Source organism: Tinamus guttatus, unplaced genomic scaffold, assembly GCF_059628265.1.
Source record: "Tinamus guttatus ecotype Peru unplaced genomic scaffold, ASM5962826v1 Tinamus_guttatus_pri_ptg000115l, whole genome shotgun sequence".
Lineage (NCBI taxonomy): Eukaryota > Metazoa > Chordata > Aves > Tinamiformes > Tinamidae > Tinamus > Tinamus guttatus.
The window spans coordinates 1,468,101-1,599,817 of NW_028288649.1; the positions used below are offsets into that span (position 1 = coordinate 1,468,101).

The following is a 131,717-nucleotide window of genomic DNA, read 5'->3' on the forward strand; positions in this document are numbered from 1 at the left end:
CATGAAGCTTTGAGCTTTATCTTTGCCTCTATTATAGTTAGTACTATCTCTATTATTGCAGTTGATGGTGTGAGATCTAAGTTTCATGGCTCCCTTGAGTCTTTTTTGTGCATAACTTCACGTACACATTTGGCTAATCTGTACTTACTAAAAAGGAGAACATAAAATGCTCATGGTTGATATTTAACTCTTTTCTGAACGGAAAAAAACTTTTTTTTTTTTAGAAGGAATTCTGTGGCTAGCAATTGGTGAAACTTTTTTGATGGTGAATAGCGTCCTTTTGTTGAAGCCCATTTTCTTTTCTTTATCCAGACCACAGCTATAAAACCTCCAAGAACCTTATCTGCCAAGTCTTTGGTGTATTATTTGCAGCAGTTCATATAAATTGGACTGCAGATGTGGCAAAAGTGCCAGAGTTTTACTGGAAATTGCTTTGCAAAGCATGTCTCTGGTCTCCTTATGATCTCTGGAGCTCACACACCGGCAGTGCTCCTAGGAGCAGTTCCATTTCTGGGGACAGAGCAGGCGCTGTCCCAGCAGCCTGAGCCTTGTGGTCTGGGCAAGGACACGGACACAAAATGAGCTGCTTTTGTTTGTTCACCTCTTGCCAGCCTCTTCCGTAGATAGAGCAATTCATGAGGATTTACCAAATACACTGAAGATTTTTTTTTTAAGAATTACGTATTGTGAAAATGACTAGCAATTATGCTTACTTTTCCAAAGCTTGTAGAACAGTGTCTTCAAGCAGAGGAACAGGTGCAGTGACAGCATCTGACAGTAAGGATCACCATCAAAATTTTATTACTTCCCTTTCACAGGTCTTGCACTAGTTCAGAAAGTCAGCAAAACTATTGCTTGAGCTGGTTAAAATAATTATAGATGTATAGATGTAACTGGTATTTATCCAGTCTCTATTAACTACAGTATTCACTTTGACAGCTGATGGTCTTTACTATATTCTATGCCCAATTACTTACTTTTATTTGATGTATTTAGTATTCAGCTTAGAATAAAAGCAATGTGGAATTCAGAAAAAGACAGTCGCAGTAGTTAAGCCACAGCAATGCAGTCTCACACTATAGTAAGATACACCTACACTGCATTTATCATTCTCTTCCAGACAAGTCAGGTTTGCCAACACGACATCTAGTGCCAAACGGATAGTAGTAACAAGTGTTTCAGAGAGTCTCTTAACCCTTTCTGACTAAATAATGGGACTCCAGGTAGCATTTACCAAGCAATGGTGGCGTACTTCAAAGCTTAGCTGATTCCTTCACCTTAGCTGAATGTTACTGTCCTGCAGCCAAGGCAGCACAAAACAATGTGGCTTTTCGGTTTCTCTCCCTCACTGCCCAGTGTGTTCTCCCTCACTGCCCAGTGCGTGTGTGTGCACCACAACAGCGACCTCACTGAATACACAGGTGAATGGGCTGCAGTGGGTGAGGATCTGGCAGACACCCATTCCTGCCAGCCCTACGACAGCATGGTGACCTTCAGCACAGACACACCATGACCAACGTGCGGTAGCAAGCATTTAACACGCAACAGTGCTCTTTTAGAAAATAATGTTTAACAGTGAAGTCTCACATACTGTGCCCATTTCTCAGAAATTCGTTGATAACGCCAGTGTCTAAAAATGGAGTCTGATAGGTCCTAAGCAATGCTACGTATTTTCAGTTGACTGAGGATCCCTTCTAGTTGTGTTTTCAGGTGATATTTGACTGTTTAAAGACATTGGAGGCGAAGATATACTTGTGTGTATTTTGTTAGTGATTTTTGATTAAGAAATCTTTAATATATTTAATTAAGTAAATAAAGAAAAAAGCATTGAGCATAAAAAAAATGGATAGCCCTCTTCAGCATTAGCCATTGAGAGTATCAATGTTACTCCCAAAGAAGATATACTGCATGCATGGCTATAATGCTCAATATTCTAAGAGCATGAAAACGAGTCCAATTTTACCACAGAAGTGACACTAAAATTGCAATGTTCACAGAGTCACAGGATGGTTGATATTGTAAGGCCCCTCTAAGAGTTCATTTCATGCAAAACCCCTGCTCAAGCAAGGCGACCTAGAGCAGCTTGTCCAGGATGATGTCCAGATGGCCTTGGAGTAACTGCCAGGAGGGAGATTCCACAACCTCTCTGGGTTAATGTGGCCCAAGGTACAATCACCTTCACAGTAAAAATGTGTTTTCCTACAGTCAGATTGACCTTCCCGTGTTGCAGGTTGTGCCCAGCCCCTATTGTCCTGTTCCTGGGCACCCCCAAGAAAGTCTGGCTTTGTTGCCTTCACTGCCTCCCTTCAGGTATTCACACACATTAAGATGCCTCCAGAATCTTCCCTTCTGCAGTGCAGACAATTCCAGCACTCTCAGCCTCTCCTCATATGACAGATGCTGACAGGTGCTCCAAGAGCCCCTTAACCATCTTCACGGCCTTTGCCAGACTTGCTCCAGGAGCCTCACATGTCTCCTGTTCTGGGGAATGAAGCACTGGACTGGCTTGGTGCCACTGGCCCTGTTGCCTCCCCTCACCCAATGTGCTGCTGCCATTGGGTTTCCTTCTCCCTTGGATGCATAGTTCTTTTCAAAGAGGAGCAAGCGCTTCGTGTCATGTGTAGCAACCACTCTTCGGTTTCCTTCCACTTCTTAAAAACTGTGGCAATGACGCAGCAGCTGCATCCGTTTTTCCTCCTATTTCTCCTATTTGAAATTAACAGGAGAGCAATGGTGACAGAAGCAAACAGCGATCATGTACTTGGTTCAACATCTGCAGGGAAGCTGGCCCTATGCCAACAGATCTCATAGTTCTGGCACTGTGAATGGGAGGTGTCACTACCTTTACAAACTCATCACCAAGGGAAGTAAAAGCATGCAGAAATCTAGACCTATGCATATACTGATGCCTGGTCGGAGGCAAATGTCCAGCTGACAAACACAGTGTGACATCCACACCATAGGGCATGGCCAGCAAAGCCACAGGCAGCTGATGTGCCTCCTCATCCTGGGAGAAACCTGGAAGTGCTGCATAAACACTCCAAGCTGGGAAGCTCTCAACAGAGACTGGTGAGAGAAGACAGAGGATTCCCCACCGCTCCCTCTACTCTCTGTAGTAAAGTCTTTGAAGGGTGAGTTTTTCCCTGAGAATCTGTGGGAAGGATCCATCTGGGCGCTGCTTGTGGTTCTTCATTTCAACCTGCAGAGCTTCATGTCCAAAGGGTATGAACAATCCTCCAGAAGTTGTAACAAAGATGAAGCAAGTGTTGTGAGGAGAGAGGGGGAACATGACATGAGGGGAACTGACCCTGAGGGTTGGAAGGACAGTTGTGTACTTCTGAATGCAAAGCCGGGGAGAGCCCAATTCCAAATCATCTGGCAGCCAGGAGGGATTCGTATCTGCTCAGGGCTCCTCCAAGACACAGAACAGCTTAGCACTAGAAAATGAAATCAGGCAGAGGTGACAAGTCTCAATGACTCCAGTCTCAAATGACTATCTTCCCTGCTTCTACGGCAGTCCCCTGCCAGCATAGTGGCACACAGATCCATGAACTTTTCTTGCCTGGAAGCTGTGTACACTGTCATAAGGCTGTGCAGAAAGCTCAGACCACCATTTCTTCATGTCTTGGGACCTGTCCTGCAGGGGTAGCTCTGGCAAGATGTCGATGGCAAGAGTCATCTTCCATTGCCTGAGTCACAAGTATTCACTCAGATACAGAATTGTGTGCGGGACACAAAATTCCCTTCCTCCCTTGGCCTAAGACCAGATTGGATTTTCAGCTCTACTCATGCTGTTTTCTGGTTTTCTGCTGTTCTCCCTTACATCATCCCCATTTCCAGTCCTTCATGGGACACCTGCTAGGCTTTCAACACCAACAGGCACCTTACCAGGCATTCAGCAGCCATGTGGGCTCTACACATCTCCAAAACAATGTTCTTCCTCCCCTTTGAAGTCAAAGGCCACCTCTAAGTGGTAGATCCAGTTAGCAGATGTAGGGCAGTTGGGGACTCATTGAAAGCAGCCCCAACTCTAGGGCAGTTGTTAGGCAGCTGAAGAGCATAGCCAAAGACAGCTACCACCACGCACCCCCTCATGCCCAGGCTGAAAAAAACCCACCTCTACCATACTCTTCCTCTCACCCAAGCACAGCAGCTACAAGGAAACCAGACCCTCTCTCTGCCTCAGGACATAAGACAGGCTGCTTCTTTCTGTCTCCAGCACCGGCTGGGAAAGAAGGTCTTTCCAACACTTGAAACTCAACAGCTCTTTTACTGATTGGCCCACGGAGGCCATCTGGCCTGTGTTTTCTGCCTGTGGGGTGTCTTTTCTGTACACCTTCCCCACCTCTTTTTTGTGTTCTAGCAGAGGACCAGTGGCTGGGACCTGGTTAATTACCCTGAGAAGCCCCGGATCAGGTACGATGGTGTTCCTGCAGGCCATCTTTGCTCGTGGTGGGCTGCCTTCCATGGGCCTGACTACATCAGGTGCCAGTGAGTCTACCTCCCTGAGCTCAGCCTTATTTCCCCACAGCTGCCTTCTCACAGGGTACTGAGCTAGTTTCGAGGAACGAGGTTCCAGCTGGTCCTCTTGGGATGACTTCACCGCCCCTTTGTCAGCAACGCCACATGCCACGCTGTTTCCCCATGCCTGCTTTTCTGGGGGAAGATCAATCTCCATGGGTTCAATGTCATCTTTCAGAATATCTTTCAGACATTTCACCTGAATGCATCATCTTTCAGAGGGTCCATCTCCACTGGCTCTACAGCATCTTTCTAGAGAAAACCAGCAGGATCTTTCACAGCAATGATTCTGACCCGTATCTTTTTTCGTTTTTTCCCCTTATTCGCATTCATTTTGTGCCAAGGTGCACCAACTGGTTCATTCTTTATATTCATACTGCCTCAGTCCCACAGGTCCTGAATAAAAACACAAACTCAGCTCTTCTAATTTAAAAATAAAAACGTAGTCTCAAGTTGCTTCACATTCTTCATGCTTTTCTATTTATATTATGAATTGCTGACACATCCTATTTCTTTCCTCCTTTTGTTTTGCTTTTTTTCTTTCTACTGTTCTAAATTCTGAGAAATACCTTGGTTGACCTGTCTATCACAGATCTATACACAGGGTATATTCTTGTACCCTGGATAGTGGGCACTATCCAGGAAAAAAATTTCCTTTTACACACATATACGTACATCTTTGAGGACAGAAATGAGATATTAACCACTATCGATGAGAATCAAGAGCGGTCTCTCAGCATAAAGCTATTATTTTCTGGAAAGAATTCCACATTAATTACCTCCCATCTAGATTGCTATAGTATTTGTGCTTTAAAGCAGAATTAAGCCTGAAGGTAAAGTGCACAGAGTATTATGAAGTTGTATTTCCTATTTGAACAGAGAAGGATTTTCTTTTTTTCTCCTTTGATGCTCATCCCTATAGCATCTGAATTTTTAAACGCACATCACTTTTTTTTTTTATTACACTTGGATTCTTTTTACAACGAATTTTCAGCTCAAATTGTATCAAACTATCCCCAAGATTGTATCTGGTATTTGAGAACAGCCTATAAACATCCTGGATTTCAGATACCTGAGGCCTTCCCTGAGCACGGAAGAGCTCCTTCCTCAGAGGTTTAGTTATGCACATATAGGGAACATGTGGTGAGCAACCTTTCCTAGGCAGCACCAACCCCTTTTAAATGCAGGTACTACTAAATCAAACTCTTAACAGCGAAAAAGCTGATTCAGTATTCTTTAGTGTAACAGATTTAACTGTGCACTTAGTTTAGGAAAAGATGACAGATCAGGCAGAATTATAAAGCAGCTTAATATCAAGAGCTGGGGAAAAGACAGCAGAGAAAATCAAGCAGCAAGGCACATTAGAGAAAATTCATTAGTTGAAATCAAGATTTGCCCATCTATAAGCCCCTACCACAGCTTATCAATCACATGGGGAAGATAGAGAACAAGCAGAAATAATTTTTTAAAGAATGCAGTAATGGGAGGGGGATGAAAGGCAGACAAAGTCACAGAGATATTGAAAACAGAACAGCTCCAGATCCAAATCTTGGCAACAAGAGGAAGAGAAGGTTGTAAAGGCTGGGTTTTTCCCATCGCTGTAGGCACGAGCAGCAGCGCAGAGTCCCACACTACCCAGCCGCGCGAGACGCGCGCGCACGGACCAACCGCGGCGCGCCGGCCCCGGCCGGTTCCAGCCGCCCGCCCAAGCCCCAGCCCCAGCCACGCCCGTGGCGGGCGGTGCTGCCCCCAGGCCGCCGTGAGGGCGGGGCGGAGCCCAGGGGGCTCTGGGGGCGGGGCCTGAGGCGCCGCGTGCCGGGGAGGAGCAGGAAGGCGGCGGCGATTGCGGGGGCGGGACGGGGCGAAAGGCGGTTGGAAACCGTTGGGCGGCGCTGCCGCCCTCTGCGCGCCCGCCACGGCGGGAGGCTGCGGAGGAGAGGGGCTGGGCCGGGGGAATGGGGGAAATGTTTCTTCTTTATTTAACTGCCTGCTGTCTTTCCCTTCAGCACCCAAACCTGTAAGTAAAAGTTCATGTTAACTGTCAGCAAAATCCCATGAAATCCCCCCGAGTTGAGACTGCTTTGCTGGCAACAGCTATTAACATATTCACATGCTATTATTTTATTTATTTGCAGTGAGGCTATAACGAGTAGAGAGTTAATGCTTTTATCAGAGCTATCAGTGCAGGTTGAGCAATTCTGTCTTACACTAACATTTCAGATGTCAGAGTAGTATTTGTTGTATGCATATATGTACTTCGTGAAGAGTATTTGCTGAGACACCAGAATGAGGTGTTTACTGCATTAGTACTCCTATTCAGACAGTTTTGTTTTATTCTGACACTTCAAACTGCCATTTTGTACGTTTAGTATTTAACTTTTAATATCCCATATCTTATAGCATTGATGTCCAATGGCACAATATGAAAGGAAATATTAAGTTGGATGTATATTCACCAGCGGATTGTAGAGCAAATAAAATTATACATTTCATACAATTGTATTGTATGAAAAGCCCCTCTGTACTTCTTAGAAGACAGTTTCCTTTTGTTCTGCAGTTAGTTTTCTTTACTAATTTTCACCTAAACCTAAAATTGTGACAAGTGTGATTCTAAATTAGAAAATATTAGCAAGAAAATCACATTTAAGTGTTTTTTCTTTCTGTTATATTTTGTCAAAATTTAGTAAAGCTGAAGGTCACATGCAGATCAACAATCGCAGTTTGTGATAAGCATTCTTTACTATTGAAACAACTTTCTGTGGAAAGCTTATGCTTAGCAGCAGCATTGCTAATTTTGTTTACTGCTATAGCTGTTACTCAACTCTGAATCATTATGTTAGAATATACTTTTCATAAAGATTTATTATAATGCAAGAGTATTCTCCAAAATAGATGCATTACTCAGTAACAACCCCTGCCTCCAATATTCACATCATGCTTTTATTTGGACATGCATAAAATGTATATAGCTCCAAAGGATCATTTTTGTTATATCCACAGTGCACTTAACCAGAGTTCAACAGAAATATATTTACCTGTAAGCCACTTGTGTAATAGTTTGTATTCTTGTTACTGAACATCTCCTTCAACAATTCGCAGAATTTGGTTTACCTTTGGCACCACCGTGTGGCAAATGTGTGAATTATTTGCTGAAAGAATAATCCAATCTTTTTAATTAATCTCCCAAACATACAGAAAAAGAGAAAATGTGCCTGACTTGCAGGATGAAGGTTTGCATGATGGGATGTGACTGACAGTAACACAGAAACTGCTGTTCACTAAAAAAGGGCAAGCATCCTCTTTACAATAAGTGAAAAGCATACCCAAAATGATGTCCTGGACTTCTGTTGTTTAAATAATCTTTTATAGAATAACTTAATGGAGTAATAACAATTATTGGAAAGGCAATGTCAGGGTTTCTATATCTGATCATGCAGCTGTAGTTATATTAATAAAGTAGGTGAGAGAAGACTCTCTTGTAGTGCTGCTACAAGAAAGCCATTAGCAGAGAAGGGTGACTTTCCAACCATACTAACACACTAATGTAGCTCTCTCACAGGTTTGTCCAGTTCATTTATGGGGGCGAGGAAGGGAAACCCTCGCTGCATACCACGTTTGGTGAAACTGGGCAATGCTCCCAAAGGCATCAGGGGAGGCAGCCTGAGAGGACACTGAGCAGTGGAAATTTCAGGGGCAGGAAGGTGCTGCTGCTTTGCTAGGCAGTTCACACCTCAAAGGTGCAGGTGAAGTTCACACCTTATTGCATGTGAATGTACTTCGGAGGGAAAGACACAAGACTTACTCCTAAGAAGTTCCTGGTAGACAGCAGCTGTCCTAGGAAGATACACAGGGTGTCTTCTGCCCTAGCTTCTCTTCTCCGAGGAGGCAGAGGACTACACCGAGGAAGAGCCTGGCGCCTCCGGGTGAAGACGTGACCAATTCTGACAGCGGAATTTGGGGATTTCGCGAATCCTCAGCCTACCTGTTCAGTTTGCTCAGCTCCTCTTTACTTCCTACCCAAGTAAAGGCAATAAATGCATGATTTTTTTAATCCAAGTGAAAATGGAAAATACTAAAAGCCCCGCTCATAAAAAAAAGAAGGGACGTGACCCGCTAACGTCTATTTCTAACGGAAGGCGGTTTAAACTCGCAGCATGGACGCCCAGCCCGCCGGTTGCTACGTGCCGCCTTCCTTAGCGACGCGCGGAGCCCCTCCCTTCCTGCGGGCGCCGCGGCTCCCCATTGGCCGGCGGCGGGGCTATATATCACGTCACGCGGCGGTGCACTTCCTTTCGCCCCGCGCCCGGCGAGCCCTCCACACGGCGTTGTTCTGCGTGAGTCCCACGGGGCGCGGCGCAGCGCAGCGGGGGGCGCACGGCGCGTGCGGCACCGCGACACCGGCGGCCGCCCCCCGCCCCGGCGCTGCCCGGGCCCCGCCGCTGCCGAGGCCTGATATGGGCGGGGAGCGGCCCGAGTCGCCAAAATGGCGGCTGAGCCCTGGGCGAACACGTTGGCCTGGGCCCTGCTTCCCGCACGCGTCTGATGCGCGGTGTTTGTGTTCCCCACCACACAGGCCCACGTGTCTGATCCGCGGTGTTTGGCCCCACGCACGTCCTTGATCCGCGGTGTTTGAACCACCCCCTCTCCCCCGCCACGTGTCTGATCTGCGGTGTTTGTCGCGGCAGGTTCCCTGTCGTCGCTTCTAAAGGGAAACCCCACAATGTCCGGAGGTCTCGATGTCCTGCAGATGAAGGAGGAGGATGTCCTCAAGTTCCTCGCTGCCGGGACCCACCTGGGAGGCACCAACCTCGACTTTCAGATGGAGCAGTATATCTACAAAAGGAAGAGCGATGGTGAATTGGTGGGGTGGGCAGCCCTGAGTGTAGCTGTTTCAGGCAGCTGGGAGTAGCTGGGTGTTGTGGGCAGAGCTGGGCAAAGCAGGAAAGTGCCAGTGCTTGAGCTTTCCAGGGGTTTTTGTGTGGCATGAAAGGTACAGGACTCCTTAAGAACTGAAACATGTTGCTCAAAAAAGTAGACCCACAAGTGCTTTTTGGTTTGTTTGTTCTTAGAACATAATCACAGAGTGGTTGAGGGTGGAAGGGATCTCTAGATTTTGTGAAACCACTGATAAGAATCAGCTTCTATGTCATACAAAAATCTATGGGCTTAAACAAATCAGTCAAAATTTAATTTGGCATTTGTGTTACTTCTTATTTTAGCAGTAAAGCACTTTTGATGCTTCCATGGTGATTTTTGCTTCTTGTGCTGTTTTTAAAGCTGAGCTGCACTGTATTACAACTTCACAGCTCATACTAGACCTATTCCGTGTTGGTTGGGGTTGGATGTGTGCTGCATTAAAGCCATATGGACCAGGTTTTGCTGGCATAGAAGTTCTTTGTCAATTGGGGGGTGAGAGTAACTGAAGTTATATGATGAGCTTGATAAGAGTGTGATCCTGATGAGGGTTCTGTGTTCACTCTAGATTCTTGTTACTCATAGGTATTTACATCATCAACCTGAAGAGGACCTGGGAAAAGCTGCTCCTGGCAGCCCGTGCCATTGTTGCCATTGAGAACCCAGCTGATGTGAGCGTCATCTCCTCTAGAAACACCGGACAGGTATGGACCTTACTGGTCAGGAAGCCTTAAGTCTTGGGAGCAATATCCTCCGGCCTTGCATAATGTTTGCAGGTGGCACCTTGAAGATAAGAGATGATCCTAAATTTGGCACTTGAACACTTTCCTGGAAGCATGTTTTTCTGTCACGCTTGTGGTTTAGAACAGATCAATGGAAAAAAAACACCCCCTGTAAATTCATTTCAGGGAGGAGAAGGCGCAACTGGAGATTTTGTTCTTTCAAATGCTGCCTTAGGTAGTTTGTCTGGACTTCATTTTAGCTGTTGCTGTCCCTCCCATCATTCCTGGAGTCATTAGTACTGCTTTGGGGGGGGGGGGAAAGGAGCATCTGATTAAAAAAAAGTTTTGAAAGAAGAAAAGTTTTATTATTGAGCAAGGAACACTGAAGTGCATTTTTAATATTTGTGTATTTCAGCATATCTAGATTTTTAGAGAAACATTCTGTTATACAAGGGGACACAGCCTTCAAATAACCTGAGTAGCCAGTCAGAGCTTTACCTGTGAGCTTTTCTTAGGATAATCCAGGTAGTGGAGTAGAGTGGGTGGATTTACAGGAGAAGAGCGTGGCCTTCTCTGTTTGACCCGCACACTGTTAAAGCTTGATGCCGAGGCCGGTCCCTGGCCGATGAGCTCTCAAGTGTCGGAAGTGTGCTACAGCAAGCCACGCGGCAGGGTGTTCGCTGGCACCAGGAGAGGAGCTCCCTCCATGATTGGTGTTTGATAGTAGTCCCTGCCACAGGCCCAGCTGGCTGAAAACTGAGAAATTGAAAACTGCTACACATTTGGTGGGAATTGGTGACTGCAGCATTAGTGGACACTTGCTACTTAATAGTGATATTATTCATGTTACCTTTCTGGATAGAGAGCAGATCTAGAGATAATGCAAGGAAGTTGGCTGTCTCTTTCAGAGTCTTTTTCTTGTCCGCTTTACATGATTTTATTATGGAAAACTAACTTTGAAATTAAATAGCTCAGTTTTTCCCAAAACGGCCTTTTGTTCTGTATTCCTGACTTCCTGCTTCTGATGATCTTTTAAACTCCTTGTGTTGGAATAGCTGTTAAGTATATTGCTTATTACATCTCCTGAGTGCAGAGCTGGTGAGTGAGCCCCAATTCAAACAATATCAGTTGAAAGCCATGCGTCTCTTCTGACAGTGAACGTGAGTGGCATGGTTGAAATTGAGTTGTCCTGCTTCACCTTTGCTGTGGTCCACTTTGCAGCGTGCTGTTCTGAAGTTTGCTGCTGCCACTGGGGCTACTCCTATTGCTGGACGTTTCACTCCTGGTACCTTCACAAATCAGATCCAGGCCGCTTTCCGTGAGCCCAGACTTCTGGTGGTTACAGACCCTCGGGCTGATCATCAGCCTCTGACAGAGGCATCCTATGTCAACATCCCCACCATTGCACTGTGCAACACTGACTCCCCACTGCGCTATGTGGATATCGCTATTCCATGCAACAACAAGGTAAATGCTTTGCTGCAGTGTTCAAAGCTGGAATGCACTCTAGACTGCTGCAAGATGGGGTGCTTTTTGCAAGGGCGAGTTGGAAGTGTCTGGTTGGCTAACAGGTTGAAGAGCCAAGGAAAGCCTTTGACAAGAGCAGTCAGGCTGCACACAGTTGGAGCTTGGAGCTGAGGCCAGTTTGTGGCCAAGGAACTCTCAAGTGTAGGACGTGTGCTATAGTAACCTGGCAGGATTTTTCGCTGACACCATGAGGGTCTTTGTGGCCTGATGAATGGAGTTTGATAGTCATTCTTGCCACAGCTGTTCAATATGGGAGGAGGGAAAGGCAAAGGGAACTGATGAAGAAATTTCTCTGAAATGGTACCTGTTTTTCTTGCAAACAAAATGAAAGGTAAAGTTTAGGGGGAAGAGTATCTTTGGTAACTGTCTAGAAGCTATTAACCAAAATTTTAATGTATACAAAGTATGAGAAAGTGTATAAGGGCTGTGTGGTCAAGCTATATTTGTGTATACTTGTATATGTGGTGAGCATAATCCCTGCCTTTTGGACTGTGTATATGTGGGAGAGTGGACAATACAAACTTCCAAAAGAGGAGAGTTGATTCAAGCTACGCTGTGTATTGAAAGTTAGTGTGTACTGGTATTATGCATTTGAACTTAAAAGTGTTTCAAGACATTTTTAAGTGCATGATAGGTTTGTCAGGCATTAGCAAATGGTCTTATGAAGAAACTTTTTTTTTATTTTGTGGGGAAAAAGTGTTTTCCAAAGGTCTGGCTTTGACACAAAACTTAAATATTTTTCTATTTCAAGGGGGCGCATTCAGTGGGTCTGATGTGGTGGATGCTGGCCCGGGAGGTCCTGCGTATGCGTGGCACGATTTCCCGTGAGCACCCATGGGAAGTCATGCCTGACTTGTACTTCTACAGGGATCCTGAGGAGGTAGGAGATCTGTGGAAATGTGGTTGTGAGACACTTGTCTGTCCTTCTACACATCATTTTGTGTGCCTGCCACTGGAGGATAGGTTTTTGCCAATATAATAATTAGACTTTACACTTAGGATGGTGGTTAATTGGTTGTTTTGTCTGCAGTCACTGTATATTGCTTGGTGTGTGATGGTGCAGGGCATTCTGTTTCTGAGCGACTTCAGCTATACCATTGCCTTGCAGATTGAGAAGGAGGAGCAGGCTGCAGCAGAGAAAGCAGTTACAAAGGAGGAGTTCCAGACTGAATGGACGGCCCCCGCTCCTGAATTCACTGCTCCTCCTCAGCCTGAGGTTGCAGATTGGTCTGAGGGGGTGCAGGTTCCATCTGTGCCAATCCAGCAGTTCCCCACAGGTCAGTTTGGGTTGGGGGTAAGGATCTTGGGAGAAGAAATGAAAATCTGTGTCTGGTGAGCTGCAGAGGTGTCAACAATGCTGGCAGTCTCATTTTCAGAACCAGAGGAAAAACTGAACAGCATTCATCAGGCACTTAATTCTTCTGGGAATGTATTTGTGCATTAACCTTTTCTACCAGCTTGATACAAGGTGCCTATCTTGGCCACAGTGTTCCTTGAAAGTCAAATAGGCTGTTTGGGCTAGTCTTTATGGGTACTCTTTTGTGGATAGACAACAAATGCAGCGTGCATAATATGTTTTAGTGAGTGGAAAGAATTAGGGGATGCAATCAGGGTGTTGTGTTCTGTCATTGCAGAGGACTGGAGTGCCCAGCCTGCCACGGAGGACTGGTCAGCAGCTCCCACAGCTCAGGCTACTGAATGGGTTGGCACTGCCACGGAGTGGTCTTAACTTCGGTACTGCTGTACTGAGAGGAGAAATAAAGATGGTTTAATACACATTCTGTTTTAGTACATTTGAGTGTTGCTTGGCACTGCTTTTTTCCCTTTGGGATGCGTATAAAAATACATGTAATAGTGGCCTAAGAGCTAATAATTCTTGTCCAGGAGTGGGAGATGGAGGCCCTTAAACTGCAGGGAGGTAGTTTGCTGTTTGTCAACCGGACCTGATATCTTGGGAAGCTTGCTGGGACCCCAGATGTTACAAAGATTGCTGTGGCTGGTCTGTATCATCATCAACAGGTGCTTGCAAAGAGGTTAGTTGGGTCCCTCCTCTTGCCTTGGCCTGCCCATTCCACCACCACAGGTGTCCCATGCACTTCCTCCTGTTTGCTGAACTGTTACAGAGATGGCCACTCTGATTAGATAGCTCAACCACCAAGAAGAGCTCACAGAAGTTCTCCTGTGCCTCTGGTCTAGCCTTGGCAGGGGTATCCTACCCTACAACAACTATACCTCTCTCTGTGCTTACTCCTGTTTCCCATGCTGTTACCATGCTTGGGGGTGTTACCCACACAAAATACTGCATAGGGGAAATTACACTCTGATGAACAGCTGCCTGCAAACAAGTGCTTTTAGGCTACTACTGTCTGCCCGAAGTTCTTGAAGCAGACTGAAATGTAGCATGTAGTGCTTTCCTATCTTGCTGGCATGCCTACTTCTGACATACATGTCCAGGCCTCTTTGCAGCCTGCTGGGGGAGTTGAGAGCCTGCCCCTTGGATTCACCCAAGGTTGTCAGTGTGCTGTCACCCAAAGAAGGGTGTTTTATGTGAGCTCAAAAGGATCCTCAGTGAATACAACTCTGAGCCAAAGGATGAAGTTTATTTAACACATAAACTGAACACAGCCAAGCACAGTAATACTGTTTCAAAACTCTAATGCATGACCACAGTGTGTTCACTTTCCTCCTGTTTTGGGGCCCCATTACCTTGCCTTGACCCTGATTCCAGTGTGGCATCCTCCACTTTGCTCAGCCCAGCAAGGGGTTTTGCATTTGCAATGAGTCTGGCAAAGACCTTGAGATTTCAGAGCATGAAGAGGCCTTTTAAAGCCTCTGCGGGTGCTGGGGATTCTGGAAGGTTTCTTCAGCACATTGATAACCTCTCACCTGCCTTGCGGCAGTGGTGGAAGATGGCCACTCGGAGAGGTGACTGAGGGTGTCCCTGGGCTGGTCTCATAGGTGCCGAGTGCTTGCCCCAGCTGGTGAGCAGGAAATGCTAAGTGAGGAGAAGGCCAGAGCTGGGTACCCACCCTTGGAGGCATACATACAACTCAGGACAATATTATTTTGTCCAAAGCATTAGAAATGTTGTCAATCCCTGTCTCATCTCCTGGGTTCAAATTCTCATCCATTTGTTGCAGAGCAGGGACTTGAAAATATTTCATGCCTGCCTGAAGAATGGTCTGGCCATTGGGCAAGAGTAGAGAAAAAGGGACAGTAGATCTCCATTGAAGAGCAGAACCTGGCACCATCAGGTCTCCCCTGCATGGACAGGGCTCAGAGTTCTCGTTCCTGCTCTGTGTCTCCACTGAGATCAGTGTCCTCATGAGGACACTGAAGCAGCCCAGAGGTCTTGTGTTCAGTGTCTTCTACTAGAAATAATTTCAGAAACTATCCCTGCTCAAAACAGAGCACAGAAGCGTTGAAATCCCTCTTGAATCTCAGAGCCTTCAGTATTCCTGTCACAGAATGATTGGGGTTGGAATGGACCTTCGGAGATCATCTAGTCCAATCCAATATATGAGTTGAATGCCACTCATCAGGATCATCTTTGCTACCAAGCAGACATGTCAGAGGGCACAGATTTCTTAGAAGACAAGCGAAGTTGATTGTTGAGTTGAATGTGCTGACAGCAGTTTCATTGAAGATATTGATTATAAATTATATTTCAGCCTTCCAACAGTTGGTGATTACTACCTTGGGCATCCCACGCAGCACAGTAAAACAGATTTGGCCTCTGTTACATTCTTTTTTTTCCTCCTGTGCAAATTTTTAGTCTACTGAAAAATACCTATTGCTATAAAAGTTGACTATAGATTCTTAATCTGTTAATACAAAGAACAGGTGAGAGAGAATTTATTCCTAAAAAGAAAAAAAGATTGTTCCTTAGAGGGGTAAGGACACAAACTTGGGTAAAGTGATTCTGTAGCCCAATCCCTGCAGCTGAAGAGTGTTATCATTGAAAGCTGTAGTTGCTTAAGTAGCCAATATCCAAATTACCTTTGCAGCACAGAGTTTGAAGCTGGAAAAATGTGTGTGGGAGGAAGGTCACTAGAAAAGTGATTGAAGCTTATTAGATTCAAATGTATACAGAAGCTTTAGGCACTCTGTTTGCTTCTCTAATGATTTGGACATGGAGACAGGAGATCCTACCTCTCCTGCATGTTTCATTGTCTCCTGGGAAATCTGTAGGCATTATACAGATCTACTGCTTTGCCTCAATCCCACACTATTCCCACACTTAAGCCAGAGTTCTTTAGCTCTGTCCTGCTTTACATTTCACAGAGGCCAGCAGTATCTTAAATAATTATGCTTTTTGTTTTCCTTACACAAGCCCTAAGCTCTGCTTTGTAGATAGGGTAAAGCCTAGCTGTCCCCAGGTCTTAGGCCTGAGTGGAGGCACTTTGCAAGGTGGAAAAATGTTGGAGCACCTCATTTCTGGGTCTAGGATGTCCTTGCCTCAGAAGAGGTTCAGATAAAGCCCTTCCTTGGCCTTAGAAGGATAGTTGCTCCACTAAGTCCCCCTTACCATTGATCAAATGCTGTTAACTCAATTTCTGCCTCACACTTGATGTATAATTAGCTTAGAAAATATTACCTTGCTTGTCTGGCCAAGTTCTCTGACAGGTGATAAAAAGTTGCACTATTGAACCTGTATTTCTGGGTATAGATTTTCCTTCGACCGGTGTAACTCAACACAGGAAATAGCTTTGCACTCCTTTTTGCAGGCCCATAAAAGTGAGCTGATTCCAGAAGGCAATTTGTAAGACCAGTGAACCATGTGTTAGTGGTGGCAGTAACCCAGCTTGATTGTCTTTGATTGTCTTCAAGATTGGTGCTGTGGCTGATCCTAAAAGCAGGGCAAGTGCATCACCAAGTCAGCAGGGAGAAATTCACTGTTTCTTGGGGGGAGAGAGAGGAGTTGTTTGTTTGGTTTTGTCACTTGTTTGTTTGTTTGTTATTTTAGTCATTTTTGTCATTGGAGTATTCTCATTTATCTAGTCATAGTTCCAAAGTCCATGGGACAGATGCATCTCGTGATAATAAATAGGATCAGTAATTATGGTTGGCCTCTGTCCTCCCCCCTCTTCCTAGCACACTGCACTTTGCTCTTTAAAAAATATCACAGTGGCATGTAACAACCAAAGGAGATGTTTCTGTGCCTAAAGCATTTAGGGACTGTAGGATCCATCAACGGACATTCGGGCTCCTGCTGTGCCACTTCTTAAAGGTTGGACTTCTGTAAGTTGTGTCAAGAGACTAGAACGAGCTTTTGTCATAACAGAGTGCACTCACACTGCTCGTTTCTGTGTCATGGCTAGAAACCCCACGGTGAGGCAGAACAGCCCAGGAAATCTGATCTGAGGCTTCCTTCCTCCCTTGTAATGCTGCATTTAAGCATTAAAACCTAAATTATTAACCTTGGTCTTGGTACCAATGGCTGTTTTTCACCTTACCTCTAGAGCAAAGGTAATGCTGGGGCTGGGGGGGGGGGGAGGGAGAAGGAGGTAATTTGGATATTTACCTTTTGCATCTGAGCTCGCTAAAACCAGTATAGTGCAGGTGACCCCTTTTCATTACTGTCAAACATAGCTATGTTCACAATAATGGCTTTCTGGGAGCAGGAAAACACCTGTGCATTCTTCCCATCTAGATGGTTTCAGGTTGATTCTCACAAAGAGGCTGCACAGCTGCAAAATGCTGATAGATTGTTTCCAAGACCCCAGTAGATGGGGCTGTTAGACCTGGTTTGTCCCCATTTCAGTGTTGTTGGCAGCACAGCCAGAGCAGCTGGGCAGAGCGGGCTCTGGGATGGTGCCTGGCCTGCCAGCTCCCTGAGCAATGGGCAAAAGTGCTCCAGCAATCAGTACTATTGACTTCTCTGCAGTATTTGATACTTGTGGGAGCCAAATAACTCCACCAGGCCTGCGAGAGGCTGAAATGGGAATACTCTGAAATAGTGCTGATAATGCCATTCAAGTTGTGCTGAACTGAGTAAATGGTTTGGGGGAGCCAGTTCTGCTATAGGCAGTTTTGCACTCTGGCCTCACAGGGAAGCTATTTGGCTGCAAAAACCTGCATTGTCCTCAGCTGTGTGAGTTTCCAAGCTCCAATAGCGTCCTTTCCTGCTTTTCTACTTCCCCTTAGCAGGATGGTGCCTTCGTACTGGGTTTGTAACACTTTTTCCAATTGCCAGTAAGTACAGTTTTTGTATATGTGTCTTGGTGTTAAACTCAATGCTTCCATGCTCAATGGCAAGGCTTGATCCCTTTTTATTAAATCTGCCTAAGGAAGCAGCTGTGGATTTTGTTATCTTCCAGTGCAGAAAGAAAATGTATTTGTAATTTAGGATGCTTTGAAAACTTTCTAGCTCTTCTATCCCACTAGATTTAGTGCTTTCAGCATTTCTAGAGTTGCTTGTCTTCTCCCTTGTGGCCACAAAACTCACAGGTAAGTGAATTCAGGTTATACAATTCAATATGTGCTTTGCTTAAACAGGTTAATTTAAGGAACACACAGGAAGAGAAAGAGCATGAGTACTATGTTCTTTCACTAGTAATTTTGTTGTTAGAGAATCCAACTTGATAAGCAAGATTAAAAAAAAAAAAAGACTTTTCACTGTTCACAGTGCTCCTTTAAGTAACATATCTGCACCCAGTAGGGTGAGGTTTTATAAGTTTCAGGTGCTAGAGGCTGTAGTGCTTCTTCATTTTTTTTTTTTTTTTTTCTCGCAAGAAGGGGTGCAAGGTAGGAACTCAGTTGTTACTGACTGCTTTTCCTTTGTTTTGTGATGGCTTTAGAAATGACATTTGAGCCTTCCTATAGTGCCAGAGGTAGGGGCAAGCTCATCTTGAACTTGCTGGTGACTCTCTAGGAGGCAAATCCATTTTGTTTGACTGCTGTAGCCAGTCAGCTGTTCTTTATCAGGCGTTCCAAAGCTCCAGCATCTTGTCTTGAAAACTCCAGCAACTAGTTTTGTGTGTTTCAGTTTCAATCATCTGAAAAGCTGTGGAAATGGCTTAAATCTTGTTTTTGTTTACCTAACCATGCCTAAGGCTCTTTCTGCTAAGCTTTTGGGTTTTGACTTCTGTTTGATTTTCCTTATACGAAGGCTGCCTGTTTGTGTTTTTGTTTTAAAGTGAGAATTGAGGTTTCTTGAACTGTACCTTGAATGTAAATATGGAAACTTAATTAAAATCTCTAATATGAGACTTGTGATAAGTTGCTGCATCGGCACTGCTGAGTGGCTGCTCTGTGGATCTTGCAGTTGCAGGTTTGGCCTGTACTGGCTTAAATGCAATGTTATTCCTGGGAACCAGGAGTAGAAGTTGCTCTGTCCAGGTGAATAAATATCAAGTGTTTGTATCTATTTAACTTTATTTTAAATTCGAGGAGCTTTTTCTTTTATTGTGAGATGAATAATGGTTTGGCCTTCCTTCTAGAGTTCATTTTGTAGGTATCTGTAGTAAAGCAGTATATCTCTTGAATAGAGTCTGGTTAGGAAAGGCTCAACATACATGTCTGATATGGGAAAGCTTCTATAAGATTTTCTTCTATCTTGAGACTGATTTTGTGATTAGAACTCTCGAGGCTATTCTGCCAATAAGAGAATTGCAGAACAAAGTCTACAGCAGGACAATGAATGGCTTTGGTCAGAACTCTATGGCTAGCATGGCAAACCAGCGAGGAGCAACACAGAGATCAGGAGCAGAGGGCATGCTGCACTGTTGTTTCCTCCTCACTTCCTTCTCTCTTCTTCCCAGAATGACTGAGACTTTTCCTCTAGGTTTGCCCCTGAGCTCCCACGTGTTTTGCCTCCTGCGGCCCTTCCCTGTGCTTTTGGGAATACCACCAGACTTGTGGTGGTGACACAGGCTTGTAAGCTTGGAATGGCTGGGCCCTTGGGCTGCGCTCTCCCCACTGGCCTCCTCAGCACACAGGCTGGGGCCCAGGGCCCTTCTCTGCTCCCAAGTGTTGCTGTCTAGGTAGGACAGCTTACGTAGTGTAATGTCTACCAGCCATCTCTTCATCTCCTTTTGGGGGCTGTAAGGATGGCTGGCAGTTTGCAGAAAGGTGTTTCACACCCTTTGGAGCAGCAAGGCAAGAGCCAGGGTGTGGTGGTTGGGCCAGGGTAATGCAGGACATCTGTGTACAGAGTGGGCTCTGTTCTCTGACCCTTTTTCATACTTTTATTCCCCATAGAACCATAGAATGCTTAAGGTTGGAAGGGACCTCTAGGGGTCATCTAGTCCAAACCCCCTGAACGTGTGGGGTCATCTAGAGCACATGGCACAGGCCTGCATCCAAGCGGGTTTTGAAGATCTCCAGAGAAGGAGACTGCACAACCTCTCTTGGCCATGATGTCTGTTCTGGCTGACCAGCTCTGTACAGGCCTTACTCCCATTCTCAGGTAGAAGGGAAGTCCTTGCTCCTGCCAGTCAGTCTCCAATATATTCAAAAATTCTGCAAATTTAGGTTTTGCTGGGCAGTGAAAGCATTTTTGTGGGTTCTCTCAGTTGGTAAAAGCAGTAAAAGCCCTTGGTTTATGCCAGTCAAAATTTTGAGGCAGAAATTCCCCCTGCCCATCCTATGTTGCTGGTGAAGATCTCCCCTAAGTCAAGCTCCTGTCTGGGTCTGTGTGCCTAAGGATGTTTCCTCATCAAGTCCAGGGCTAGTTTAACTGCTGCCTGAGCAGTGTGTTACTGATACCTTAGGTGCCCCTGCAGGCACATTTTAGGCACATTTTACTGGATTAGGCAAGATTTAAGATTGTCTAGGAGTGGCTCTTGCGGACACAGAGCCCTCTGCATCCCATCTCTCACATGCTGGCAGGCACATTTCTGACTGTGTAGCTTTAAGATAACTGGTTATTGTGGGGATAAAAAGAGCTCTCCTGCCTGGTTAGTGTTTGCCCCAGTGGACCTGGGTAGTAGTTTGGGGGCAATAGCTGCTCTGATCTTCAGGCCGCTGCCATGACTGATGGGGCAACGGCCTGTGAGGTGTCGCACATTTACCCTGAAGTCCCCTCCTTACCCTTGCCCGGTGGAGCAATAGCCTTGTAAATAGGTTTAAATAGGTGTTGTTTTAGCAACTCTGTCCTGCATCATCTTTGCTGTTAACACAAGATGTGGATGTCCTAAGAAGTAGGCACTGCAATGTGAGGATGTTTGCTGGCTGCCAGCGTGTTAATGCTGGCTCTGCTCCAACTCCAGTTAACCCAAAGAGGATAACAATTTGAAATGCATTTAGTAAATGAACCATGACTAAGAGGAGTTGAATCGGCGCTGAATCAGGCTGGATGTGTTCTTGGAAGGGAGGTGTGTGATTCAGTGGCAACAAGAAGTGATGCAGGAAGCTTAATTCTGCCTTGGCTGGAAAGGAAAATCAAGTGTTGTTAATACCTAGGTGTGCTGTGGAGAGAGGCTGTACTAAAGACGAAGGTAACTTGGGGGTAAGATGGCAAAGGGTGATTAGGTTTTACCTGTAGTATCCTGCTGCAGAGATGTGAACTTTGCCTACTGTCCAGGACAATTTTGTATTTTAAAAACTTGGTTGTGGCTATTTGTAATTCCCTTATGTTCTGCATGGATATGGTCTTTGAACTGGAATAATGCTGTGAGTATTGTGCATCTGTCTTATCCACTCGCAAAGTGATTGTTCTGGCTATTTGGTGGATAACCAGTTCAAATACTGTATTTGGCTTAGTTTAAAGGGTAAAGTGTTACAGCTGCATAACCAGATAATGACTTATCCTCTTTCATGACAATAAGATAAACTCTCCAGAGCCAGCAGAAGCATAAAACTATTTATGCTCCATGTTATTGATGTTGATTAAAAAAAAAAATGTGGATGAAAGAAAATGTGTCTGGTACTTGGCTTGCCCTAGTGACTGTTTACAACAGACCCCTACTGCAGCCACTCAAGGGGATTGACTCTGTCCCCAGGTCAGTGTTCAGGGCAGTGCAAAAGCACAGCTTGCCCCACTGCCTGCTCTTTGCTGCTGTGGCACACTGCTCTCCCCATGCAGGGAGGATCACAGGCTCCTTGTGGTTTGATTTGCTGCCAACACAGCGGGGCAGTATCTCCGTTTGACAGATCAGTTTGGGTCACATTTACAAGGTCAGCTGGACTCAGCAGTCTATCCACCATTGCTCAAGAGAGTGGTTTGGGCTCATGTCTTGTCATACCTCTGCAAAACTGCCCTTCCTCTCTTAACCTCGCTAGCATGCCTGTGGCATAGGCACTAGTTTCTGGTGTGCCATTTGCTAGGCTTGTATGGCTGTTTTTATACCTTACTTTTGAAGGGACAGTCTTGCTAGAGGAGAGATTGGGGTCTGAGCTAGTGTTTCTCAGTGGAAATCAGCACAACTGGGTGAGATGATGTCATTTATCAGTGTGGTGTATCAGCAACCAACTTGGACACCTTTTGCCTTCTTCCTTCCTGACAGGCTGTCAGAGAGGCCTTCCAATTACATCATTTAAACACAAGGTCAATGTTTGGGGCCCTGTTTGGACTGAGCTCAAGGTGGCCTTTTGGTGTTATCCATTTAATCTATGCTGCTTGCACACAGGCAAGGTCTGGTCTCAAGCACTGGCATCCTGCCTGAAATGTTAATCTGAAGGGTCAGCAAATTAAACTTTAGTCAGACCTCTGGCTGGCTGTTGTCCTGCAGGGAGTCCGTGGGACACTTCAAGCAGTGCTGGGATGCCTTTATTGAAGCAGTGCAGCCTCTTGTTTGTGTGTAATGGTGATTTGGGACCATACTTGAGCTCATGGCTCCTGTTGAAGTGCAGCCCTGTCACAGGTTATCTGCTGCCAGTGGTTTTTCACCAAATAAGAGTCATAGAGGAGCAGAATAAAATGAGGGGGGCTCATACAGAAAGCTCTCAAATAAGTGATTGACAGTGGCCCAGTGAGGGAGGACTCTGTCCTCCTTTTTCTCTGCAGAACAACCCCTTTCTTCAGTCATTTCTTCTGCCCACTGGGTCCCTACTGATGGTTGGAGGAGGATGTGGGGTGGAATTGGAACTGATCCCTCTGCCCTGCCCTGCCCTCATGTCTCTTCTGCTTTTGTGGGGGAGCTGAGGCTGGTGAAACAATCTGTGGGGTCACTTTTTTTGGAGAGGCAGGACCACAGAAAGATTTGGTTTCTTACATGTATAGCCAAGCTGTATTTAAAAGCTGTCCTCACAGGTGTGAACATGTGCAGGTGTTTCACCTTGCCATCCCTTACTCTTCAAAAGTAAAAGATAGTCTGTGAAAGATCTTCAAGTAAAGAAGTTGGACTGCTTGGCAGAAGGTAACCTGGCTGCAGATGTGCTCCAGCAGATTTGATTGGCATGGGTCAACTGCAGAGTCAGCTCCTGCACTCTGAGCGCTAAGCTGAGCTCAGAGTACATTGCAACTGAAAGCATATTGTTGGTTAATTAGTTTTTTTTTGCATAGACGGTGTTGAAATGCTTCTGCATCTTTTTTCATCAGTAAAATGCTGGTCTTCTGCTTGTAAAAAAAAAAAAAAAAATCTCCTTCTGTTAAGATGGTTTGGTTGTCCTGGTTGTCATCTGAAAACAGCTGGGTGGGGGGAAGCATAACTCTGCTGCAAAGCGAGCCCACCAGTTCAGTGCCATTCAGGTGAGCCAGTGCTCTGCTCCTTCTGCAAAGCCCTTTGCAAAGTCCCCTTTAACCCTGGGCTCGGTGACCATTTCCCCTTTGCAGTTAAAGCTCACAGAGCTGGGAAGACCTGCAAGCTGCAGCATAGCCTGTGCTATAGCAGTGCAGCTTCCTTTTGTATTCAGGCAATGTTTGTAGTGCTGCTGTAGTGAAATGCTCCAGTTACTGAGGAAGGGGTGGTGTATGTGTGTGTTTTTGTTTGCTTTGTTTTGTTATAAAGCAGTTGTTTTACCTGGATTTTGGAGACTCCTGATTTAAATAGATCTGATAAATAAGCTTCATATCTCAAAATTCCTAAACATCTGCCTAGCGCTGAATTATTTAGTACTATTGCTGTACCAAAAATAAATTTAAAAAAAGTTTCATATTTGTGAAACTTTTCTTAATTAGAACAACATTTGGGTCTTCTGTCTTCTGCAGAAGCCTGAGCAGCATTAGCTTGCTGGAGCGGAGGAAAGGACATGCCTGGTAGGGGTGTTTCTGCAGCAGCTGTTCTACTATAAAATGCAGGGGTAACTAACTCATTTTTAATAACATTCCACCTATTTCTAATCTGATCTGCACACTCGATCACTGTGATGATTTGCCACAGTCCAGGTACCGTGTCACTACAAATGATTTTATTTATTTATTTTTTAATCCTCAGCTTAAGTTATCTTCTTCTCCCACATTGCCTAGAAAGGTTGCATTAGCGACTTCTGAGAACATTATTAGGAAGTTCTCCTCTCCTTCGTTTCTCCTGAAGCTGTTTCATAGAATCATAGAACCATTATGGTTGGAAAAGATCATTGAGTCCAACCATAAGCCTTTCAGCACCAAACCTGCTAACCCATGCCTCCAAGTGCCTTATAAAACTTCTTCTCTGCCTGAACACAAGAACGATAGGTGAAGTGCTGTAATTGCAGGGGGAGGTTATACTAATATCTCTCCAACCCCTGGTTGCATCTACTTCCTCAAACAAGATCTAAACTGTGATGTGACTTAGATCAAAAAAGGAAGAAAAATAAAAGAAAAACAAAAAAGAGGGAAGGAATTTTTTTTCTTTAACCTAGATGATTTCACAGATTCACAGCATCACATCGTGACCCTAGAAACAACCCCTGTTTGGAAAGGTAGTAAACTGTTGCAGGAGGGCAACTGGATAATCACTATTTTTTTTTTTCGTGCAGAAGAAATCTTTTGTGAATCTGCACTTTCCCTTTTTCTTCTCAATTCTATTGTTTACCTATTGTTTTCCTAGGGAACCAATAGGTTATTTATGAAGATATAGTGATATATGGGTGGACTACTGATACTGTAATGTCTAAGCCTTTAAAAGACGGGCCTGACCCGCGCTCACCTCTAATTTGGATCTTCTCAGTTTTTGCATAAATCAAGAAGGATGCAGAAGATGAGATCCAGAGAATGATTTTAGTCTTGGAACACTTCAAAATTTGTTCATCTGTATCTCTGTGTCTGTGTGGATGTGTGTATAAAGAACTTAATGGGCTCCACTTCCTGGCAGAAGGGAGTGTTTGGGTGTTCTTGGGCAGGACCATGTAATATCAATTTAAGTTTCAGAGACAATGTTCAGTGCTCCTTTAACCCATGTCTTTTGGCTGAATGAAGGGGAGAAGGGGATTTGGATCCTCTGGTAAAAGGATAACAAATCCAAACCTTCCAGGTTTAGCTAATCACAGCATTGCATCAAGATGGATACAGCTTATTTAAAATATGCTGCTGAATTCAGATTCAACAATTAGGACCATGCTGTGAGAGTTATGGGCAGGAACATAAAATCGTTCGATTAGAGTTGCCTTTTCCCTAAGAATAAAAGTGTTTTAGCATTTCTAAGTGATAGTCTTGGGCATGGATGAAACCAGGCTGACACCTGCCAAAGGACAAGCTACTGCTTTTGGGCTTAAGCAAATAGTGGAGAGAAAAAAATGATGGAGAGAAAAAAAAAAAATCCCCACAGCTGTCAGGCTGCAGAGCTGATAACATTTCATGCAGCATGAATTAAATGGGGGCGATCGTTCTTTAATGCTGTGCTTCAGACTTCCAGTGAGCATTTCATTTTTCGCTAGTCGGCATTTAGACAGGACATAGCTGCTCTGAAGAGACGTGGTTTAGAGATTCATTAGGGTCAGACTTCAAAGGTCCGTATCTGACCTGCTTCAATGGCAGAAAAAGAATCTGATTTACAGTCATTTACAGGGCAGAAAATGTGTCAGCATCACTAGCGTCTCTACTGTCTGTCACTTCATATATTCTGTCCTTCTCTGTCAGTTAGAGAAAAGAGAAATATTTATTTATTCTGTGTCTCTTGATAGTCCATCTTCACTACAGGGGATCATCTACCATTTTATAAGGGCAGCTTTTGACCCAGGCAGAAATGTCTATCTTTCAATCACCCTCTCCCAAGGAAAAGGCAGCCTGTTGCCTCCTATCGTGATGGCATGTGCCTCCCCGTGGAAAAGCAGTGGAAGGACTGCTTGATCCTGAGCAGCCTCTCACTCTGCTGCTGGGGAATGGCTGCTAGTTGTCTTTCTCATCTTGATTTGTCAGTGACGATTACTCGCGGTAATTTGTTGGACATACAGCTCACAGACCTTATACATACTATGGCATACATACTATGTGGAGCCCTTTTGGCTCAAAATACGGGAGAGAATTCCTTAACTTAGATGCGCAGTTGACAGTCCTCTTAAGCACCTTGAAAAAACCCAGAAATCCTTCACCAAAACACTGATGTGTTTTCTCTTATGAAGAAATTTTCCTCCTTCCCTGCAAGCAGTGCTTTGCAGTGAAAGATGATGGAGATACTGAAGAAGCAAGGAGGTTGATTAGATCGAAGGTTTCTGTAACTGAGTTTGGAGCAAGATGACAATCTTATTAGCTGTAGGAGTCCAAAACATGTGATAGATGGCTTTGTCTCAGTGCATGGACAGTTAAAGAAGCAGAGAATGAAAGAGGGCTCAACAGGACGATTGTGACTACTTGTTGGAATAAATAAGCTTAGAAGCTAAAAATACTGTCAGTGTTTATGATGTGCAATGCTTGTTTCTGTTGCTCTCTGAAAGCTTTATTTAAGCAATCTGAAAATGCAAGACTGGATATTTTTAAGTTCTTCAGTTTCTGACCACTAAAGGAGACTAGGAAGTCTGTGGCAGATGGCTGAAACTGTTCTCAAAACCTGTTGAAAAAGGTGGAATAGAATGAACTTATCCTCCTCGTGCAGCAAAATATGGATTTTTCTGCTTTGAAAAGTCAAGGCACCAATGTTATGTAACTGAATGCAAAATTGAATGCAAAGTCAGTGTATGCATGCATTTGCACAAGATACTTGGACCTGCTGACTTTATTTGCTGACTGTATTTGCTGGCTTTATAAGCAAACCTGATTACTGGTGTCTGTTTTTTCTCTGTCCATTTTATGTACAAGTTTGTCTCGCACCCCAGTCAAGAAAGAAATGGCTAAATGGTATTTCTGGCCCTAAATGAAATGTACATGCTGGTATCACTTTTAAACATCACATTTAACCAAATTGTGCACAACGGTACTTATTTATTTATTCATTTTCTTGAGATATCTGCTAGTCAAGCTGAGCAAATGCTCATTCTGCCATACTCTTTCTGGCCGCATAAAGGAATAACTGATGCTTAGAAGAGTTACCTGTTTTAAAAGAACAATCAGTGAGAATAATAAGAGAAGATTTAAGCTTGCATCTTTTCCTCCTCCTTACCAAAACCTGTTGGAATGCAGCATTAGAGCAACTGGCAATAGAAGATGTTTAAAATTTGCAAAGCAGAGGTTTTTTTAGCTGTATAAGAAAGCAAACTGACTGCTGTGTTAGAGGTACTGGGAACACTCTAATAACATGTACTAAGCCACTAAGTTTTATTTTTTTCCTCCCTTCTTTTTCCCCTTCTCCTTGAAGTTAGCCTGAGCCCCTAGAGAAGCTTGGGATGGATCTAGTCTTTCAACAAATGCCAGGGGAGGATAAGAAAAAAAAATCACTGCTGAATTCTCAGACAAGTACTTACTGCTGATCCTAAAAACAGAAAAATAGGGATGAAACTCAATGCTATCAAATGCTCTAATGAGTTTGTGAAGTTTAAGCTAATTACACCTGAATAACTGGTGAATAGACTCAAAACTTACAGAGAAATAATTATTTTCACTGAATAGGAAAACCAAGGGTTGTTATTTTTGCACTCTCTTGAATTGTTACGATTTAATAGATGTCCCAGTTTTGAACTGGAGGCAGGAGTTGTCCACTGGTCTTTACAGAAATTGTTGAGCGTTAAGTATTATTGCCCTTATATCCTGAAAGATCTGAGCTAGCAAAGGACATTGATCAGTGGGCGAACCTAATGTATCATAATTAGAGATGAGCAAACCTTGAAAGATAAATTAGGTAGTGAGTAGTCAGATGCTCCAGTGATGATTAAGTGCTTTGTAATGTTCAGTATTATTGCAAGGGTCAGAGCTTTTATTCAGAGAGCATTGAAATCCTGAAATAGTTACTCAATCTTGATCTAAATCTGTCCAAGTTTCTCAGGTTTTCAAAAGCAGCCCAGAGTTCTCATGAGGTCTGGATTCTTCATAAGTTTTTTTTTTTAATTGTCTTATTTCTTGTAAAAACTAATAAATATGTAAAGCTATTCTACATCTTTCCTTCATGTGTGCACACACATTTGCGCATCCATGTTTCCACTTGGCTCATATTTTCTAGCAAAGATGTAAGATCTGAATTCACTTCTCCCCTTTGCTGGTAATTTATGTTTTAATGTGAAATGGGGACTTCCAAGGAGAGAAGTCCTATTTATTTTGCAACCACTGGCTAAGACATTGGAGTTAGTAGGGCAGCCCAACTGGACTGCAAAGCATTGAATCAGCCATTTCACTCTTGCAAGTTCCTTCTTACTTACCAGGTGACCAGTGTGTTCATCCATTGCAGCTTAACATTTCTGATGTATTCTGTATGGACACCCGTGGGAATGATGAGGGGCAACATCCTCCATAACCTGTTACATTTGAACTTCAAATGATTCCACCATGACAATCTTTCTGTTCTTTATATTTTTTTTCTAAAGATTATGACACTATTTTGATGTATATGAGGAAGCTTTTTGGCCTCTGACCAACATTACCACTTCTCACAGGCACATCAGAAACAGCCTTCTCTTGTCTGACTTCTCTCCACTTAATCAGCTGGATATCTCTGCAGACCAGCGCAGAAGGAGAGTCCAGTACATCTGCATTATATTAGGATCTCCTGCAGCGATGATTTTTATCTGTGAGACCAGTTCTAAGAAACCTCCTTTCAAAACCAGGAAATAAATCTAATAAGCAGCTTCCTGTGAAGCTTCCCTCAGGGAATGGGCGACACTGACCATTGCAACATATCTAGGAACAAGATATGTTGCAATGACTGACTTTGATCTGCATGCCAGGGGCATATGTGTTTAAAAATAGCCAATAGAGTTTACTGTATTTGAAAGCAAAATGCAGTGTTTTCATTTTTGAAGAACTGCTGAATTCTCCTTTTATTGATTCTCATTAAATCTCTTGGAAGCACCTCTCTAGTACTACTCTGTGCACCTGTTCTACTTTATAAAGCACAGACATGCAGAAATGGGCTAGATCTTTACAGATGACTAGAGAGGTATTTAAGGTCTTAAATTCTATTAATTCCTACTAGAAATGAGATGCCTAAATGCTTTTATTGATTTGAATGTGGAAAAAAAATATCCTATTCCCAATCTAACTAAACTAAATCTCTTTACCCTGATCCTCAAAAGCAGATGTTCCTGTATTGAATGTCAGTCTGTGCTCTATCAAGTCACAGAGAACTAGATTATAGAGTTTCTTTTCCCGAATGTCTCACAGGACAAGATTTATTGCCGTTAGTAGGAAAATTACAGGGGAGAACCTTCAGTTCCAAGCATTTCACTAGCAAGATTTATTATTTTCATTTTACTAAAGAATATGGATTCATTTTCTACATAAATTTTACGAAGAGCAATGCATATACAAACTTTTTTTCTTCAGATCTACGCTTTCTGAGATGGGGTTGAGTAAACAATAAAAAAGCTAAAGATGTAAAAGAACACGGCAGCTCAGAGAAGCCCTGCCACTAAGTTCTGGGAAATCCCAGGTTCTAGGTCTGTGTATCTGGACGTGATTTGAAACTGCCCCAGAAATCTCTAAATGGTTTGGGAACCAGACAAAGCACTTAGTCTCTCAACCATTCTGGGCTGTTTTACTAAATCAGAAGTATGTTATGTTCATAGTTCTGCTACAAACAGGGAATCCCCTGAAGAAGTGGTGGTGAGATGCGTAGAAAAGTTGAAACAAATAGACAAAGTACACTTGATTAAACCTTCTTGTGTTAATCTAGTAGGAATCATCTATTCCTAATACAGACTTCTGTGCAACTAGAAAGAGTGGCTTGATTTTGAAAGAATACTTATTTCATCAGGCTGGGGGATGGCAAAGAAAAACGTATTGAAATGACAAGAAAACCCAAAGAATGCGTTCACCCTGCAGCTGATATGGGCTATAGAGCTGGGACCTGTGTGCAGTAGTTCAGCAATTCTGCGACTAATTTTCAGCCTGACCCACCTCCTATCTTCTTCCTCATCAAAATCAGCACAGACATTACTGTTTGCATCTCTGAAGTACTGCTACATTTCTAAATAAAACTATTATAGCTAGAATCAGTTCTGGATCAATATATATCATTAATGGAAGACCAGTGTACGATAATAATTTTCTACTAAAACTACTACAGATCATACAACACATCTACTTCAGTGGCAAACAGAAGAAATGTTGTTGAGCTTATCGAGGAGCGTGGGGGTAGCGTGGGTGTCCTCTCCCCCTCCAAGGTACTGGTCCTTGTGGGTAAGGCCCTGGCCTGGCCTGGCCAGGGTAGGGTGTCCTGACACCAGGCATCGGTGGCCGTGTCACGAGCACGTGCAGTGGTGGGGTGAGGGCTACTCCTCTCCTGCCGTTGATGGGGCTGACATCCTCAGCGGCTGCTTTTCCCTGTTTTCCAGTGGGGCTGGTTTTATTAGGAGGCTCTATTTTCTTGTCTAGAACAAAGATTTGAATGTTATGAATTTTCTTGAAAGCAAACAATGCCTTTCTCCCTTTCGGCATCGGCTGCTGTTTCTTCCACATGCAATAACCCAGTTGCGTGAGGATTTGTGTTTGAGTGTCCAAATGAAGAAACTGTTAGCCCCTGGCAAGGGGCAGGGGGGATATCTGTTAGCCCCCTTAACAAGACTGTTAGCCCCTGGCCAAAACACAGTACGTGTCCCAACTGTCCCAGTTCTCCTTGCAAGTTCTTACCGATGCATTTCTAAGACATGATAGTCCTACCAACCTTGCTGGTAAACATCTAACCAACAGTAGCTATTGGTGTTCAACAGCTACCGTTGGGGTCTTTAGTCTTTATTTTCAATCCACCCGCAGTGTTTCAAACATTATTTCTGTCCAAATAAAAACCCTAGGTCTGCTCCAGAGAGAATCTATGCAAGGCTGATCACAACTTTCCAATTCACCTCAGTCTGTCTGAGAGAGAGACAACTCATTTAATAAGTTGTAAGGGCACTGATTTGTCCCTGCATGAAGGTCAAATCAAAATCTTTTAAATTTGAGGTTTAGTTTTTTCAAAAATGTTAGCAAGAAGCTCTAGTGGAAATGACTGATTCAGCCTGATGCTAAAAGAACTATTACACTTGCCTTGGGAGCTCCCGAACTCTGATGTTAATGCCTTGTTCTTCAGTCACTCTTCTAGCAAGAGACTCCACTAGCAGAGTTTGCTATGTGCATATACTTGTCCTTGCTGTGACCAGCACAGCCTTGTAAAAAAGCTTATGTCTCCTTCATTATGAATTTTCCAGTGAAACCTCAGTTGACAAGAAAGTTTTGGGCCAGTTCAACTCGGCAGTCCAGAAACAAGGAGTTTCTTGAATGAATTGTCACTTTTATGCTTGGTATGATTAGTAGCTCAGTTTTGAATCCATGTTGGATTGTAATATCCACACTTTGATAATGGTGTGTGAGACATACCCGACATAACCCAGTCTAATAAAAGACCGTTGCTTGGTCTCCATTGTTGGACATATTTTTGTAACCAGGCAAAATCTGTGCTAGTTATACCCCTCCAATTCCTCACCCTTCCCTGTCATCACTTGATGACAAAAGAAGCCTTTTCAGGAGGATTGGGAGGGTTGCTTTACTCTTACCTTCCACTTGTTTAGGTTGATTTTCATTCTTCGTATTTGGTTTAAATAAATCCTCCAAATCTTGCATCGCAGAATTCGTGGAGGCTTTGTTGTTTCTCTTGTTTTTCTCCTCTTCACGGAGCTGCAGTAATTACAACCATCAGATTTAGTTTGCAACTGAAGACATAATCTGTGATATGACTGCCTGGTGTCATGTTTAGCCTGTTTTTTTGTTGATATGAATGTAATGTCTTTGTCAAGTTCCAAGTGTTGCTGAACCTTGGTCCAGCAACATCTTGCCTGGCTTTGTAGAAAAGAAACACATCCTGGAAAGGATCAAGAGCCTTGGAAGCAGTGACCCTGCTTGTGTTAGGGGAAAGTGCTAATGCATAATATCCTTTATGTTTCTCACCCTGCCTATGTGCTTCTGTAGCTGCCCATCTGCCCTCACCGTGATTTTGTTTTATACAGCTGTATTTCTCGGGGAGGGTATCTGTGACTATAGGGCTATCTGATTTTGCCTGCATGCATTTTGCTTGCATTGAAATATTTCCTTCTGGATAGAAGAAAGGGAGAGGGAGAAAAATATAAGGGGATTCTTTCTACACAGGACATGCATACTGTATGGGGGAGAGTGTTCGTTTTTTTTATGCAAAGAGAAAGTTTAGACAGACACCATCTCTGCTCTGTCTCTCCTCCTGAAAGGAAAATTTGCTACTGCAGAGGCCTGCGAGCCTGAACTGATTGGAGGTCCAGCGTGGTTAGTGGCCTTGTTTTACGGAAAGGTCCCAACCTGCCGAGATGACTCCATCTCTTTGAGTGAACCTAGCAGGCTTTTGGGGCAGCCAAAGCAAATATTCATGAGTTCTGCAAGTTGTCATGCTGCAGTTACCAGCAGGCTCCAGTGACTGAACCCCTGTGCCAATGCCTGGCACCTCCCTTCTGTGCTCACTTGTGCCCAGCCCTCCCCTTCTGCTCAGCTGCTTCAGCAAACCTGTGGGTGCCTGTGGCACGGGGATACATGAGATCTGTGCAAACAGGCCCTTATCTGTGGATTTTCCTGTGTGTCTGAGTAGCACTGGACTCTGCCTTGCGACTCTTCCATAGGGGGTTGTGGTTGCTTCTCCCAGCAAATAGTTGGCTTGCATAGCACAAACCTAAATCCAACTCTGCTGTAAGAGGAGCTCGACTCCTGCAATATACTTAAATAAAAGTGCTATAGGTAAAAAGATCCATATTTTAAGTCATGTTCAGAAGTGATCAGTACTAAATTTGGACACTCAGACCAATTTATGGAATCTCATTTCTCAGTGCTCACTTTCTCCCTTTTAAATGTTGCACTGATCTCTGTTTTATGCAATTAGTTACTTTATACAGCATCGATTCCCTGACTTGGATTCTGCCCTGTAGTATTAAAATGGATGATACCACTCTTCTGATGGGATCACATCCTGTCCTAGTGCAGGACTGGATGTCCTAGTGCATGTCTATATTGTACAAAACAATACTGTGTTAGCGACCCACCAGGAAAGCTTTGAGGGAAGCAAACAGCTATTGCCAGACCAGCATGGATCCTGGAAACAGGACAGCACATGAGCATGGCTTTGCCCTGTTTCTCATCAATTCTAATTAGCTAATCAGGAGCAGAGCTGCACTTCCATATAATCCGACTTCTAGACCTAATTCATATCCACATGCTCAGGAGTCCTCTGCCTGTTGCGAACCTCCCCTAGCGCTGTGTATCAGAAAGTCCAAATCCTATCCTCCTAATTCAAGCAGTTTCATCTGTATGTTAGTTTTCCAATTTGTATGACAGAGATACCTGCCTCCTTTGTCAATGCTTTGAGAATTATATATATGGACACATATAGTATATATATAAAATATATAGTTATGTTTATATGTATGTATATATATTTATAAACAAAACAATATATATAAACTGTTATTGCCATGTTGTTATTTATAGTTCTTCGCTCTTCAGCTTGAATGAAACCTGGTTGATGTTTTGATAGGCTTATCATTGTCCCTGGGAAATTGCTGTTTCCAAAACATTACTTGAACTTTGAGAAAATGTATTTTTGTGGGCAATTTGTAGTGCAATTGCTAGGAAAACACAGTGTAGTTTTGATGTATTAAATTGGAACCTGTTATGGGATAGGACAACTCTTTGCAGTTAGCCACTAAATGCTATCAAAAAGGAATGAAAAAAATGTAAAATGTGTCTTCCCCCTTGTATCACTAAAGTAGTCTAAAGTGAAAAGCAATTTAAAAGCATGTGTTACCCATCAAACTTGAAGTGTGTGGTGCGTCAAAAACAGCTTTGCCAGATGAATACTTACCATTTGCATTTTCTTCTTCAGCTCTGCATTGGCGCGCTGGTATGCTTCAGACACAGCGTTTAGGTAATAGATGGCAAGGCTACAAAAATAAATGTGTGGTATAGTGACAGGATCAGAGGAGAGAGAAACTTTTAAAGGCAGGGAAAGTAAGACCCCCAGAGTTAATGCCTTCCTGAGAACACTGAGGAAAGATTTAAACCCAAATAAAGGGAATTCCTCCAAAGAACCACCTTGCTGTCCAGCTCACAAATGAACAAAGCTAAACGAGTCTATTTTATCTGACCTATTTTCTAGTTCTGGAGAAATTCCCAGTGCTATGCTGGACTCACAGAGCTCCTGTGGGAAATGGCAGAGCTCCCAAGTAGCTCTGCACTCACAGCTGCCATTATCCCTGAGCTGGGGATTAAAGACACATTGCTTAACTTTGTATGACAGCAGGCCTGACAGAGAAGGAACTTACATTAAAAAAAAAAAATCTTTAAAGTTATGTCTGGCTGCAACTGGCACTAACTAGCCCTGGGAATCGCCAAGGATCCATCATTAACTTCAAAAACATTCATGCCGATTTTATGTCTTGCAGATCCTTTACTGTATCTTTTACTTCCAGGACTTTCACTTCTTCCTGACTTGTATGATGCTCCTAAACACACGTCCCTCGGTGAGTCTGCTGTCCTGTGGGGTGATGAGCTAGGAAAGCCAGTGTATACCCATGTTGCCAAACCCAATCTAGTGGCTGTATCCAGAGATTCGCTGGTTCTGACTCAAGTGGATTTTTAGCAGTGCCATCTATAACTCATACAGGGGGCCTATGTACAGCTGAGGTCCCAAGGAGGATTACCTATGTGCTTCAGTTACTGAGCCTTGATTGCACAGCAGCTATCTGTTCTGCCTGCTCTTCCCTATTTTTGCCTCAAGCTGCCTTGAGAGGCTAAAGGCTTAGGAGGAGGAATTTAGGCTGCTTCATGGCACAGTCAGGTAGATAGGATACACTAGTCCAGGAGCTCAATTCTGTTCCAAAACAAAAGGAAAAATAAAGGAGAGGAGTTAAAAACAAAAGGTCATCCTGCCTCCTCCTTGTCTTGTCATGGACTCCCTCTGCTTCCCCTACACAAGCCTTGGCCCTTGGCTCTTTCCTCAGCAAGCCCATTCCAATGATGAAAATCAATTTTATCTTTCTGCTAGACCGACAGGTCCTTTTGGCTCACAGGAGCACCACAACAATGAAGTCAATGGGATCAAGGGGGAACCAATGACCCTTTTTGCTGGTGGCAATCTTTTAGGTAGATTCCTCTCCATCACACGAGTGAGACAAGATAGGCATTAGATTACACAGGAAACCTGGAAAAAAGTTAGCAACCAGGAAAGCTGTGGCAGAGCAGCGCTGGAACCTTATCCTGAAAGCACAGTGCTTGAAGCAGAGACGGGGAAAGGAAGGTGAGCAGGAGCCAGGTCGGAGTGGAGCCACAGGCTTTTGTTCAATTTCCTTCTGTGAAAAGGGACATGCCAAAGAAAGGATAAAATAAGCTAAACTGGAGGGATCTGAAAGGCAAGTGAAATGGAAGAAGGTTTCCTGGCATCCAGCCTTTGGAACATGGAGAGGTGCATATTTTAAAACATGCCCAAGTGTCTGGGATTGTCTCACCATCAGTGCCAGCCAGTAATATTTTTATTGTCAAAAATGCCTCCTCCTGCTTTTGTAGAGTGATTTTATTCTTATAAATTATAAACATCATCTGCTTACTGACTCCAAGCCATTCCTGGGAAAAGCACCATCTATTCAGTTCATCACTATTGATTTTCAAAAATTGTGTAAAACATGCAAACTAAAAAAAAAAAAAAAAGAAAAAAATCCTGACAAGTTATAATCCACTTGAGTAGTTACGTTCCAGCAGACCGTGAATTTATGATCCACCTGTTGATGTCTGTAGAGGTGTTTGGGTTTCTTGTTTGTTTGTTTGTTTTTTAACTTGGGCTGTGTTGCAGGTTGTTTTGCTGCTGCTTTGAGAGCCGCTGTCTCTCTGCTATCAGAGCCAGATGAAATTCCAGTAGCTGCATTTTGCTGTTTTGAACCTCATGGTGAGTTGGATCAGGATCAGCATGAGGGTCTAGCTCATACAACACATCTGATACTGTCAGGACATGCAAGGGCTACTGCTACTTGTCTGATTCATGTTGACACAGTGGAAGCATCCGCTCTTTTAAGATTATGACTCTCTGGATAGCTGAAGACTGATAGGAAAGTGGTGGCATGGGACTGAAGAATAGCCAGCAGGGAACAGGAGGAAAAGGGGCAGCATCAGCAAGGAGCTGAATTCCTGCCAATTTTTATCCTGGAGTAAACAGAAGGCAACTGTCACTGAATAAAACTTTATGTTCATGTCAAGACCTACCTCTCTCCCTCCACTGTTTGGAGGGTTGAGGGAGGGGGGAGTTTATCGAAGCCTCAAGAGGCTAACTTGTAACCCTGATGTAAAGGTCAGCCATTTGGGATGGATTAGTTCTGCATTCTTCATCTCCTATTAGCAGTAGCATCTGTTAGACCTACATCAAAGCCCTCAGGAATTGAGCACGTACTTCAGTAACATACTTGATCATAAGGGGGATGTAGCAGGAGGCTTTTTGTCTTCTGCATGTACCTGGTCTGAGTCTTACAAGTGCAGTGTCTGTCTATGTGAGTTAGAGTATGTGATCATCTTTATTTAGGTTAAAATCAGTAAAGTAATTTTCGGCCTGCAGAGGGATGGCAAGTAATTTTCAGCTTAATTGGGATTTTTTTCTTGTTGTTCTAATACGAAACTCTTATGACATATGGTTAGCACGTGAACTTGCATCTATTTTAATTTAATGGAATTATCTTTACTGTAACCTGGTCAGAAAAAAAAAAAGAGTATTACAGTGCACAAGAATGGCTGTGCTGGATCAGATCAAAGGTCCATCTGGCCCAGAGGTCTATTTCCAATGTGAGGGGACAGTCAGGGAAGAGTAAAGTAAGCAAGCATGTATGGTACGTCCCCTGAAACTCTCCCAGCCTCTAGCTGTTTGGACTGGTGTGTTCAAAGCTGTCTATAAATTGTGACCACAGCTCTCCCACTCCTTTTGATAGCTTTGAAAACCTCAAGAGCAATGCCAAATATAAATAAATATATGTATAATATGTATTTATATGTGTGTGTGTATATATATATATATAAACTTGTCATATCCTACTGCTTCTGAAGATCAAATGTGACTTCAGACATGAATTCAAAGCTTGAATGTTCAGACAGCACTGAAACAAATTCTAGATTTAATATCTAAAATATATATATATATTATTTTTGGAACTTGTAATTTTTGAATATCCTGGCTTGACAGTACTGTAAATACCACCAGCTGTGATAGAAATTGCTTTTCCACAAGGAACCAGGCTATAACCATCCATACATTTCCCACTGGCTGCTGAAAATTTTCACATGGAATCTACAATGCTTTGAAAATCCAGCAGTGTCAGCAGTACATTTCAGTGTAAAGGCAGTGTTTAATTGGGTCAGGAAATGAAGTGATGGCAAGCAGTCGAGCTGACTCAGTGCGAAGGTTACCTTGCTCTCCAAAAGTAAGTGCTAACTTCAACTGCTCTGTGAAGACAAGTCATTTGAACCCTGCCAAAGTGAACGTTCGAACCTCCTCAACCTCCTGCACCCAGTGGCAGCAGGTGCTGCAGTGGGTCCCTGTAAATGGGCAGAGAGGCAGCTCCTCCTGCTGTGGGATGACCACATCTAGCAGGGAGAGAGGATGCGGGAAGGAGTCCTCAGCCTGGATCTTGGACATTAACACAGCAGAAGTTGTGCATTGCTAAAATTCTGGATTTTTTTTCAACCTCCTCCCCACAATGAGACATAAAATGTTGCAAGAAAAAACTTACACCATGAGCAGAATTGCTGGTATGATTAGTCCTGGATTAGCCACATAGCTGAAGATCTTGGCAACAAAAACTGGGAAATCAAGTTCAATAGTCTCTTGAATTACTTCGTACATCCTCTTCTTTCCACTGGAAAGACAAATAGTCAGTTAGGGACTATAGCTAGTTCCCGGAGGTCAGCAAAAGCCCCTTATTTGAAGATACACAGTAGCATGTTTCCTCTCTCTCACAGAGCAATTGCTTGCTGTTGGCCACCAAGGTATTTTGACATAAAAATTCCACCGAAGTGTATTTATTTCAAATTATCATTATTATTATCATTATTATTGTTATTATTGTTCAAGCCTTTTTCCCCCTACTGAGTATAGAAGTATCTCTGTTAGATTAACTTTCTCCAAGAGAAAATATATTTATTTCAACACATAGTTCCTGCATGAGTTCTGATCATTTATTACTCTGAAATGTATAAAAGCCCTACAGATTACAGTAACCAAACATTTTTGATCAATATCTCACTAAATGCAGCCATTTCATAGTAGAGATGACTTTTTATATGTAAATTCTGACTTTCTGAAATAATGAGCCAACTTGAAGAGCAGCTAAGTAAGGACAAAGATAGCAAGCTGTGATTATCACTTAATAGGAAACTCAGTGAAAGAGTCATTTTAAACTGGCTGATAAAACAGATGAGAATATTCTGTACAAAAATAGAATGTATCTGTACAAGCAGGGAGTTGGGCTGGATTGCATAACTGACCTTCTTCAAACCACAGCAACTATGGGTCTATGAATTCAACCCTGTTGGTGCCTATTTCTAATCTTTAGACTTGTTTTCTTTGAGGATCTGGCAGGTTCATTGGATTCTGCTTAAGAAAGTGTTGGATTCTGTTGTCATGATGAGAATCAATGAAGACAGACCAGGCTAAATGGTATTCCAGCTTCATCAGTTGTCACCAACCCAGAAGAGTTAAGCTTTTAATCAAGCCGTGGTAGGAGAGGTGTGCTGAGTGGATTTTGAAGGGGAGATTAGAAACTAAAATAGCTCTTTCACATTTCATGTTAGTCATCTCCAAATGATAACCTGCAGGCAACAAGTTCCCTGTCAAATCTCCTGACATAGCTCGTTGACACCTGTCTTCACTATAGAACTAAGGAAAATTTGGTCTGTCACTTTCTCTCCGCATCTTTGTATTGCCGATTTTTATTAGCACGTGGATAACCTAAAACAGTGCCTTTACAGGAACGATTTGTTCCAATTTGGTTCCTTGCTGAGTCAGACCTAGTGGGCACAGGAAATGGTGTTACTCAATCAAATTAAACTTTATTGGCATGTTAATCCAGTCCACTGAGTGCTCTGTGCGGTGCTGATTCAGGCCTAATTAATAATAATAAAAAAAGGCAATCTAGAGAGAAAAAAAAAAGCTGCAACAGTGGAGGCTCAGACCTATCAATTTCCTGCTGTTTTCCAACAACATTCAACAAATAAAATCCATCTTGTTCTGTGGGAGCTCTTGGCTCTAATGAAGGTCTTGGAAGGCTTGAGGTCTATTGCGTTTTGGGGGAAGCTGTGTCATGCTGCCCATCCCTGCACTCCTCTTGTGCTTTCACTGGCACTTCTTGGAGGAGTTCTGGGAATCACATAGGTGAGGAGGGGGCAAAGCATCTGAATTAGCAGTGCCTGCTGGAAAAAAGAAAAACAGACAAGAACTCGGAGCAAGCTCAGTGCTCAGTGCTCCTACCACAGGTGCCTGTTTGCACCTCACAGGTGATGATGGCCTGTTGCCTTACATTCCTAAGAAGAATTTAACAAGACAGAAAATTGAGGTACTTCACCATCTCTGTTAGAGGCCTTTTAATTTCATGAAAATATTCTTATGTATCAAGGCAGAAAGCTAGCATTTTGGTACTTCATTAATACCTGAATGGTCCACAATCAAAGGAAGGAGGCAGAGACATGATGGTGTAGGCTACAGGCAAGAGACTGAGGAACAGGATCAACAGCAAAAGTCCCATGTAGAAATTATTAGACTTGGATGCTTTAAACACTCGTTCATGAGGAACGTTGCTACTCATGACAGCCCAGCACTGAAAATACATGGAGGTTAATAAACGCAGCACGTTTATACCCACAAGCCCTGGTGCATAAAAGGATCCCATCCTAAAAAGGAAAGGAGAAGAACAGATGTTATTTTTCGCTTCACTGGATTTTTTTTTTTATTTATTTTTAGAAAAAGAGGATAAAACTTGTTAATGCAGTGACAGTGGCCAGTTTGCCTGTAAGTGATATCTGAGTATGAGTGGGCTGGCTTCTGGAGGAAAAGCCAGAAGACACCTGTGTTAAGGCACAGCAAGGGAGGGCCAGCAAGGTCTCAATCTCTTAATAGTTGCAGAGGTAGATTTTCAGTTTGTGACAAAAATTACTTTTAAAACAGAGGAGGCTTTTGGTCCCAGGTGGTCTAAAACAGCGTATTTTGCTGAAAGACCAACAAGCTCAGCAAAACTGTGCTTCACAACCATGTTTAGAGGGAATTCCTGAAGAGGACTGTGCCTCTGGACCTGCAACTGCCCATGGTAGCGGCCTGTCACCACTGCCAGCAGTTTTGTGGTTGCAGAGGAAGCGGGGCTTGTGGTGTTGGTAATAGATGGGATTTCCTGGACTTTCAAATTCCCACCTTGCTTCACAGTACTTTGTCCACAGCAAGATGCTCAAGCCTTAAGGCCTCTAAAATTGCATGTGCTGAGAACCTTGCTGGGAGGAGTTCAGTCCCAGCAATGGGAGGACTGGGTATTGGTCCTTTGGCACTGAGCCTTGGTATGTAGGAAAGATCATCAGGTTCATGATTCAGGTCTCTCAGAACTGGCAGATTCTAGAAGCAGACGTCAGGGGTAACAGCAGCCGTTTTTTTGCCCTCCTTTGGGGTAGTCCTGGGATGTGCCCCTACTCCCTGACTGGATCAGTCGCCTTCCTGCCCACCCCTCTATTGACATGCAAGCTCATAGCCCCTCCAACAGGTAAACCATCTTGAAGGGCAAGGAAAGAACAACTATACCTTCAGGAAAAAGTGCGGCTTTATAAAGTGAGAGTAGAGTGGGATTTGCAAGCTTTGTTGTGTTTAAACTAGGGCAATGCTACTGCTCTTTGACTAAGCTGGGATTTTAAAATGTTATTTCCATTTTTACAATCAATCACAGAAATTTAAACAATCTGAGGAAACAAAGCACAAGATTGGATGCTCTCTAGTCCCAATGGAAATTTTATAAAGAACATGAAAACCAAAAAGGAAGTAAGTCTTACCAAATCATTCCTTGGTTGAAGACCAAACCCAGAACATTGCCACTGATGTCAAACTCAGCATAGGAGGGCTACATGGAGGGGGAAAAAAAAATGTTTGTTGTTACCAGAAGGATGTGCTCAATAAGGATGCTTATTTAAACCTGGAGTGACAGTATTTACGGGAGGTTTCCTGCTGCATGCATACTGTGAATGTCCAGAAACAGAGCTGTGAAAGCAAAAATGGAGCTACTGTGCTCTGTGTTGATTGGAGAACAAGACTCTGTTGGCTTACAGAAAATTGGAAGGATGCCCTGAGGTGCTTACATTTGCTCTGTGTTTGTATCTTTTCCCTGCTAATAAAGCCAGCTATGAGCAAAGGAACTACAGCATAATAATAGGATTCTTTATTCCAGCTGGTGTATCTGGCTATAGATTTGCATTTTCACCTTGGTAAAATATTGAATGTTTGACCGGTTGTAAGGCTGAGTTGGAGGACAAATACTATAGCAGCTATATACTCTCCCTTGGCTTTTGCAGCAGAGGCCCCAAGAAGGGAAACCTGAGGGAATATACAGCTTAATAAGTATGTGGCATCATTTTTGACTGCACTATACAATTTTTAAAACACCACTTTATATGGAGCACCCTGTCTGATGTGGTTGCTAATGGTAGTAATTCCAGAACAGGTAAGTATAATCTGTCTGCAATATTTTTCATTGTATAAATTATTATTCTGCTAGATTTGCCTATAGTGAAACCATTGTTTATATAGGTATGTTTTTGTATGCACAAGCCCAGATGAGTTTTGGCAGCTTAAACTATATGTAAAGATTATTTTATTTTATTTTATTTTATTTTATTTTATTTTATTTTATTTTTAAAAGGGAAAGGACCCAGCAAATCATTTGTCTTATGTTTTAAAAAACAGTTTTGAAAAATTATGGGTGATGCCCATAATTTTAAACATCCTGGATAGTATGTCTGCTTTTGATCCAGTTTGCATGTACTCCATACTTTCAGTGTTTGGTAAAGTTGAGGTTTAACCTAAGGGCAAAACCAAGTTTGGCTTTGATAATGAAAAACTTGAAAAGGATCCTAGTCAGAGTTTTTCTTAGTCAAATGCTTTTAAGTTGGGGGAAAAATAGCTGAAAATATTTTTATTATTATTATTTTTCTGATCCATCTCTACTTCAAGTCTCTAGTTACAGATTAATATTGGTTTATTTTTGCCATGAAAGTAACTATACAATTCAGTGCCTGCTTTCTTCTATGATGAGTAATTCTGTATTAGAAAGCAAAGTGACTACACAAGTTAGAATAACTTATACACATGTGCTATGGCTAATGCCCATGGCTAGGCTTGGGTAGGTGGGTATTACTGCTTTGCTCTGTCTGGGAGAGTTGAACTGTAAAACTTTCGGAGTTTCTCTTAGCTTAGGAGCTGCATTAGACTGCTAGTTTGCTAAAGCTCATTTGCTTGAGTTTCTTACATCAAGTCATCCCTTGATAGATGCTGAATGCCTGTTTCTCAATACAAAACCACCTTGCAGCAAGCCTGGGCTCATGCCAAAAGCCCAGGAGAAGGAGACAGGGAGGCACTGAGTGAGCCTTAAAGCAGCTCTTTTAAATTTAACAGAGAAGTGGAAGACAGATATTCAGGAAATGAGTTTTCCTGAGGGGCAGAAGAGACTTTCAGCTGTTTGCACAACGGAGATCTTAAGAAAATCCCATGTGGTATTTTTAAAGATTACTTTGAGGAAAGCATCTAAAAAGATCAAAACAGGGCTAACGACATGAGAAGAGGACAGGGGCTCTTTATCGTGGAGAATAAAACCAGAAGTTTCAAGAAGAGCATAGTCTGTGACCATTCATACTAGGAGCAATCGCATGCTCTGAATTCACCCATCTACCTCTGAGAAACCCCTTCTACTTCTTCAAGAAGGAATACAAATAAATCCATGAGCAGCAAATGCCTTGGGTGTTTCCTAGCTGTCCTCATCTAACCTGGCCCCCATAGGCACCTGCAAAACCCTCCCTATTGCATTTTTCCAGACCTCTCTTGGAAACCTTTCCAGTACAGTGGTTAGGCAGCTTGTGGATCAAAACAGATGATTATTTCCAGGACCTTCCTGTCTGTCTGAATCCACCTGTTATTGTCCCTTCTTTTTTTATTTAGGTTGTAAACTGTGTGAAAGAGTGGACTTTATTCCTTTGTTCTGTATTTCTGCAGCTCCAGTACTGGCTGCTTTGGTAATATAGCCTTTCGGAATACTAAAGAGACCTGCACTGCTGTGTGTTATGCATATGTGTAAGAGGAAAAAACCTCTTTATTTCACTGTGGCAAAAAATAACACCAACTTCCAACACAGATCAGAAGACCGTGTTGTGAGCAAAGCATGCTACTGCCTACAAGGTGGGCAATAAACAGAGGTCTGGAGCTTTGAGAAGGGGAGTTGAGTATAAAAAGGCCCAAGTGTTTGGGATCTTAACTGTTGAATGAACATTAGCATGTTTTTTTCGAACTCGACTTCATGATTCAAGTTCCTGAATGGGAGAGAGAATTGTATTTTTGTAAAAGTTCTTTATAGGATGAAACTAATCTAGAGAATAAATATGCCAATTAAAATATCAAACAAGATCAGAAGATACCTAGAACCACTCAAAACCCATCTATCAATAATATTTAAACATATGGCCCTATATTAATTTTATCTTCTCAGCTAAAAAACACTGACTTACAAATCCAGCCTCTAGGTCCCAGCACCAGCAGTAATTCACAAATCTGACGAAGCAAGCACGGATAAAATCTCCCACAAGGATGGTTACGAATGTCACTAGGATGTCGGACACAGTGAGCCTTACAAACTCCTGCAATTTGAAACAAGGAAAGAAGATTTACCTCCTATAATTTCAGTAGTGCATTCTGGATTTTATTTTATTAAGCTGTTTTTCTTTATATGACAATAACCTTCAGAAAGACATGCCATGAACAAACTCCCTGTCTGTTTTCAGACTCTCGACAGTGCTTAGGGTTCATCTCTGTGCCTGGGAACCACAAGCTCCGTTATAGCCATTAGCCCTGTCAATTGCTGTTAGTGCCACTGACTGCACTACATACTGTGGTAACACATAAAAATAAAGCAGAATGCTAATGCTGCAATAATGTTAGTCTAAAACATATATATACACAGAGGCCATTTTTGATCTTGCAGCTGTGCAGAAAGCAAATGCTTTCACAGAAATTTCTGTGTCACTGTGGCTTATTTTTGTGAATCTTATAGGGATTTCTTTGTTCTGAAGAAGTCCTGCTTGAAATTAGTGGTTAATTCAGTCATTCAGTCACTTGTCTGTGGACTCTACTTCTTCTTTGGAAGAGGTTGTGAGCAAAAGCCAGTGACTCTTGCAAAACTGTAGGATTTTCCTAATCTGTGTTGAAAGATGTAATATCAGGTGAAAATTAACAAGTTAAGGTAGCAGGAGGCAGGTAGTAGTGCTTCTGGAAGTAACATTTCTTGACAGTCTCACCAAGCAGGAATCACTTGTGCTCTTCACTGAAAATACTACAGAGTTGTGGTTGTCCCAGACTCTTTTTTCTGTATATTTCATGACCATAGTTTGAGATCTATGGCCATACAGTTAAATTGCCTTGCTATGTGAGGATTTGGAAAAGGAGACACCATATGTAAGAAAAACCTCAACCCTGGAAATACTGAAAGCAACAACCCAAGCCAACCCAGAGCTTTACTGTATTATGAATTTCTTACAATGCCGACGGTTGTCTCCCAGCAAGGTCCCCTGGGTACGTCTGCTGGATCAAGAGGAGGTGGGGTGGCGGTGCTACCATTCCCTGTGGACGAGTTGTGGTGGCTAAGCAGAGTCCATTGCGTGAGGTTCTTTAACACATCCTCTTCAGCCAGCTGCAATGGGAGAGATGTCATGTTGGCTAAAAATATCTCCAAATGGATCCCTAGAGGATGTAGTGGACTGAGCTGGTGCTAATTTGCACTCAGATCCAAACCATAGGTTTCCTCTCCCCTTTCTACAAGTTACCACCTCTAATATAAGAAAGTGCTTACAGCAAAGTTGCAGGACTAGCACTGGAAATGTGCTTTCTGTGGCCAGGAATGGGGAGGCAGTCTCTCAGACCTGAAGGGCACTGATAGTTTTGGCAAGCAAATATTGACTAGCCTTTCCAAAACCCACTTTTGGCAGTACTTGCTTGAGCTGGACTCTGATCCCCTTCCTTGCGGTAACCACTAGTTTAGTCCCAATACATGAATGACATTACAGGAGGAGCCAGAGTGCCTGTAAGATCAGCCAAGGTTGGGGAATATGGCCTATGATAAGCAAGAAAATGGAGTTGCTATAAATATGAGTCTCCACTGCAGTCCTCCTTGCTCACTTTGTTTAGCATTTCTCAGAGCAGAGCAAACCTCTCTAATTCCTATTATTTTTCTCAGCTTAAAATTGAGTCATTTTTCTGTGGATCAGTTAGACATTTATCCTTTCCTGTGGTTATCTGCCTGCAACACACTGCCAAGATAATATTAAAGAAGGGAGGGGTGGGAGGAAAGGATTATAAACTATATCCTCAGGGCCTGCATTAATAGAAATTGCAAAGAGTGTCAGATGGAAAAAATTCAAATTACTCTAATATTCCATGATTATAGGAGACAATAACTATGCTGTTTTCAGGGCTGTAAAAAGAAGTTTGAGAATCTCTGGTGAGCTTGATAGACCTAGGAGCATTTCCTTGATTTGCTCATGCAGGCCAAAAACAACACAAAAACCCCTCCAGGTTGTGAGTGACCTCTGGGTGGCTGCTGCTGATGCTTGAGAGGATCAGAGAGGGGAGGGTGATGATTGCTTCCTGCAAAGGGAATGGTTGTCCATACTAACTGTGGAGATGGGCTGTGCCAAAAAATGCAAGTGAGCTTGCCTTTTTGACTAAGATCTTACTTTTTCATTGACATCATCCATCAAGGCCAGCAAAAATGTGTAGAGATTCCCAAGGAAGAGCGCAAAGATCCGTCCCAGCTGCCATTTTAGCCCTATGCGGGGATGGTAATTTTCTAGTGCTGCAATGGTTTCAAACAGTGGAGGACAGAACATACCCAGCAAGGACATTACAATTTCAACCTGCCAAAAAGGAAGATTAAATTACTGCTACTAATACTAAGAACAATGACCATGTTACTTTGAGCAGTTATCAAGGTAAGTATGAGTGCAAGAACTTCCTATAGTGTGGCCGCTGCAGCCTGATTTTGTTGAGGAGTAAACTGACAGATCTCTTTAATGTTGGTAAACAATTTTCCATTAGAACAGGGCAGCAAATCTGGAAATGGTACATAACAGAGAGAAAATTTTGTTTTGTGATAGCATGTCACCGAATTAGTTTCTGCTCCTTCCCACTCTGACAGGCTAATTACAGATTTAGACTGATCGACACATGGAGCAGAGTACAGGCAATTTGTCAACAAGTATTGTGTGATTTCTTAAAAATTTATGAAGGAGAAGAAGCTAAAACAAGCTCAGCTCCTGGCTTTGCTTAGTTTGTGGTCAGCACAGCATCAGACTTGAGTGTTGGGTGTATGGCTTGCTCTTGCAGGAGCGCTTTTGATGTTATCTCAAAGGGACGAGCTCAGAAGAATTTCTTCCCCTTCAGTTCATACGCATAAATATTTAGTTTCCTCTAGTCTTCATATACTATTGCCTGCCTCAGCTTTTAGTTTCCTATTTTAGTTTTGGGGGAATCACAAGACTTGGCTTGTGTGCATAAAGCAATTAGTCAATGCTAATGTTTATTTTCTGTGTTCAGCACCTTTGCTTTGGCAATAGGTGATTACAGATTTAAATGGAAACACTGAATGGATTCAGTTTTGAAGCTCAAGGGAATATGTCCTCTTCATTTTTTTTTTTTGTTTCTCTGCAAAACACCAAATTGCATTAAGGTCAATTAAGTCATTGACAAAACAGTGTTAACTCAGTCATGACTTGGTGGCTTTATATATATATGTATATAATGTCTATTGGCGTGCAGGAGACTGCATCTGGAGAGCCACTGGCAAATTCCGGCTCACAGGTCTCTTTTTTTACACATCTCCTTTCAGCAAAAGGAGCAAGTACCCAGAGTTGTTCATACTGAGGTCTTAAGTTATCACCGGAAAAAATCTCAGATGTTACACTTTTTTTTTTTTTTTGTATGTTACTTTTCCTTTGGGAAGAGTTGACTGAAGTAAATCAAAAGATGTTGAAAGCAAGTGTTATTTTGCTGATACTTTCTGAGGGAACTATGAAAATGTATGGTTGACAGTATATTATAGTACAATTGAAATTAAACATTTTCATGATTGAAACAATATTGTGTGAATATCTTCAAAATTTTACTTTTTTATTCCAAAATCAGATAAAAAAGAAAATTGACAGCTTACATTTTTCTGTAGATTGACAGATTCTTTTCTCATTATTCAGTAAATGGTTTAGCTTTGTATGGGACATAAATGGCTTTGTATCTGAACCTGGGTATCTCTAACACTCAGAGAGCTTCCTGGCACAGTAGAATTTGTAAGTATTAATGTGCAATTCAGCGTAGATGCTTTAAAAATTGGTAAGGGATGTACATGTTAAAGACCCATTGACTGTTATTGCAATTGATTGTGAGAGTATTTTACCCTATCCACAAGAATAGTTGGTTTGTCCCGGAAATTCTCTATGATCTTCCTGATTAATACAAGTACAAAGTCACTGAGGGACTTCTGAGCACTGGTAAGGAGCACTGGTAACATGTCTCTGTCTTGAATGACACCCTAAAACTATGGCAATGATTATGCTGGAGTCCAGTAAAGGCTATCACACTAGAAAACTGGAAGTAAAGTTTTCTTACCTCATTTCTTTCATACCACCCAATATTTTGCATTTTGGAAAAAGTCTGGGAACGTTTCACCACAAAGTAAATGAGGTAACCACTGCCGCACAAGCAGCAGATGATGAGCACATTTGCCAGCACTCGCAGGAACCTTCTCAGGTGGATGTTCTCGTCCTTGTTGCTTTCTTGCTCATCCACAATAGATTCCTTAAAAAACAGATAGACTCACAGAATAGTAACATGAATGTAGGGGAACAGAGCCTAAGGCTAGAAGGCAACATCAGAACATTTTCTAGCCTCTAAAATGTAATTCCATGCTATTATGCTTATATTGAACTCCGTAATTTGTTAGGCTTGAACAGAACTTCCTACAGGCATCTCAGTGTGACTGGAAGGCATCAGGTGGTGAACAGCCTGCCACATCCCAGGGAAGGGTAGCTGGAAAATTGCACTCTGAAGTAAAACACTTCCTTGCTGAGATGGGAGCCAGTTGTTGGTGGCTGCCAGACCACAGGACTTTTTAGATCTCACTATATTCTCCTGCATAAATAGTTGCACACTGTTATCAAATCATCTCTTGCATTTTCACAAGCAAAGCTTGGCTGGGCCCTTGAAAAATCTCCAGCACTTAAGGCTTTTTCTTTCCACTTGGTGAATAACTGCTGTGGTTAATTCCTGCTCAGTATCCTCTTAGCTCTTAGCTCACCCTGAAATATTCATTTGTGCACCTTAGCAAAGATTCTTTTGATTTTATCCATGTCCAATGCTACCACAATGACCCACTCTCTGGGGCCTTATTTCAAGTGTTTACCATGGGAAAAAAGATTGAGCTGAATGAATTTCATTTTCAGATCAAGTAGCTATGTGCTGACTGACTTCTCTTTTAGTTATTGCTTTTTCCTTCCACCAACCATCTGTTTTGAGTGTGTAAAAGAGTGTGGTATGGGCTCTTCCTTCCTTGAAGAGATGATAAATACCTTTAGGCTTTCTGCTGTATATATTTTTTTTCTACTCACAAAAATCACTCTACTGCTTGGGGTATTTTAATTTTGTGGGTTTTAATTTTTTTCTGAAACAAGCTACGATTAAAAGAGGACTTAGAAGGCAGAAGATTATTGAGAAATTTGTTATCCAAAGGCTATTTTCTTCAGTATTTCAAGTAAAACTAGCTTTTTACATATATATATATATATATATATATATATATATATATATACACGCACTTTGTAAAATTAACAAAGGAAAGCACATTAAATTGTGCTTTAAAAGCAATTTTTTTTTAAGCAAAAGGAGTTTCTGCAGGATCTGTAGGAGACTGTTAGGACTCAGGACAATACAAAAAAAAATGCAAGGTAATTTTACAGAGTCTTTGAGGCTTGGTTCCAAGTATAACAGAGAGGCAGGACAGACAAGCTGTATTGCAGAGGAAAGCCATAGGAATAACCATCCTGTGACACTGTTATCTTCTCTTGTGCATCAAGTTGCAGAATAAGATCCATGCTAGGAAAGGAATGAGCCTGGGCCAAAGCTTATCCTGCTTCTGTTGTACGGGTGTGCGTTTAGTAGGGGATAGGAGAGGAGGAAAGAGGAAACTGTGGCCCTCCTGGCCACATATGGAGTTGTGCGTGTAACCTTGGCCTCATGTGGTGGGGTGGGTTGTACCTCCTGTTCCTGTCCTATCCGTGTAGCACTGCAGCTGCCCCAGCTGTTTAGCCCACATCTGGATTGCTTTTGCATAGGACAGAGGAGAAAAAGTTGATGGGAAAGATTAAGGTCCCCACATCCCCACTGAAACTTGCCTCTAATTGATATTTCCCACTCCAGAGGAAATTTGAATGTACATGGTCTTCCAAATCCTAAAGGGAGTGTTGAGGGTGACCGAGGGCACGGGAGCTGGAACTGTCATGGATCAGTGCTGTACCCTGATGCACTGAGAGATGCCATGTAGGTATCGTGTTTTCCCCTTAAACCTCTGCTATGGTGGGATCTGGGAGCATCCCCATAAGCTAAGAAATGCCAGTTAGCGTTACCTTGAAGCTGGTGGTGATCGATGCAAACTTGTTGTCTGCTGTCTCTGGGTTTCCAATGAGGTAGTCCCAACTAGTGAACATTTTCCAGCTGAAAACGAAGTTTTCATCATCCCCTTCTCCTGTGCTCTCATTTGCATTGCGTGCCATTCTGTATATGGACATGTATTGCGCAAGGTCAGAAAAAGTGTTACAAAGAGCTACTAGACGTGATTGATTGAGCATTGCAGAGCAAGGCAGATGACTTGAGATTGCTGGTGGATAAGGAAGGAAAGCAAGGTAACAGTAGATGGGTTTATGCATGTGATTGTTCTCTTCGACCTGTTGTGAACTGTCGGATGGGGTCTTCAGGACTGCATAGGTTTTGTTTTAGAAAACATAGTGTAAACAAAAATTGTGATTGGTGATTAAAGTAGGTCAGGAATTGCTTCTACCATGTAGTGTATGAAATAAGTCTATTTACAGTGCTTCTAGGCTGTAGGGTAAAAGGTAACAGTTATCTTTAGCCAGTTAAATTAAGTCAGAAAACATGGGTACCACTATACTACTACTACCTGAAGTTTTATTGAGATTTCAATACCTTCACTGAAAGCCTGCAGTCAAGGAGGTTGCAGTAAATCAATGCAAGGGAACAAAAAGGATTATTCCTGTTAATCAGCACAGGAGCAGACACAGCTTCTGTTATTCCCTCTCTATTTGATCCCTGAAATACTCCTGTAACTCTCATTAGAGTTCCTAGCACTAGTCTCTCAAGGAAGACTATATTTCATGGCAAATGTACTGCAAAACCCCATGTCCTACTCTAACAAAGGGCTCAAAGGGCTATTTCTGCTGCACAGCAGTAATTTCAATAGTAATGCAAATACACTGGCTTCTTCTTTCTTGCAAAGGAAGGAAGGATGACCTTTGGATGATGTGCTTGAAGGAAAGAGAGGTTTTATTTCCAGCATTGCAGAGATGCTCTGAGCAGCAAGAAGTGCTTTGGTTCACACCCTGGTTGCCTCTGTGCTGGTACCTGGGGAGGGGCCAGGAATGTTCATCAGATGGGATGGCATACGAGCAGTCAGGGCTTGTTTAAGGCCCAGAATTAAAACTCTTCACTGTGCTGATTGTGTTGGGGATCCATCTCAAAGCAGACCCAAAGTACATCTAGCCCATGACAGGAGCTGGCAGGGGATGCTGAAGAATATGTGAATGCAGCAAGCATAAAACCCTGCTTTTCCCAGTGCTCTCCCAGCCACCCAGGGTCAGAGGCTCAAGGACTTCAAGGCAGAAGAGGTGGTGCATTTGTACTGAAGAGCCATCCAGGGGTTTTTGTTTGTGAAGTGTCCAGTTGACAAGTATCAAGACTTGTCAACTGAGATGCTAAGAGCACCCAGTGGAACATCAATAGTTCATTAAGCTGTGGTAAATTAATTGCTTTCAGTTATTTTTCACGTGTACTAGAGGCACCCAGCACATACAGGGCAATCACCTTGGATTTATATTGGGGCACTGTGATGATAGTGGAGTATTTCCTTCACCCAAAATATTTCCAGTTTCTTTCTTCTACAGTCCAGGGTTTTCTTAGAAAACTGTTAAAGAAAGTAGTAGGGAAATCTGAAAATATCTCTCTATCCTTTATTTGACAGAAGTTTAGTGGTTCTATATTATATGTGTGATTTTGCTTGAGTCACAGCATGGAGAGGCAAAGCCTTTCATGGTGCCCGAGCTGCTGCAGGGCCCGGCACCTGCAGAGCCGCAAGGGCTGCCCAGGCTCCATGTCCATGGGGTCCTTGCTGGGGCTGTGGGTGCCACACGGCAGCTGAACCAAGCTTTGAGCTGTGGCTGGTGGAGGGGAAATGAGCTGCAAGACACGTATGGATGTATTTGGAAGAGAAGGGAACCCCAACCATACTTACGATCTTATAACAACCATCAGGCTATAGCCAAATACGCTGATCCCAACCATGAAATATGCCATCGGTAGCCTGTATTTTAACCAGCCAATTGTCCGCTGGTTATTGTAGTAGCCATAGAAGAGTGCCGAGTACTTGATGTATCCCTGGAGAAAAGCGAAAAGCAAACTCTGTGTAAGTAAGTAGTGCAGCTTTTATTCTGCAGGAAAGAGGCTTCCTGCAAAATATTTTTCCTCCATTTGGTGAAAAGGGAAGATTTAAAAAGAATCAACTTGGCAAAATTTTTAGTGTCTCATTTTCAGCCGTTTGCTGCCCTATCATCTTTGAGAAGTGTTCATGTACTGTTTGTAGCCTCCTTAAGAGAGGGAAGAAGAGAGGAGGCTTGTCAGAGAATACCAGCTCAAAAGTAAAATGCAGTTTTTATCTATCATTGTTTCATCTCTAGCAGAAAACAACTCCTTATTGCTCTTTGTGACTCTAGCTCATCTGTTTCTCTAACCCAGTATCAAAGACTAGTATAAAAATCTTGTGAAAATGCTACAGTAAAGGGGTTTCCCACCATGATATGAAATTTTTTCTTTCAGCTAGGAGGCAGCTGACGTTCAGGCTCCTGCAGATTTAGTTCCTTTTACAGGCTACCTCCTGCAAAGCAAATGAAACTAAAGGCTAAAATCAAAGCATTATTTTCTGTGAAAGAAAAGCTCTGACACAATATCAGCTAAGATGTCTTAAGCAGAGCTATTTTTTGCTCTATTACTCAATGAGTGTGCAGATCTTCTAACCTGCGTTAAGCATCTTTTCCTATTTTTCTGTCAAATGTCACCCAAGTTGTTATATATCATTGCATATTGTACTTCCTGTTTGTTTTTGGTCTCTTGTCTTTCAGTTGATAAGTTATGTGCAGAAAATCAGTCTAGCTGTGATAGTAAAGAAAGTTCCTCTCTGATCAAGTTTTTGGAAGAACCAAAATTGAGACATTGTGAAACTGGATCTAGTTTAGCAACATTGAATAATTTATTTAAGATTTCATCTCTGGAGGTCATATAGTCCAACTCCTTGTTTAAAGCAAGGACAACTTCATGATTAAATCCAGTGGCTCAAAGCTTTGGCCAGCTGAGTTTTGAAAATCTGCATGGATGGAGATCGCACAGTCTCTCTGTGCCTCTATTACAGTGTTTGACCACTTTCATTTAATCAATAAGATGAGGATACCCCAAAGCACTAGTTTTTTTTTCATTCCTAACCTAGTCTAAACCTTGATATCCTTGGGTGCAACACTAGCTGCATGTTTATTCTGCACAAAAAGTGCTGTGCCACCAGTACAGGATAACTTTGTATGTTTCTTGGCCAGCTCTGCTGAGCCACTTCGCGTAACTCAGCAAGACTGCACCTGACAGGTCAGAGCTTTGTAGCATGCTATGTATACTCTGGACTGGGGAGTTGCAAAGCAAAAAGCCTCATAAAATACAAAGATGATGCACTAGCAAGGCTTATTTTCAGGTTGGAATCCCAAACCTCTATCTCTCCAATACATCATATTCTAGGGACCAGAAAATGAGTGTCTCTACATCATCCAGTATGTTTTTTAAACTCCATTTGTGAGACATAGTGTCTGATGTCCAAGTGAGATATATTTCTTTCTGTTCTTCTAGAAAGGCATGAACTGACCGACTTGCTGCCAAATCATGCATTTCCACTGGCTCTTCTCTCTTGAAATATATTTTTTCAGGGATTGCAGTATTGACTATTCATTTTAAGTCTGCTTTGAAACGTATTTCTCCCTTGCACCTCTCCTACTGAGCATATTGGTATAAGCATTTATTCCTTTTTAAAGGGCAAGGCTTTGTGAAGGCTTAATTTGACATCTTCTGAGTTATAGCTGCACATCATTGCCCCATGGCTGGAGATCACTTCTAAAATCTGCCAGATGAGCCACTTGTGCAATTGTTCCCTGATGTCAAGCACCAAGGGAGCAGGCTCAGGACAGGGCCTGTCTGGCAGAAGGGAGTGGAGGATCAAGCCCTCAGTGACAGCAGGGGAATGTAAATGTGTGCACCAACTGCCAGGCAGGAGCTCGGTCACAGTCGATAGTCCTTTGCGCTAATACAACAGTAGTAATTTCCTTACTGTTATGTGTACGATTTATAGTCTTAAAAAAAATCAGCAGCTGCAATTCAGCCCTCCCTCCCTCCCTCCCTCCCCTCCCCTCCCCTCCCCCCCCTCCCCTCCCCTCCCCTCCCCTCCCCTCCCCTCCCCTCCCCTCCCCTCCCCTCCCCTCCCCTCCCCTCCCCTCCCCTCCCCTCCCTCCCTCCCTCCCTCCCTCCCTCCCTCCCTCCCTCCCTCCCTCCCTCCCTCCCTCCCTCCCTTCCTTCCTTCCTTCCTTCCTTCCTTCCTTCCTTCCTTCCTTCCTTCCTTCCTTCCTTCCTTCCTTCCTTCCTTCCTTCCTTCCTTCCTTCCTTCCTTCCTTCCTTCCTTCCTTCCTTCCTTCCTTCCTTCCTTCCTTCCTTCCTTCCTTCCTTCCTTCCTTCCTTCCTTCCTTCCTTCCTTCCTTCCTTCCTTCCTTCCTTCCTTCCTTCCTTCCTTCCTTCCTTCCTTCCTTCCTTCCTTCCTTCCTTCCTTCCTTCCTTCCTTCCTTCCTTCCTTCCTTCCTTCCTTCCTTCCTTCCTTTTTTTTTTCCTCCTGGGGGAAGGAATTTAAATGATGCTTCTGGTGTTTTTACACAGTGCTCCTCACATGAGCTTTTTGTTCATTGCAATGTTATTTGATGTGTCACTAATTCACCTTTGGCTCTGATGAATTTTGGATGCTTGCAAGTCAGCTAAAGGACTGGGAGAGTGAGACTTAAATGATTCTTAGCAGAAAATAAGCAATGTACAAAGGTGTGACTGCATAGGATTCATTTACACACAAGTATTCGAATGCTTCTTTCTTTAACAAAGGAAATTATGTTGTTTTTATGTTAAGGGTGTTTCCAAATAACATAATATGCACACCAGTGCCAGATAGCATTTCACAAAAAAAAAAAAGAAAAAATCCAGAAATAGCATCTCTGAACGTGAGATGCCAAGGAACTGGTTATAGTAGATTACCTTCATTCTCAATAATCATCTTTTTCTATTCTTGGAAATACTGTCTCCTCTAAAAACAATTCCTTTGGCCTAACTCTCCTAAGGCAAAGAATAATTTTGGGTGCTCAACCTGAAATGTCTTTCAGGCAGGCTGCTTTCCAAAGAATAGGCTTGCAAGACCTTCATTTTAGCTATGCATAAGTTCATGTAGTGGTGCCTGACAACCCAAGAGGATGGTTTTGTAGCATATTACCTCATTAATACCCCTGTGTCTAAACTGAAATCTTCTTCAGTATTTGCAATGCTGCTACTAATGAAGAGCAAACAGCTCTCCTGCAGACTACCGTTATTCCATTTTATTTCATTAATTTCTCATCTTTTTTTTTTTTTTTTTTTCTGCTTATATGAAGATACTGGTTACTTAGACCAGAGTTTTAGTTCTGTGGCTTGTAAGCAGTTTGGATCCAACAATCCTGGACCTGAACCAATACTGCAGCCATGGCTGAGCAGAGCTAGTGAGCTGCTGCAAGCTCAGCCTTTCCTTTAAGATGCAAATCTGAAACCTGTAGCAGCTTAAGGCATTTAAAAATATTTTATAGGCATAGTGGTGGCAAGGATGAGGGGGAATGATCCTCTTCCCAAGGCTCTAAGCAAATTCTCTGGTATGTTAAGATGTTCTCTGCTCAGTAAACCAGAGCTGCAGCTTAAAGTCATTTTTTGGATTATTAGGTTAAGCGGAATATGGTTTAAATGAGCTGTACCAAAGTCACCATGATACAGTTTAGGCAGTCACCTGCTTCTACTAATGCTCATTTAAAAAAAGGAAAATCTTCAGCATCTAGTGCTTTCTGCAAAAAATGTAGATAGACAGACATTGTGTTCCTAAATTTCTTTTTTTCTTCAGTACGGAGCTGTATAACTGCACTGGCTTTAGTGAACTTTGTCCTTTTGCACTGCAGTGACCTCAGACACACATCTTGGATGGCGTCAGCCAGCTCTGTGTTGGACATGACACATGCTGTTTTGAGTGAACATACATCTGTTGTGCTCCTGCAAAACCAAGACATATATGTATGTGTGCGTTTGGGTAAATGCATGTGTGGCATAGGCCAGGAAGCTCATTTGTATATGAAAATAATTCCAAGTCCACATGCAGATGCCTGCATATGCACATGCTGGGGACCTGCACTATCTGCTGTTCAGGAAGTATCTTTGTCTTCTACAAAAAGTATGTGTGTTGCTTTATTTACCTTTGAACTGAATTTAGGTGTGTAGATGATAACTTTTGATGGTTTTACCAGGAATCCAATTGATCTCTTATAATTAACTGTTCTATACTTACCTCAAAATCCCAAAGAACTGAAAAATCCATAGCTGTCGCTTGTTCAGCCCGGGGTACAGTTTTCCTTGGCATGCTCCCATATGGCATTCCCATCAGGACCTGGAGAGCATTAATAATGATGATACATATATAATATAACACACTGCAGAACTTTTCTCATTATTTTCTTAATTATTTCCTTAATTCTGTTTCGTTTCTTCTTTTAATATATATCTTCTTAATACCAAACCCGGAGCATAAAAGAGTTAATTTCACCCAAATAATCATAGGAGCTTCCTTTCCCTAGTAGCAGCCATTGTACAGCAAGTATTTTGGCAAGGAATTCTCTCTCCATGAACAGTTCCCATTTAAATGTCCTTGGTTTAGCAAGAGGCCTTTTCACTTGAACTTCATGGGCCTAATGCATTAAAGGGATTACTTTTATCTGCGTACACAGGACTCTTCCCTTGAGGGGAGTCAAGAGCATTTGGTCAAGCTTGCAATAGATTCCATGCTATATAACCTTGAATGGAGAAATGATCTCAAGATGAGGTGAAGTGCAGTTTGGTTTGGGCAAGAAGTGTAGATGGGAGCAAGATGACACAAGGAACAGGTTTCATGGCACATTCTCTCCTAATGGCACCAGGTAAAGCAGAACTGCAGCAAGTCCAGCAGCTGTTGAAGTTCACGGGGAGAACTTCAAGGGCTATGGAGAGTTAATAACATATTTATAAGCAGATTCTACTGCACCTACCAAAATATCTCATTAGCATTCATAGGATCCTAGCATATTATCTATCGCTTATTTTTCAGGGCCATCTAATTAATTTTGAATCCATTTATGATTAAATGTTTATTGCCCAGCTACTCTCCATATTGTAACAGCTCAGTAGGCAATGAGTAATAGTGTGCATACTTTAAAGACAAATTATATAAAGCTATTTTATCCTCTACCATATGTATAGTTCTTCACAAAAATACATTTGTTTTGTGTAGTGTTAATGGTTATGTCTCTCTATTCTGGGAGGAAACAAAGTTTATATTTTTGATAGTGTGAACAACCACATTAAGAAGAACAAAAACATGGTCCTCAGGAGACACTATACAGTGCATTTTTGTTCTATAAAAAGCTTCATTGAACAGAACAGATGCCCCTGTCTGTGGATTGCGCAGCCTTTGAAAACCATATAGAGTAATTTAGCTTGAGCTATAATGGCACTATTAAAAAATTCTTCTGTAAATGATCATATGAAGCTGATTATGGGATCCTTTTCCTTCTTCAAGAAAAATTAGAAGTGGAAAAATAAAAATAAAACTCTTCCTTGTGAATCATCTCAATTAGAAGTACAGAAAAGGGTTATTTCTCAAACAAGCATTAGTAAAGTTCTTAGGAAATCATTTGTTCATTCACTGGATAGCTCCTTTCTCAGGGCTTTGCCATGGCTGTTGCACAGGGCCTGAGCCCCTCCAAGGACAAGAGGAAATGGCCTCAAATTGTGCCAGGAGAGGTTCAAGAAAAAATTCTACATGGAAAGAGAAGTCAAGCATTGGAACAGGCTGCCCAAAGAAGTTGTGGAGTCACCATCCCTAGCAGCGTAGATCAGGCACATAGGGACATGGTTTAACAGGCATGGTGTTGAAGGGCTTATGGTTGGACTTGATGATCCTGAAGGTCTTTTCCAACTGTAACGATTCTATGATTCTAATGGCACACAATCACACTGCTGGAGAAACTGGAAGCAGGTGCTTTTGGGTGTCCCCCTCTTGTCCAGCCATGCCAAGCCGAGCCAGCAGCGTTTATGGGTTTCATCACTCTGGGGCAATCCACCAAACCTAGGTGACAGCAGCATCTCCAAGCCCAGAGAAGGGGACTCCAGCATTGAAGCCATCCATTAGATATCCGGGCAGTATTCCATTGTAACCTTATCCTTGAATTTGTGAGTGCTCTTTAAATTGAACTTATGTCAAAAGTGAACTCAAATAACCCAATAAGGTCTTGATTGTCGCCACTATTTCTGGTTATTGATAATCAAGTAGGAATAATTATGCCTACTTCAACACCTTTATTATGATTTTTACAGTAGAGAAAAGCAAATAAAATGTTTGGGAAGCTGCCATCCTGTCAATGGGGTTTTCTTAATTGCTTTAAGACAGCTCATTTCTTCTATCTTGTATGGACCTGAGCTTTTACATAAGAGGATTCCCAGATTATGTTTTTCACTTCAGTCAAAATGTAAAAGTACCATCAATTTAGATTTCTGAGTTTCTGTTTTAGCTACTAGATGGGCAGGATCTTCAATAGCATTTTAAGTGTACTACTTTCAACATAGCTTCTGCTTCAGTGTCCGTAACAGCCTTATAAGTTATTATTTGTATATATCATTCTTACGCATTTTGATCTTTTAAAGCATGATTATAAAAACTTGTTTGCGTCATCAGTCCCATGTTTTTGGTAATCACTGAGCTGAATATTACTGAAAGCTGAATTAAGCAGAATAATTACCTCCGGAATTATGACCAGTCCAAATATTAATCCAAAAAGGACAAGATTTACTCCGTACATCCATCGCAGAAATATGAAGTAGGAAGCAACTGAGGAGCCAAAATGACCTTGAACCAGAAGATACTTAGAGGTTAGAAATTTAGGAGGTATAAACTGTCCTCAGCTAAATTTGCAGTCTTCTATCCATAGATCACCCATCATGTATTGCCCAGGCGCTTTCCCAAAAGCTCCCCACCACTGCTGCAATCAAGGTTATAGGGACAGTGAAGACCAGCATTGCCAAGGGTACGTGCCCCTTGTTTAGTTCTAAACCTCAGGGTGAGCAAAGACTGGGGACAGGTAATTTGGGTAAGTTTTGAGAGAATTCAGAGCTGTCTTACAAAAAATCTGATTGCCACCTCACATGGCAGAACAGCTTCAACTTACTCTCCACTTCTTTTATCTTCATCTCCCAGGGAATGCACTGTGTTTTAAAATTGTCAAAGTCTCTCTTAAATTTCACCCATTTCTGAAACAAGACAACATCAATGTGAGCAGAAAAGTGTGAACAGGTAGGCTGCTGTAGAAGGGCTTTAATGTTAGACTTTGGTAACATTGCTAGAAATGCATATAAAGCCTTAATGTTCTAAGCAGAAACTCTGATCTGGATCTGGTTATGATCTTCTATGCTCCTTCAGAAACAATTTTCAATCAAACCCTCCCGTCACCTGCCCAGGCCCCCACAAGTGTTAACATTCATTATTTGAATTTTAACTTTTCTAGGCTTTGGGGAAAGCACTGCTCGAATGCCTTCTCCCCAGACCAGTGGCTAAACTCCTATTGATTTCATCAGCTCAGGACTGGCTCCATTTTTTTGCCTCTCAGTATAATCTCTAGGACAACATGCAACTTGCTTTCCCACTTCAGTGTCAAAACAGTCACAATTGTCACTGTTATCTCCTCATTAACAAGAAAGATGAAATTTTATGGAAATCCATGGGAGAACACATGAATTTGCAATGACCTCTCTCATCCTTAGTTGGTACCATCTCTCATAATTTAGGGTTTTTGCAGATTGCAACCAAATGCCAAATATGAGTCATAAACTCTGTGAAAAACATGCTGATTATGTAAACAGGTACCCAGTATTTTCTCTGCCATCACTGCAGTGCTTACCTTTGCCATCATCATCTTATATGCGTAGAGCTTTTTGCCCTTTCCTTTTCCCAAAGCTCCTTCAAACTTCTCTACAAAAGCTTGTGCCTCTCTAATTTAAAAATAAACAAGATGGTTATTGAAATACTGAAAGGGCCTTCAGCCTTTCACTTCTGTGAGTCGTACTGCCTGCGCTAGTGGAAAAATACAGGAAATACAGAGCAAAGGTAGATGTTGATAGAGTGCGCTGAGTTTGTGAATTAGATTATATTGTGTGTTGATGCAAATGATATAAAATGAGAAGAGATTAAATATAAGGCCTCCTTTGTATTCCCTTGGTGCTTCACATTTCTCATCTGTGTGATGGGGCTAATTCTTTCTTGTCTCATGAGTAAGTTTGTATAACATAACGAATGTACAGCACTGAGATCCTTTCTACAGTTCTTTGCACCTTTGCAAAAACAATGCAACAGTTTTTTTGTTTGTTTGTTCATTTGTTTTTTTTTGTTTCAGTAAAGGGTGGTAATGCTTACCATGGTTCAGGGATAAAATGACAGGATGGAGATAAGGTATCAAACACAACCCCAGGCAGAATGCTAGCTAACAGAATCCTATATAACATATCCTATATGTCAGAAATAGCATTTGCACTTTTTTTCATTTTTTTCAGAATTTCTAACTAGGAGGGTCATAAGATTTTATTTGTAATGAGATTCATAGCATGCCTGTGAGATATTTTAGCATAGCTGTTTTAACATAGTTTTCTTTATCCAGATCTATAGAAATAATTGGCAGTGTTCAAGGCTCCTAAGTCTAATCAAAGACGGAGCAGGTCTTGGCCTTCAGAGTATAAAAATAGAAAAATAGAGACAAACCGTTGCTGCAGCTCTGAGTATCTGCAGCATCTTAGACAAACACAAAGAGCAGGACAGCAGCCATCCCTATGGAGCTCTATGCATGTTGCAATACTTTTTGAACACCAAAATTCTCATCTGGTAGAAAGGGGCTTTAGGTGACTTTTAATCAATAGCGCTGGGTTTTGAATCTTTCCCTCAGTGACTCATCCAGTTTGTTATAAGATTCCATGTTGATCAGTGAGTTTCGCCTTCCCTGGTCAGCCCCACAGGCCTGCCTCACTGCCTTGCATATCCTGATTCCCCTACACAAAGTGTCTGTGCTGCAGCTGTCTATGCTCTTCTTACATTCAATATGGTCTATGTGGCAATATTATCGTTGCTCCATAAACATCTCTGAACAACACAGTATTTTTTCCAAGCAATACTGTTTCAGGAAGTGTGAGTAACATGTCACCTTGCTGCTTTGATTTCTGTCTAACAGTGGGCATGAATAAGCAAAGGAGGACACAGAGTTTGCTTTAACAAGTAGCCTGACAGTAGTGAATCATTTGGTTTTAAATACAAGGGTAGAATGACCTCGCTGTGGATATCAGTTGAACAGATTTGTGCCTCATCCCTTCTCTGGTTACAGAGACTGAAAAATGAATTCCACATTTTAACCCAGATCATTTAAACCAGAATGTTTAAGTGAGGTAGGCCAGGTTTCTGCTCATTGCTTTTTCCAAGACTGGAATGTTAGGGTGTCAGCAGCAGAAATGCAAATTTGGAGAAAGGCAAAATGCAGCTGACAGTAAGCAAACACCCCTGTCACATGGATTACTGCTCAGTGGTAGCTACCTGAGCATTGAGAGTTTTTTCGCCATTCGCCAGGGCTTGTTCCTCATGGTGGAAATTAGTTTTTTCTTCTGCTCTACCTGTTCCATCAGCATTGCAAGCTCTTCCTCTGACAGCGATTCCTCATCGGATGAGTTGGAAGTGGAAGGAGTACTGGAAGTGCACAAATAGGAAAAAATGTTCACAGTTGGGTGGAAGCTACAGTGGTTTGGGTGGGCATCATCTCTCCTTCCCCAGGGGAGCCCATGTGATGTCCAGAGCCGTCTGTTGGTCTGCAGTGAAGCAGGGTCCTCCCTGCTTGAGGATCACCATCTAGGGTAAAGGTGGTCACCAGCTAGGTTAGGCTAGTGGGTAGAGAGGTGCAATATGGACAGAACAGGGCTAGAGATACCCACTTCCTGGTGCCGTATTTGCTCTGATTCTGACCTGCCTCTGCCCAAGGCTTTGGGGTGTTCCTATATGGAAATCTCGAGATAAGGGGCAGCACCCCTGAAACATCCTCAGGATGCATCCAGAGCCTGCATCTCCCTCAGGGATCAGGTGGCCTCCCTCCTATGCCCACTGCTTGGTGCAGTGCCAGCAGCAGCTCTCTGCAGCCAGGGCATGGCTGATTCCAGCTGTGATAATCAGGAGTTGATTGTGCCCCACTGTAACTCACCCAACATTGTGCACTGGACCACGTTTCAGCCACACAAACTTTGTCTAGTGCTGCAGTTGGTTCTAGAGAAATGTCTTTTGCATCTTTAAGGGAAATAAGATATGGGGAGAGGCAGAAGGTTGGAACAAACAAGACTTTACAGGGGAAAAGACTTGAAAACATGAGAGATCACTTTTAGCCTCAATGTTTCCATTTCTCAACCATTAATATATGTCCAGATTTAAAGAGGGCTTTTCCATCTCCAACTGTATGCTTTACGCCTCAATTACATACATGAATCTGATCCTCCCTGATAAAAAAATATTGACTGAAGACTTTGGAAATAACATTGCATTTTACACTATTATTCTTCACAGTTGTATCTTTTTGGGAGAGAGAAACAACTTATTTGCAGTCTGTTGGTTTTGCACTTCTGACCAATATACCACAAGTTCAGGGCACATCTATAAAGCTATAACTGCGGTTCTGTGATGTAGCACAGTACTTAGGGATAGTTAAATTACCTGCTTCTCCTCTCTTTCTTCTCTTTGTTCTCCTTCTCCTTTCCTTTCTCCTTGTTTGTTTTCTTTTCTTTATTTTCTGAATCCTTTTGCTCTTTGGTAGAAGCCTTTTTGTCTCTCTCTCTTTTCCGGCTTACTCCCTTTTCTGCCATTTTGCCATCATTGTTTTTTCTTTGGAGAGTTTTTCTCTTAGAGGCTCTATTTTGTCTAGGACCATTATCTTCCTCTTTGCTCTCCTCCTCCTCATCTTCTTTTTTGTCTTCTATTTTCTGTCGCTTTTCCCTTTCAAGTCTGTTTGGCCTGACAGCTTCCCTACGAGGCTGTTTCTTAGGTATCTTTTTCTTTGCTTCATCTTCTGCAATGGAGTAAAAAAAAAAAAAAAAGTACCTAGGGAAGCACTTACCTGTCCATGTTGGCACAATACAGATTCACAAGAAAAGCACAATGGGGTGCCTGATGTAAACCCAAGAGAAGTCAATGAACAGATATTCACTGAGCACAGTGGTCTTTGCCTAATGCCGTGTATGAAAGCTACATCCAGCTCTTGGTTATACAACTTCCATGTAAGAGAAGAAAGACTTACTTTAGCATATCAGTGGCTGTTTTGTGACTGTAAGAAAATTGGAAATTAATTCCAAAAAAAAAAAACCCAGTTCCTCAGAGCACATTACAGGCAACTTCCTAGCCTGTAAGTACACCAGAACAATGGAAACAGAAATTGCAGTTAGTTAAATAGTGTGTAATGTCCTTGATGGTGATACGTCCTTCAAACCTGCTTACTTAGTAAGTCTGGAGATGGCTCTCTTCTAGAGAAGAGGTACAGCTTAGGTACGTCAGGTTTGGTTTCTATGAATTTTTCCCTCTATTTGGGAAGTTTATCTCCAGTGAAGAAAAAAGCCCGGCAGTCTTTGGTGAGCATTTCATTCTAATTGGCACTTCAAACTAAGAAAGCCATTTACGCAGGTTCAAAAGCACTTCCAGTTCAGAAGGATTTAAATGGTGAAGGATTTAATTGCAAAATACTATGGAGAGGGTGAAAAACATTCAGAAAATGCTCAAACCACTCCTTCTCTCTTGCAACCAAGCACATTAAAATCAAAAGTAAGTTTTTCAGATTCCTTTAGCTTCTAATTTGGTAAATTTCTGCCTGAAAAAAATAGCTTGTTCAAAAGAAATATTAAGTTTTTCATTTTGGTATTGGATTTTCCCTCAAGGTTGGAGAAATTATAATGGCAGAGGAAGTTGCAGGGAGGAGTGGGATTCAGGGTGAAAAATGTGCAATCTAAAAGTGGAAGAAAATAGAAACAAAAAGGAGTTGGAGTGTTTGAGTTTTTGTTTTTGTGAGAAATTAGAAATTAATAACAAACACATAGATTCTTCTGGCTAGTGCTACTCAAATTAGTAAGTGATGGTAGTTACACTTGTCACAGGGAATAAGAAGGGACTTTCAAATCACTTCTAAACAGCCACTAGTTAGGTTCATTTATGTAATGGTCTATCTATCTCAGCTAAATTTCAGAGAGTGATCTAGATTAAAAGACTACCTACCTTGTTTGAGAAAATGTCCATTTTGTGCCACTAGCTACCTTAGATTTCATTTGCAAGCTATTAAATACTAGGTTTAATCTAGAACATTCACTTTTTATTTTTATTTCTTTGTTTCTCTGCATGGGAAAGGTGGATTTTTTAAAAATCAATCATTTTGTTGATTATTTTCTTATATTTTAAGGATCATGCAGGCTGTCTACAGACCACGGGATGTGAAACAAATATCCATTTACCTCTACGTTCATATCATTTATCCAGTGCCGTTACAACCTTATTCTTTAGTTTTCTCTCTGTGTTTAGTGTTATAATCCTACCCCTTAACTATTTCTCTTTATTTACTATAAGGATAAAGTTGCGTGTAATCCTGCCACTGGCTCTTCCTGATTTTGCTGTCATTCTGTCTCCAGTCCATTTTCATTTCTGTCTTCTTGCGGTCATGAGCAATAAAGATACCAGTGTGTTCTAGTAGCAAGTGTTACAGAAAAGCACTAACCCATCAGAGAAAGCAAGCAGGAGCTCAGTGCAGTACAAATCAGCCATAGTCCAGTTTAGGGTGATGCTTTACTGTGATGCCTATTTTTCCAGGGATGACAAGGGTTACAACAACCTTGTACTTTAGGAGCATGAATAGAAGGAAACAGACCACTTAAGAGTGGAGTTTTATATATCACTATTGTAAGTTAAACTCTAAGAGAAAAATCTGCTTGCTTGCAAGTAGCTCTTGCAGCAGTTCCTACTATAGAGCAAGGAGCAAGTCACAACCCACAGAGAAAAAAAGATATCGCCTCTTCTATTTTAAAACAAGACCACAGTTTTTAATCTCTACTTTACCTTCACTGTCTGTGTCACTTTCGATTTGTCCATCAATCTCTATTCCAACTGCAAGACAAAGAATGAAGAGTAATTGCAGATGTTGCTGGGATTTGTACATACAATATTTTACACAGGTAGTTCTTAACAGCCAGCTTGAGGTTGGCAGGATACTCTTTATTGATTATGCATTATATGCTTTTTCTGTAGTGATGCTCTTATTATTTCTTATAATTTGGCAAATTAACAAAGTTCCCTGCATGAGGGAACTGAAAACACATGATCTTTGACAGGCACAAAATGTTGTGCTCAAAAAGCCCTGAGGCATATTGTTAAGCACTTGGCAGTATCAAAACCGAAATAATCTTGCAGTGATACTAACCATCTTCCATGATGACCTCTAATGCACATTTCCTTTTCTTCCCCATGGCAGCTTCCCGTCCTTCGCACAGATGTAGCTGCTATGTTGCATACGCACACTCCAGTTACATACGGGTGGCTCTGTCTTCTGGTGCCCATGAACTTGTCTCCTGAGCATTCCACACAAGTGGGGATGCCCAGGTGCCTGTGAGCTCTTGCTCACGAGCCATGCAGAAACAGGAAGGCAGGAACAGAGCAGGAGAGGCAGGGAAGACCCCGTTCTGCCAGAGCCCAATCCAAACACTTTCTTTTCTGATCCTTTCTCGGTGTGAAAAGCACCTGTCGGCATTACATTGCATTGCATTATTTAAACATGAAGGAAAGCCCTTTGGTGGGTATTTGGTAGTATCATATGAAACACAGACACAAGTCACGTCTGGTTTGGACATCAGCATGCGGCTGCAGGCTTTGAAAGTGTCAGCTTTCTTAATGCCATATTCTTTACTGACCTGCGTCAATCTGTGTAACCCTTCCAGTCATTCTCCTTCTGCACTTTATTAAACTTCTCAGTGCAGAGTGTCTCGGACATGGCTGTGGGTCACCTTTGGTCCTCCATGTGTGTCCTTGTCAGGGTACTCATGGGAGAATAGATGCAGCAAGGAGTCAGGAGTCAGGACACTGGCTCTGTCTCTTGCTCCTTCCGTTCTGCTTGACCTTTGCATACTCATTGCACTCGCAGGTAAAATGGGATAGATTTTCCTTCTGGTGTACTGAGGCCTAATTAATTTATGTGCGACCCTCAGTTGGAAGGTGCTTTAGTACCACAAAGTATTGTATTGCCTCCTGTAGCTTGCAGTCTTCTGTTGGAGCTTCCATGACGACAGTTCTGAGTAATCTAGGGGTTAAAAACTGCAGCATCTGCCTCATTGGCCGGCCTCAGAAGAAGGTTTCAACAGGGTTCAAAGAGCAGAGTTTCAGTTTTCTCTTGGAGTCGATACATTTGTGATGGCAGGGTTTTACCTGCAGGCATGAGGATTGAACATGAATAGTTTCTGAAGAGGCAAGTATACAGTCACCCTATTTCTGTGGTGTACCTGTACTTCATGGTGGTCTTGGCATGGTGACAATACACAAAGACTCCCAAAAAAGAGGACTGTTTAGAAAACTGATATGAAAAGCAAGGGATGGATATTGCTGCACTGAGCAGGGTGAACGTTTCTGCATGGGACACTTGTTCAGGATTGGATGCACGTGAGAAGATGCCAGCCTGAATGGGAGACCCTATTTCTTTCTGCTTGCTGACTTTTAGATCAAACAAGCCTTTCAGCTATTTAAAGCTGAATCCCATGGACTGTTTGATCTACCTTTGACTTCAGCTCAACTCACCTGAGCTAAATATATAATGTATGTTATGTGCACATACATTATTAACACCTCTAAGCCTACAAGTTCACTACACAGGGCATTTGTATTGTGTGTCCTGCACCAGTGGGTCTGACTGGGCCTGATGATGGGGGTAGCAGTCTTTGAATGTTCTGATAGTGAGTAGGTTTCACCTATAATGCTCCATGTCAGCATGGTAGGTAGAAAAAATATATATATATATATTTTTTGCCTGGAGCATTGCACTGGCAATCATTATGCTGTTGAATTAATACCTCTCCAGGCAAAACAGAGCAATTCACAGCAGTTGTTGCTGCTGGACCAGGTTTTCTGCAGGTTACTTAATTGCATCGGGCCTCAGCCTCTTTTTGCCTTTCTCAACAGAGTTAGAAACTTCATTTTTCCTTGTTAAATGAAAGCCAGATTTTGGAGAACAGGCAGTCCATTCAGAATAAGAGGCAAGAGGGATGGGGGTGCCTACCACCTGCCTGCAATACGCTCTCTATGTTGGCACTACTCGTGCTGCAGTGCAATTTTTTTCTTCACCAAAAGCAATGTATCAGTATGGCTGATTTATCATAGAAAGTATTTGCAATAAGCTCTCTGTGGATATCACTTTTCCTCCCTGTATCTACACTATAAAATATAATGAAACTGGCAATGACAAAGTTGCACTCTTACAGGCTGGGTGCCAGTATTTTTCCCTTTCATAAGCAGAGATTATAGAGATTTCATACCACCAGCTTCACTGGACCAGATCACCTAAAGAGGAGAGAGGAATCCCTGCATTGCCTTTCAGTTTTGGCATTTTATATAGCAGAATCTTCTTCATATTATCTCCTGCTCTCTTTGCCTTAGAACCTCAAGATAAGCATAAACAAAATAATTAACCCCAACTGATGCTGTCCTCCTCCTCCAGAAACAACAGTCGACCTATGGCTGATTTGCAGCCGCAGAATGATAAAAACCACAGGATCTTTGTCCGTTTTGGAACATATCCTTGAAGGAGAGGCAGATCACCGTTTTTCCCTGACAAGCTCTCAGAATGTGCCATGCCATGGTTTGGGATTGCACCACAGGACAAAGGCACCTCAGCTGTCCCAGACATGTGAAATGAAGTGATACCATGCAAGCTGAGACTTACCAGAAAGGCCACAGTGGTTAGACCAAACAGCAGTTGCGATAGTCTTGTTTGCTGGTCAGGGATTCTAGTAAGCACTCAAAGAGCTGTAGTTTTCCCCAGAATCAGGCTGACTGAGATCTCGCTCTACCTGTGTGCTATTTCTGCCTGTATGATACTGAATCTGTAGTGCATTTCAAGGAGGATGGACACCCATGAAAGTTGATCAAAAAGAGAAATACTAAAAAAGAATTTTTGTTGTTTATGTGTGAAATTGCATTATTGAAGAGGAAAAGTTAAGTTATGTTATTCCATGAAATGCTATATTTGAAGTAGAAAAAATATGCTTCACATTCTTTTGACTCACATCTTTTTTTAAGGTAGAAAGAGTTTGTTAAAGGAATCATATACAAAAATATGGCAACAAACCCAAAGAATGACAGGCTTGAGAGCAATGGAGCATCAGGTGTTCTTTGAAAGAGGTCACACATGAGGACTTTGTGCATGTGTGTGTTTGTATGTATCCCAAAATAGCTCTGTGCAGGGCTGACCTGAACTTATGTGTTTGTACAATGTGGAAATACTGTCATTCTTCAGCACAAAATATGCTATCATCCTTAGCTTAAGAGTTTGGTTTTCCTAAGAGGATAAAGTGTCTTGCAGCATTTATGATTTCTTAGGATTATGAGCCAGAGGGATTAATGGATTAGTCTTTTGCCTCTGAGTTATTCCACACAAGATATGAATAAGTAATGTACAATCATGAATCGAGCTATTACTTATGTAAATAACACACTGTGTATAGAGTGTGAGTGATTTATAGAGTGCTACTGGTAATTTTTTCTGTCTTATGCTGTTTATTTTGTTTCTCCTCATGTTGATAGCTAAAGCAATATAATTTGACAGTTTCAAGTTTTAACATGCTAGGACATTAGATTTCTCACACACCTCCAAGTGTTAAATAAAAAGCAGTTGTGTTATGAAGAGAGGGTAACCGAATCCTGGAAGCACATACAACATGCTCCTAAATGTTTAATGAGATAGTGTTTCCTTTCTTGCTTTCTGATTAACATAGAGCTTTAGCTAATTAATCCATGGATTACATTTATTCAATATTCATCTCATCTATAAGTAATCTTTACTTGAGAAGGATTTTCAGTAATAACAATAATAACTGACCTCTGTAGATGGATATTTTGTTGAGGGCTTAAAACTTGTAAATTGCTATAGCCAATTCTAATGATATATTTGAGATAGATATTTAAAGTTAGAGATCACTTCCCAACATTAACTCAGTCTGCCTGTTAAAAAGATCTACATATCTTTGCAAATGAATCTAAAAGCCTTTCCTGGGATTTCTTAGACATGCTTGATAAAACTGGATTGAGCTCATCTGTGGTCCAGTCTGACTTTTGATCAAAATCTGGGTTTTATTTGGCACAGGCAGGTCTGTGCCAATCAAATCAGTCATAAAAGAAATTTTGTCTAAACTTTGGAAGTCCAACCTGGGCTACATTTTTTTATCTGAGCATGTATGTATATAGAGGTTTTTTTCATGCTCATGTGATCTTTGTCATACAGCAATGTGTCTAGGTACTTAAGTGTGACAGGCTGGAGTGACCTCTAATAGAACAACTTGGAAACATTCAGTAAGTAAGAATTCATCAGCAATGTTCACTGTAAATATGTGGGTACACAGTATCATTAATTTGATATAATCTGGCAAAGAAATTTCTCAGCTTTTTGCATCCTCTGAAAATAATACTTCAGCTCCCATACAGAACAGCAGGACTGAATCATGGCTGGAGGCAGCAAGAGGAGGTAAAAGATGTTGCCGATACTATCTGGGCTCTGTGGACACTAATTTCTTTTAAGAACCATTCAGTTCTACTGGAAGAAACTGTGAGACTAAGGGTTTTCAGGATGCCCAAATCTGTTCTTTACAGCTTCCAACTGTGCATTTGGAAATAACCTTTATTTGAATAAACCCAAGAGGAGGTTAGGAGGATGACGTCCTATGAGCCATCCCTCTTTCCATTTCTTTCTTGTTATTATTTCATAGCATTCTGTTTTTTTGGCATTTGCTCATCTTGTGTCTCAAGGAGTACCTGGGAATTTCCTAGGAGGGAGAAAAACAATCTCTGTACATTCTGTTGGACTGTATTTTAGCTGAAGAAAAATTACTATCAAAGAGATGCCAATTCAGATGGCCTGCAGGGAAAATTAAAACAAAAGTGTAGGTGTACTGGCAGGGCATGGAGCAATGCCAATTTGGAGAGATATCCTTGAACGTAGATCTGTCATAGGACACAACTTCTTGACTTCCACTTCTTACCATGCAGGAGCTAGTAATAACTTTTTTTTTTTACTGATGTTTATATTGCCCAGGTTTGTGATAACAGAGTGCTCCTTTAGCAGCACCCTTGTAGGAAACATTGCAATTAATAAGTCCCCAATTTAGAGCAAAACACAAGTATATGTCTGCCTGCTTGCTGTCACCTTCACTGACTCGTGTCTCAGGTTAAATGCAAGAATCTACGTGAACCTGTAGGTACTCCGAAAACAACACATTTAGGCACTTGGCAGCCATGCAGTTCAGATGATTGCTTACAATTCTTTTGTATCATCCATTCCCAACAGCTGGCCTTGCTGAGGACAGGCTCTAAGAGCCAGTTCTCATTCATCTGAAAAGCAATGTGTATTAAAGCCTTGTGGTCCTGGTGCTGCATGAGTTAGTTATTAAGTGGCACTGGGACAACCAGTCTACTCATCACCCACACTCTTGCTAGGGAACAGAGGCTTCACAAACCTGAAGTTGTTTCCAACAGAACATTCCCTTTCTGAAGACTTAATGAAGTCCAAAAACGAAGATAGCTGTGAGGTTTTCAAGGACAAGAAGAGAGAATAGGGGAACCTTTAAAACAATGAAAACTTCTGGGGAAATCTCCTAAAGAATGGACAGCAAACTGGCAGGCCAACATACTTATGTAATGTTGGAGAGAACTGGCAGGGATTATTGCTCAGCTGCTCTCCATCATCTTTGAGAGGTCATGGAGAGTGGGAGAGGTGCTGGAGGACTGGAAGAAAGCCAACACCACTCCAGGCTTCAAAAAGGGCAAGAGGGAGGACCTGGGAAACTGCAGGACAGTCAGCCTCTCCTCTGTCCCTGGTAAGGTTATGGAGCAGCTCAACCTAGAGAGCATCTCTAGGCATGTCAAAGAAAAGAAGGTGGTCGGGAGTAGTCAGCATGGATTTCATGACATGGAAGTCATGTTTGATGAACCTGATAGCCTTCTACTATGGGATGACTGGCTGGATGGATGAGGAAAGAGCCATGGATGTTGTCTACCTTGACTTCAGCAAGGCTTTTGACATCATCTCCCATAACATCCTCATGGGGAAGCTCAGGAACTGTGGGTTAGATGAGTGGACAGTGAAGTGGATTGAGAACTGGCCGAATGGCAGAGCTCAGAGGGTAGTGATAAATGGGGCTGAGTCTAGTTGGAGGCCTGTGGCCAGTGATGTCCCCAGGGGTCAGTACTGGGCCCAGTGCTGTTCAGGTCATTCATCAATTAATTGGACGAGGGGACAGAGTGCACCCCGAGCAAGCTTGTGGACGATACCAAACTGGGAGGAGTGGCCGACACTCCTGAGGCGTGTGCTACCATTAAGAGGGACCTAGGCAGGATGGAGAGTTCGGCAGAGAGAAACCTTGTGAGGTTCAACAAGGATGAGTGCAGGGTCCTGCACCTGGGGAGGAATAACCCCAGGCACCAGTACAGACTAGGGGTTGACCTGCTTGAAAGAAGCTCTGCGGAGAGGGATTTGGGAGTCCTGGTTGACAAGAAGTTAACCATGAGGCAGCAATGCTCCCTCGTGGCCATGAAGGCCCATGGGATCCTGGCCTGCATCAGGAGGAGCGTTGCCAGCAGGTCGAGGGAGGGGATCCTGCCCCTCTGCTCAGCTCTGGTGAGGCCGCACCTGGACAGTTCTGGGCTCCCCAGTACAAGACGGATGTGGAGCTTCTAGAGAGCGTCCAGCGTAGAGCAACAAAGATGATTAAGGGCTGGAGCATCTATCTTATGAGGAAAGACTAAGCAAGCTGGGCCTGTTTAGCCTAGAGAAGACTGAGATCTTACTGATATTTTAAAGCACCTGAGAGGATAATGTAGGGAGGATGGGGCCAAACTCTTCTCCGTGGTGGCCAGTGACAGGACAAGGGGTAATGGGTACAAACTGAAACACAGGAAGTGCAACCTCCATGTGAGGAAAAACTTCTTCACTGCAAGGGTGACAGAGCCCTGGAACAGGCTGCACAGAGAGATGGCTGTCTCCTTCTCTGGAGATCTTCAAAACTTAAAACTTGCCTAGATGTGACGCTGTGCCATGTGCTCTAGGTGTCCCTGGTTGAGCGATGGGGTTGGACTTGGTGATCTCTAGAGGTCTCTCCCAAACTCAATCGTTTTGTGATTCTGGGATTTATATGAAGAACCTGTTGTTCAAATAATGTATGTGGAAACCCAATGGAAGACTTTTTTTTTTTTTTCTCTCTCTCTCTCTCTGGATTAAGGGGGTTTCTAGGAAAAGGAACATTTATAGTGGGCACACTTCCCACCTTACACACCTGCTTGGAGCTGATCTAGATGAGAAGTTCCCAGGTCCCCCCAGGTTTTTTGTTTATTTGTTTGCTTGGAGGTGCCTTAAAGGGCAAGGAAAGAAGAGATCAATATGAGAAGATCAAAAGAAGAACCACTTTATTTCTCTGGCTGAGGGCTTATTGCTACTGGATTTCCCTTGCTTTCTTCCTGGGTCTAAGGGACTTTCTATGGGAAAGTATGTAACCTTATTTTAATTTCCTTCACTTTCATCTAAAATCACTCTTCCTGACGAAAAGTACTTTCTATATAGAAAGATTGAGGGAAATCTGCCAGCCAAATCTAATCTTTGCAAGAGGGTCTTGCATGCTTTTTACCGTTACAAAATTCCCTGAGGAACCCTGCCTCCATCTGGATAAAAAAGACCCGCTGCTGCTACAAACTCTTTAAGCTTTAGCAACTTCCATGTGTGTCTGACACATTTTTCCAGCCATGGGTCTGCATCCCTAAAGCTTTTCCTAGATCCCTGGCTCAGTGATGCACCATATTTTGAGGATCATTCCAAAAACACTTTCAGAATCAGAAGGATCATGAAAGTCTCTGTATCCAAAAGAAAGAGGAAAGAAGTTAGGTGCAGACTGGAAAACCTCAGAACTAGGTTTTCTGTTTAAAATTGCTTCAAGAACTTATGTGTAGTAGATTTATATTGGAAAAATGAAACAACACACTCATTGCCATTATTAGAAATGCAATGTCATCTTACTGGAATGTTTTGAATTGCTTCTTAGGTTCTTGAGCTAAATTTTTAGAAAGATTAAAATGCAGAATAAAATTAACATCAAAATAATGCACAATACTTACACAGCATGACAGTGAACTAAGACGTAAAAGAAGCAATTTGTCTAGGGAAGAAATGATTAGGTATTATAAGTGAGTCTCTAAAATGTTTATACCGTGTTACAGTAACCTGTTTCCACTTTTGCTTCAGTCTCTTACTCCCTGAGTGATGGCCTTACAGAAAGGAGAAACAGAAGGGGATCTCTAACCAGTCTATCATGGTAGAGGGTTGGAATGGGTGGTGGTACCTGGTGCAGCTGATCCCGGTGACCATCAGCAACCAACAAGCCTGGTGGTAGTGCAATGGGACCTCCCTCTGGTGGCAGTCACTTTGCATAGCAAATAGCTCCATTTCAGAAGATTTACTGTGTCTTCTGGCAGTGATGGGACAGTTTTTGAAGGAATGGGGTTTTGTCCTATGTGAAATATTTATTGATTTTTTTTTCTTCACACTGTTTCTGCTTTCTGTCTCATTACTTAGTCAGCAGAGGTTTCATTAGCATCTGATTCAGAAAGAAATCTGGTGTGACAGACGAGACATGCTGTTGAATTACAAAGTTACATAATTCTTTTTTTTTTTTTTTTTGCTTGCTGTAATCCCCATGGATGTTTCTGGAGACCAGTGTCAGAGTCTGAATTTCACACACCACAGATTCCAGTGGTGCCCTACCGAGTTTATTAAGCGAGTGTGCTTGCTGTGCTTACTCACCTCTGCGCTCCACCATTTGGGGTTTTTCTTTGTAAAAAAAAAAAAAAAAAAAAAAAAAAAAAGAGGAATTTTTTGTCTGTCTAAATTTCTTTTTCTTTTTTTTTGTTAGAAAGGGAGGGGAGAAAAAAAAGGAAGCAAAGAAATGGAAGAAACAAACTCACTTGCTTATCTTTTAAAAGAGCCAAATATAATTTTGTACTATGCTTGAATGCTTTTGAGGCCCTAATTCTCATATTCACTGCCACATGACTCTCTCCAGGGGAACTTGTCTCAGAAACTTTTCTCCAAACACAGTTACTGTCTACATAGAATCATAGAATGGTTAAGGTTGGAAGGGACGTCTAGTCCCACCCCCCTGCACGCAGGGTCACCTAGAGCACGTGGCACAGAGTCACATCCAGGCGGGTTTTGAAGATCTCCGGAGGAGACTCCACAACCTCTCTGGGCAGCCTGTTCCAGGGCTCTGTCACCCTTGCTGTTTAGAAATTTTTCCTTAAGTTCCTAAAGCGGGAATACCAAAAATGACAACAGCTGAGCAGCTGTTGGGGGAAGAAAAGGGCACAAGGACTGCAATGAAAATCATTTAAAAAATAAATAATAATAAAAAAACAGTAGATCAGCAGATTTATGGTTTATGTGATTGTATCTTGGTTCAAACCTTTGATTTTTCAACATGTGTTCCTACAAAATGTCACCACTCAGCCCCTCAGCCTCCAAGCCATCACTTCCACCATCAGCAGCAGCTTCTTTTCTTTTGAACTTGTTATTTCAGCATCGGGATTTCCCCTTGCTGGAAGTGCCCTGAACTTCTGCTCCTCTGAGGGGCTAAAAGTGCCTGAAGGGAGATAGACGCCCAAGGGAAACAGATGCTAAACATTTCCTAGCATGTTAAGCAGCCAGAAGCCAAAGGACTTACCTGAACAGTGCTCAGAGGCACCATGAAAGCTCCTGCTGTAACCACCACCCAGATAACACCAGGGTGCCCTGAGGGGCTAGCACTAGCAGAAATAACCACTGCTGGAAGGGTAGGGGGTAATTCAGGGGGTAATTTAACATCCACAGCATAAACAACCCAGAAGGAACAAAAAGGTGTCTTACATCTCTTAAGACTATTAGCAAGGAATTTGTAAAGTCACTTATCACAAATATCTTTAGGAAAAGCCCCTGGGAAAGGAGTTGGAAGGAAATAAATTGTCCCCCATTAGACATGGGTGATAAGGCATTAATCACAGCTGAGCACTGCAAGCCAGAGTCTGTTGATAGAAGCTGAGGCTGGGTTCTAAGGTCAGTAATACAGCATAATAACAGTAAAGTATTTAGCGATAATGTTAAAGTTATGCAAGTGTGTAGGGAATTATTTTTGAGCAGCTAAATAATTAAACTGATCAAGCCATGCCATGTTGGGCATAATTTCAGAAATTTGGTTGAGCTTGGGTATTATACATGTTGCTCCATTGTTTTTGGTGTAATTCTACTAATAATAGCAGAACCTATTTTGAAAGTGATTGAGTCCTTGTAGCTCTGAAGGAAAACTTCTGGGTTATCTCCCTAAAATTCTTGTTTTTGTTTTTGTTTTTTTCATGTTTCTTTCCTTAAATCTGCTACTATTTCATTAAGTTATTACATCTCAAGACAATAGGTCAGTATGTCTTGAGCTCTACAAGGCAAACCTTTTCAGGCTATTATTTGTAGCAAAAATTCATCAAGTTTGATGGAAATTCTTGTTTGTTTGATTTATCAACAAACTAAATAACTAGAAAGTGGCAAAGTAAGACTATTCCTCATGAGTTATGCATAAATCTTTCCTTTTCAAGAGTTATTTATTTTCATTTAATAATACCTGTGTATTATTACAAAACTGCCTTAGAAAATATAATGATTGATGGTATAATACAATGATCCTTTACCATTCCAGGATAGGTCAATGATATAATCAATGACAGTTACTGTTTATTTGGATTTCATTTAAAGTAGCTGAATATATTCTAGTGCATTAATTCTTTTTTGTGAGAAGGCTTCTTTTGCTTAGAGATGCAAGGATTGCTGTTATTGTGTGTACAAATATACATGTATATATGCATATACATACACCTATATAATATTTTGTTCAAAGTACCCTAATAGTATTTATGATAGGCTTTATTATGGTTTTGAAATGACTTAGTTTTGAGCTATAGTTCTTCTAATATGCAAAGACATTACACTCATTGCTAAAAGGTATTTTGAGTGCCTAATTTACATTGATTTAGAAGACTATCAGTACTTATATGTCTACATTTTAATACCTTAGCACATTAAAATCATTACATTTATGGAACTGCATACCTAGCATATTAACACTTTGCATAGAAGTGACCTGCCTAAAGACACACAGATTGTACACTAGAGGTTGTACTACATTTCTGGAGAAAAGAGAGGCAGAAAACAATCCTTGGAAAAACTAGTAAATGGACTATGCCATTTTATACTATCACTGCATCGTACCAGTTTACATCCTTATGTTTGTAAGTAGCAAAAAATAATTGGGATGTTGCTCCTGTTAACTAGTTAAAAAAAAAAGAAAAAGAAAATCCTCCAAACCCCTAGGAATTTAAAGCTGAATATCTGTCGGTGGTATTACCTTGATTGTATTGCATTGGCTGTGCCTCCTGTGTTAGAACTCACTCTTATACATGAGTGTGTGTTGTGTGCACTGGATTCAAGTAGTGTAGGTCAAAATCTTCTGTTAAGTGTTGAAAGCCAAGAAAAGAGGAAGGCTGAAGTTTCAAATAGTGTACCACTGAGTGAGATGCAATGAGTTGAAAATGAAGGTTTTGATTTTAGGAATGTGACTATGAGCATATTGGAGTTCATCATTTCATAGTGACTTGTAAAGCAAATGTTCAGCATTATGAAATCTTTAAAATATTCACTTTGAGGCAGAAAGCCAAATATGGTCATATTAATACCAAAAAAAAAAGGGGGGGGGGGGGTCTAAACCCTTAGTCTGGGAAGGTTCCAAAATCCTGCCATTATTATTATTTATTTTGTTAGCATTCTCCACCTGAAAGAGAAATTCTGAATATACCTTCTTTTTCCAGCCTGAACATTTTCTATCTCCCCTGAGCACTAGACTGTTTGTTTTCTTTCTCTTTTTTGAAAATGTAAAGAGCATTCTCTGAAACTCATGCTTTTATACATATGAAAGGAATTTGAAAGGCATTTCTTTTGACCTGCTAAACTTAGGCAAAACCCAAAGGAGCACTAAGACTTGAGCTTTTATCTTGTTACGTTATGCTAAAATAGTTTCCAGTGTGGTATTTTAAGTTACTAAAATGCTGTTTTTCTCGTATGTTGCATTTCTGTATGGAAATAAGTGAGTTGTGCCCTGGGAGAAATTTAGCTTTATTTTTGTTTCATTACAGGGAAACTGGGTCCGAAGTACATTAAACTGTGTGCTCCACAAGAACAATATGGGGAGAACTTCTTCAAGCTTCTCATTCCCATAGTTGTGCTTTATCCATATATACTGGTATTTGCAGATTCAGCCTTTGGTTTCATGATGCTGTTTTTTTGCATAAAGGTATGCATATTGAAGCATGGTTGAGATAATCACCTACTCAGTGCCTTTGTTTAATGTTTGACCATCTTTTTCTTTTGATGCTGTGCATGAAATAAAATGTGTTTATTCTGCTCAAGGTTTTTAAGCAGAGCTTATGAAATTGTAATGTTAGCCCAGAAATTCATAATACAATTATTAAGATTTTTTTTTTTCCTGCAGAGTAGAGTAGGGTGGCAACACAAGTCAAAACTTATCTGGGAAACAGACATATTAGCAATTCCTGACAGTGGATGTACAGAAATCATGGCAAACAAACAGAAATACTGGAACCAGGAGTGGAACAGCCCATGTTTGTCTAGTCTTGACTCCTGTGGTGGCCAGCATCTTCCTGAGCTAAAAGTACAAGTATCTTAGGCTTATTATAGCTTTTGGCTCTATCTTCAATTGAACAAGTGCAGAGGGAGGCATGTAACAGTCAACCAGCTCTTTATTTTTTCTTGGCACAGGTGAAATTTCTGAAAATCACTGCAGCCCAAAGAGCCTCTCAATCCAGGGAATGAGTTGTTGCCTTCCTGCCTGAGAATGGATGTTGAATGAGAACTCTTTGGAATGTGTCTGTTCCCCTTGTTAAACGTGGATCTGAGCCCGTTTGTGGTGTGACCTGGCAGTGTGGCTGCCAAGGGGGCTGCCCTCCACAGCCTGTTCAGGGACTTCGCAAACTCTTGTGCCCCTTAGGTCAGAGCATATGTTTCTGCACGCCCTGGCAGAATCCCCTTGTTAAGATGGACCGTATTTGATGGGCGAGATGTGTCTGGGATGTAGGAAATCCAGGTTCAACCCTGAGCCATGGAGATGAGGGCTCAAAGACCCTCCTACCACTCTTTATCATAGGCAAGTTTACTATTTTTTCTGAGCATGAGTCTCTGTCCTGCAGTATGTACTGCAGCTGCTCTGCTTCTGTTAACTGAATGTGCATTGAATTACATACAGATCTGGATGCATAGGGGAGGGAGAGTTATCCATCAAGTAATAAATGTGAGCCTGGAGTGCTTCACTCTCTTCTGCAGTCAGTCAGAACGAAGCAACTTGTATAACATCTTTTAATTCTAGAGCTTCTCTAAGGAGATAAAATTTTGTCAGAAAATTCCCTAATAAGCCTAAAAGTGTGTGAGCTGCAGACTGGGTTTGGAATTGAGGAGAGGGGACCCAGACACTGAGGAAATTGAGAACGTGTCATGAGTTGGGTCTGGGAGTATAATGACCAAATAGTTATATTGCATTGAACATATTCTTCTGTTGCCTCCATTTCTGTAGGCATTACAAGTATTCTTTAAATGGATTAATTTAAATACTGATGCTCTATGTTTCAACAAACAGAGGGAGAGTGTTTAAAAATATTCTCTGAATTTTAAACCGGGAGCTAATCTCAGTAAACGCCTTCTGACATCTAAGGAGCTATGCTGGTTTACAGTGCTCAAAGATTTGGCCCATCATTTTGCCAAGTCTGTGCAAATAGTGTTTTATGCTTGTGTTTCTCTGTAGTCTCTGGAGATAGTGGGTGACATTTCCCACCATTGAGCAGGCTCCAGCAGACATCGCACAGAAAGCTAAAGCCCAAGGCATAAGCGAATGAAAGCATTTGTGCTTTTATAGTATTTATTTTAAAAGACAGGGAATGCAATTGAATTTTGTGAAACTATGTGAAATCAGAAGCAAAATAATATGGCATCTGAGGGCCGTTGGACGGCCTTCTGAGCAGTGAGGCCAGCTGAGACACCAGACAGTTTGGGACATCAGTTATAACCTGTTTCTTTTAGATCTTTTGATCTAATTTATCTCAAATCTAGAGGCCATGCAGAGGATGGAAATTCTGTTTTCTGAAGGAATTTGAGATGTGAAAATTCTGGCCTAGCTTGTACCTGGGTGAAACACAAGCCTTGTGAAGGCCCCTAGGGATGGGAGATGTGGGAAAGCAATTGCTGCAGGTTGCCTGGAGTGTTTCACTGTGGGGTGGTTTTCTGTTTTGTTTTAACTTTCTTTTCTTCAAAATGAGTCTTTGGCCAGCAAAGCTGTATTGGTAGCTGCAGTGCAGGTGTACTGTGTTTTGAAGACTGTTGAGATAGTATACCTGTGAGATAGGTTTTACTTTTTATTGCAAAAATACTTGCATGTAGTCTTAGGGCTGGGAAACTAATCTTCTGCTGAAGTCTGCTGATTTATTCTATATTAATTTGTTACCTGACTCCCATACCAGAGAGGTGAATGCAGATTCCATTTAACTTTAGAAGATTTTAGATAGCTCTTGTGACTATCAATTCATTTTCCATCACAAGCAGGCATTGATTGGCATCTGCCGGCCATCTCTGCACTTCAGGAGGGAAAGTGTTTGAAAAATGATTCTTTTGAATTAAGGTGAGATAATTTGTGGAGAAACATGCTGTTAGTGACGAATGGCTGCTCTCTATGCTGTATCTGCCTTCAGGTAAACAGGAGGCTTTAGTTGTAATATATGTAATTATAGGATGTTTTACAGTCATGATTTCAGACACCAGTTTTCAACACTTTACATTTAGTAAAGTAAGGCAAAACACAGAGGCTTTCTAGAGAAACCACTGATCATAGAAGGCAGTTGGTCTTTATAATCATTAGTCTTCTGTAATGCATTTTGGGGTATTCTCATATAGTCAGTTATTTTTATGTATGGTACTGATTTGAGGATGATAAAAGGCATATATTTCAAAGTTATTTTGCTGTAATCTGTTAATTAAGCAAAATCCTGAGTTTCATAATCTAATCAATCTTATTTGTACCCATTGCTGGCCCATCAAAAAAAAAAAAAAAAAAGAAATGGCTGAAGACCATTAGAACAATGCAAAACTTTCCAGTGGAGATAAGCAACGGGTGTAATATGCCAGGGGTAAAATCTTCATTTTAGATGTTGCTCAGAGAGCAAATATTTATGCTCTTGCAGTTTTTACTGAAACCAGCTTTGCATTTTGAGTGCATAATGTATGCCTGCATGTGTCTGCATTTTACGTATATGCGCGAAGAACTTTGGTAACTCATCTCTTGACCTGATGTATAGCTGCTCTTATGCAAATACCAGAGTTTATTCCTATGCAGATGTCTCTACTGCAGCACTGAGGCATCTTCCCTGAGGAGTCTCGCCAAGCACTTATGGGCAGCACCACTTGCGTTTCCAAACCATGGAGCACCACAGACCTCAAAGTCTCAGAGCTGTGAAACTCACTTGCTTTGGGAGACTAAGATTTCCAGATCGTTATGCATGTTTGCAGCTTGTATCCTCCTGATGTTGTACCTCAAAACTCAGTGTCTGGTCACCTATCACAGCTATATTCCCCAGTCCTTGAGGAGGGCAGATAGATTAGTGGCTGGAAAGCAATTGCTGTTGAGTTTCAGCAGGTGCTGCCAATGCCATCACTGCCACACATATTGGGACACGGGCACACAACTCACTGATGTCAAACCCTGGAAATTCTTCTGAAGAGTCATGTAAACACATAAGGTAGTTATTACTGAGTTATTTAAAGCTACTTACTGCATATATATACACTGTGCCTGTGAGAAAATGATTTTGTTTGAAGGTGTGAAGACTCAGCAAAGTTCAAATGGCTCAAAGAGCATAAGTGAATTTGCTGGACTGAACAGCAGAAGAGCATGGTCATTGCTCTTCAGTGTCAGAAACCTCATCATAACCATATACTTAGGTATACATGCTGCCTTGCTTTATTATTAACATCTTCATGCAAATGACCCTACTTTAGAAATGCTGATCAGAGTTGGGCAGTTATGCTGTTCTGAATCCAGAATAGCAGCAGTGATTCCTGTCAATATAGTATATTCTAGTCCACAAGGACTGGGAGTCACAGTGGATTTTGACATGCTCTCTGATCCCATGGTAATGTACATTTGGAGATGACTGCTTGGAAAGGCAGGGAAGGAGGTCTATGCTTGACGCACTGAGAGAGAAGGGAATGGTAGAGGACTTGCAGGGATGGTGGCAAAAACCTCTCAGAGGGAATTTAGGAGGTTGGGTTTGCAGTCAGAGTAGCCAAGGAGTGAGAAAATTAAAACCAGGCTTGCCAGTCAGGCCCACCAGCCTGAGCTAGAGAAACTGGTCATAACTGGATATAAGATTTCCAGAAAAATAAAACTAAGCTAGGCAAATATTCAGCTGCAAACTGCACCATTGTTTTTCTGTACCATGCATCTTAGCCCATCGCTACACCTTGGAAGAACTAGAGGTTTTTAAAATCCCGCTTCATTCTACCTCTTATTCCAGCTTTAGAGATGGTAGAGTCTAATCTAGACTGCTCTTTGAAGCCTGAATAAAGAGTGCAACTCTATTACTGTCAATGGTTGGCACCAATTTGTGCTAGCTCCTGTATCTGCAAGGGAGTTAAGAGGAAGATTGCAGGCTGCTCTGCTGCAATAGGCAGAGTTCCCAGGAGTACTAATTGTATGCTGCATTTTGTCTGGATGTTGAGCTCAGGGCTAAACTCTGGCTACTTATAATTAAATGTTCAATTAAATGTACATGAAAAGCAAGCAGTGCAGCTTTTGAAACACGATGCTGCTCATGCATAGGGACAAAATCATCATAGAAAATCATAGAGTGAATTAGCTTGAGCTTCAGATGTCAAAAAGTGATGACCTCTGGAGAGCTTAATCAGCTCAGGGGCTGCACCGGGCGTTACGTGATTCTGTTGGCACTGGAATTGAAGTCCCTTCAGAGGGAGAGGGATCAACTTTATTGCTGTCCCCTTATTTACATTTTTCCCTTACAGACTCAGATGACTATGGATACAGTTTCTCTAGTTTTGCCTGTATTCAAGCACTTGTAATACAGATTTCATCTCCTGTTTATTGCGTAGATACTTACTCTTCCATTGCCGTGAAAGTCCTAGCTCCGTATTGGATGTGTCTGCACATCAGTCTGCATATCATTTCCAGAACAGTTCTGCTGTAGTTCTGCTCTTCAACGAAAACTTTCAAGTAGATGATGTTGATTTTTGGCCTAAAAATCATTATTTCAAATTGAGGAAGGTAATTTTGTCTGTTTGGTGTATTTGCTGTTTTTTGTTGTTGTTTGTTTGTTTGCATCTGGAACCATAACAAATCAAAGATAAACTCTGATGTTGTTTTGCTTTATACCTGCTAGAGTGGGGAAGGAGAAAGGATCGGAATGAGCTGAGCAGAAAATAAATATTATGACTCTTGGATGGAAACTGAAAATTAAACACTCTGCTATGAAAGCCTAGAAACACTTCAGAAGCACTGGTTGTATGTATTTGATGATAACTGGAGGTGTGTGCATATATATATATATATGAGATACATATATATATATATGGCCATATACTGGCTCTATCAGCACACAATATTTGCTTATGACAGTTTAGCTTTCATGAGGTTTTCATTCAGCTTGTAAAAAGAGTGGACTTCCTATTAGCTAACAAATATGCTGCGTAGCTTAATTAGGTTCTTGGGGAAAAAAAAATCCCCATGGAATTAAATTACAAGAAGAAAAGGCTCGTGAATTTAAACAAATGTTGTAGACACAAAACACGTTTTTGGCAGGCCTCCAAACTTCCAGTTACATAGGATTGTTTTTGTCCCTTTCCTAGCATCAATTTCCTAGCATTGACAGGCATCAACGTGTACTGCTTCCCTGCATTTTATATTGTGAATGGAACAATGATTTTATTTGCCCTGTTTCGTTTTAATGACTATTTTGGATTGTAATTAGCAAAAGCCTCCACCTTTTGCGCCCTGACACTTTTAATATCAATGTCCCAAGAGGAGTTTGTTGCTCTCATTGAATCTAGAGGCTGCCAAATAAGCCGTGGGTTTTTTTTGTTGTTGTTGTGTTTGGTTTTGTTTTTTTTTTCTCTTCCCCTCCTCAGTGGAAAATTCCTGAGAATCCCACTTGCTTCCTAACATCTGGTGTCAGCCTATGGGTAACTGCTTTTTCAGCTATTAAATCCAAAGTTGTCTGCCTTTGGAAGATGCCAAGAGAGCATCTGTTCATTCATCTTGGGCTATATTTCTACACCATTATGGCAATCTGTTTCTTAAATGCATTATTAGTCAATAATGCCCAGCAAATATCCCTGCACAAGACATACAGAATATGAAGTCCAGAAAGGTGTATCTATGCCTAAGGTTCTCCTCCATTTATGGTTAATGTCAGAAGCAACTTACTCTGAGCTTTTGAATGCTTTTTCTTGTAATCCGACTTCTGCTTTCATATAAAGTATTAGAAGATTTTTCTTTCTCTAATGACAGATAAAAGGTAAGTTCTTAATACAGACATTTGGCTTCATTTCACACTATTTCTCTTTGAAATAGTTTATACCTAAGTGAATCTGGTTCTATATTCCAAAAAAAGAGCAATATCTACAGACCACTGAAAGAAAGTTGGGTGTATTTATAGAAACCTGCATAAATGTAGCATATGATAAATTTTAAAAATAGGCTTTGTGGAAATGGCATAAGTCCTGAGTTTGCACAGCTCCCTAATTACTAAGGAACAGTAAGTTTTGACAACTGGGATGTCATAATTTAATATGTATGAACAGGGAGCTCCTGAGTAAGCAAAAAATACTATTAGAGCAATTTACACATGGCTTCCCATTGCAGCTTGGGACTGATGGCATTGTATGCATAGGGGTTTTCTCCCTGCACAGGTCCTCATCTTGACCCTGAAACGGGCAGGGATCAGAGCTGAGGCCTAAAAGAATCGCTACAGCCCTTCAATCTGACTTTCCCTGTTACATGCACCAGAGAATTACACTTATTAATACATACTTCCAAATTTTGGTTGAATTAAGGTATTTCTCTTCTGAAAAGCTAAGGAATTTGAATAACAAGGAATCTAGTATGTTGCTAGCCAACTTGTTTTGAAGATCAATCTTAAATAAAACCCATTATTTTAGTCTGAATTTGGCTAGATTAAGCCTGTCAACACTGAAATTTTGTAAGAGATTGTGTTCCCTTGCAAATGCATGGAGTTTTATCTGGGCCTGGTTTGCACAGAATCTTTCTATGCCGACAAAGAAAAAGTTAGGAATAAACTTTGAAGCTGAACTGTCTTAGTCCAAAAGGGTGTAAGCTGATGGTATTGAGCTAATCACAGACTTGCTTGGAGTCATGTGCTGCTGCAGGTGAAAAATCCCTTTGTTTAAGGAGCACTACTTTTGGCCCTTTTATGAAGGTAAAGTCCTTGATTACTTGATAGTGAATCTATTTTTTTATTATTTTTTTCTAACAATGTCCAATGAGTGCCATTAAGTGACCAAACTACCTGCCAAGTGGACTATGTAGCATCCCCAAGCGAGAGTGGCACATTGTAGCAAACCAGCTGATTTTTTTTTTTTAACAATGGAGTATATGTAGAGCAGCTCTAGAGAAAAACATAATTTAAAATTATAATCTCTCTCATACTTAATTCTTATTCTTTAATACGCAAGAAAATTAAATTCTTTTCAAGTCTTGGCTATGGAAAAGGTGGACATTTTTTTTTCCATGGCACAGAACAGGATCATCGTGCTCTTAGGAAAGAGAAAATGTTCCTTTCACATCATTCAAGTTTCACCTCACCAACTCTTTCCTTTAATTTAGGACTAAGTGGTAAATTGATGAAGAGGGCCATGAAACAAGCTCATAAATTAGTCTACTTAAAAGGTTGAACTGTACATATTTAAAGATAATTGGATCATCATGACTAATTCATAGACTAATAAAATGTTGACGGGAAACGAGTCTTTCACTCCCTCCTTTTATTAATATATTAAACAGAAAGAAGTTCTACTTTTTTCCTCCTTTTTTAATCCCAATGGATATGATGGTGGAACAATGGTTGAAAATAGGGCTTTCATGATTCGGTGCTATAAAGGCATGAATGAGGCAAGGGACATGCAGAAGAGACCTACCATTGTTTACGTGGCCTCGTGCAAGATGTCAAGGGCATCACTTCTGTCCCATCTTGGTCTTGTTCAGCAGTAACATCAAAAAATTCATTTTTTTTTCCTTTGAGGAACAATACTGTGAATGTATTCTCAGGCAGGAGGTTTGTGTTATTTATTCATTGCATCAATTTTTTTGATAGTGTTCTAGTAAATGGCTATCTTACGCAGCTGTTTGCACGATAGCAGCCATCAGGAGACTGCTGTGATGAAGATAAAAAGGTAGCAACTTCAGTTTGGAGCGCCTTGATGCCCAAAGATGTTCCCAGAGAATTTCTTTTAGATTCCTAGTTATTAGGTATTCTAGGCAGGTCCAGAAGAAGATATTGAAAACTATAATTATTCCTATCAAAGCATCTTGCTGCAAGATAGCTAGAAAGCAAGCTTGTTCTTCTTTTTACCTCTTTTATACCCTCATGTAGCCTGATGCTGGGAAGTGATGCACACCTTTCAATTCCATGAAAATCAGTGGGAATTGTAAGGTAGAAAGGAATCAAAAATAGCAAGAACCTGAAGCTTCTGTGCTTTGGGGGTGAATAAGCAGTTTTACTAGTAATCACCAGTAGTGGATGATAGACAGTGTATGATATAAGATATCGGTGACTCTTCCCTGTCTTATTATGATTCATTCTATCATGTTCCATGAGGACAGAATATGTACCTGACTGAAATACAAGTTAACAATGACAGTCGATTTTGTCTGGCTTTGCTAAAGTGTGGTCTGACTGATATGCTACAAGTTCTACCCTAAATCACCCTTTGGTTTGCATCACAATAGTTAACACTTTTTCTATCAGTTGCCTCTGCAGAATAGATCTTTGCCTGTATGAGTGGGAATTACAGACTTGGACCCTAGCAGAGAAAAAACAATATATATATATTTTTTTTTAAAAAAAGTCACGATGTGCAGCTAAAAATAGGCTTTTTTTCCTTCCTTTTCAATTCAAGCTTTCATTTTTCTATTATTTTTAAAAGCAGTCAAGAAAACCCCCTATAAAACTACAGCAAAAATAGGCTGAAGATTTAAGTACTTCAGAAATGAGATTCAGCCAAGCAAATCGTGAAGGCTGGAAGACATACCCAAGTACTTGTTTTCCAGCCTGAAAGCTAAGAATGGTCAGAAATACGAACTGAAGAAAAAACTTGAGAGTATCTAGATTTTGTCCTGAATGTACTTGAAAACAAGATAGCTATTAAAAAATGGTTTCTTCCAGGATTATATGTTAAGCAAATATGCTTAATTTTATGATGAATTGTAAGTTAAAATGTTTTTGTCTCTCTTCTCATTTTTCTGTATAAATTGTAAGGGTAGAGAGGTAAATCAAATAACAAATAGACTCATCAGCCACTTTTGTCTTGAACAAAACGTATTTCCACAATAAGTTTTTTAATGTATGTAGTAATCTCTGGGTGGACTGCCAGGATCGAGCCTGCTCCAGATGCCCTAGGCATCGTCCTCCATAAAACTGCGTCACTCCAGGCTGAGCTCCAGCCAGCTCCCAGCTGCCAGTCTCTTCTGGCCCTCCCGCTCTTGCCCATAACGCACTGTAGGCACTGCTATCACTTCCAGCCAATGAAACAGTTGACTTCTATGGTAATTTCCTATCCAAGTCTGACCTCTGTTTACCACTTAGTTTTGTATTATATCCTGTTATCCTTTAGTCTCGTGCTTGGCTGCCCTTCTCTTGATGTTCAGCTTTGTGACCAGATTTAGCTCCTCTCATCTTCCTCTCTTGTACCTGGCATCTCATGAAGACTTCCCCCTCCCTCCCACTTCTCATTAACATCTCCTTAATCAGTCTTATTTTGCATCTCGCTGGACTCTGCATTATAATCTTTCTCTGTCCTCACTTTTCATTTCAAGTTCTTCCAACCGATCTGGTTTCTCCTGCTGTTCTTCTTAATATTTATTCTTCTCCTCAGCTTATCTATTCTTTTCCAATTTAATGCTTGTGTTTCTTCCAAATCAAGGCTTCCTTGATTTTCTTCGCTTTAATTATCTGCTTGATTTTCCCCAACATTTCTTAAAATACATCTTTCTCTTTTCTCTGTGCTGGCTTGAGGTTCCCCTGGGCTCCCAGGACCACTGTGGTGCTCTGTCCTCAAGGTGCCCCTTCCTTGCCTCCATGCCTGCCCACAAGGCTAACAAATTATCAAGTTTGTGTACACCCCTCTCCTCTCTCATGTCCAAGCAGGTAAATGTGGTGTATGGCAGAAAGGCAGTCGACTTAGAAACCCTGTCAGATAGGGCAGCCAAAAAATCTACTCAGGTCACAAGTCCAGCTCAAGTAGGGGGGTACTAATGATCCTAGCCAAGCTGTACAAGCTTGTGGGCCTGGAGCAGTGAGGGTAAAGGACTTGAGAATAGCTTATGCCCTATGTGGCTTTTTATTGGGAGACCAAAGTTCAGCCAAAAGATTTTGCTCGTTAATGTGCATTTCTCTGTATGTGGGTTTTCCTTCTTGTTGCAGCCAGAAGCAAGGAAAGCCAGCCCTGAGGCGGGGTAGCCCCTTTCGTCCAACCCTTCCTAATTGTTTTCCAGTTTATTTCCATTGACAGTTAATTTCTAGAGGAAAAGCCTTCCATTTTCTGTCTGTTGGGCTAGTTTTTATTTTTAAAATGAGCCAGAGCAGTGTGTTTATTTCTGTTCATACTTTTTTTTTTTTTTCCCCCTATGCATGAGTGCCCCTTCCCCTGACAGCTGCATGGGGCTGCAGCTCAGCGATGCCGCTTCTGTGGAGCAGGTCTCTCGGAGGAGAGGAAGCCACATCCCTGCCCGCAATGGGGGTTGTGGCCTGTCTCCTATTTTTCTGAGCAGTGTTTCTTTTCCCAAGACACACAGTCTGCTGATCCCATGCAACTCTGCTTTGCTTCTATTGAAACAAGGAGGAGCTCTGATTTATAGCTCCAACAGTGCTAGCTTGTGCTGCTAGGTATTACTTAACTGATGCAAATATCAAAAGTAGTTGAGTGTGTGTGTTTGTTTTTTAAATCTGAGCTGTCATATTTTTCTGTGGTGGTGTGATATCTTTTTTCCAATTTTGTAATGTTTGAGGGTTATTTACTCCTCCCTCAGTGATGCTAGACATGGGAAGACTTGGGAAGAAATAGTGTGAATGCTGAATATAAATTTGCTTTTCACTGTTTAATGTGGCATGAGAGAAAAAAATAGGGACATCTCTGCCCTGCATAGTGTTGCTACTACAGAAGCAGGGTTTGGGGACCTGGCCAGCAGCAGCACATGAGTTCCCAGCACTAGTATCATGCAGCTTTGGAGCATTCAGTGGGTTGCACAGCAAAAAATCATTAAAATCACACGCACAAAAAATCCTTAAAGAAGATGGGGGTGGGAGAGAACCTTAGGTGTAGTTTCAAGCAGTCGGGCATGTGGCAGATCATCACCTTTCTCAGGGTGAATTGAAAGGAAAATGCACTCGGAGGGGCAGCCCAGTAAGTGTGTGTGTGTATACAATATATATGTAAAAAAGAAAAAACTTGTTTTATGACAGCAAGTGATAGTGTAAATTGGGAGTGATAGGTTTGTTGCCATGGGGACCACTCTTTCTACTTGATTAGCAAAATCAATAATCGCCTAAAACCTCCACTGTGTGTTTGAAGTTCAGGCATTTATTGTCTTCTATTTTTGCTTGTTTTTGAGGGTGGATATTATTTCCGTAACAAAACGAAATCTCCATGTGGATGCTCTGTGTTAGTCCTTGCTGTTTTCAGGCCCTGTAGGTGCTATATTAATATCATAGCTTAATTTTAAATAGATGGAGGCTTTATCCTGTCACACCGAAGGCTTAATTCTGTCACATCTGTCTTTACTTTAGGAAAGTAGAGTCTATCTGCTTAGTGTAATGGTAACCTGCATATTAACAGGACCACCTGTATGACTAAGGATTGCCAATATCAATTAAGATTTTTTTTATATATATTTATTTGCTATATAATTATTCTGCCTCCAAATGCTTGAGGAGCGTAGTGGCTGCAGATGTTCATTGTAACATGCCACTAACTGTAATTTGGAATGCCTCACCATGGAGAAATTTATTTGGGAAACCACGCACCAGATTTTTCACTGATGTCAGCCCATGGCACTGCAGGCACCTCTTGCTGATGTTTGAGAAATAGTGTGGGAGGTGGTATTGCTCAGTTTATCACGATACTGAAATATTTGTTCCAATGAGTTCATGCATCTTATGCTCATTGCACGCTTCCATCAGAAGTGAAATAATTCACAGTGCTAACACTTTAGGTGATCCTTACTGGGAATGGGGCTAACGCTCCGCTGAGGCAAGGAGAGGTGATTCATGCTGCTTCGGACCATTGGTTTTGGTTGTTTGCAAATTCAAGCTGCTGTTTGAGCATTCCAGGTTATGAGTTAGCTCTTTCTGATCATGAGTTTCCTTATTTGATTCTTTTTGAGAAGCCTGAAAGAGTTCCATGCAATTCCTGCATATGTTTTGTGTGTTTGTGCGTAAAAAAAAAAAGATGTAATGATTTACATGTGAGATGTGAGGAGAAAGATTTATATGTAAATATTTATGTGATTAGTAATTTGATATATGCAGCAAAATGATTTACTGATGATAGGATATAGATCATGAATGTTCCCTGCCTCAGCTACTTTCAGTAGTCCTGATCTTTCACACCTGGGAACCCTACAGATCTTTTTAATCTCTGCAGTTTACAAAATTATATCAACAACCTAAGAATAAAGAAGGAAATTATCTGAAAGAGAACTTGGTTTTCCCTCCCGCCAGCCATCAGGTGATGGGTTTACGGTTGGACTTAATGATTTTGAAGGTCTTTTCCGATCATAATAATTCCGTGATCACTATCTTCTTTATACTATTTTACTTGTCCCCTGCCCCTTTGCTGAAGTATCTCATACAGAGGTCATCTACATTATCAAAATACCGTTTTTTTTTTTTTCCTTCCCCCAAGGGAATACAGTTTTTATCATTTGTGTTATTGTGTCTGAGGAGAGTTTGAAGAACACAGATGCCAAGACCTGGAATCCCAGCCATTAGAGCTGTTTAACACAATTAGATTATTGTACATTGGGAGTACAGGTATCAAGATATGCAGACCTCTAAAAATGGCGGGAAATGGCATCATCACACATCTTCCCATCAATTGTTTTCCTGAGATGTCCCAGGCTTGCAAGCATTTGACATGAACAGTCACTGCATGTCTTAGTGCATACTGATCCCAGTTTTTTAATCCTATACATTATAGAGTTTGGTTTATCTGTTTGTTTTGTGTCTACAGATGCAAGAGATTCACTAGCAGCATCCAGCAAGTTTGCTTTCACCTGCTTAAAGCTGCTAAACTTATTAACCTCCAGATGTGTAGGACTAGTTATCCTTAAATATTTAGAAAAGAAAAATGACCTTGAACTGAGCATGTAATGGTGGTACTAAGTGTGATATCAAAATATACTGCTGCCAATTTCTTTTACAGTGTGAGGGGGAATTCATAAGGCTCATGAGTTGTCAATTAGAGTCTAACTACAAGAGATAGTCATAGTTCTAAGTAACTTAATGGATTGGCACTCCAATACCTCAAAGCAAGACTGGTCCTGATTCTTCCCTTGAACAACCCACTGAAGCGCCGCATGAGATGGGCACTTGTCTCAGTCAACCAAGGTCTCATGATGCCGATTTACACGAGCTAGGAGTTTTTAGCAGCCCCCTTTAAAAACAGTGATGACTTTAAATGGCCTCTCTTGTCCTGGAGAGGCAAAGCTAGACCAGGAATTGGCTATTTTTTACAGACCAGTGAATAGAAGCTGAAGCCCTTTTACTACCTTACTGGATTTATTCACTGAATTATTTCAGAAAGAATTTGACCATTCCCACAGGTTAAATATGGCTTTTGTACCCCACTCAATTAAAATTTTATACCCTGTCCTCAACCTGTTCCCACCTGTGACAGGAGCCCATGCTCCAGTGCCTTCTCCAAGATTTGCCTTCATATTTATTAGCGTCATCAAGAGTCCACATTTATTATTTTCCTTTAAAGACCTGTCCTGTTGTCTTTCTAGTGATTTTTTTTTTAATTTGGCTTCCAAAGAATCATTAAGTTTCCAGAAACTGAATGATTCTCAAAAGTGAGAGCTTCTGTGTATGTTTTGTTTTTAATAAAAAGGTACAACCTGCATTGATTTCCATATTAGATCAAGGCACATACAAAATAAATAGGTATTTGTAATTACCAGTGATGAAAATCATTAGTCATGATAATTGGGGTACCTTTTTTTTTTTTCCATTGTTTTCTTCCCTCTATTCCCCCTCTCCCGCCCTGTCTCCTTCTACCCGCCACATCTCCCCCTGCACAAAATGCAGTCACTTTTTTCTTTAAGTCACGCTTTAAGTGCAGACCTTAAATGTCTTCCACTCCCCCGGCTCCTACCTAGGTGCTACCAGGGGCTGCTTGTTCTCTATCTCTCTTGGGAAGAAGATAGGCCCAAACAAGCACATTGAACAGAATGTAGCCATAGCCAAGACCTGTTCTGATCCTGTCTTGCACCAGATGAGGCTCCCTGATCTCCTTTGTGATTTCAGTCTTCATTGCTCTGTTCAGAATACCTTTCTCATGTTGGTTATTGTCACAGAACAACTGGGAGGGAAGGTGAGTGACACAATGCACTTCACTCATGTGAAAGAAATAGTAATAGATTTTATTGATATTGACAATAGTTTTGTGAGATTCTATGGCAAGGTCATTATTATTTACTGCAGGAGGTACAAGATATACCCAGAATTATCTAGGACAGCTTCCTGTTGAGTCATGGGGTTCAGACTGGAACCCCTGCTTTCCAAATCCCTTCAGAGAGGGGTCTGGGTGCGGCTGGATCCAATCCTAGTCCCAGACCTGGTCAACAGTTTAAAACTAAGGGATTTTCTGCACAGTTATGTCGGTAAAGTTTCAAAAGAGTGTGCTATAGTCACCTACCATGGATGTGTGATAGCAAGGATCTCCTAACCCCAAGGAGTATCCTTGAGAGGCGTCCCTGTTCAAGGGGAGATCGTAGTGTGCAGCCTGCTGCCATGCAAGGAGAGCTCAATGAGCTTTCAGGTTGCCCCCATATTTATGGGATAAGATCATTGAGTTATAGTTCTTCTTTCATTTCAGATGACTTTGGCTGGTGTATGCTCAATTAGTCTTAGCAGCATTGTGATAGGGAGATATCAGGACTGTTACTGATGGTTAACATCTGAGTGGGGGAAGAAATCAGGGAGGCAACCACCAGGATCAGATAATGTCACTGGTGGTTAACACCTGAACAGGGCCATGTGTGAAACCTCAGGTTGAGCTGAGGAAGGAGCACACTGGTCACAGTTATTTACGGTTTCATGCCTGCTTCTGGCTTCCTGAAAGCTTTCCCCAGCAAATGTGTGATGTATTAATGTCAGCTATTACTGTAGCAGGCCTTGCTGGCAGTTCCCCCAGTACATGCTCTTCGAAGAACGTCTTTTTTTTTTTTTTTTTTTTGCTAATATACTGGTACAGAAGCTGTCAAGTTTACCAAAAAACAAACAAACTCTCTGACACAAAAGGCATAGAACTGACGTGAAGCAGGCAATGGTCGATACTTAAACCATACCCCCTCCTGCATAAATGGAAATAATTAGAGTTTTGATGGATGAACTCTGTTACTCTTAGTCACTTGCTGCAGAACCTTTTTGCCTGCTTGAAATTCATAGAAATTCCTGTTATTGAGCCTGCTTACTGTGTTCACGATGAATATGCATCTGTCTTGCTCTAAAATGGTTTTGCAGTTTCTCTTATGCTCTTATGCTTTATTTACTAAAGATCTACCTTCTCTTTTATCTTGTTACAAAAAGGTCTTTTTTTTTTTTAATAGACTTTGGAGGTAACGAAATCTGGTTTCCCTTTTATTTGCTACATTCCCAATGTTGCAGCCTGTAAATGTAGGTGATTGCTTGCCTTCCTACTGAGAAGAGTCAATACCAAGCTTGCAAGTACTTTACTGTAAATTAGAGAAATTCACATTTAAACTTCAACTTAGAGTGGAGCTAAGTTAATGAGAGAACTGGCCAGGACACAGTCAAGGAAACCAGAGATGTGTTGGCTTGGAAAGTCAACAATTTTGAATAATTCATTGTATTATAGAATATCACCAGCATAAAATGTGTCTTTATCTTGTAAAAGAGCAATGTTTTTCTTTGAAGTGTATTTCAGCTTTGCATATTGTAGCAATATATCTTCTGTATGTAAAAAATGAGTTATGCATTTGCAGGGTAGCCTTGAATAGGTTGCTGTGCTTACAGTCTTACACTGGGGAGCAGTGAGGTCTCCAGTAAAAGTTTAGTACTATGAAGGCCTTGTTACTAGGACTGTGGCTTCTTATGTGATTCTGAGGAAACGCTAAGCAAGCTGGGCCTGTTTAATCTGAAGAGGAGAAGGCTGAAAGGAGATTCGATCAACATGTTCAAGTACCTGAGGGGATTGTAGGGAGGATGGGGCCAGCCTCTCCTCCGTCATGGCTGGTAAAGGGTGTAAGCTGGAGCACAGGAAGTTCCACCTCCATGTGAGGAAGAACTTCTTTACTGCGAGGGTGACAGAGCCCTGGAACAGGCTGCCCAGAGAGATTGTGGAGGCTCCTTCTCTGGAGGTGTTCCAAACCTGCCTGGATGTGACCCTGTGCCACATGCTCTACATATGCCTGCTTGTGCAGGGGGGTGGGACTAGATGGTCTCTAGAGGTCCCTTCCAACCTTAACCATTCTGTGATTCTGAGGGGGAAAATGACATGAGAAGACACAGTGTTCATGAGACTCTAAATCTTAAATGGTTTTGTCCTTCTGTAAGACAGAGACTATGCCCTGTGACTTTTTTTCAGTTCAAATGACAAACTTGACAGTAGGAGAGGTGATTCCAATGAGGCTCTCTGGCTTAGTAAGTATTTCAGGCCTTGATCTCCAGGAGAGCATGCAGTAAAGCATTTCTACACCCTTGCCTTGTTCTTGGACTCCTCTATGTGGTGAAAACATCACACAGGTCTGGACGGACATTGGGTCCCACACAATACAGCCATTCCTGCATGTTTCCTTTCCTCTCGCAACCTAAAGATGTTGTGACAACTGCTTGTAGTCTAAATTACTGTGTGAACGGGGACTTTTTACAGTCTTAGATTTGAGCCTAGGGTGTTGCAACTTCCACACTGAGTAATTCTGGCTGTAAATTAAGCTATATTCTCTTTTAGAAGTACTTCATCTGCATGCATATGATCTTCCCCCACTGAAAGAAACTAATACACTAAAGAAGACGCTCAGCAGCTCAGTGGTAAAGAGGAAATTGGAGTCTGGAGAATCCTGCAGTCACTTCATCTCTGATGACATGTGTACGGTTACAGTCCTCATGGATACATATTTCTAGAACATTCAGAGGTGTGCTCTAGATGGTTCTCTAAACGGAAAGGTTATAAATTCAAAAATGCAATAGTTTAAGTTCCCCATTTTCTAGTCTCCCCATTTTTCAGCGAGGGAGTTCCTATTTTAGTGAAGTATTTAGATCTAGCACATTTTAGAATTAAATTTTGTGACATTTCCATTATTCCTGTTTTCAAGGTTATCTAGTTCTTCTGTCTTTTTTTTGTCAACTTTGCTAACAGCGAGTCCTCGCTTTGTGTCATCAGCACATTTCCTACCAAGATGTCAATGTAATTAATGAAAACACTAATGAATATGAATAGAAAAATTGAAAAGATGTGTAATGAATTATGCTAATAATCTTCCTCTGGCCTAATGAAACTTTTTTTTTCCCCCAACACAGCTGCTTGCAGTCACATTTACCACCTGAAATTTTATGTATTAATCCTCATTTTTCTCAGTTTATGTAGTAATTCTCCATAATGGTTTAACAAAATCCAAATAGATGTGATTTACTTTGTCAAAAAATATTTTTTTTCTTGAAAGAAAGACATTAAAATAGTCTGGCATAGTCTGACTGAAATTGGGTAAATATGTGCTAAATGTTGTTCCTTTTTACTTCTATGTCTTTAATTTCTCATTTTTCCCAACTTTGTTCCAAACATTTGCATGCTTGTGAGGCTAGACTATCAAATCTCAAGGTTGTTGTCAGGACTTTCCTTCTCCCTTTCAGAAGTAAAAGAGTGTTTGCTGTTTTCTGTGTCCCAGTGCCCTGTGACCACATGTGATGGATTTATTAACAGTTCTTTACTAGGCTTAAAAATATTTTTCTGTGTGTTATTTTTTTTTTCCTTCCTTCTTGGACTTATAGAAATTGCAAGTTTCCTGCATTCCTCTGAGCTCTTCAGAGACTTGTATTTCCAGAAATTCTTTATATTTCTCCATATTTGCCTTTGTAAGCTGTATCCACAAAATGGCTCTCATTTGTCTCTTTTACTCTTTAAACAGACTTAGTCCAGGATTGCTTGTTGGCTCAATGACTTTTTATTGTGCTACCTGTGAGCTCTTGCATCTTTACACCCACCTCAGAAATAAAATATTCACAAAAAAAAAAAACCCTCACCACTATGCCCAGCACAATAACTGTGCTTAAATTTTGCAGACACTGTGATTTCTTTGGAGAGCAGTATTATTCCGGTGACCTGGCAATGATCAGCCGAAGTTATTGTAGAGCATTGCACACATATTAGTTCATACTGGGTACCAGAGGCTGTAGTCCCAAATGATCTATCTTGGGTTGAGAATAGGAAATGAGGCCAATTCAGTGATGGTGCCCACTACGTTTATAGTGATGAGAAAACAAAATATCACAGATTCTTGACAAGATTCCTGGAGCTAAGTAGCACTGATGATTAAACTAACTGGAGCCTGCTGGACCTGTGAAATATTATTGTGCTAATTGTGGAGATGTAATGGTATTAGCTGAAACTTGTTGATTTTATTTCTTTTTCTATTAGGGCAACTTGCTGATGTGATTGCATTTTGATATTTTGGGTGTTTTTTTTTTTTTTTGGCATGAGCAATCTCATATGCTTATTTAATTCCATACAGGAGAGGATCTTTTACCTTATACATGGTACCTAGCTCCAGATTCATAGATTCTCAGAGCAAGGAGTAGTGTCTGTGATTTTTTTTTTCCCCTCCCTACAGCTGTCTTGGAGATTTAGATTTAGATACGCCAGCTACATTTTTCAATATGCTTCCATGATCAAGGACAATAAGCTGCCTTCTTATTGTAGTGTGTGGTTGCTGATAACTGCTTAAAAAAAAAAAAAAAAACTTTGTATCACTGTCAATGATATTCTGCTCCATTAATATCATTCTCTTGCTTCCTGTGGAAGGGTGACATGCACGTGTGTGTGCACTGCTAGAAACTGGATTATGCTAACCCTAACTTTTTGGAGAATCTAGCACTCATGGGATGCATCTGTGTTGCCCAGACTACTGTTATGCTGGAAGAGAGGTAGACCTTTAGAATCCCTCCCATTAAAATGCCAGCAAGCCACATTTCAGTACTGCCTGTGACACTTTGGTTGAGATCTGGGTCCATGGAGTGCCTTGGCAGGCTTTGTTGCTTTTTTGGCTATAGTATCCTTTAAGGCTGCGCAACTTCACCTGCATCCTTGGGAGTTGGACACGGTGCATTAGCTGCCTCTGGAGGCTGACATCTGCCCCATTCCTCACCCTCGTTTAGTTTGTTTGACACTGATTTTAGGTCACTTTAGACAGCTGTCAGCTTTCTGTGCCTTTTTGGTGCAGCTTGCATTCAAAGTACCTTATGACTCATGCAGAGACAGATCTATTTCAGTCCAAGAACTGTGCTTTTATCTCAGAGCAGCTTTAGCTGCCTTTCAGGAAACAGATGTGTCTAGATTTCTTTTTCCAGAGCTGGAGGCTGGAGGGAAAGTCAGCCTGAAGCCTTGAGCGTTTTGCCCCTGTTGCCTCTACCTGACAGCCCTTGTTTGGTGCAGAGCAGGGTGGCTGCTTCTGGCCTCCTCCTGGCTTGCAGAGCCACGGTGCTTTATGCAGAGGGCTGGGCATGCAGCTGGAGGAAGAAGGAGAGTCCCTTGCCCTTGTGGACTGTGTCAAGGGGGAAATGCAGTCCATAAAGGAGAGTGGATGATAAGCGAGTGCAAGGTTTGAAAGCTTTATTTATTTATTTATTTATTTTCTGGAGCCTTCAGAAACAAAAGCTAAAGCTTCTTAGTCTGAAAAGGTGTATGACTTCAGGGTGTTGTGAATGAGGCATAGTGTTTCCTTGAAATAAAATTTTAAACCAGGGTAGCTTACATTATATCAATGTCTGGATGCTTCTGGGGCCTGCCCAGTTTAGCAAACTTTTGTAATTACTTTTGGTCTACTTTTCCACCACTTTAGATCTATTTTTTGTCTTGGCTATGGTGATAGCAGTTGCTGGAAGCTGCATGTAAGCTTCAGTCAAAAGTTCCTTATTTTGTTACTTATTGCTCCCTACAAACTGAGGTTTGGGATCAGACAACCCTCATTTTTACCTGTAGGACTATAATTTATTGTCAGACTAATCATGGAAAAATAGCCAAATATCTGCTGGAGTCTGCACATAGCTAGAATTACTGTCCTAGATCTTAGTCTTTTGCTCTGCAGAATTGATGTTTTCTGCTGTCAATGTAACTGCAAGTTTGGGAGTGAACCAAAAGTTAATCATGTTCTTACATATGCTCTAACTGAAGCTGCAGTTTCAGAAAGTTACTGATTGCCATCTTTTAATGGTTCTTCATAGAGAGAGAATCAATGTTCAAAATTTTATTGTAAAGAACTGACTTTTAGACATTTCTCAATTTGAAAACCTGTAAAGGAGCCTGACTTCTTCCATGAAAGATGTACTAAAATCTTTTTTTTTTTTTAATCGTTTGGTTTCTTTTTAAGGTGTTTCAAACTTAGTACCTTTGAAATTCTTTATATCCCCTTTGGCTTTTTTCATAAGATTTACTCTACAGAACTCATATTTTCTATTGAAAAGGAGAGGGGAATTAATTTCAGAATGGACTTTTAAAATCTGCTCTCATTTCAATCTGATGTGAAAATTGCTCTGGACAGTTAAGTTCTAAATTGATGCCTCTGGGTAGTCATTTCTATTAGGAATATTTGTATGCTTATACAAAGGAGCTTCTACTGGAAAAGAATATCAAATAACTCTTAAGTTGTAGCTTATGTGTTTCAAATCTGCATCTGAAATTTCCCAGATTTGTCCTAGTGTTGCATCCACAAAGATTTTACTGCATGTCTCAGAAAAGAAAAAAAACGGTGCCCTGTACGTTAGTCCTTTATTCCGCTTTCTCAAGAAGGTGTGCATATACCCTGCTTGGCTGCAAATCTTCTCTTGATTAAGGTATGGTTCTGCTCTTGTGCTGCTTCTCCTTAGTGCGTTACGAGTTCAGTAAAACATAAGAATTAGACGGATGTTTTTCTGCCTCCTGGGAAGCAGCTCTTATTGGGAGTCCTGAGAGGTGACAATGACAAGAATCCAGCACCACAGGTGAGCGTGCGCTGGCTCCTTTGCTGGGAAATTACTGTGAACACAAAGGTAGGGTTGCAGCAACAAGAGGCTTCAGCTCCTGCTTCCCTCTCCAGCCCCTTCACCAAGAATGGGAACAATATCCAGGCATATTTGACTAAAAGGAGGGCGCTCCCGTCTCCTGGTAGAGCCGTGACCAGGAGCAATTGCCCTAGACTTGCTGTACGTCACTTACTCTCCAGCACAGAAAGAGGCATGAATTTCACATGGCTGCATTTATGTGATCATTGGAGAAGTAGGAAGTGTTTTGAAGTACTTATTGTATGTTTCAATATATATTGTATGCTTTACATTTTTTTATTATTCTTTTTATCCTTTTCCAGAAGGAATTGCTAGCAGTAAACTGCTTATTCTCCTAGTACGTTGGGCATTTACATTGCCCAACTTATCAAGTAATGTTCCCGTAATGCATAGGCAGGTGTGTATTTAGAATACAGGAAGCTTCCTAACAGTTCTCAGTCATGCTTAGTTGTAAAATCCCATCACCACTGCTTTGGACATTCTTGCTTTGCACACCTGCTTGCTAGCAGTGTAGGCTATTTCCTCCTAGATTCCTGAAGATATTTATTGTCTTGTTTTACAGGTTTAATTTTATTGTTTGTTTGTTTCTCCTTCTGATACCACATCCTGTAAGAGAAAAAAAAGTGTTCTGGAGGTTATTGAGCATCTGTTTTGATATACCTCTGAAAATCAATCTTTATCTCCTTGTAGTTTTTGTTTTTCAGAACAGGCTGTTTGTGTAGTTACTAATTTCAAGTTGTTTTCCTTTCTGCTTTTCAGGAGCAGGGTTTTTACTTTTCAATACAGAGAACATGTTCAATACAGAGAATAGAGTTCTCTACATGTTATTTTTTTTCTGGGAGACACAAAGCTTATTCAATTTGTGAATTTTGACTTCCCAGTTTTCTTTCTACTTGTCAAATTTGTGATCCAAAATTTCAGCTACTGACACAACTTTACTTGGCAAAATCTAATGATGCTTCTCAAAGACCTCTGTCTCTGTAGATTTGGTTTAACTGTGGTAACCTTATCAAGTAGTAGCTTAGAAAAGGTAACTATATTCTTAATGACAAATGTTTCTTGGTGTTGATGCCTCCATTTTTGAAATCTGATACTGAAATTTTATGTATTTCTTGGTCAAAAAGAGTCCCTAAACACTAGGAATTAAGTAACACCTCTCCCATCCTCCAAATAAATGAACCATGAGCAGATAATGCATTTGAATTTGGAAGTGTATGAGGTATATTGTAAGGCCATTGTAAGACCTTATGGATAAAGTCCATTTCTCTAAGTTTAGACACCTACCATGTTGATGTTTACATCTGAAGTGGTTGTCTTTATTTTTAGTCAACAGAGAGAAAGAGATAGGATTGAAGATTGCTGCCTCACAGGCACCTTGGACATGCTAGAGGCTATGGTATTGAAGGCTCATTGCAATTAACCAAGTAGATATGATTGCTTTGTCTGCAGTAGGGTAGTTTAGTAATATAGATAATAAAAGAACACCCCCAGATTAAATTTTCCTTGTTCTGCATCCCTGCTTATGTGCAGATTTCTTTCTGTGTATAACCTCAGCTCTTCATAGAGAGCTTAGTGAGACCTAAAAGTTAATTTTTTAACTTCTCTTTCAGTATAGATATAACTTATTTCCATTCATTATCCCCTAATTGTATGACACTTATTGTTTATTTATGCATATAGTAAATATTGTGAATGAAAGTATAGTAAATATTGTGAGTGAAGTTTGCTAGTTATTTTCTTTTTTTTTTTTTTGTGGTTGCAAAAAGGTTTTTTTTTTTTTTTCCCCAAGGTGCGTTCTTTGAATTCTCTTGAAATCATTCATGAAGGTCATCAGAAAGTGCTGACCTAGTTTTTCTGTAACAGTCAAAAAGAAGCTTCTCTCCCTTCACTGGGAGGAAGGAAGGTAGGAATATTAACCTTGCTAATCTGTGTGAATATCCCCTGGCAGAGAGAATAACTGTTAATTTTTTGTGATTTAGCTGAGCCTGAGCTAAACAGCAATTTGTTGGCTGTGTTGCACTGGCTAATAGAGTCTGGATGAGGGAGGCAGGCCGGAGACAGGGAGAGCTCCTTTACACAAGCAGAGATGCTGCCTTGCTTGTCTGCAGAAACTCCCGGTACAGCAGGGAAGCTGAGAAACCAGCAGCATGGCATGGGCTGGGAGGCACTGGGAATTGCACTCTGAAAGCTGAGGATCGCCAGCTTGGACCAGACTTCAAAACTAGGAGCAACCTCCCACCGGGTAGGGGCATAACCTGTCTCTCCCAGGCATTCTGAGTTTCTTTTAAGAGTTGCCCTATCCTAAAAGGATCACTTGTGTTAAAGTAAGACAAAGCTTTAAATAGTTAGGGACTAAAATGTTTCTGCTGTGTCTTTTTTAAAGAAGAAATGGAGCAAGTCTAGTTTATCGTAAGGATGCATCCTATGACAGCACTGCCTCAAGAAGGTGATCAAAATAGTCAGCATGGATTCACGAAGGGTAAATCATGCATAAAGAAGCTGATAACTGTCTGTGATGGAATGATTGGTTGGAGAGATGTGGGAGAGCTTTGAATGTTGTCTGCCTTGACTTCAGGAGGGCTTTCAACACCATTTCCCATAACATCCTCAGATAAACTGGTGAAGTACAGGCTACGTGAGCAGATGGTAAGCAGGAATGAAAACTGGCTGAACAGCCAAAATCAGAGGGTTACAATCAGTGGCAAGTCTAGCTGAAGGCCAATAATTAGGTGTGTATCGCACTGCTGTTCCAGTCCATCAGTGAGCTGGATGATGGGGCAAAGTGCATCCTCAGCAAGTTTGCTGATGATAGAAAATTGGGAGGAGTGGTTGATACACCAGAAGGTTGTGCTGCCATTCATAGAAACCTCAGCAGGCTGAAGAAAGAGATGGGGAGAAACTTCATGCAGTTCAACAAAAGAAAGTGCAAAGTGTTGCCACTGGGCAAGAATGATCCTGTACAAGCTGGGAGCTGACCTGCTGGAAAGCAGCTCTGTGGAGAAGGCCCTGGGGTTCCTGGTGGCCAAGTTGGGCATGGGACAGCAATGAGTCCCTGCAGTGGAGAACAACAGTGGTGTCTTGGGCCACATTAGACAGAGGGGTGGCAGCAGGTTGAGGAAGGTGATCCTTCCCCTCTGCTCAGCTCTGATGAGGCCACATCTGGAGTATTGTGTCCAGTTCTGGATTCTCCAGTATAAGGAAGACAGGAGGTTCCTGGAGAAAGATCAGCAAAGGGGGTCTCAAAGATAATTAAGGGACATCTCATTGAAGGAAGGTTAGGACGGCTGGGACTGTTCAGTCTGGAGAAGAGAAGGTGCAGGGAGGATAGTGTGACTAAATATCTGCAGGGAGAGGGAGTAAAGAAGACAAAGCCAGACTCCTCTCAGGGGTGCCTGGTGACAGGACAGAGGTGCTGGGCACAACCTGAAACACCGGAAGGTCCATCTGAATGTAGAAAAACATATTTTTACTGTGAGAGTGACTGTGTACTGGAGCAGGCTGGCTGGGGGTTTGTGGAGTCTCCATCCTGGTAGATATTTCAAGGACATCTAGACATGGTCCTGGGCAACCAGCTCTAGGCGACCCTGCTGAAATAGATACGAGGGTTGGATGAGACAGACTCCAGAGGAGCCTTCCAGCCTCACTCGCTCTGATTCTTCAGTGAACTCATCTCTACTTCTCATGGTTCCATGTCTCTGTTGGCATTGTCCCAAGCCAGGGCACAGTGTAACAGAGTGAATGTTTCTTTGGCAATGCCCTATTAAGATACGCAGTGTCCCAATCTATTCCATATTCAATAAGTTCTATTTCATTAATGATTTCCCATCACATGGCAAGAAAATGTATTTCAGTGATGTATTTTCCTGGCCATATGACAGAGTAAGCAGTCTTTGCAGGAGCATACCAATTGCTTTATCTTGGCTAATCAGTCTTCCTTCTGTTCTGATAACACTGCATAAAGAAAGCATGCAAATGAAAGTGGTTTATATATTCTGAATCTTGTTTAATAGCTCAGGATATGAAGATAATTTAAGGCCACACCTTAGATTATCAATAATCTAGTTTGTGGCAAAATCCAGAATATAAATAGCTGATATCATTGCTTGTTTCAAAGTGTTAGACACGAGCTCCATGTTTTACCCTGCTTAGTTCTATAAACATGACACATACGCTTCTAACCTTCAATAACAATACTGTTTATATCAAACAAGGCAAAAATTCACTGGCATTATGTAAATAAGAGTGATAGTAGCAGATGTCCAGACAAAAGTGATACTGTGCTATCCAAATTTCATTTTGGTGACCATCTTAGGCAAACTATTCACGTGGAAAGATTATTATATCTATAAAAGCTGTGGTTAAAGTAAAAAAAAAAAAAAAAAAAATCCAGTTCAGATTTTGCAACCTCAGATGCTGCTGATAATCACTATAATTTTGCACTAGTTTTCCAGTGCTTATCAACATTAAACGTAGCTTTCTGGTGCATTAGGTCAACTTGCATAACTTTTAACATGACTTCTCTCATTTCCTAATACATCTTATTTCTCAGCTGTTTTTCCATAGTGCTAACAGTTGCACCATAGTATGTTGTATTGAAGCTGACCTCTCTCTGTTGGCTTCCCTTCTTGGCTTCCGAAGTAGGATGGACAAAAAATTCCAAGATAAGACAGAATGGAGAAAAATGTTGCCTACTCTGAGAATGTTTGCTTCATATATATGTTTACTACATGTCCCAACTGTCTGGTCAGATTTGAATTTTGAGCGCCTGGATTTGCACTAGGCAGAGCCCTGTAGCAGCAAGCAGCAAATTGACATGCAGCTTTGCCAATCTTCAGATTTATATGTAATGGGGAGACACAGGGTATCGCACATGATCCTCCCTTTCAGGCAGGTGGGGGATTCCTCTCCTGTGACTGACCCAAGCCGCTGTTCATTAATCCTGTGTACAGGCAAGGAGGCAGGGAGAACTGCCTAGAGAAAATGCAGAAAGAATTAGGAAAGCAAAAATCCTAGAGGGAAGCATCTGGGCAGTCAAGTTGCGAGAAAAACTGATTCAATTGAGATTTCTGTAACGTTACAGATTGTTATTAATAAAAATCAAAGCTGACACTCAGCTGTTCTTCATTACCACAAATATACTTGGCTGTCTGGCCTTCATTGTTATTACATCAGTTTATGAGAATGGAGACTAAGGCCTTATTTGAGGTCTCTGTACTGAGGGTTGTACTTATTGCTCAGAGTATACTATATGCAAGAGAGGGTTTTTGTTTGTTTGTTTGTTTTAAGTTTAGAAGACTCCAAATTTGTTGGGTTTTTGTTTGTTTGTTTTTTCTATTAGATATTTTATCAAATTTTATTTGCTGCTCTTGCAGACATGAGGTGGTCTTGGTATCCCCTCTGTTAGGGCTGTCCTCACGGTATTCCTCTGAGGTCGCTGGCAAAGTTTGCAATTTGCAGCAAGATTTCTTTTTTTTTAACAGAAATATTGAATGTGTCAAATATTAAAAATTAGGCCAGGCTCCATATATTTTAGTCTATTCTGTCAACTTTCCTAGCAGTGGCTTGTCATTCCAGATTTTAACAGGTGTCTCTTATGCACACTTATGAAGAAATTTGTCCTTTGTTTTTATTGAACCTTAAAAATTTTTCTTAGGAAAATATTGTAAAACATAATTTTACCTTTTCAAGTACAAGTAAATTTCCAGCCCAGGCTATAGCTGTTCGACTAAAGAAATTCAGCACCAGGGTTGGTGAAAATAGTCAAATGATTGCTTTAGCTTGCTGCAGAGAACTTCTATTGAAAAAGATGCCAAAACAGAGACTGCCTGTGACTTTACTGCAGCTGTAACTTATGTCTGTTCAATGTATTATTACCCTCGATTCCAGAAGCATCATTGCTGCTGGGTGCTGCATCGCTGGCAAAGATGTGCCCTGTTGCGAATGCAGACCTTTCATTTAGTAAAAAATAAACCCCACCTCCAACTCGGATCTCTTTGCAGCCCAAGGAGAAAAATATGGTTCTCCCTACTGCATTTAGTGTGACAGTCTCTCCAGCATCAGAAAAAGGTCTTGCTGTGAATTTCTGTTTGCTATGAAGAAATCGTCATTGACAGGGAGTCACTGTCTCAGCAGAGCTCTATTCCCTCCTCTCCCCCACTGGTTTATGTCTAAAACATAAGGAAAAATAAGACGGATACATGCTGTGCTGAATACAGAACATAGTGATAAGCTCTCTCTTGCAGAGTACCTTGAGAAACTTTCCCCTGCAATCATTTTGTCTGCATGCACTGCATATATTCACTCACCTCCTTCCTCTGCCTCTTGGTTTTTAAATCTGCTGTCTCTGATTTTATTGTTTAAAGTCAGAGCAGATGGTGATATGTCTATTAAATACTAAACTGTGCCATAGAGGAATCATTATCACAGCTGAACTGGCTCCTTTTAAGAGTGGTTTTATCCTTTGAAATAGATTTAAGGACTCGGAAGAAATTCACTGCACTGCTGGATGCCTGTGATGGGCTGAATGTATGACACTCCACTCTTGGCCAAAAATACAGTTGTGGTGTGAGGGAACAGCATCCTTCCTGGAGAAGTAAATTTGCCATAGACACCTGCCTCCTCTGAGACAATGAGGAGGCCTCCGGATAGTGAGGAATCTAAGCTGGTCTCCATGCTGGAGAACTGTCCCTAGGCAAGGGATGAAGGCTAGGTCAGTGAGTAAGCTGCTTCCTGGCCGTCTTTGAAGGCGCTGTAGGATCAGAGTTGCATGAAAAAGCTGCTGTAGGATGTATATCTTCCTATCTTTAACACAGTTTTGCAGAAGTCCTTCTGCATTGGTTTAGAGAGTGCGAAATATTTGGGGTAAGTGCTATTTTCTCATTTAACTTTGAATATACAATGCTAGTGTTCCATGTTTCTTCTTTTGGCCTCTCATCACCACAAGGAAAATAATGAGTAAGAGGACTCCTTGTTTAAAAAAAAAAAAAAAAAAAGCCACTGGTAGTGCAGACCTCTCGGTTGTATTACAGAATAGGATTCAATGAGCTTAAAACTCCCTTGAGTAGAGTGATATAGCTGTCCACTCTCTAATGCAGATGGATCAAAATATTCTTAAAAAAAAAAAAAAACAAAATGAAGCCAATTCCAAAGTATGTGCCTGCACTCTAATAAACATTGCCAGAAGGAATTTTCTTTAAGCAGAGAGACACCAGATGATCTCTTCCTCTTCCTTCCTCAATAAAATTGTTTGTTCTTCAGATTTTTAAAATGTCCCTTCTATATATATCAGGTAACACCATAAAGTGCAATGAATAGAACTGGAGAGCTTCAGATTGATGACAATCTTTGTGGAAACACATTTTTCTGGAGTTTCATTTCTGATGGAGATGAGATGTCAGACAAGGGCTCTTCTGACACTGCAGTTCATGTTTCTATGCCAGCACTTCCCAGCTTGAATAGCTCAGAAATACTTCTTCAGATAGACTTCAACAAGGGCTCATTTCAGTTTTATGCTTGTGATCATCTCTATTGAAGCATCAGCCAGGCTGCATTACGTGCCCTGTGTAAATTGGAAATGTTTATTTTTTTGGCCTGGAGCAGCAATATTTTGCTGGATATCTCTGTTCCAGGCATTTACCAGTATAATGGAGTTGGTGGCGGCTCCACCTTTTTCTCTCCGCTGCTGACCATTTTTCAGCAACTGCTTTTAAAAGCTTTGTTGAATTTTTCTGAGTGATCCTGATATCTTTATATAGGGCCACCATTGCATGATTCCTAGCCACAATAAATAAAATTATGTTTTATCTGGTCACTGACTTGGCTGTCTCCCAAAGCAATCTTTTGCTGGTCCTGCTGAACAATCTTGCTATCCATAAACAACATGTTTTTGAAACTACAGAAAATGGCATGTTTTCATTTTACAAAGAAAAGGGAATGAAAAAGCTATTAAGGCCCAGCCTTGATGTGGGTATGTTTTATATAAATTTATAATTCATAGAAAAGAAAGCATTAGCAGTTACACAGATATGCTAGCATATACATTTCCTCTGATCATTATCTTAATTGCTGTAATAAGGGGCACATGAGAGACCAATTCTCCTTCTGCAGCTTCAGGATGAGCTGTGGACTCTGGTAAGAAAGTAGATGTTGGGTTGGTGTGTCAAATCCAGGTACAGTAACCATACAAAATTGATGCATTATTTATTACAACCTGAGCAACTTTGATTAATGTATGGCTATATGACAAGGTGTTGAGAAAATGTGAGGGATTATAGCATTGACAAATGCTTCAGGATTTTTACTCAACAACTTATACCTATAGCTTTACCAGCTTTATATTGCTATCATAATTTTCACCTGGGCCAGAGAAATAAAGGATGTGCTCAGGCTGCAGAATTTGTGATGTGGGGTACTTTAAATTGATTCTTTGTAAAATTCAGCTCTGTGGCTTAGATCTTCGGGTGTGAAGCTGAAATGTGAATGTAATCGATTGATTGACTCCTTGACGCTTTTGTGGCTTTGATGAAAACACCAATACCATATCCTTCTTTTCCTCACTCCTTTATTGCATAATAAGTTGTATTTCTCTCTGAAATGAGAGTTTTTCATTTCATTGTCTTTTATACTTCTCATTGCTGTCACTCTCAAGGGTGGAAGATCAGGTTGGCTCCAATGAAGGCATATGAGCTGGGTACAGCCAGAATCTTTGTTCTCAGTAACTTTTTAGCTTTGTCCTCCTTGGTCTGCATGTCCACAAACTGGTGTACATGTTAGTACATACAGGTTATGCTTGTTGTATACCTGTTGTTCAGAGGTGAACAGATGTTGTGACCTGTTGTTCACAGATACAGGTTCATTTTCATCCAAAATATGTATAGTGATGAGAAAACTGTTCTCAGGGTATATGCAAAGAATAAAATCCTAATCGAAGGAGGAAAATAAAATTAAACAAATAAGAAATCTCTTGCTTATACTTGTCTATCATTCTGTATCCAAGATCACCTGAATGAAATAACATCACTATTTCACTGATAATGTTCAACAAAGGTTTCTCAAATTAGAAATGATGTAATTTTTTTTTCCCCTAAGCACTTCTCCTAAATGGACAAACTTTAAACAAAATTAGAGTCCGACGGTACAGATCTTGTTATCAAAGCTCTTGAGAGTCACTGGCAAATGTCAGAGGAATAAATCGCATTACCTATTGATAAATGACATCTTCATAGAAAGTTCAAGCTAAACAGACTATTATTCATTCATTTTCATTGCCACCTGAGGTCCTTGTCTGTAGTAAAATATACTTTTTTTCAGCCATGCTTCTTGTTATTAGATTTTAGTTCAGCGTTGAGGGATAAAAACTCAGTGAGTTATTTTGTCTGACAAAAAAATTCCAGAGGTAATCACCATTCTTTGAAGTATATCTCTGCCCTTGGCCTTGCTGAAGGGTTCATATGTTAGTGCAGCCCTCCCAAAGCTAAGAAAAGCTAGTACCTGCAGTCAGAGCAGGAACAGTGACAGCATCCAAGTGAGGTGCCTTTGGAGGACTATGTAGTCCCCTTCTACATGGTCCATCTTAAGTGCCTTAGTAGCTGGTACCAGCATATAGATAATAGACAGAATAGTGAATACACTGTGATGCATCAAATTCCCATTCACTGTACGCTGTGTTATAGTGCGTTTAACCAACATCTTGATTCAATGCAGAAAGTCAGCCTGAAACAAGGTTTCTTGGACTCATTGACATAAGAGCACCTAAGTTGAGCAGAGGCCTGGAGCATGCTATGATTGGATAGACCCTACCACATTGAAGAAGACAGCCCCTACCACATTGAAGAAAACACCCCCTTTTCTGACAAGTTTGTAGTCTGAGAAGACAAGGATATAGAGGGAAGTGCCACCTTCCTAGAGAGTGCTAAGATGATATGTCTATCACCTTCATGAAATGTCTCAACAACTGGATGACATCACTTCTGTCATCATTCTAAAGCCTGTTCAGCCCCTTTAATATACAGAGAGGGAAATGCAACCTTTTCTGCCCACCCACGTGTGTGTGTCAGGGTTTGGCATGAGCCAAATCTCTTACAAGGGTATCCAATGGCTGCTTCCACCATGTTAGGAGTGTTTACTTGCCTTTTGTCCCTCTGTTGACCTTGTTATGGATATGCTGCCTGAAGCCATACTCAAATGCAAGCATATAATGTGTCTGCCCATTGGTTGTGTTCAAAATCTGTAAGGCAGAGGGATTTTTGCATCCTGTCAGAACATCTAATCATATTGCTCCTGTCATGTTTGGACAATAGCCCATCGTTGTGCTAGTCCCTCATATTTTGCTAGTTTAAATAGAGGAATGGCTGCTGCAAGGCATAATACTCTCCTTTTAAATTTCTTGTTAGCATAACTTTTCTAGAGTATAGAGATGACAGTACCCTGAATCATCACAGGGAGGCAGAAGAGAGTGAGAACGTGCACTGCATGGGAAATATACCAGATTCAGTCCCGTGAGTGCATTTTGCCACAAGTTGTCTGTAGCTTCTATAGATGCCCCTTTATTTTTATATATAAAGCCTTTTCTTTCACCTGCGCTAAGCATCCTTTTCTTGAACCTTTTGTTTCAGTTCACTTTTGCATGTTTCAAATGGAGAGGGGTTTGAAAGAATTCAGGCTGAAGGAATGTGGATTGTGGAAATTTAGATTATTGTTAAATTCAGGAGAGAGCATATTCGTATTTGCCACTGGGTGTTCCATATCCTTGTGGACAGAAAACTGCTCTTTCTGAAGAGTTAACCAAGACAGAAGTAGCTGATTCTATACTTAGCAATTAAGTAAATAGGACTGGATTATTTCTTTCAACATTTGGAAGTTTTGTTTGTTTGGTTAAGATCAAGCAGATCAACGAACTTTCATTTGGATGCCAGAAAACATTAATTAGAAAAAGGACTGACTACAACATCTTTATTTGCCTGCTGAGGAGTAAAGATAGGAAATGCTTCAGGCAATGATATACTAGTTTATTTAGCCATTTGCAAGAGTCACTAATCACTTCTTTCATTCTGTTACAGCAAAGGCCATTTTAAAATACTCCTAATCCCTTTTGCATGCAAATAGTGAAAATGCATGTGAAACTCCTAAACTGGAAGCTAAATTGGTATTATTGGGTTACACCACATTTGGAAGATGATACAGCTACAGAAGAGGGGTGAACCTAAGCATTCAGAAGTCATCTTACTTGGCAGTAGTACATCTAATTGTAGTATCTCATTTATCATTATGTTCAGTTTGAACGTAATGTTTCTAAAGCATGAGCTAGAAACCCTGGAGTCAGTGCTTCCCTGGAGCCTCATAGAAGAGAGGTCTTCCCAAACCACCCTGTTAGTATCTGAGGTGTGATCTTACCTATTATCTTGATATGGGGCTCTGCCTGTAAGAGCTCTGTTGTGCAAGAATTCAGCTTTGAGCAGGAGGATGCCAGTCTGCCAAACAGCTGATATATTTCTGTTTTTTAAAACTGGTAAGTAGAACTCTCCTTCTAGCCTTTGAAGCCTGGATCTTGTCCAGATAGTGAGAGGAAGTGAGTCTTTGCTCTCCAGTAATGTTACTGGTAAGTAAGGTGTTAAAATTCTCCCCTTCTTCTCCAACAATGTGCTATTTCAGCATATTTGCTGAGTTTTTATATTTTAAATCTTCGGTAAATGACCAAGATGAAATCTTGGTAGATGTGTTTTAGAGGTCGAAAGGGATGTTAACATTAGGATGTTACCTGCTGCACTGGCTGGTTTAACACATAAGAAGCCTTAAAATCCAGATTTGTAGTGCTTTATTACAGGGCTTGAGTTCAAACATGGATGCCTATATCAGCCTTGCCATTAGATTATGGAAAGATACAGTGATATAGTTTGCAGTATCTCTCTACACAAATATAGCTAACAGTGTCTGAAAAATATTGGAAGTTTCATTGGAGCTGTGTTTCATTTCTAGATTCGCTTTTGAGCCAACAGTGAGGAAGCCCCATGGAGGGATTCACCAGCTGTTTCTCTGTGAAGATGATGATAATGAAGGTCTTTAAATGGCTAAGAATGTTTGAGCCTTTCCTTCCCTCTCTCCTCGAACTTTATTTAGAAGGCCTGAAAAGAAAATATATTTTCTATCATAGTTAGGCCAAGTCCAGACCCTAATTTTAAAAATATTTTTGATGGCAATACTATTGTGTCATGTGTCTAGGAATGGTACCGATGTCTTCATAGAAAAGTCAGAGTGATGGGTGATGGCAAATGATGACTTGCTTTTTTTTTTTTTTTAAGGTGGTGAAATTAAATAGATGCTAACATAATAATAATAGTCTGAATGAGAAGCACATCTTGTTTCAATCACTCAAGTTGCATTCTTCTCGTTCTGATTACCTACAGTCTCACAGGGAAGACTGGATGAAGTTGCTCTCAATTTCTAAGGCAAAATCCCTCTTTATTTTCCCATCAGCCTCCTCTGTGCCTTCCTTCTCAAAATACAAAAATAAAATGGCTCACTTTCCCAAGCAAATATAAAGCATAAGGAAGCAAGCCAGGCACAAATATGTGTTTTTCCCTTTTCAGTGACCTTTACTTTGTTTAAGCTGTGAGAATCAATTCATGAATATCTGGACATAGTGTCAGATTTGTCACAAAACTTTTCAGATGCCTGATGGCTTGCTCTCTGAAAGCAAGAGAGAGCAAGACGTGGTTTCTCAGACATGTGGTAATTGAATGTGTGAATTCATGCAGCTCATTCACGCAAAGGAAAGAAATGAGTATTTTAGCTGTTAAAATTGTAGATGAGATCTTTACTTGTATGTTGCACACCACTGGTATTTAAAATATTTAAGGGGCATAAGAGAGACATATTCCTAGTTTGTGTTCTCTCACTTGGAAAACAAATATAAATTTGAGAGATTATAACTCTGACCACAAGATAATTAATTATCAGGAGAAACGTGCAAAATATTGATGGCTTTTCAGTCTGCATATAGTTGTGAAGCCAAGCCCTTCCTCTCTTCTTGTTAGGGAAAAGTTTGCTTTTCTTAAATCTCCCAGAACAACTTTTTCCTTAACAGAGCTTCTGCTGAGGTGTTACGCTACTGACTCCTATAGGGATACTGCTGAGATAGGGAAAGCCACTGGATTATTTCCCCAGCTCTGCATCTGAAAAACGCCAATAAGCTTCAAATATTGCTGATGTTGGTTCCCTGGAGCACAAACAGCACTGCAAGGAGAATGGGTGGTGGTTTATCTGCAGCAGTAGCAGAAGATCAGAGTGTCTTCATGATGTCCTGGAGGAAGATGTGCTTTAGGTTTAGTGGGTGGTATAAGATCCTCCTGGGCTGTGTGCAGAGTCTTATCGCTGGCTTCCTCCACCCCTCTCCTGGGGGACATGCTGGATGGCCCTACAGGAGCATCTCCAATGCAGTTATGTGCCCTGCGCTCACTCTTGAATGTGTTTGGAAAAAGCCACTCTGAGTTTTCTGAGGTTTGAATTAGGTTTCTTCCTCGTCCTTTATCTTACGGTTCATCTTCAGCTCCTTCGCTTTCGCAGGCACTGTGAATTCTTCCATTTGCTTTAGCTGCTGTCTCAGATTTTCTTTTCCCATTTCTTTCACATTGCTGTCAGATGAGAAATCTGGGAAAGAAATACACCTGTCTAATGTGTTGAAGAAGCAGTCCTAATTGCATGTGGCAGTGTAGCACTGTGTGAGGTAAACGCTAGAGGCAGGTCTTTGTTGTTGATGCATACATGATCCTAAATCTGTGTAGTTAGTCTAAAATGTGCAATCACTTCAACATCTGCTGAACTGGCAGTTAAAACTGTAACATTAGATTCCATAGATTTAAGAAGATACAGATTTGCACAGAGGAATTTCATCAGTTTAGTATCATATCAAATGCAAATTGCATTAAACCAGTTGTGTTTTACACAGAGTGGACCTACTGCACATGCCGTGTTGTTAGCTGAACTGAACCAATATGAAAGCCTGTGTGGCTACTCAAAATCAGTCAGAGTTTTATTTTGATTCGGCTGAAGTGTGTTCCCGTTCAGCTCAAGGACATGTCCAGAAGGTACTAAATGACTGAATGGCTTCATCTAAGGAGCTTCAGCTTGTCAGCTGTGCTGCAGTGACTGGCCTCAGGCACCTCTAAGCCTCTCAAGAAAGCAGAAGCATGCATATAGATACATTATTTTGATCTATCATCCTGGCAAGTGTAACAGGCTAGAAACGTTCACAATTAGAGCAGCTTAGTCAATACTTCTTAGTAACTTCTTAGGATGGACATGTGAATGATTTTGGTTAAAGAACTGAAGGCAGCATTTACTCCAGTACTTACACTGGGAGGGTGAGTAAATTGGAAGACTGGTGATGGGCAGCTGAGGAAATAGGGATGCAGGTAATACCGTGTTATGTCACCTTAACTTCAATCAGAGCAGGGTCTATGTCTGTAGCTCCTCTCTAGCAGATTATCAGTGGTCATGCTGTCACTTACCATGGCTCAGCTCAAACTAGACATGGGAATGCCTGTCAGATTACACCAAGAGATACCCTGGGAGAAAAGGACTATGGCTAAGGCAAGTAAAAGTAATCTGAGATTGCTTTTTCGGCTGATGCCTTCAAACACCTCTTCTTCTTTTTAAAATGCAGGAAATAAGGGCTGGCCTTGGTCAGCATTTAGATGGCAACTGCTTCTTGTAGATAAAACAGTGTGATTCTAGTATGGGACTAGTGCTTGTCTCTATGTGTTTGTCTAGTGCATAACAAGGACTCTCTGTGTCCAGATACTTCAAACAGTGATCAAAATCCCCCCAAAATGTCATAAAATGCCTTGCTATACATGAAGAAAAGTGCTTCAAACATGACTTTCAGGACCTGAGATCAGATCGAAAGATTGGCAGTCCATGCACTGGTCGCATTTCTAATCTAATCATGTTTTAATCCTATGAAAGTTAATCAACTTCACAGAAGCCAGATTTATATAAATAAAGCTGAGTCAAGGGCTTTTGACCCTTAATATTTGCTGAAGATTCAGCATATTGTCTGCATCTGCGTGTTGCCAGTGAACTCTGACTTCAATACAGAAAACAGTTTAACGCAAGTAATAATGGATCTAGAAGAAGGTTTTTTTTACCATGTGCTTTTACTAGGAATATACACTCAACCAGTTGGTTAAGGAAACTGTCAGTGTATTAAAGTAACAAAGACCTCTTTCTTGCTTCTTGCTGGGAATAGTGCTAACTGACTGACCATCAGGATATCTTTCGGTGTAAGCAGCAGCTGAAAGAGCAATAAGCTGTGTGGTACAGATGCAGAGTTACTGCTATTGGAGCTTCAAGCCAAGGAGCCTGCTTGAGAACTGTGTGCAGTACTTGCCTAGGCATACCTGCTCTTGAGTATGTAAAGTTGCAGGGCTGTTCTATTTATCACTGGATCTCTTGTATGTAACAATAAATCAATAGAAATCTCTGTGCTGATTTGTTAGCTTGTCTTCTGTTCTCTCTGCTTCTTCATTCGTCAGCTAACTGTAGTCATTGTGTCCGTTGTTGTGATTGACCTTGAATAATGCTGGAAAATAAAGCTGCCTGGTTTCTATTTCCCTTTTTCCAGTGGATTGTTGGCTCTGGCTCTGCTGAAGAGTGTGTGCTCAGCTCCTAGCACATATGTGTGCTATGTAATAGCTTCTCGATTCCAGTTTCCAAATGCTCCTGTCTTGGTAGCAATTTGTTGCTTTCCTGAGCATTTTGGGGCCAATCCTGACCTCATATCCAAGATTAGGTAACATGGGCAAGGGTCAGGAGTGCTGAGAAATGAATTCGGGTCATGGCTGTTAAGTATAACAGCTTTTACAGGCTAGATTTTTCAAGCTGATTTAACTTGATCTTTAAAAAAATCAAATTATCAGGTTAAGATTTTAATTGAGCACTGGTAGCACTCTTTTTCAGAAATTTATTTGCCTTTGAGAAGAAGAGAAAATAGGAAGTTTCCTTTCAATGACATTTTGCCCATTCAAATTTCAGTAACAGGATTTAATAAGTCATTGTCTTAAACTGTGGTGTATTGTTGCTATTAAACAACTATCATGTTTCATGTCTGAATTGGTTCTGTACATGAGTGATGGATGAAGCATTGCATTTTTATGTACTGCATTTCAGTCATGCGTTGTAAATTCTGTGCAATCCTTTGGAGATAAAAAGCTCTAGGTACTGATAAGATATGAATCATTTCATATAATATCTAGCTGCAGTTGTTACTAGTTTAGATATTCGTCTCACATCAGGACGCGGATGTTTAGAGAACAAACTTAAATAAAAATTAAAAACTTGCCTGCCTATTTTAGGCGTTTGCATCACTTAATGCTTTCTGCAAAGGCCTAAAATAGGCAAATTGCTTTTAAAATTCTGTTAAATTCTTTTTCCTGCTGTAGCTAATATGCTTTGGGTTCATGCTGCTCATTGTAATTTTATTTCCAAATAAAACTGAGAAATAAATTACCCTTTTCCTTCTCAGAGTGAATCAGTGGACTGAGAAAGATAACTTCGGGATGAGTATCCAATTATGTGAAGAATGATGTTTAAAACAATTTACGCAGAAAAGGGTGTCCGAGGAATATTGTGTTGTGTTGACTATTGATGTATTTCCTGTGCTATGCACCAATTCACTATTAATCTTATTTGGCAGACAAAAAGCTGTCATACTCCCAACAAATTCTGTCTTCAGCATTCCTGTTTTGAGATTCCAGTTTCTCAATATATGTATACATATATATTCTTTTTCTCAAAACATCTATAAGGTTTCAGTGCTCACATTCAGAGCAGATAAAATTATACTATCTTCTAAGCATTCCTGCACTTTGTCAAACTATTATTAATTTCTGTTTTAACCTTGTTTTGAGCAAGCCCAACACCAGCATTTCAAGCTCAGAAAGAACTGCACAGCCAGTAGTATTAAATTGTAATGTAGACAGTGGCAGAGGGAAAGGAGATTCCCTGCAGTTCTCATCACGTGGCCCAAGGACATCTTTAAAGCTGAAATGCAAACCTAAGAGGAAAACTGGCACCCAGAAACCCCTTTCCTCACAGCACTCCAGGATATTCCATGACCACTGGACCATCTGCTTTGGGATATCTGGCAAGCCTGGAAGTATCAGAGCCATCCCTGAGGGGAAAGGCTTTTATTTTCAGGAAATGTGTTTAAAATACTTTTTTTTTCTCTCTCTCTCTTCTTATAGCCCCCAAATTAACATAAGAGAGCTGTTATCCTTGGTACTGTGTATACTGTGTATCTTAAAAAACATCATAATGATGTCAGGGGACGTCTTCTTTTGGAAAACTTTGGAAAAAAAACAAATCACAATCTAGATAAGTGAGAATGGCCATGGCTTGGGAGAAAGAGGGTTCCCATCTACAGATAGAGAATCTGTGCACAGAGTAAATAAACTGCGCAAAATCAGGGGAGGTGGAGGAATCACAGAGACATTAAACTTGGATGCTGAGAACAGAGATGCTTGCGAGATTGTTTCCATTTTCATACTTCTGCACCAAATGCTCCCTCTTGCACCATTTTAAGTTGATCTGTCTGTACTCTGTTTTTATCAGAGCTGTGTAAATAATAATATTAGTAACATTTTTCACTCTGAGTTGCATGAAGCATTTCCTTTGATTCTCAAACAAAATTTTCCAGTCTACTCTGGCATTTTTGGGCAAAACAAAGCAGTGGATATGGGGACCAAATTCAAGTGGAGACTTGAATCTCAGATGTCCTTCAGTGATAGCCAAGTTCTCTTTCCCTGTTTCTCATGTCATATGGATTCAGTCAGTGCTAACAGGAGGGGACAAGACCTATTGCTCTGGGTACAGCTCTGTGATCAGGCATGTTCCTGATGTAGAGAGAGATGTGCTATGTTCTTCCCCTTTGCAGGGAGCAGGGAACTGAGCCTGTTCTTCTAACCTGCTTTACTCCTCTAATCCTAACCATATAAAAAAGAGGGTCGTGGCTGTCTCTGCCTGGAGCCTCTAGATCCCATTAAAGTTTCTAGCTCAAGCGTTTTGTCAAATTTGACTAAAAATGATGGATAGTTCCTAATCCTTGAATCAACCTTTATTTTAAGAGAGAAAGAATTTGCATTATTTTATTTTATGTAACATTATGTTTTTCACTTTAGTCCTGCAATTCAGCTTTCACTATAGAAACCCTCCTAAATGGTTCCAGTATGAGTTGTCTGAACTGGCAGGCAAGTGCTGGGAGGTTTGCTATAGTGGGAGCTTGACTACAGCCAGGCTTCAGAGATGGTCCCTGAGGTCTCCTGTTCATCCAGGGATCCAGGCAATATTTGCAAAAAAAAAAAAAAAAGAAAAAAAAAAAGAAAAAGAAAAGAAAAAAAAAACCCTATATACCTTCCCTTAAAGACAAAGAGTCTGTTAAAGGGCCAAATGCTAAAAGCATGAACATGAGGGAAAGTGGTTCTTCTCAACGTAAAGAATAATATTAGCCCCAAGTGTTGTAAGAGCAAAAGCCTCTTATTACTGATTGTGGCAGACTTCTGTGTGAAAAGGTGACTGACAAATCCAGTCTTGATAACTGTTTAAGACAAATCACATGAGGAAGAACTTCTTTACTGTGAGGGTGACAGAGTCCTGGAACAGGCTGCCCTGTTGTGGTAACAACCTCCTGAGAAGTTGTGGAGTCCCCTTCTCTGCAGGTCTTCAAAGCCCACCTGGATGCCACCCTGTGCCACGTGCTCTGGGTGTCCCTGCTGGAGCAGAGGGGTTGGACTAGATGATCTCTGGAGGTCCCTTCCAACCTTAACCATTCTGTGATTCTGTAAAATCAATTTATTTTAACACTTACTTACAGTTTAGGCTACATCTTGACATTCTGTCAATTGAATTTTGATGGGATTTGCATCATAGCTCTAAAGGGACAAAGTTGCATTTATTTGATATTAGTTATAAAGAAGACAAAGAACTTTCTGAAATCTGTTTAGACTGTCATCTTTAAACTTATTTATATAAAATCAATTTACTTGTTAGTAACAAACTCAGAATGATTTTATCAATTTATGACATGATTCTGGTTTCAGTGTGGCTGTAAGAAACATGAAACAGTTTTATCACTTTTGTCCACTAAAGTGACATATGAAGATCATAACTCAATTCTTATTTAACACATTTTAAGGAGTGTTGCTATTTGTTTTCCTCTGTCTGGGAATACTAGTATTCCTGCTGCTGCTGTTATTATTGTTGGAGAGGCTAGAGTCAAAAATGCCTTCCCACTTTGTCTTTAGAAGTGGAGATAACGAATGGGTGAAATCAGGCAGGCCTGCTCTCCAAAGGCAGTGCTTTCCTTCACTAAGCTGTGCTGCCTGCAATTGTTTTTTTTTTTCTCCTCACATTTTGTGCATCTGGTGAGTCAGTCATCCTGTAAACAGCCCAGAGATGCTGCATTGGGTATCTAGAATCTGAATTAATACTGAGAAAGCAGCTGGCTGGGCAAGTGCCCAATGATATTTTATCAGTATTCAGAAGCCGTGCCAAAACATAAAGAGGAAGAAAAAACACCCATCATCTGAGCAGAGTGCAAAGGGGAAGCTAGAGATCTGCAGTCAAGCTGGGGACTTCCTCGCTCTCAAGTTTTGGACCTTGAGCTCCTGTGAGCTGAGGCTGCAGGCACACACCACGTTCACTGGCTAAGGGAGCAAGGAGCAGTCCACGCACTCCTTGCACCGTTCCCCCAGCTTGTTTGTTGGATGATGATGCAGCATTGCACGGCTTAACAGAAAGACCAGCAGTAAAGGTTTTAAGTGGCATTAGATTTCAGTAATTAAAGAAACAGCTAAGGCAGAGAGCAACATTAGCCATGCCAGCATGGTGCTCTGTTCTCCAACAGGGCAAAACTTTCAGGACATTGCATATTAGAGTTAATTTATGGAGTTTGGCAACATAGCTGCATTTTGTTAAGTTCAGATGTAACTGATGAAGTCTGCAAGGAAGGTAGATTTTTGGTTTGTAAAATCTAATTGTCGCATGGGCAGATATTGTAAAAGCACTAAAAGAAATCTGCCAAAAGATGCCCAGGGGGCAAGCCCAGCCCCTACAGTTTTTCACTTCCCTTTCTCCTCACATCCTCGGAGAAGAGCCAGTGCATGGCACAGGGTAGTCCCTGTGCCCCACCAGCTCCACACACTAGCTCCAGGTATCACTGCTTTGGGGTAGAAATGCAGGAGGGAGATGGGGGGTCTAGGCTGCAATTGCTCACCTTGCGTTTTGGACCTTTTACAAAATCCCTACAGACCTGCTCTTTCCTTCATTACTATACAGCCTTGACATGCCATTTGGCAAGGGTCTCTGTGGTGCTAGGTGCTTGCAGCTATGTCTGTAGAAGGAGATTGGCCACCCAATTTCAGCTGCTCAGAAACTCATTTGCAGAGCGTTCGCATTTAAACTGTACTGTTTATCTGAATAACTGGCTTCAGGGGATTGAATTTAAGAAGAAAAAAATATGAAATATTCCCTCTTTAAAAAAAAAAAAAAAACACAATGTGTGCTTAAGTGCACTGCTGAATGTTGCTCTGACACCTGACCTCCTTGAAATGGCTATCTGAAATGGGAAATACCACGCTGAAAAGCAAACAGAATCCACGGTAGTTTAAAGATGTGTGTCAGAGCAGAGTCGCACCATAACATATACTGTAGCGGAAATCTTTTAGAGAAGAACCTGACAGGGTAAGGTTGGCTTTGCTTGTGACTTTTCATCCTTAGCTATATTTACACTAATATTTCAAGACCTGCTTTTTACATCTTCTGATTTTATAGCTTTAAGAGGGATGATATGTAAATCAAATCAGTGTGGCAAGGAGGGGTTATGAAACCTGTTCACATAATTCAGTTCAATGTAAAGAAGTATTTACTTATCTCCTTCTCCAGTGCTAAGCTCATGCTCTTTCAAAAGACTCTCTTAGTCATTTCAATTTACATTTCTTTGTAGTTTGCCTGGTATATTTGGCTGCTTCAGATTTTAATTACCTTTCTCCGAGTATGTAAAACACTGTATTTGTGGTCACACGTCGGTAGTTGTTATTATTACTCTTGCTGTTGATAAATGAAAAGTTGTGTTTATTTCCTGTTTAAAAGGGGTTGTCTTCTCTTAAAAGAAGCTTGTGCTACAGCAGGTGAGAAGCAACCGTAATACATTTTATTTTAGGGAGGGGCAGAAGACCTTGCTTGAGTAATGAATGGGAATACAGTGAATTTCATCAATGTTGATCACCTGCCTACACTGAACATGATGTATTGAAAGGTTCACTAGTAGGGTAGCTAATTACAAGTTTTATCTTAAACGACTGTTGTAGCAGAATATAAGGATGAGCAGCCTAAAAGGAAACATGTTAAAATTAGGCGTGTAGTGCGGGTGTGTGTCATTTTTTAATGGGAGTTTTGAAACAAAGTTTTTTTTTAGGGGGAGAGGGGGGCAGAGGGGAGTGGAAGGGTGGGTTATTAAATCTCCCCGTTCTTGGTGGACTCTTGAAGATGTGGCCCTGCCCCAAGCAGAAGTAACACTAAGATTGCTCAGGTCCTCTTGGAAGTGAGAAGGAGGGAATGACATGGTGACATGGAGGTTACCAAAGAGGCAGATTTTTTTCTGCACGTGCCTCATCTTAAGGGTTTTCTATTCTCCCAGGCTGCTCCACAAGGAAGATAGTTGTCTGCAGCCTCCTCTGCCTTTATCTTTTCCTGGTGGCCTGCAAGGTCCTCCTGAAATCTGAAATATAGTGCTATTTCTGATGGAGAGGAAGATGAGATTTACAAAACGTTTTATGGCCCTGAAATGTTCTGTGTTGCCTGAGAATGATGAATGATGTGGAGCTGTCTTTTGAGGTAGGCAGAGCAATACTTGTGGCACCATGTTGGTAAGACTGATAACTTTTACTTCAAACATTCCAAAGTAGGAGGATTCAGACAAGCACCTTGTGATGTGGTAACGGTCTGATATTTTTCATGCATTTCCTGTAATCCTGAATCCTGAACACTGCTCATTCACATATATCCTTGAGAAGTGATTGACATGTTCCTTGACCTTGGAATATCCTGTGAACTGCATCTTTACAGTGAAATACCACTAAAAGCAACCACAGTATCATTGATTTTTAAGAACAATATCTGGTTCTTAGCCTTTGCCTTGTATAAATCATTCACGTAGTGGAGGTATATTGAATATCGTAAGTATAAAAAGAATGATGCCTGTGGAGAACCAACTACATTTATTAATAACATTGACAAGTGCTGCTGCTGTAGATCTCAGTCTTCCCATGGGTGCTCATACTAAGAAAATAGAAAATGGATTTGGGTAGCCAGTTAACTGCTAGTCTAATATGCCTGGAAGAATATATGAATACCTGTAGGCACAGAGGGAACATGACTGTATAATTTGGCTAGTCTTTTGGATCACAGCTGCAGAGGTGCAGTTCCGACACATACAGTCCCTAAGCAATGTGAAGAAAGAACTCCATTACCCCTGGATGTGCAAACTGTACAACATGCAGTCCCCTGTGGTTGTTGCAGGAGGCTAATTGTTATTTAAACAAAATGGGACTACCAAAACAGCAGAATTCTACTTCTGGTGTGCACTTTAACTAAGTAGGCCCAAACTATCTAAAAATGTATATGGAAACCATCCTTTCATAAGAAACAGGAACCTGGAGCCATCCCTGAATCTTTGGGTTACTTATAGGCAGATTCTGATTTACTGGGACTTTTCGCTGGAGCTGAATTAAAACCTTTAGGACAGCATTACTGTAATTGAGCTAGTTACATCTGAACATGCCCATCTAGCCAAGTAATGATATTGGGAGCATCGCCTTATCACAGAATAACCACCATTCTCCAACTTTTCAGAGTGTCCTACTTACATAAAAACTTTATTTTTGGGGGGAAGAAGCATTTGCGATGAGGAGTACATGGGATTTCACATGGACCATTTAATGTTCTTTGTCACTGTTGATTGATTTCCAAACTATCTTCTGTTACCTTGCATGTGGGGGCTCCTTTGTCCAAACAGACTCTGTTTTTTTCCCCTCTTGCAAGACTGTTTTTATTGTCCTTCCTCTTTGATTGTTTCATCACATCGATCCCTAACTTCTTCCTGAATTTCAGGACATATTTATAGTAGCTACCCTGTATCATCTGTCAGTTGCTCCTTTTTTCTAGGACAAAGACTGCCATTTTTTTAGATTTTATTTTATCCTACAAGAAGAAATACTGAGGTTTTCCATCAGGTCTCTATTTCTGATTTTGCTTCCTATCTTTTGTTACCCATTTGCAGGTAATAAGCTACTGTGCAATAATGGGAAGCTGGCTGCAAATTAAACTATTGACTCATGTGGACAGCCATCAGAGCTTGGCTCTGGGTTCATTACTAATGAGACAGACCTATTCAGGAATCAGAGATATGTTTAGAGATAAGCAATCGCAGCAAATAGCACTGGTATGCGAACAGGGTGACCACTGCATTGGCTATCAAAACCGGGAGTCTGGACTCTTTCAATACCAAACTACAAAGTAAACCCCAGTGGGTTGTTTCAGGAGCTGTTAATCATTAGCAGATGACACTCTTTTCTCTAGCATTGTGTGTTAGCACATTCTCCTGAAAGAGATAGTCCCTAGGGCCATGTTCTGTCTCCAATTAATAGATCTCTATCTTTCATGTAAAGAATGGATGCTCGTACTCTTGTCAAAGGCATCCTGAAGATTTTGTTTGGAAATCCTTGGCTCTCACTTAACTATTTTATTTTGTATTGTTTTTCCCTGTCCTGATCTGGAGCAGATGAGAGTGGCTGCATTATTGTGAGCATTGATAAGCAAGCTGTAATTGCAGGATTATAGACAGGGGAGTAGTTGGGGAAGAGATTTCAGTGATGTTCCTATAATGGAAACAGAGCACCTGCAGCAGGTGGGACTGTGTAAAGTTCATTCTCAGAGCATCTCTGAATTATTTATAGCTCTGTTGAACTTTTGAATAAAAGAGCAAAGTGCTCATTCTGACTTTTAAAATAGATTTTCCTCTATATCTGAGCAAAACCATGTATTAAGAACAAGAATCTTGCTTTATTCCTATACCAGTTATGGAAAAGGGAACAGCATGCGAAACGACACAGAGATATTCACACAACTACAGATGTTCTATTTAATATTTATGGTAAAATCTTTTTTTTTTTCAGCTGATATATTTAAAATTTTTAGGTTTTTTCTCTAGCACATTTTCTGCTTAATGCAGTGATGTTTATATACAATGTATTATATTATTTCCTGATGACATGAAGATAGTTATGAAATAACTATTTTGTTTATCTGTTGCTCATTTCTTTCCACTAATTGTAGGGATATGTAAGGCAGACCAGACTCTGCAGGCTAAAGTTAGCATTTCTGAAAAACTTTACTCAGTGGACATTTATGGGACATTCACGGATTCTATACTTCAAAACAGAAATTATAATTTTATTAATTTAGCTTTTGCTGTAATCTCCCTATCTTTGCCTCAGATTTCACAGCTCAGCTTGTCGTGCATTTCTGGATTTCATTACTAGGATTCCTAAGTAAACCTGTGTTCCTCGGCAGCTTGATTGAATCAATGGAGATGCTCAAAATACAACTGGACTTGACGTTCTGAGTTAACTGCTCTAGGTGACCCTGCTTTGAGTGGGAAGTTGGACTAGAGACCCCCAGGGGTCTCTTCCTGCCTACTATGCGCATTTGGTTATGTGGGGAAAAACATCCTGAGCCAAATTGGAAGGGCTCTCAAACAAATCACTGCACATCACAGAATCACACAGAATCACAGAATGGTTGAGGTTGGAAGGGACCTCTAGAGATCTAGTCCAACTCTCCCTGCTCCAGCGGGGACACCTAGAGCACGTGGCACAGGGTGGCATCCAGGAGGATTTTGAAGATCTCCAGAAAAGGAGACTCCACGGCCTCTCTGGGCAGCCTGTTCCAGGGCTCTGTCACCCTCACAGTAAAGAAGTTCTTCCTCACATGCAGATGGAACTTCCTATGTTTCAACTTACACTCGTTACCCCTTGTCCTGTCACTGGCCACCACAGAGAAGAGCCTGGCCCCATTCTCCCTACAATCACCCCTCAGGTACTTGAACATGTTGGTCAAATCTCTTCTCAGCGTTTTCTTCTTGAGACTAAACAGGCCCAGCTCACTTAGTCATTCCTCATAAGATAAATGCTCCAGTCCCATAATCATCTTCGTGGCTCTACACTGGACCCTCTCTAGAAGCTCAATCTTCTTCTTGTACTGGGGAGCCCAGAACTTCCCTCAGTACTCCAGGAGCGGCCTCACCAGAGCTGAGCAGAGGGGCAGGATCACTTCCCTCAACCTGCTGGCAACGCTCCTCCTGATGCAGGCCAGGATCCCATTGGCCTTCTTGGCCACGAGGACACATTGTTAACCATGAATTAACTCATGGTTAACTTGTTGTCAACCAGGACTCCCAAATCCTTATCCGTGGAGCTACTTTCCAGCAGATCAACCCCTAATCTGTATTGGTGTCTGGGAAATAAAACTAGCAACAGCAAAGCTTGCACCAGATACAGCATTTAACATGTGCAGGAGGATGATCTCTGTGCTGGTAGGGTATGTTTTCTGAGATTCATTTGAGTTAACTTTCATAGTTCATTGGTGGCTTTGCTTCCTGTTCTATGTAGTCTCCCAAATTCTTGTAAAATCTTTTTCCACATCACCTACATCTTTTTCTTTCCACTTGACTCCATCTCTCATCCTCTTTGAGCACCGGAAGTAATCGTCTTCACCAAGATCAATTAATGTCCTAAAAAGTAATTGCCTGCCCAATGATAAAAGCCATTTTCTAGGGGGCTGCCGCCAGCTTTCTAAGCAGGGCCATATGCATTTATCTATCTATCTATTTATTTCCACGGTGCAAATGATCCAGTTTTCTTCTGCGTTGAGATCTAGAAGCATTTCTTCCCTCCTTCTATTTTCTAATGAGGAATGTACTGATTATCTTCAGACATTTGAAATAATTCTAAATGGCAGGAGCAATTCTCTACTGTTCATTTCCTTCTGGTTTTAAAGATACTTTTCACACCTACCCTACTGCAATAGAAGATGATTTTTTATTGCCCAGACCCTCAGGAACTTCTTTCTGAATATAAACATTAGTGTAGCTCTACAATGACTATGCTTAAGGCTGAGGCTTTCCCTCACACTTGAGCTAACAGTAGCTGAAAAATGACCATCATTTGGGATTTCCTTAAATTAGATAAAGCTATTTTGGTGGCAGTGTTTTGTTTTTGTGCAGTTTTTATTTTGGTAAGGTCCCTGTTTACTCCCCACCTCCGTTTCCTTCCGGCAGTGCCAGGGAATGCAATGCTGCAGAGACCCTGCAAGACCTCAGCCTTACAGTCGTGTGCCAGTGGGAGGTGGCAAGCCAGGATAGTTTCAAAGTGTGGCAGGGATAAGAACAGGAGGAACATGGTTAGCACCTTCCCTGTGAATACACCAAGCAGCTTGTGTTTCATCAACTCCTTACCCTAACCTCTTCCCTCACTGCCTGTAAAAGACTCCAAATCTAATGTTCCTGCATTGCTGCTTCTCAGGCTAGGAAAGTGCTATTCACTAGGCTACTCTGTCTCATAGGCTTCTTGCTTCTCTTTTTTAATTTTTTATTTGTTCTGTGGAAGCATGGATTTTTTTTTCAGTACCAATTCACAGAGCAAAAGGATTTTCATAGTCCCCATGAACTCCAGCATTTGGTGCACTGAACACAAGAAACATAGACATGTTTCTTTAGAAGTAGTAAAAAAATTATTCTCGGAAGTATTTCAAAATGAATAATTTCCTTTTTACTTATTACCCGTAGGTTTCTCATCAAAAGCGAAACTCCTGTGTGCTGCCTGCTTTACCTTTCCTTCATTAAATCCTATATTAAAGGAGTAAGCCTAGGTTGTTCTGTGGGTTTTTTTTCCTCCTTTCTTCTTCCTCTTGATTTTTCTCATTCATGTTTTTCCCTTTGACCTTCTGAATCTTTCCTAACTTTGGACTCAGCCAAAGGAAATATGAGACAGTCTAGTTCTTTGCTTTGACTGGGCTCTTGACCTGAGAGGGAAAAATCAGCAGGAAGAATGAAAGACAGGGAAAAATATATATATTATTAAAATAAAAGCCCGTCTGGATGCTACTGCTCTATTTTCACATTGAGAACACTGGAATCTTTGCTCTGGTACCTAGAGCAGCAGAGAAATCCTTATCTGCATTTCTTCAGTGAAGATGCAGGTGTAATAAATATTAACCCACTATTGACTTTTTTGGAGTTGTTGAGAAGATTTAGTGTGATAAGGAGGTGCATGACAAAGCCCAGAGCTTGAGTGTCCCTAGAGCTTTCAGTGGGTATTAAGGAAGGCATTGAATATGTGAGAGTTGTCACTTTCTTTTTTACTTGGCTAACAGAAAGAAGTGCACTCTGGAATATTTTTTCTTACGAGAGGGAAAGGGATGCCTCCACTTTTTCAGGAAGAAATCTCTCCTCCCAAAGCAGGGATCTGTTGTTCATCCTCGCTGCAGGCTCTGTTCGTGGACATAGGAGGTTCTCTCGGTGGGGTTGTTTTAGGGGTCACTGTGACTCAAATGAGGACCTTTCATGTGCTTTCTTCCTCCTCATACCTCAGTGCCAGGAAAGTGTCTCCAGCTACCTCCTTTATTGCTTGTTTGCCAAACTTTCAAACAAATTCTTTTCTACTTTTTCTCATGTATCATACTGGAGAGCAGAGAGAAGAAGAAAACCAATAAGTGAAAATGACATTAAAGCCACCTTTTTAAAAATACTTCCAGAAAATCTCCCTTTGTCTTTGCAAACATCTTGGTATCAGGAGCTCGCTGGGAGGGGAACAATGTGTTTTACGTGCCTGCTTGTTCCTTGCACTGCCCAAATGTCACTCTCTTGTCTCAAACTCACGTTATAATGAGCTTCTTGGGGCTGAGATAGGTTTTCAGCATGGGGATGCTGCTGTTCATCATGACAGCTCAACAGTGTTATAGCAGTATAGGCATTAATTATAAATAATAAACAGTGACCTTCACCCCAAGAGCTGGACACTGCAATGTAGGTATCATTTAACACTGTCTTTCTCAGTATTTTCACTGTACCACGCATAGTTTATACCCACAAGAGTTATTTTTACATCTGCATCTCTGTGGCATTTCATTAGCTTTTATCTTTTTTACCTGAACTTTCTGTGGCCTTCCTTCTTTAAATCTCTATCACCTGCACTCTTCCTGCATGTTTGCAGTGCAAGGATGAGCTCATTTAGAGCCAGGCAGAGAAAATCCCAGCTGTGGGCAGGGTTGCACATCTGGAGGTTGAAGAGGGCTGGGGAGCAAGAAGGTAGAAGTGGAGTAAAAGAGGACTGAAAGCAAAGCAGATATATGATGATAGAAGACAAAAACAGGTCTGGAGCAGACCAGAGAGGTCACACAGTGGTAAAGGCCTTTGTTGCACTTTGACTGGAGAGAGTTCACAATCATTGCAGGAAATGTAGGAGTCTTTCAGCAGGTACGGTTGCAACATCAGCTGTAAAATAATTCCAAAATACCTTTCTTATTTTTAAGTGAGACAGTTTTGGTATATTTCTATGTGAGACATTTTAACTAAGAAATTTGTTTATGGTTATTTGTGTTTATAGGAATTAATTGAAAATAAACTTATTTTATAGATGTTAACATGACCTGCAATTCCCTATAAAGCACCAGTAAATATTAATATATTCATATTCCTACCTCCAGTGAGATAGCCATTGACAAGTCTGATAATTAGTAATACATGGTTACAAAACAAAACTGGATTTCATCTAAAGCCAAATATTCAGTTCTTTAGAAGGAAAAATACAGTATTTTTCCATACAAGAATCTGATTTCTGCACAAAAGCATATGTAGTTAAGCCTTATCCAATTGCTTATGTAAATATAGCTCTCAATATATGTTAGTGTTAATAATAACAGAGTGATGTAACTTAAGTACATTTTAATTCTGCTTTGAAGTAGTATATTTGGTAAGATAAGTGATTTTGTAATGAGCCAAACAGATCGTTATTCAGGGAGAGGAAGAGGTTTTGGAGGAGTTCTCTGAAAAATCACGGAAGCATTTTGAATTGATAGCAATAAGCAGAGTGATGTACCATCATTCAACTCACTGCCTTTCCAGAGGAGTCGCAAAGTGAGAGGCATACGGAACCTATCAGTAGAAGCAGTTTAACCCTGAGGTTTAAAGAAGAGAAGGAATAAAATTATGCAGATATAAATTTAAAAAGATTGAATATTTTCAGTGATCACAACCTTTTTGATTAGAGAATAAATACTGGTTGTGGTGCTGTGCTGTCCTGTGTTCACAGCCTTTTAGGTGTAAGATAACTTGATGTCCCATGAGCTAGCATATATATGTGTATTAGTAATTAGTGTATTTTTATTAGTCCATTTGTTTATCCCTGGATGAAAGTCTTTGTTAACATGTTACCTGTCAAGCTCACATCTTGTCAGTCTCTCTATTGAGTTTTGGTCAACTCAGAATTCCAATAGAAGACTTGTGTCTTTCTCAGTGAACGGAAAAAGAAAGAGGTAGGAGATGCAAACCAAAGCAGTAGCACCTGTGGAAGGCATCAGGGACTTGAGCCTTCACTCATGCACAGACATTTCTTTCTACTGCTGAGGAAGATTGAACCTGGAAGAGACACGTGTCATACATTGAGCTTCTAGAGAGGGCCCAGCGTAGAGCTACGAAGATGATTAAGGGACTGGAGCATTTATCTTATGAGGAAAGACTAAGCGAGCTGGGCCTGTTTAGTCTGGAGAAGAGAGGGCTGAAAGGAGGTTTGATCAACATGTTCAAGTACCGGAGGGGTGATTGTAGGGAGGATGGGGCCAGGCTCTTCTCTGTGGTGGCCAGTGACAGGACAAGGGGTAACGGGTGTAAGTTGAAACATATGAAGTTCCATCTATGTGTGAGGAAGAACTTCTTTACTGTGAGGGTGACAGAGCCCTGGAACAGGCTGCCCAGAGAGGTTGTGGAGTCTCCTTCTCTGGAGATCTTCCAAACCCGCCTGGATGCCACCCTGCGCCACATGCTCTAGGTGACCCTGCTAGAGCAGAGAGAGTTGGACTAGATGATCTCTAGAGGTCCCTTCCAGCCTTAACCATTCTGTGATTCTGTGATATTCCACACCAGGCACGGGGCTTCGTGTTTGTTGAAAGTTCCCATCAGACCATTTCTCCAGCCTGTCAAGTTTCCTCTGAACAGCAGCCTGCCCTGCCAGCCCATCAGCTGCTCACTCAATTCACTGTTGTTTGTGAACTTGCTGAGAGTGCACTCTTTCCTCCTGTTCTGGTCTTTAACAAAGTTGATAAAAATATTTGCCTAAGTAGCAATCCCTAAGGGAATCTGTTAGTGGTGAGCTGCCAGTTGGATTTTATCCCTGCTGGTAACAACCTTTTGAGCCTGGCAATCCAGCCAGGTTTCCTCCCACCTTACAGTGCACTTATCCAGTTGATACCACACCCGTTTGGCTGTTAGGACACTATCAGAGACAATGTCAAAAGTCTTGTTAATTCAAGGTAAGAAATATCCAGATGTGTGTGATACACTCTGGAAGTCAAATCCTCATGGAAAGGGCATTTGAGCTTGATGTTGTGATTACCTAGCAACAAGGTTTCCAATTTGGCACTGGTTTGGTATTTCTGCTAGAATAGGACTTGAGCAGAACACAGGCTCCTGATTTCCTGCCCTCTTACCCATGTGGGTCTGTTCTTTGCGAAGTCAAACCAAACAGCCCATCCATAAGCAAACTAGACCAGCCTCATAGGCAGTACATCCCTTGTCAACACTGGCCAGAAACAAAACACTGAAATGGCCTCAGGGAAAAGGACTGAGTCATTAACAGAGTTTAAACAAGGATAACAGCTCTTAATATTATGTGCAGCCCTAGAAAGGCTTTTAGTGATTTCTGTAAGATCTCAGTGTTGAATTTGATCATTTTTAGATCAGCTGAACTTTAAAACATATTGAAAGCTTAGATATTACTCCTTTGGGGTGGGGAAAAAAAAGAAGCTCTGGATTACTTTGATATTATATTGTGGGCTTTTAGTTTTTTACCATAACCACTGGGTTGGTTCAGATATAAATCAGAAGTGACCGAATTTGCTACCATTAATTGGAATTTGATGATCTAGAGGAAATATGTTGCTTTTCTTATGTTCAAACATTTGTTTCAAATAATTATCTTAATCAGTAGTGTCGTTGGGAGAGATTCATGGAAGACAATACCTGAGCAACTGAACATATGTTCCCATGATGAAGAGAGGCTTGCTGCTCAGGAATAATTTATGTCCAAAAGTCACATAGCCACTACAGGATCAAAACCAAAGCACTGGACCCCAGCTGGTCAGTGGAGCTGTGTCTCAAGATCTTTTTGTCCACTTGTGGACTGAAGTGGAATATTTTATGACATGCCTAATTTGTGAAACAATTTTTTTTCTTTTTTCTCTGCCAAAGTTCGGCCATCAGTATTAAGTTGTTTCTAGTCTTTAGGATGGTGAACTCAGTATCTTCTGCTGCAGTGTGTGCTGTCATGGATGCTTTAGCTTGGTTCATCGTCTGTTTTAGAAACAGTTTCTCCATCTAAGCATCCTGTTTGGGGATAGTATAGGCACCAAGGTTAAGATTTTAAAAACACTGGTAAAGTTGGGTGTTTTTATGTCTTTCTTGTTAAGAAAACGTTGAAATAGGACTAAGGCTATTCTGAAAATCATTCCCTTTAAAATTGCTTGAATCTAGGCACTCAAAACCATGTCATGTTGGAAAATGCTTGATCAGCATTTTTTCATGAATCTTGAACTACTTAATGGCAAAAATGAAACATTTCCCCTTAGCCGTGTATGGATTTTAAAAGAATATTTAATCAATGTCATTTAGAGAATGGTTAGAGCTAAGATTATTTCTGGACCTTATGTCACCCCATTAGGGCCATGTGGAAGAGTGACTAGGCCAGCTTCTCAAAATCCCCAGGACAAGGGTGTTTGTTAGAGAAAACAGCAAGCAAGGTACAACTAGCAAGCCTGGCTGTGCCACCATGGCAGGGGAACGATGAGAGATGCTGAGGAACAGGCAGAGCCTCTTTCCTATCTTTCTCTCTCATTTGTTCTATATAGCACAACCTCTGCACAGAGGTGTGGGAGGAGGGAGGAGGGCAGGCCAGAGGAAAGAAGATAATAAATTTGTGTTGGTAAGAGCTATTAGCAGATTAGTGTTCCCAGGTCTATAGGTATCTAGAGAAGGAACATTACAGTAGGGCAGCGTCTTTGCAAATACTCTTAAATACTGCTCGTTAACCATATGCAACTACTTATAGGTATCCTTGGGCTGAGGACTTTCAGAATTAACATTTTGAAAGATTCACACAGAAACCTAAGTAACACCAATAAAGAAAATTTGTTCTCACCGCGTTCTACAGAAGTCAA

At 41.2% G+C, this 131,717-nt stretch overlaps 2 protein-coding genes and 2 non-coding genes across 4 annotated transcripts; 3 read left to right on the forward strand and 1 right to left on the reverse strand.

Moving 5' to 3' along the window:
* The first annotated feature begins 8,825 nt into the window (after positions 1 to 8,825).
* RPSA (ribosomal protein SA) lies at positions 8,826 to 13,462 on the forward strand. Its single transcript, XM_010221072.2, has 7 exons — positions 8,826 to 8,855; positions 9,207 to 9,374; positions 10,021 to 10,139; positions 11,379 to 11,624; positions 12,436 to 12,564; positions 12,793 to 12,961; positions 13,319 to 13,462. Exons 2-7 carry the CDS (start codon positions 9,242 to 9,244, stop codon positions 13,411 to 13,413), a joined length of 891 nt encoding a protein of 296 aa, XP_010219374.1. The 5' UTR covers positions 8,826 to 8,855; positions 9,207 to 9,241; the 3' UTR covers positions 13,414 to 13,462.
* Positions 10,739 to 10,898, forward strand: LOC148595339 (small nucleolar RNA SNORA62/SNORA6 family). Its single transcript, XR_015913184.1, has one exon. It is a non-coding gene; the product is annotated as a small nucleolar RNA SNORA62/SNORA6 family (small nucleolar RNA).
* Positions 11,768 to 11,926, forward strand: LOC148595340 (small nucleolar RNA SNORA62/SNORA6 family). The gene has a single exon (XR_015913183.1). It is a non-coding gene; the product is annotated as a small nucleolar RNA SNORA62/SNORA6 family (small nucleolar RNA).
* Positions 13,463 to 30,183: 16,721 nt separating the features above from the next.
* Positions 30,184 to 65,539, reverse strand: TMC2 (transmembrane channel like 2). Its single transcript, XM_088521047.1, has 20 exons — positions 65,494 to 65,539; positions 65,133 to 65,180; positions 62,757 to 63,108; positions 61,599 to 61,748; positions 59,926 to 60,016; positions 59,197 to 59,278; positions 58,771 to 58,877; positions 56,289 to 56,387; positions 51,882 to 52,024; positions 49,984 to 50,131; positions 47,972 to 48,160; positions 46,048 to 46,227; positions 44,853 to 45,005; positions 43,828 to 43,956; positions 41,110 to 41,177; positions 39,733 to 39,972; positions 37,818 to 37,943; positions 33,917 to 33,995; positions 31,596 to 31,716; positions 30,184 to 30,437 (listed from the first exon to the last, which is right to left on the reverse strand). The coding sequence occupies exons 1-20, from the start codon at positions 65,537 to 65,539 to the stop codon at positions 30,184 to 30,186; spliced, it is 2,805 nt and encodes a 934-aa protein (XP_088377173.1).
* Between the last annotated feature and the right edge of the window lie 66,178 nt (positions 65,540 to 131,717).

Excerpts from the sequence above, each read along its gene's own strand:
- RPSA (XM_010221072.2), top strand. The coding sequence starts at position 9,242 with ATGTCCGGAGGTCTCGATGTCCTGCAGATGAAGGAGGAGGATGTCCTC. Across the intron at positions 9,375-10,020 it reads CTACAAAAGGAAGAGCGATG|GTATTTACATCATCAACCTG; the intron begins GTGAATTGGTGG and ends TGTTACTCATAG. Across the intron at positions 12,565-12,792 it reads TCTACAGGGATCCTGAGGAG|ATTGAGAAGGAGGAGCAGGC; the intron begins GTAGGAGATCTG and ends ATTGCCTTGCAG.
- TMC2 (XM_088521047.1), bottom strand. The coding sequence starts at position 65,539 with ATGGGGAAGAAAAGGAAATGTGCATTAGAGGTCATCATGGAAGATG. Across the intron at positions 46,228-47,971 it reads GGTGGTATGAAAGAAATGAG|GTTGAAATTGTAATGTCCTT; the intron begins GTAAGAAAACTT and ends CCTTTTTGGCAG. Across the intron at positions 30,438-31,595 it reads TCAACCTAAACAAGTGGAAG|ACAAGAAAATAGAGCCTCCT; the intron begins GTAAGAGTAAAG and ends TCTTTGTTCTAG.